Below are 144179 nucleotides of genomic sequence, written 5' to 3'. Positions count from 1 at the left end.
AGGAAACTAAATGTTAGTATCCAGGTAGAGGAATGTTACAACAAAATGACTCCTAATGACATTCTGCTATACTTGTAGATACATGTCTTGCTCAGCCATCATCAGTCCAGCTTCCTCCTGAAGCAGAAAGGAATAAACACAAAAATCACCAACTGAGCAATGTAAAGAATAAGAGACTTTGGAACACTCAGTCTTAAATAGGATGTAAACAAAAGTTCCCTATCCTCACTACCCAGGGAACCTTGGTGAAGAGGAGGCAGAAAGAGTGTAAGAACCAGAGGGTATGGAGGACACCAAGAGAACAACGCCTTCTAAACACAGCAGGACCAACTTGTTTGAACTCAAAGGTACTATGGCCTTATAATGCACAGAGCCTGCACAGGCCCAACATCCCTACCCCAGAAGCTATTTCCAACCAGTAACCACTCTTTTTTTTTTTTAATTTTTTATTTAACTTTTATTAATTACACTTTATTCCTTTTGTATCCCCCCATAAGCCCCTCCCTCCTCCCTTCCCGGTCCCACCCTCCCCCATTTCTGCATGCATGCCTCTCCCCAAGTCCACTGATAGGGGAGGTCCTCCTCTCCTTCTTTCTGAATTTTTTTTTTGTTCTTCTCAATGCAGTTTATTCAGGAACCTTGAACAATCTTCTGACCCTGGGGAAAGCCAGCCCACAGCTTAAAATAGCCTCTGTGTAGCCAACCCCAGCGTGCCTCGTGGGCAATGCAGATAGGTCCACATACAAAGAAGCAAGCCAGATCCTCAGCCTTAGCCAAATGTGGAGTTGTTTGTGACAGGGAGCACTCACCATCAGGAAGGTGGAAGGCAGAAACCAGCTCCATCTTTAAGGCGCGGCATTACACAGCTCTCTACAGTTCCCCCTTTTTGTTTTAGATGCATCAGGCAAGAGTAGAGGTCTGATCTCTGATATTAGAAATAAATTGGGACTTTGTACCAATGTTCATTTAGGTGTCATCCACCCAAAGAGTAACCACTCTTTAACTGAAAATTATTTCTTTCTAATATATTCTCACTGAGTGTGTAAACTATTCTCAGTGTCAAGCTCTGTGCTCACCATTAGATGACAACACAAAATGAGCTTAGTGGTATCTATCTTTCTATCTATCTGTCTGTCTATCTATCTGCCTATCTATCTATCTATCTATCTATCTATCTATCTATCTACCTACTTACCTGTTTATTTATTTGTCTCATAATGTTTTGGTTATTTTTTTCTTATCATATATTTCTCTTGCTTATATACTATGGTTTCACATTTTGTATTTTTAGGATATTTCTATGCATGTCAATGTGTGTGTCTCTACTTCTACATGTACCGTATCACTTCTTGTGATTTTTTTCTTTAGCTCTTTGTTTTTTTGTTCATTTGTTTGTTTTGTCCTATGCAAGTTTGTTTGTTTGTTTTATTTTAGTTTATTATTTTTTCTTTTTCTTTAAGATTCCTGTTTGTTGGGTAGAAGAGGGAGGGATGGTGGGCTTGGGAGGAGATGAGGGATGGGGCCACAGCTGGAGTACAAAGTGAATAAATTGAAATAAATAATAAATTTAAAAAGATTCCTGTTATCTAATGAGAGAGAGAGCACAGAAGGATGTGAGTTTGGGCAGATGAGATTGTGGGGAGTGTCTGAAAGGAGCTAACAATGGGGAAACTATAATCAGAATATATAATATTAAAAATTTTAATAAAAAATCAAAAATAGTTAAGATAGTAACTTTTATGCAGTGTGTGTGTGTGTGTGTGTTGTGTGTGTGTGTGGAACACTGAGCAATTACAAGCTCCGTATAGTGGCATCTATCGAGAATTAGCACCGGAGCAGTTGTGGCAGGAAAATTTTGACATGAAGTCATACCAAGTAATTAAAATAAGCAAACAACAGTAACAAAATGAACGTAACAAACAGAGAAGAAAATAATACACAGATTTTTAAAGTGTTGGAGAAGTTACAATTTTGTGTAAATTCATAATGAGCCATCAAAGATGTTGAAGAGGTTAAGAAAATATCCTCGTAGACTATGTTGCAACACCCTGCTTTCTCCATCATCGCTGTAAGCATGACACACATCTACAGCAGGGGTACACTGACTTTCCTTCCCTTACAGAATCAGTGTGTCCCGTGGAACTTCATACCTTATATTGTCCAGGGGATAATCCAGTGCCTTTACTCAATGTACATTGCTAAGTGGCCTTTCTCTGTTACTGTTTTCAAAGATGAAACATTTTGTATTAGACATTTATACATTTCAAATATTAGTGCCTTTTCTGCCATCTATAGATTTATATACTGCTCAATTGAATAAATTTAACCAAAGTTTAAATATTATTTTATTGTAATAAATATAGTAGGTATAAAATTATTTAAAATATAAACACATTTCTATATACTAGAAGAAGACTTTAAACAATCATGTGAACCTGTAAATAAAGTGGCATCACCCCATTCTTTTGTTGTTTGTAGATTCAGCACTCAAACAAGGCTTGATTGCCATTTGTCTTTAGGCTACAAATACAAAGAAAATGTGGAAAAGATAGCAGTATTGGAACAGCATCTGTTAATGTGTGTCTCTTTTAGGCCACATCATTGTAAGACCCTTGGAATAAATATGTACTCCATACAAAACAGAGAAGCAGCCATTCCAGCCTCACTGGACTGATCAAATGGCTGAGATAAGAGTGATATGAAATTAAGTGCAAGCATTGGTAATTTTAGGATGGGGTAGGAACACAAAGAAAGAATGATGACATCTGTCACCTTATTTTTCCATTTACTGTGCCTGCCAGTGTAAATTATGGCTATTTCACACATCAAAATTGAGCAATAAAGCTATAAAATATGAAATACTCTACATACTTTCTGAACATCTTTTAAATTATTTATTTATTTATGTATGTATATATTTATTTATTAAAATATATCCTTTTTGTATCCCCTCTGCAGCCCCCTCTCTTGTTTCCTCTCAGTCCCACCCATCCTCTCTCTTGTCTCCCCTACGCCCCTTCCCTAGGGGGAAGGGGTCCTGATGTGGGGGACCTCATCCCCTTATATCTGACCCTGGTTTATCAGGTCTCATTTAGGCTGGCTGCATCATCTTCCTCTATGGCTTGGCAAGGTTACACCACCCAGGGGGAAGTGATCAAAGAGCCAGCCACTGATTTCATGTCAGAGACAGCCCCTGTTCCCCTTACTAGGGAACCTAGTTGGAGACTGAGAAGCCTATGGGCTTCCTTTGAATAGGGGTCCAGGACCTCTCCATGCATGGTCCTTGGTTGGAGTGTCAGCCTCTGCAGGCCCCTCTAGGCTCAGGTTTTTTGGCTCTGTTGTTTTCCTTGTGGAGTTGAATGTCTTTTTTAGATTAGTGTTTGTTCTTACTGTGCACATCAGCACTTTTATTCTTTAAATTGTAATAATTTCACTTACTTTTTTTTAATTGCTTGAAAATATCACGTTTTGATTATGTTCACTTTTCCCCGAAGTCCTCCCAGTTCCATTCTCCCTTTCTTACACATTCAATTTTCACCTCTTTCTTTTCTTCTTCTTTTTTTTTTTTAACCTATCACATCCAGTTTGTGCTTCCCATACGTTAAGTGTGTGGCTTTCCACTGAAGTGTGGTCAACCTTTCAGGAACCACCTCCTTAAAGATATCAGGGTCAAACAGCTTGTTACTGCATAAGAGTAGGACTTCGTACCCACTTTCTCTCTCAATGCTGGGATTTTGTCTAGCTTGGCCTTACACAGTTCTTGGGCATGCTGTCACAACTACCTGGAATTAATATATGCAACTGTCTTGCTGTGTCCAGAAAACAGGATTTTCTTGTAGTGGTCTATCACTTCTGGATCTTACAAGCTTTCTGCTTCTTCCGGAATGATCCAGAATGGAGGTGTGTGACACAGTTCTACCAATAGGGCTGAGCATTTCACGGACTCTTATTCTTTGCAACTTCTCCACCTGTAGATTGCTGTGTTAATCACCATACTATTTGTTTTAACAACTTTGTAATTGTTAATTATGTCGAGCTCAGCACCTTAGATTGTGATTTGGAGCAAGCTAGGAATGCCTTTGAGCATCAGGATCAGCATTTATGAAGCTGATTGAAGTCCTCTCCCCTTTGGCTTCTGAATTTTTTTCCCAGTTAGCACAAAGATTGGCAGATAAGATACTGAAAAAAAGCAGTGTATCATTCCTCCTGGGGCAATATGTAGGTGGTGTAGGTACATTGACCTTTGACAATGTTTAACTTAATTCTATCCAAGAGACAGTTTAAATCTTGCAGATGATTACATCAGACTCCTCACTGAGAAAAACATTAACCCTGTCCTTGCAAATCTTTGCAGGTGCATACATTTTACATCAGAGTCCATCTGATAATCTACCCCCTTTATATTGTTAACCTTAGTAGTGAAATGTTCCAAAGCTAAAGCAAAACAAAACAAACAAACAAAAAACTGTGTCAGAATAATAAAGAAATCTATATAATTCTTAACCTAGACCTTAGGCTAATACAACCAATTTTAAAAGAGATTTTACCTATGGTCATCTGGAATTTAACTAGGGAAGAGTATAACTTTACTATGAGGCACAATAAAAATAATTTTACCAAAAGTTACTATTGTACATAAAGAAAAATGAAATAAAACTACTCCAAAGCTCCACTCTTTAAAATGAATAAAATTTGAGAGAAATGAAGCATGTTGATATTGGAATCACTTCAGGGACATCAGTGAACACTGGAAATCAAAAGGCAGGAATTGAACCATGTCAAACACTCCAAACCAAGAGACTGACATGAAAAATAACTTATGTAAAGCTTTTCAACCCCCAAACCTGGAAATAGAAAAACCTTGGAAAATATTATTGTAGAGATATTCTAAAATAAACATTTAAACTGAGCCATGGTGTTAGTTTTGGAATTCCACTTTTGTCATCCTTTGCCTGCTTTCTCTTAGGAAAAAGTACATCATTTCAAGAGGAACATCATTAAGTTTTCTATTCATGAATTATATCTTCCAAAAATCTTACTGCTCTTCCAAGGGAAGTGAAGCTTTATCTTGAAAGTCATGTAGGAATAATGCATGAACCAAGAATGATGGGGTGAATTGGGTGCACACAAAGCATGCTGGGTGCTGGAATTAGCCATTCTTAAGTATTAAGTAACATAACCCAATATCATCTCCAGAGAATTCCTCAGTCTACTTTTTCTTTTTTTTTTTTTTTATTTTTTATTTTATTTTTTTTATCAGTTACATTTTATTAACTCTGTATCCCAGCCGTGTCCCGATCCCTCATTCCCTCCCAGTCCCTCCCTCCCTCCCTCCCTCATCTCCACTGTGCCCCTTTCCAAGTCCACTGATGGGGGGGACCTCCTCCCCATTCATCTGATCCTGTTTTATCAGGTATCTTCAGGACTGGCTCAGTCTACTTTTTCAGAGTCTTCTACAAATGAAAAAAATGAAGGTTTCATTTAGACCATTGTTTTATTTCTGAATTATTTCTTCCTTGAGTTTCAACAATTCACTACTGTGTGTTCTGAAGTTGATTCCTTTCTTCTTCACTACCCACAATGTGTCCAGAATATTTTCTCTCATTCTTGAAACTTTGCTAACCCAATTTCATCATGAGTATTAAGTATGGGCAATATCTTATGAGTAGAGAAAGAAAATTACATAACCAAAGCATCACAGAGTAACACAAAATCAAATCAAACTGCTGTTTAAATTTTCATTAGTGATTCTCCACACTGAGATGTCACATTCCTGTGCTACTTGTCTCTTGCGCCTGCATGCTGTGTTCTCTTTTCTCTTCCATGACTCCATTATCTTAATAAAAAGAGACTAAAAACTTTCAAAGGCTTTCTCTAACAGAAAATGATACAACTCTTATATAGATTTACAGAACAAAAACAGTGCAGTAAAATAATAAGGTGGAAATGTTACAGTCATTTTTGAGAAAATCAACTTATGAAAGAAAGAAGTTTTAATAAAATAGAAATATCCCTCACTCTTTTTTGAAATGAAATTACAGGAAAAGTAGACAAAAGTATAGTGAATAACATGAGAGGCTTGAATTCTGATGAGTGATAGTTGTTCTTGATTTTTATCTTAAGTAGTTGTATGAGATTATGTAAACCATCACATTCTAACAGGCATTCTTTTATCTTCACATAATAAGTAAAATGTATCTGAAAAGAATATTAAATGCACAGAATTTTGTAGTTGCAAGTTATGCTATATTTAAGAATAAATGAGGAAGTAAATTGCACAAGTTTTTAAACAGCCTAAAAGCCAAAGTGAACAACAGTGGGAAATATTTAAAAATATTACATAAAAGGTGTGACTAAAATATGTATTAAACACAGAAAATTTTTCTATGCTATGACTATATTTAAAACTTCCTCCTATTCAGTATCTTTCCCAGGGAAACTTTAACATCTTTGTTTCTCAAGCTATAGATTAAGGGGTTTAACATGGGAACTACAATGGTATAAAAAATGGAAGAGATTTTGCCTTGATCAATTGGTATTGCAGAGGAAGGTTTCAGATACATAAATCCACATGATCCAAAGAACAGAGAAACAGCAATTACATGAGAACTGCAGGTGCTGAAGGCCTTGGACCTGCCTGTAGTGGATCTTATTTTGAGGATGCTAGAGAGGATGAAGCCGTAAGAGATAAAGATGATCACACTGGGCAGAATGATGTCTTTTCCCCCTACAATGAAAATTTCTGTCTCATTGACATAGGTGCTGGTACAGGAGAGCTGCAGTAAAGGAAGGACATCGCAGAAATAGTGGTTGATGATGTTACTATCACAGAAGGTCAGCCTGAGCATGAAACCAGTGTGGATCACAGCACCAGAAAATCCCGTCAAATATGAACCAAGCATGAGATAAGCACACACCCTTGGGGACATGACAGTGTTATACAGGAGTGGATTGCAGATAGCCACATAGCGGTCATAGGCCATTGACACCAGTATGTAACACTCAGAAACTATGAAAAAACAAAAGAAGTAGAGTTGAGACATACATCCCATGTACGAGATAAGATTCTTCTTCAGTACAAAATTCATCAGCATTTTTGGTGTAATCACGGAAGAATAACAGAGATCAACAAAAGATAAATTAAACAGGAAAAAATACATGGGGGTGTGTAGGTGAGCATTTAACGCAATTAAAATTATCAATGTCAAATTACCCAACACTGTGATCATATATATTACTAGAAACAGTAAGAAAAGAGGCGTTTGGAGTCTGGGCTGTTCTGTTAATCCCAAGAGAATGAATTCAGTTACAATAGAGCCATTTGCCAGAGCCATTCTTCTCTAAGAGAATTTGTAAAGAGAAAAGAATATAGCAAAATTCGAGAGCAGAATAGATTTTCCAGTAATATCTTCTCCCAAAAATATGATGTATACTCTCATAATGTTTAAAAATGCTCAGCATGAAATTAAAGAATCATTTGCCAAGTATGGTGGTGCATGCCTGTTGATCCATCACTTGAGAGGTAAACACAGGAAGCTCAGGCCTTCAAGGTTATCCTAGACTATACAGTTTGAGTCCAGTGTAGGCTACAAGAGACCCTGTGTTCAAAGAGAAAGACAGAGAGAGAAAAGAGGAAAGAGAAATAGTCAGAAGAGAAACATTTTATGATACATGTTAATATATATCTCTTTATTTTTAAACTTTTATTAATTACATTTTATTCACTTTGTATCCCCCCCATAAACCCCTTCCTCCTTCCCTCCTAATCCCACCTTCCCTCCCTCTTCTTCACCCGTGCTCCTCCACAAGACCACTGATAGGGGAGGTCCCCCTCTCCTTCCTTCTGATCTTAGTCTCATCAGGAGTCGCTGCGTTGTCATCTTCTGTGGCCTGGTAAGGCTGCTTCCCCCTCAGGGGGAGGTGACCAAAGAGCAGGCCAATTAGTTTATGTCAGAGGCAGTCCCTCTTCCCATTAGTATAGAACCCACTTGGACACTGAACTTCCATGGGCTACATCTATGCAGGGGTTCTAGGTTATTTCTGTGCATGGTTGGAGCATGAGTCACTGGAAAGGAACTCCACAAAGAGAGCAACAGAACCAGAAAATTAGAACACAGGGGTTGATATATATCTTATACTACATATTAGAATCTGAAAAATTAAAAGCATCATATTATCACTAATTTCACCATCAAAGATGATTCTAATGCTCCCATTTGCCTTTGCAGCATCCTAATGTAACTGCTAGAGAATTCAGGGAAGAATGAAGTGAGATAGGCAGGATAGATTTCTCTTATCTACTTGTTGTGTGGTGCTGGCCTCTTAGGCACAATATCCATTACTGTCTTATTAAGACAAGCTGTGATTACCTGCATAAAATCTTCAATTCTCCATCTCTTGCTCTTCCCTCACAGAAGAGGCTCAGTAGACCATCACAGGAGAGTCCGGCTATTTTCTCTGTGCTAAATTTCTAGTTGTACGTAATTCTGCCTCATTTTACATAGTGTTTTAAAGTGCTGGCTATGTAGAGTTTGGAAGGTTAACTAAAGGGAAACTCCACTTGTCTACTTTAGGGAAGTACCCATGCTGGCATAAGACTTTTCACTAATGAAGTTGTGTTGGGGTCATCCATACTCCAGTTAGTTACACCCCATTCATGCTGCTGTAAGTCCAATAAACTCATTGGTTCCTCAAATTAGTCTTTGGTAAGACCATTACTTTGATCCAGTTTGGGAGCCCTATCTTAGCGAGCAGCTGAGTAGTTCACATCTCCCTTGGAAAAGTTCCTATAGCACTCACCTGCTATACTGAAGTGTTCACAACTTCAATCCTTTCCCAGTAAACAATAGAAACCTGGTGATGAGTTCCCAGACTAGAGGTGGAGGCATGAACACTGATTTTAAGAAAGACTAAGGTAGTGCCTGTGACACAAAGAGACTCAGGAATGAAAAAGAGTGTGAGAAATGCATATGGACTGAAATTTACTGATAAAGACTCATCAGGCACTTTGTTCAGGATCTGAATGTTCTCTGCCCACCTTCAAGATGCTTAGGAATGTTCAAAGTGTTGACTACGATTAACATGTGATATTTTATACTTTGGGATTTCCTAACAGGACTTGAATTAACTTAAAATATCTTCTTACTCAATGTATGCACACAAAATACATAAAAGCATCTTACATATAGGACGCATATCTGAATTAGCTTCATGGTTGAGTCATTTCACAATGGATGTTTCAATCAAAACATAAAGTCCTAATTGTCGTATATAGTATTTAAAAATTAGTAGTATACCAATAAAGTTGTTAAATAAAAAGCACAACAATTAATATGAACAACTAATTAAAGTGATTAATTGAAAACTTACCCTTTTATGAAAGAAATCTTTGTCATGTCTTTATCCCTGCAATTCAAACCTAGCAGTGTAGTGTTGGGCTGTGAGGCTTCGGTTCCTTTAATTACAAGGTGAAGTAGAATAAAAATAATCTCTTCTGTTACCAGATATTTTTGAACTACTAGTTAAAACATACAATTCCTAACCTTCTGAGAAATGCTAGGAAATAAAAGCAAACATTCTTATAATCACAATTCCCACTAGATGAGTTTCCCTCCTCACATTCAGGTGGATTTAAAAGTCCCATGTATTTTTATATGAGAAACGTGGGTGAGAAGAGATGCTAGATGCAGACAGACAGAAAATGAAGCAACTGCATTTATATACCAGGTAATTGCACATCTTTAGTTACCTGGGGACTCAGTGTTTTCACCTGGTCCGGCCTTCTCTTCAGGGATTATACATTGTCCAATATTGAGTAATAGTGAACTTCAGGCTTCCATTATATTTTATCCATTAGGAGAAATTGGTTGTGCTCCAACAGTCTTTGCACATGTTTCCGTATCACTTCATCAAAGTTTTTCTTTCAGCTATATGGTAAGACATATCAAGTACCATCTCACTGATAACTCTTGAAATCACTTTTAAGTTAGTTTCTGTTGTTGATGGTGTGTGTTTAGTGTTCTGGACCTTATACTCCTTTTTTGACTGGGCTATATGTTCAGCCCTCCACAATCACATTATTTTAAAAAAAACTATGTTTTTTGATTAGTTACAGTTTATTCACTTTGTATCCCAGCTGTATCCCCCTTTCTTGTCCCTTTCCAGTCCCATCCTCCCTCCCTCATGTCCTCCCATGCCCCTCCCCAAGTCCACTGATTGCGGAGGTCCTCCTCCCCTTTCATCTGAACCTAGCTTATCAGGTCTCATCAAAACTGGCTGCATTGTCTTCCTCTGTGGCCTAGTAAAGCTGCTCCCCTCTCAGGGGGAGGTGATCAAAGAGTCAGCCACTGAGTTCATGACAGAGACAGCCCTTATACCCCTTACTAGGGAACCTGCTTGGACACTGAGCTGCCAGGGATTACATCTGTGCACGGGGTCTATGTTATCTCCATGCATGGTCCTTGGTTGGAGTATCAACCAGTTAGAGAAAAGACCCCTTGCCCAGATTTAATGATCACATTCTTTAATTTAAAATTTTAAAACCATTTTAATTAAAAAATATAATTCCATCACTTTCTCCATTCCCTTTTCTCCCTTCAGATCCTCCCTTCAAAATTTCCTCCCTCCAACTTCTTCCATGTCACAACCTCATTCTCAACTTGAAAACCTCTTGTTACCAGACTATTATTGTTTTACACACACACACAGGTACGTGCTCACACACACTCACACAATTAGTCTACAGAGTCTCTTTTGTTTGTTGACTACTTTGTATTGAATAACTAAGTATTAGGGGTCTTGGAGAGCCTTAAGACTTGGCACTGTGAGAGGGCAGAAAAGATAATTGGAGAAGGTACAGACATTGTAGGAGTTAAAGCCCCAGTATCCAAGTGGGTTCCCTAGTAAGGGGAACAGGGACTGTCTCTGCCATGAACTCAGTGGCTGACTCTTTGACCACCTCCCCCTGAGGGGGAAACAGCCTTACCAGGCCACAGAGGAAGACAATGCAGCCAGTTTTGATGAGACCTGATAGGTTAGGGTCAGATGGAAGGCAAAGAGGACCTCCCCTATCAGTGAACTTGGAGAAGGGCATGGGAGGAGATGAGGGAGGAAGAGTAAGATTGAGAGGGAATGAGGGAGGGGCCTACAGCTGGGCTACAAAGTGAATAAACTGTAATTAACATAAAAAAGAAAATTTTAAAAAGCCCCAGAATGAAAGGGATCATGCAGAGATGCAGAGGCTTTACACTATGAAAAGAGCACAAGAGTTTATTGGTGAAAGTGCAGCCTAAGTGCAGCAGGAGATCCAATATTTTGAAGACACCAATACTGTGGGACAGCCACCAAGAAGAGCATAGTCATGGAATAGAGCCTAACTGGGCCTATTAGACAAGCTATGCATGCTGCGGAAAGCCATTTGGAGATACTCAGAAGGTCGTGAGGGAATCTAAGTATCCAGTAAGGATAAAGTATTGACATTTCCATGAAGAAGTAGCCCAATGAGGTCAACCTGCCATCAAATCACTGGCTCTTTTTATAGCAATTTGACACAAGCCATCTGAGAGAAAGTACTCACAACTAAGTCTGGCCTGTAGCATTTAATGCTATTTTTTATTTGTTTGTTTGTTTAATTAGTGATTAATTGGGAGGACCATCCTCAGCAGAAGACCCTCTGGTGTGGTCTTCTGTGAGTGCTGCCGTCCCTGGGCTGCTGGTCCTGGGTTCTATAAAATATCAGGAGCAAGCCATTAAGTACAAGTGGCTTAAAGGAAAGACAGAACCAGAAAGAAAGATGCCTCTGAACTTATGCAGTACCAAGTTTATTGGCAATCACATAGAAAGATACACAGGCATATTTTCATCCATCTGGATGAATGGATGAATGGATAAATGAATGTCTCAGACCATGCAGGCAGATGAGAGAATGATCTTATGCCATATCTGATGCGAGATTGCCTACAGTAAAAAGATGGCTGCAGTCTTTAAAGAGGTGGAAGTGACTAACTACCATAAATAAATCACCTTCCTTCTCATATTTCCTCACTTCTGGAGTTTCGTTGTCCATCACAAGGGAAGCAGAGAAGTGTATTCTTTCAGCAGGAAACAGTCGTTTCAAATTCAAGAGGAAATAGACAAACCAAGTCTGTTTTTCTGTTGAGAGGGGGTCTTTGTTGGAGGAAGTAGTTCTCGATTTCTGAAGGAGCTCTGGAAGTGGAAGTCTTCTAGTCACTTAGCAGAACTTTTAACTCCATAGGTTAGACTGGATTATATGACTGTCATCCTGCAGTCCTGAAGAGACTTGAAAAATAGTTGTGAGAGAACTGTAAACAAACAATTTGGTTATAGGACAAGACTGACTGGTTGCCCAGGATGTTTGAGCGAGGGGAAGGAGTGCAGGGTAAAACAGAGAGTGGGCCTGTGAGAGGAAGTCAGCATAGAGTCAATTTAAAGTAGCCGTGACTGGTCCCATCAGGATGAAAAAGAGCTAGCAGAAGCAGCAGTGAAGCTCAGAGTATCAAAGGAAGAGAACAGAAGAAAATAGAGGGCTAATGTGAAGAACTGTATCTTGAATGAGGTGAAAGGGATGAAATACCCTTTTAGCCAGTTTATTTACAGCTTCTAACCGGTCTTTCGTAGATATATTTTATGAACAAATGGAGCTGTTGGGAGAGTTAACATGGTGCATTGTGTTTGGTATATGGTGAAGTTCAGTAAGTAAAGCATTTTGAGACAGGATAAAAATAGACATATGAGGATAATAAAGAAGAAAGGTGTAATCCAGGGAAGGAGGCAGAGTGCGAAGAAACCAGAAACCCATACATAGGAGGAGGCCTGTGGCTGAGATTTTCTCTGTCCCCCATTTCTAGGCACCATCACAACCCCGTTAGGCTATATTGACACAAATGCAGCATGTTTGCAGAGGAGAACACACATTCCATTCTTAGCAGCAGTCCGATCTAGTCCTTTTTAATTTCAGAGCACCGCAGCAGTCACAGAGTCCAGCTGGCTCTGTACAATGGTGAGGTGGTCTCAGCTGATGAAACTGAGAGGTCAATTGATGCAAAAAAGGCTTCAGTAGAGAGGTTTTAGTTTAAAAAGTCCCAAATCAATGTCCAGAGTGACAAGAAGAGGGATGGGTCTGATGGTCCATGGCCCAGTCTCCCCATTTCTGTGTTCGCCTGGACTGCTTTTAGAGGTTTCAGTGCACAGATGTTTCTTATAACTACTTTGAGGCTGACAATATCTGATGAGGGGGGAAGCAGTTAGAGTGCCCCAGAAATGAGTCCGTACAAGACGCCATGATAAAACTTAACACGTGGTAAAGATCCAGAATGTAAGTGCAATCTTGTGTGGAACATTGAGAGACAAAGTTACACGAGAAAAACTTTTATATCAAGATTAGCATGAGTTCAACATAAGATTAAGTATGAAGTTAACATAACGTTAAAAGCAATTGTACAACTGGCTGTATCATGTTCCATAGTTCTGTGGAAGGATAAGATAACTGGATAAGATAAGATAATCAGCTATAGCAGTTTATGAGACTCCTGCATAAAGAGCAGGAAACTGGAACCTTTGTAAAAAATTAAAATTAAAAAGTCAGTTAAAGTCAGTGCTTAAGGAATGAATCTGAACCAAAAACATCTAAATAATAGTCCTTGCTTCCAAATATGACAAAACCTATATATTTGTTTAATTATCAAAATAAAATTTTTAGAGACAACTTGATTTTAAAATTCTAATAATTGGTACTATTATGTTAATGGCCATATCTAGTATTTGAAGATATGACTTAGTACATACTTTCAACACTAAATGGTTATACTTACATTCTAACATTGTACAGTAAATATATTTTATATCTCCCGGCCAGATAAAGAGAGAATTTAATTCAAAGTTGTATTTCCACAAAACAAATGGTTTTCAATTTCAAAAGTACACTCCCTGAGATAGTGATCGCCTTGCTTCCTCCTCAGCATGCACTTCTCTAGAACACTCTAGAACATCCTGAGTTGCGGAGGCAGTCACTGCCATCTCAGGAGTACATGATTCAGTTTACAGTGAACAACCAGATTTTTTAATTAACCCTATTAACAGGATTTTTTTTATTAATCTCTGTATTCCATACACTCAGCCTACAGATGAAAGGTAAAGGCAGTCAGCTATGTCAAGTGCATGATAAATAATTTACACATAACAGACTGAATTGACAAAGAAGGCCAAAATAAACTCTTTACTTCTTCTGCTGATGGACAAGTCTCTAGGTCAACATATACTGACAGCAGTAAGCATGCTTCTTGACATCATTCTATTTGAAACGATTAAATATTTAGAGGCATAATTTGTAAAGCAAGATAACCGAATAAAATGAGCTTTAACGATTAAGAGTGTGATGGCGTGAATAAGAATAACGCCCCCCCCCATTGGCTCGTATATTTAAATGCTTAGTCACCAGAAATGGAAACATTTGAAAGGAATGAAAGGATTAAGGAGTATGATCTTGTTGGAGTAGCTGTACCACTAGGGGTGGGCTCTGGGGTGTCAAAGCCTCCATGGGTCCCAGTATTTCTCCATCTCTCTTTCCCTGCCTGCCTGCCTGCTCATCAGGATGTGAGACTCTCAGATTCTGTGTACCACCATGCTCCCTATCCTGAAGATAATGAACTAACCTCTGAAACTGTAAGCAAGTTCCCATTTCAACACTTTCTTTTATAAGAGTTGCCTTGGTGTCTTTCCACAGCAATAGAATAGTGATAAATACAATTGGTTTTTGGAATGTCTTAGGAAGCATCAGCGAGAGTCACTGCCAAAGACCGAATACTCTTTGTGGACGTCAAGGCAAAAGTATAGGTACTGGCCCGGGAGCTCTCAATCTAGACCCCAGAAACACCACACATATCATCCACCTTTTTATCATATATATATATGGGGTTCCAGAAAATGGCTCTTGCAGTTGATACAAGTTTGTTTCATGCAGTGCCCATCAGGTGGTTTACAATTGCTTGTAATTCTAGCTACAGGAAATATGACATCCTCTTTTGGAATACATGTACGTGATGCATATGAACCTAAAAAGACATGAACACACATAAACTTTTAAAAATGATCTGTGCTAATGATGCTTTCCAGTAATCAACAACTTGAAATACAAAGGTATTACATATTAAGGAAAAAAAGTGAGGAAGTGGTGAAAAAAAGGTCTGACCTTTAAAATAGAAGAATAAAAACTATGGTGCAGTGCACAGATGGAAAACATAACAATGACCCAGTATGAAACATATGATATGAGTTTCTCATAAATATCAGAGTCCATAAGACAGTGGGAGAATTTTGGACACTACAGTTGGAACTTGGCATTTGAGAGGCTATATTTATTTAATGACAGTCCTTTGGGGTAGACAGAATTGTGTTATTTTAAAAATTATTAAATTCAGCAGAGATCTCAAGACTAGTTTGGACTGGTAGTAGATTTGCTGAGTCTCATGGAAGAAGTAAACTTGATGAGATATGAAAAACTGTGGCAGATCTGATTGATCTAAGCCACTATGTCAAATAGATTCATAAGGTGTAAAGCATTTAGGTGGAAACTGTGAAAATGGGGAGGGGATAGCAGAAGATGGGGTCTGTAAGAGTTATTTGAAATCAATTATGCCAAGATTTGAACTGATCCAAAATTGCTAGTATAAATATTCCTGGAAAGCAAAATGTAGAAATAGTAAGTCATTGGAAGTATTTAAAATATTTTTATAATTAAATTTTCTTTATTATTGTTATTTATTAAAATTTGTTTACTTTGTATCCTGGCTATAGCCCCTCCCTCCTCTCCTCCCAGTCCTACCCTTCCTCCCTCTTTCCCCTCTAGCTATGTCCCTTTCCTAGTCCCCTGATAGGGGGAGATCCTCATCCTCTACTATCTGAGCCTACACCCCCGATCAGATGTACCCCTTGGTCAGCTCAGTCTCCATGTGGCTTTCCTAGTAAGGGGAGCAATGGCAGTCACTGGCATGAACTCCTTTTCCTGCTCTTTAATCATCTGCCCCTGGTGAAGTAGCCTTACTAGGTCACAGAGAAAGATGATCCAGATAGTCTTTTTTAATTTTTATTTTTTATATTAATTACAACATATTCACTTTGTATCCCAGCTGTAGCCCCTCCCTCATTCCCTCCCAATCCCACTCTCCCTCCCTCATCTCCTCTTCATGCCCCTCCCCAAGTCCACTGATAGGGGAGGTCCTCCCCCTCTTCCATCTGACCCTAGCATATCAGGTCTCATCAGGACTGGCTGTATTGTCTTCCTCTGTGGCCTGGTAAGGCTGTTCCCTCATCAGGAGGAGGTGATCAAAGAGCCAGCCACTGAGTTCATGTAAGAGACAGTCCCTGTTCCTCTTACTAGGAAATCCATTTGGAGACTGAGCTGTCATGGGCTACATCTGTGCGGGGGTTCTAGGTTATCTCTATGCATTGATCTTTGGCTACATCTGACTGAGCAAGGACATAGGTCTTCTCCATGCTTGATCCTTGGTTGGTGCATCAATCTCTGCAGGCTCCCCTGGACTCAGATTTGTCTCCTTGTGGAACTCCTGTCCCCTCTGCGTCCTTCTCTCACCTTACTCTTCCACAAGATTCCTTGCCCTCTGCCCAGAGTTGAATTAAACCACGCATGTTGATGGTAATGCCATTGAATGGATCAAGTGATTACTTTGGACAGTAAATCAAGCATTAAACCAAGCTCTGCTTCCAAAACTAAGCAATGGAGAAAACAAAACACCTAACTTCAATTTTTCAATACCAAAACATTTAATGGATACTAGATAAACAAGTGTAAATGTTATTACAATTATCTTAGGAAATATTTTAACTATAAAGCGGTATCAGATAAGGAATCTTCAGCTTAGTCTTTTTTTTTTCCTTTTTTTTGGCCAGCTTTCTCTGAGGAAAACAATATCATTTCTCCCCTTAGAAAGATATCAGCACAGGTGGCCTGCTCACCAATGTCCTTCAAATACTTGTTGCTCTCAAATCAAAGTGGAATTTACTCCTTTATATTGCATTTGGGAAGTACACATGGAAGCAAGAAAAGCAGGAGTAATTTAGTTCTATTAAGGCCCGCTTACTCTTATGATGTAGCACAAGCTGACAACATAACTAAAGTGTTTTACATTTTTTTATAACTTAGCACATGTGTATCTTACATTTTGACCACTTTCGCCCCAATATTCTTATCACCCTAGCGCACCCTCCCCTATCTCCACAAATCTAACTTTCTTATATTTATGTCTACTTTATCTGGTGACTCATGGACCCATGGAAATAAACCAAGGACATCTGTGCGACTATCAGGTTAGAGCTAATCATTTAAGCCTGGTGGGATCAACAGTATGAATACAATTAAAGACATAAATTCCCCTTGTCCCAAAATCTACCAGGAGCCAATAATTGAAAGTAAAAGTGGGCTCTGTAAATTCTCCTGACCTTGATTGATTGTCTGGTCCTTTGTGGGCCCATTGAAGATGACAAAGTGGGCATACACAAGTCTAGAGAATCCCAATGTGAAGCCCTTCCCCTTACTGACACTTATATAGTTCCTACCTCCTCCTCCACAGTGTTTCCCAAGCCTTGTGTTGAGGGGAGGGGGTGATATAAATTACTTATTTAGGATTGAGCTAATAATCATTGCCTGTTCTCTGCATTGGTAGTCCCTAAGTTGTTCTTTCTTCTTGTTCCTCACAAAGGGAGCCACAATATTTTCTTGGTTATTTCTCACAATGCTGTTTGTGTATTCATCAGGCTCGCAAGTCCAAGAAAAGCTTTATGAACAGTGGAAGGTTATTACAGTGACAAACTTCTGCAGAGCAAGAAATATGAGAACAAATTACTGCTGAATTTTCATTGATCATTCTCCATGCTAAGATCTCCTATTTGCTGTTTATGTATTGCTTTGACCTGTGTCATATTTGTTTGCCATTTTCCTAAGATCATATCCTTTCAACAAGACCTCCAAAATATGTGAGATGCTTTTTTCAAATGAAGCCATTTTCTGAACCTGTTTTCTGCCAACTACAGTGGCACAAGAGTCATAATATTTCCAAATAGATAGAACCATCAAGAAGTCCCCCTTAAAGAAACACCGCTGCAACAAAATTCCTGTATTAGATTTATATACCATAAGGAAAAAAGTAAAATGTTTTACTATAACAATTTAGTGAAATAAAACTAATATGATAATGTACACACAAAAGATACCAGAATAGATGCAAGACTTGAAAGGAAAAATATAATGAATCATTCTGAACACTACATTCTTGGAATTGTGTAGTATGTAAATTATTAACACAGCTAAACTTAGGAATCATCATAATACAAAATACTAAAATATGCTATTATCTTTAAATGAAAATCATCAGACATCTGACAAAAAGAATGTTTAATCCGTATTATGTACTGCTGCAACATGAGTTGTATTTAATTTAACAGTAAGGCAGAGCTGTGCTTATCTGTTAAACACTGGGATTTGGAAGTGACATATTCTCACCAAGTGGAGGACAGAAGACAAGAGTAGAGATATGAACATGCTCATGTTTTATTTCAATGACAAAAAATACCTGTTTCCCAAAAGAAATTTAAGCTGCCTATTATTGTGTTAAAAATGGCAAGAATCACTCATTATTTCCTAGGATGATCTGTATAACAATAGTGAACAAGTAAGATAAACTCTGCCCTGTTATTAAAAGAAGAAATATGACTAAAGAAGATATTTTACTCAGGAAAAGGGGAAAATACTATTAAATAAAAAATAGTATGGTAAGAAAAAAAACATCTAATATGAAAGATCATACAAACTTTATTAAATACAGATATTCTTTGAGCTATAATTATAAGCAAAAGGAAATAGAGTTTCTAATTAAAAGATTTTCCTTCTCAGAGTTTTTCTCCAGGCATCTTTAACATCTTTGTTCCTCAAGCTATAAATTAATGATTCATCATAGGAATCACAGTGGTATAAATAATTGAAGATGTTTTCCCATTATTCAGTGGTCCAGATGAGTTGGGTTTGAGATACATAAATGCACCAGATCCAAAGAACAGGGAGACTGCAATTATGTGGGAACTGCAGGTGCTGAAGGCTTTGGACCTACCCTCAGTGGACCGCATTTGAAATATGCTGGAAAGGATAAAGCCATAAGAGATAAAGATGATGACAGTGGGTATAATGATGTCTTTTCCTGCTACAATGAAAATCTCGATCTTATTGACATAGGTGTTAGTGCAAGAAAGCTTCAGCAAAGGGAGGACATCACAGAAATAGTGGTTGATGGTGTTTCCATCACAGAACCTAAGTCTCAGCACACATCCAGTGTGGATCATTGCACCAGAAAGGCCCATGAAATATGAGCCAAGAATAAGGTAGGAGCACACCTTGGGAGACATGGCAATGTTATACAAGAGTGGATTGCAGATAGCCACATAGCGATCATAGGCCATTGATGTTAGGACATAACACTCAGAAATGACACAGAAACAAAATAAGTAGAATTGGGTCATACATCCCACATAGGAGATAACGTTCTTCTTTAGTACAAAGTTCATCAGCATTTTTGGTGTAATTACAGAAGAGTAACAAAAGTCTACAAAGGATAAATTAAAAAGAAAAAAATACATAGGAGTGTGAAGGTGAGAATTTAGCACAATGAGAATAATTAAAGTCAAATTCCCCAGTGAAGTTATCATGTACATTACTAGAAAGAGCAGGAACATGGGCATTTGGAGCTCAGGCTGGTCTATTAATCCTAAGAGAATGAATTCAGTTACCATAGAGCCATTTGTGACAGCCATTTTTAAATAAGCACCATGTGAAAGATAAATAAATGGTGGGATTAGAGGGTCAAGCAAGACTTAACACCACTGATGACAGAACTGAAAGCAGGGCTGTCAAGTCCTATGATGACTGGCAATAGAAGTCAAGGGGAGGGGAGAAGAACGATGCACACAATAGCATTGCCCTTATCGCCTCTCAGCATTTGTTTATCTTCCTCTTGATACCAAAAGAAGCTCTAGTAACTGGTGATTACAATCCATTCAGAAATCTGGGTGAATTAGAACCACAAACACTGTTTCTAATTTAAAACAAAAGAACAAGAATTTAGGAATGGTGAGAACTCTGCTACACTCACATTAGGTTCCCTAATATAAGAACTGTACATGCAAAGTGAAATTAGTAATTTAAGCATTACAACAAAATTGTCTAGCGATTCTGAAAAAGACTCTCTTTGCTGCTCTTGGACGTCCATACGGTAATTTTTCTTGAGTCTTAGGACTTTACAAAATGTTAAGAAAATGGCACAACTTTGTTTCTTGGTCTGTAGCAGTGTGCTGTCACTGTAACAAAACACATTTGGGGACATATTACACGAAATGCACTCTATATGTAATCTCAGTTACATTCACACAAGCAGAGAGTGTTGAGCTGTCTTCTGGAACCCAAGAAGGAAAAATCAGATGATTCCAGTCAAAATGAAATAAAGTTCAAATATCTAGCATGATTGTTTTCTGGACTGTTCAACATGTTAATGAAAATTAGTTAGACCACATTGTGTATCCAGATTTCTTAACGTGATACAACATAAAATAAGATTCTCATTACAAAAGCACACACCAAACTTTCCATATAGAAGGGAGCACATGCCAATTAGCATCATTGAAAAGTTATTTCACAATGAATTGCGAACAATTATATATAATTTACCTTTTAATTTATATCAATCAAATTGTTTTAAAGATCAAGAAAAGAATATGACTGCTTTCAAAGCTTATCTATTCCTTATTGGTGTTATTTACTGATGTAGTTCCTGAACACAGTTCCTGGCTCTGCAGTATTGTTATATTTTATTTTAAGAGCTTATGGCAAAACAAATGCTGTAATTCTACAAATTTTCTCATAGTTTAACATAGTAACCCTTAATCTACTAAAACATCAGAGGAGAATGAGCATGTTGTCTATTATCATTCTAGCTACTGAGCAATCAAACACTTCAAATAATTTTAGTAATATAATACACAAGGCTATATGCAAAGTAGAGGCTTACTCTATAGCTTCCCAGGAACACAAAGCAGAATTAAAGAGAGAATGATGTGACAGCCCTTTCATACTTTGCCATAACGGGTAATTCATGTCTTGGGAATTTGACTTCTCTACACGTTTCTCTATGGGGATAGTACATATTCTGTGCTTGAGCCAACTGTGAACTCCAAATTTCCAATCACTTCCATCTCCTCAGGGAGAGCTATTGTTTTGACTCTTTCTCTCATTGTTCAAAAGTCTCTATTGACAATGATATATAAAAGTCCCTAATTATTTGATGTAAAATATTTCAATGAATATCATAACAGAATTCAGGCATTATATCTCATAACATATCTCTCAATTTTTTTTCAGTTTGGTCTTCTGGGAGTGTGTCTAAGTATGTTGTACATGCTAGGCATGTAGTCTACCACCAAACTCATTTTCTCAGCCTTCAAAATCAGTGTAATACAACATATTATTTCTAAGATTATGCACTTTTTATAAATTTCTGCTTGAATATCCTTCTTACTGGCTTGAGGAAGATGTGTTTGAAATGTGTGCACATCTGCTTCTTTTTGGGAAATCTGTAGCTATCAACACCAGAGTAGGATGTTGCACTGGTATTAGTTATTCAAGTGATACTCCTTTTGAAATATGCTTGCAGCATCTAATAAATTGTATAGGGAAAACATCTGGCAAAAACGTCACCCTATTCTGTTATATTTATTTATCATCCACAAAACCTGTTCTTGACGTCATAACCTTATATTATTATGTTAATATTGCATATGGTTTTCATAGGACATCCATATTTTGTCAATATTCAGTATGTAGAAAACTATTAAAAATTTATAAAACTTTTTAAATTTATAAAAATTATTAAAAATTCTGTCAAGCCAGTAATGGTTTTCATAATCGTAGCACTCGGGATGCTAAGGGCTGAGGATCATGAATTCCAGGCCAGTTTATCATGCTCATCAACTTTATCTTTCAACTAGTACTCAACAACAAAATTTCCCAATGCTGACAACAGAACCCAACTATGTTACTGGCCTGGACCATCAGGTTGTTCAGTGACAAAGTCCTGAGGGTGACGACCATGAGACAAGAATCTAAAGAAACCTGGCACTATAACCACTCTGCTGTGTTTGCAGATAAGAGCCTAGCATGGTTGTCCTGTGAGAGGTTCTGCCCAGCAATGGACCAAAACAGAAGCTGAGACTCACAGTCAAACATTGGGCTGAGTTCAAGGAGCCTTGTGGAAGAGTCAGAAAAAGAACAGAAAAACCCTGAGGGGACAGTGGCTCCACAAGAAGACCTACAGTGCCAACTAATCTGGGCCCGGGGGGGAGGGGGAGGCTTGAGGAAACTGAAATACCAACCAAGGAGCATGCATGGACTGGACCTAAGCCCTCTATGTGTATGTACTCAACGGGCAGCTTGGTCTCCATGTGGGTCCCCTACAAAGAGGAGTAGGGGCTAACGTGGTCTCTGTTGCAAGCTTTTTGACCACTTCCCCCTTAGAAGTAGGTCTGCATTCCCAGTCCACTGTGAAAGAGGAAGTGCTCCGTTCTGATTCAACTGGATGTGCTGGATGGATTAGTGGCAGGGATCCCCTTTTCTGAAGGACAGGGTATAGGAGGAAGACAGACAAATGTAGAAAAGTGAGGAGCTACAACTGGATGTAAAGTGAATAAAAAAATCTAAAAATAGGAAACCATCAATATTGGAGGATCATATTGCCCCTCCTTAGTCTCTTTCTCTCAAACTCATGGTCTACTTTTTCACTGATTCTTGTTATATGTATAAATGTATATGCATATACACATATATTCCTAAATATAACCTGATCAGTATATGTAACATTACTTATAAGTATGTTTTCAGGAATAACCGTTTTTATATTAATTACAGTTTATCTACCTTGTATCTCAGCTGTAGCCCCCTCCCTCATTCCCTCCCATTCCCACCCTCCCTCCCTCATCTCCTCCCTGCCCCTCTCTAAGTCCACTGATGGGGGAGGTCCTCCTCCCCTCCATCTGTTCCTAGCTTATCAGGTCTCTTCAGGACTGGCTATAATGTCTTCCTCTGTGGCCTTGCAAGGTTGCTCTTCCCTCGAGGTTAATATCCACTTATAAGTGAGTATATACCATGTGTGTCTTCCTGTTTCTGGGATACCTCACTCAAGGACTATCTTTTCTAGTTCTATCCATTTGCCTGCAAATTTCATGATTTCCTTGTTTTTAATTTCTGAGTAGTATTCCATTGTGTAATTTTACAACCTCTGGATCCATTCCTCTGTTGAGGAACATTTAGGTTGTTTCCAGATTCTGGCTATTATAAATAAAACTGATATGAACATAGTTGAGCAAATGTCCTTGTTGTATGGTTGAGCATCTTTCAGATATATGCCCAGGAGTGGTATAGCTGGATCTTGAGGAAGCACTATTCCTAATTATCTGAGAAAGTGCCAGAGTGATTTAAAATTAGTTGTACAAGTTTACATTCCCACCAGCAATGGAGGAGGGTTCCCTTTTCTCCACAACCTCTCCAGCATGTGTTGTCACTTGAGTTTTTGATCATAGCCATTCTGATGGGTGTAAAGTGGAATCCCTAGATCACCTGCTCAGATGTAGACCATAGGCAGCTTAGTCCCCATGGGGGTCTCCTAGAAAGGGGACCAGGGGCTGTCTTTGGTGTGAACTCGGTTGCCTGCTCTTTGATCACCTCTTCCTGGAAAAGTGGCCTTACTATGCTACAGAGAGGATCCAGACAGTCCTGATGAAACCTGATAGGCTAGGGTCAGATAGTAGGGGAGGAGGACCTCCATATCAGTGGAATAGGGGAGGGACATACAGGAGGGAAGTGGGAATGAGGGTGGTATCAGGAGAAGATGAGGGAAGGGGCTACAGCTGGTATACAAAGTGAGTAAATTATAAATAATAATAATAATAAAAAAATAAACTATGCAATGCAGATTACATTAAGTAACTAATGCAGAAATATCTTGGTATGTTAAACAATGATATTTAAAACTTACGTGATTTTGTTCAGAGAGTGAAAACACAGGTGAACATAGATTGTTAGGACCATATATCACTCAAATAGTGATTGTGACTCTTCTACAAAGACCTGTGAGAAATCAATTAATGTAATAATTAATGAAATATTCTTTCATGTTACAGGATAAGACTTATAATGATATATATTATATATCATGATATTATATATATGAATAAGTTATTGTATATACCCACATACACACATACACACATGGTGTGATTTCAAAAGGTAAAATCACTAGAGGAAAAATGATAACTGTGATGAGGAAATTATAATATAAAACAAATGTAAAAACCTAGAAGATATATTGCAAGAGAATGCCAACTAAACCCATACTAACCAAAGGATCATTCTGTGGTCTCACAATAAGCAAAAAGAGAGTCAGTGTCTACTCAAAAACTCTTCCTGATCACAGTTTTACATAGAGCAATTTTAATGACTTTTTCAAGCTGTAAATTAAAGGATTCATCATGGTTGCGAAATGGTATAAAAAAATAATAAGTCTGTCAGCATTTTGGGTATGATCACAAAAGAATAACAAAAGTCAATGAAGGACAAATAAAAAAGGAAAAATACATAGAGGTGTTGACGTGAGAATTCTACATAATTAGAATAATCTGTGTTAAATTTCCCAATGAAGTTATATTTTACTAGAAAAAGTTTGAAAAGGGGTATTTATAATTCGCATTTTCCTGTTAACCCCCAGAGAACAAATTCAGTTACCACAGAGCCATTGGCCAGCCATTTTTTTTTTCTGCTAAGAGAATCTGAAAAACCAGGAAAATATGTTGTGAAATTAGAGGGACCTACAGAGCATTCAATGATTATTTTTATATGCATACCTGAAGAATATACAGAGAATATCTAGAAATAAACCACATGAAATCAATGACTCTATTCCTCATTGTGTCACAATATGGAATTAAATTGTCTCTTGCACATTGGAGCCAATGATATAAATAAGTATGCAGAACATCACAGCCCTCATATGGGGAGCAATCTGATAGTCTCACATTCCAACAGGGTGCTCTGACAACTGAAAGGAGTGAATTATGTTGGTCAGAATATGCTTTTCATTTCTGTCTCACCTGTGACTTATTGCTTCATCCTCTGCCAAACACAGAGAAAAGCAAGACAAATGTCTTAAGACAATTCGTGTGTGTAGAAAAATCTGAGTCCAACCATGGAGAAGCAGCTTTTGTTGAAACCTGGTATATAGTGACTCTGAGCATTCCCTGCATGCTTGTCTAGTATATGATTTGGATAAACACAATCAAATATTAGCATATAACAAAACGTGGGGAAATGATCAAATTGAGGATCCTGAGGTTCACATGGATGAGACCCAATGTGCATGTCAGAAAACAACACTATTAAGATGAAATCCTTTGTTATCTCCCAATATGTTTGATTTTAGTAAATATATATGTAACTTGAGCAGAAAGACAAGATATTGGTTGGTAGGCTACTGGGAGCAATTACATCCTGGATTGGCAAAAGCAAGCTAGTGTCTTTCCTGGAGGCAGCCCACTCAGTTTTGCAGAGTAACAAATAGGCATATCCCTGGTTTAGGCAAAGCCGCAAGGGAATTTTTTTTTTTTTTTTTTTTTTTTTTTTTTTTTTTTTTTTTTTTTTTTTTTTTTGCCTCAGGTCTGGTTATTGTTGTATATTGCCTTCCTAAGCTTGTCTCATATCCGGGCATAATGCAGTTGAGCATGGACGCCTACAGGGTAATATTATTCCTCCATATTTCCTACAAATGATTTTGTAATTCCTGATAATGATTCCTGAATTGATTCAGGTAATTTCAAACTCTCCAGCAATACAGCAAAACCTATTAGGAGCTCTGTGAACCTTCACGTGAATTACACCAAGAAGGAAAGCAAGACTGAAACAAATTAATAATAATCAAGGATGTACATTCATTCTAGGTTTAGTTCAAAGATAAGGCCCAGGTGTACACCATGAGAAAGACCATATGAATACAGAAACAAAGAATAAATGGGTAGCTATACAAGACAAGACAGACTCGTGTTTCTTAGAAAAAATCTTGACATAAAAACTCTTGCATTGAACACATAATGTACATTTGAAATAAGAAAAATAATAAAATTCTGCTTTGAACTTGTAATGAGTATACAGATAAAATCATTGCTTTATACTTATAATGAACAAAGTATTTAGTTACATATAGTTCTACTGAAAGAATTTAGAATCAATATTCCTACTGTAACACCCTTTTTGAATGAGATAATTTTTCCATACACAGAGAAACTTTATATTGGATTGTATAAAAACCCAAGACAGAATTTAACAGTTATTGAAGCCACCTGCTTCATCCAAAAAATGTGTCCGTCTCTTTATGTGTGTATTTACCTGTATGAATTATCTATTTTTATGTAAATGTATGTACATTTACAATTTTATCTGTATGTTACATATTTGTGAGTGAATGGTGTCTTTGGTAGCTTCCTTGTTTTATCTTTTGGTTGTACGTGCGCATGTGTGTATGTGGTTCATAAAACTATGCCCACTTTGTCTGCCAAATGTAAGTTTTTGCATTCTTCTAAGTTTAGTATGTTTAATAAGTGATAAGCAGTCCAGAATGTTTTATTGGCCCTTTAAATTATGTCTCTCGGAGCCAGCAAGCCTCTGTTCACTGCTCAGCCATTTAAACTTAATAGGACTGAGGCTTTTTTTTCTTTTTCTTTTTTTTTTTTTTTTTTTTTACAGGAAACTGTCTAGTTAGACCAGCACCATTTGTTGAAGATGCTATCTTTTTTCCATTGTATTGTTTGTCAAAAAGCAGGTGTTGATTAGTGTGTGAGTTTGTTTCTGGGTTTTCTATTCAATTCTATTGATTCACCAGCCAGTTTCTATGCCAGTACCATGCACTTTTTACTACTCTTGCTCTACAGTACAGCTACAGATCAGGGATGGCGATACCTCCAGAAAATCTTTTATTGTTTTAGCGATTATGGGCTTCTTGTTATTCCTTATGAAGTTGAGAATTTTTCTTTCCAGATCTGTAAAGAATTGTGTTGGTAATTTGATGGGAATTGCATTGAATGGGTAGATTGCTTTTGGTAAGATGGCCATTTTTACTGTGTTAATCCTGCCAACTCATGAGCATGGGAGATCTTTCCATCTTCTGATATCTTCTTCAATTTCTCTCTTCTGAGATTGGAAGGTTTTTCCATACGAGTCTTTGACTTGCTTGGTTAGTCACACCAAGGTACTTTATGTCCTTTGTGGCTATTGTGAAGGAAACTGTCAGGACAGAGGTATACTAAGTTAAAACAGCTACCTGGCTTAGCTGACTAAGACCTTCTGCTGTGGCAAATGGTGGGAACTAGAAAAGATCATCCTGGGTGAGGTTCCCAGAAATGGAAAGACACACATGGTATATACTCATTTATAAGTGGATATGAGGTATATAATATAGGATAAACATACTAAAATCTGTACAAGAAACTAAACAAGAACGAGGACCATGGGTAAGATGTCCAATTCTCACTCAGAAAAGCATATGGGATGGACATCGAAAGAGGGAGAAAACAGAGAATAGGACAGGAGCCTACCACAGAAGGTCTCTGAAAGACTCTAAAGAAAAAGAAAAACCCATTAAAAAAAAAGGACAAGATAAAGATGAAATATTTCTTAAAAAAAAAAAAAAAGACCGTCTGCTTTTAAACAAACAAACAAACAAAGAAAAAAAGGGTTTTAGCTAAAGCGCTATTTCGGCTACAGAGGTACCAAAAGGTTCAATTGATAAGGCTTTAGTCCCTAAATCTGAAATTCCAGGGTTCAATTCTCCACTGCTTCGCTTTTCCCTTAAGGATTCTTGCAGCAACTCTTGCCCACATAGCAAAGCTACCATCCTGAAAGCTTAAGAGCTGAAGCATAGAGGAAAACACCAGCCATCAGCTGGGACCTGCCATGGTTTACCATATATGCTGGAGCTGGCCTCTAGCAGTAGGGCTTATGAAAAAGTAAATTAGATGATGATGTCTAAGATGTCTAAATACTTGTATTTTTTTTCAAATAATTGATCATTCAAAACATTAAAAGACATATTTGTTTCAATTGTGTTTCAGCTACCTAATTAGAAAGATGATCATGGTTCATGATCAGATTTTGATTAGGACATATTTTTTATTTATTCACTTTGTATTTCAGCTGTAGCCCCCTCCTTCATCCCCATCCCCTCCAATCCTTCCCTCCCTCCCTCCCTCTTCTCCTCCCACTTGTTGATTTCTTAACATTTGCTCTTCTCTTGGAGTTGAACACCAGGATCCAAAACATTTTGCTTTGATTCTAAGGGGAGGCTGCAATCAGTTATTTCTTTTTCCTGGCCCATCTGGGTCACAGAGAGCTAGTTCACCAGAGACAGCAAACCCAGCAGAGCGAGCTGGTTGCAGTACCCAAGCTCCATTTTCCCTGTCCTGAGGAGGGTTGTGTGGCTCTGGACCAGCTTTCGACTTGGAGATATTTCTGCCTTCTCCCCAGTTGTCTAGCCCACACAGTTATTTCCTAGCATCGTTTGGACATATCTCTGAACTTTTCTTCACATGTTAAAATGCTGCTCCTTATTCCAACAGCTTTTCTTTTTATCACACTTAGCATTTATGTGGAATCAGAAGTTTCAAGTCAGTTTAATTTTATAAAGCACTTAGAATATGAAAAGTTAAACTGCTTCTGTCTTCTCCAAAGGAGGAGTGCTTAGATATCAATAGAAATGAAGGGACTTGTACTTATTAGAGAATATCTTTTTTTTTCTTGCATGTCTTTTTCTTTGGGGGTCCTATAGCCTTTGTGCTTATGCTAATACTGACCTCCTACTTTCTAATCATTTTCACCTCTTCAGGGAAATCAATTATTTATATATCAATATATTTACCTACATTTAGAATTCTTTTAAGTTTATTTATCTATATATAATTTATTTATTACATATTTTGTGATATATGAGTGCTCTATCTGCATGTTCTGTCTGCATGTACCCATATGCCAGAAAAGGGCATCAGATCCTTTTGTAGATGATTGTGAGGCACCATGTGGTTGCTTGGAACTGAACTCAGGACCTCTGGAAGAGCAGACAGTGCTCTCAGCCACTGAGCCACCTCTCCAGCATGTTATTCCTACATTTTAAATGGTGATAGTATGTAGATATTACCCTCAGGTTTTCTAATTAGTTTATCAAAAATTGTTCAAGGAGTGCAGCTACATACATCACATTAATCTCTCACGATGTTTCTACAAATCATTAAAAATCTTTTTTTAATTTTTTTTGTTGTTCTAGAGATGAATCCCAAGGTCTCACATACATTATGTCAGTGTGCTAACCTAAACAAATTTCTCCATCTCCCTCAAAAATTTTTGATATGTTTAACATTTTCTGTGTTTTAGCATTATTTGGAGCTGTGTCTATGTTTTCAATTTTTAAAAACACATTTAGCAATCATATCAGTAATTTATATATTTGCCTTGGAGAAAAATTGGGGTGAAGGTGCTGGAGATTTTTTTTTTATTCTTTACCTCATACTTCCATAATATAAGTTTAGATAGCTTACTTAAAATATGGATGGTAATTGTAGTATTTCTTTATTGAATTCTTATTATGATTGGGAAAGGAAAAGAGACTCCAGTAACATAATGCTCTTCATAGCAGAAATAAAGAAATATTATCTTTGAGACAAAAGTTTTTGCTCTGCCATCTTGTTTTACATATATAATATATATACACATATATATATACAATATACAATACATATAAATGTATATATTTCAGTGAACCATTGAAAAGAAGGTCTACTTTATAAAGTTCTTGTGTGCTACTGAGCAGAATGTAGATTCTTTGGTATTTGAATGGCATATTCTATACATATTAAGTTCATTTGATGAATTATACCAATTAATTCTGATATATCTCTGCTTTTTTAATTTTTTTCTTTTGCTCTAGATGTCCTGTGTATTAGAGAAAATCGGGTATTGAAATCACAATAGTTTACTATTAATTTACTGATGTCAATCTGTGTCTTTAAATCCTGTAGATCAGAACCATGAACACTAGTCTGTGTGGGTAAAGGCTTTATGTAGGTACCAGCTCAACTTTATGAGTTGTGTAGATGATTTCCTCAGCAATAAGGCTTTACCGTTACTTTGCGGAGAACCACCAATAACTTTGGAAATAGTTTGTACTGTTTTATGGTTTCAGTTGGATCCCCCTTGGTCAACAACACAATTAGATGTGACATTTATGATACTGGAAGCTTCATTTGGTGATGGAAGCTTGCAGTTGGAGCTCTGTCTTCTCCATTGTTAGCTGATTTATTTAGATTGGCTTATATAGATCTAGATTAGAGAAAAATTATGCTGTACTGTGTTTTCATAAAACCTGTAAATGACTCTTAATTTCAGCCAACACTTCTTACATTCCCTTTTCTTGTGGCCCTGCTTCCTCTTTCTCCCTGTTTGACCTTCCTAGTCTAGTACCTTCCTTTTTTCCATACATGACTATCCTATTTTGCCTTCCTAGGAAGATCCATTCCTCCTCCATAGTCCCTTACTCTACATAACCTCTGTGGTTATATCATTGTAGCTTGCTTGTTAATGACTTAAGAGCTAACATACACATATAAGTAAGTACATACTGTATTTGTCCTTCTGGGTCTGGGTTACCTCACTCAGGGTTATTTTTTTCTAGTTCCATCCATTTAACTGCAACTTTCTTTCTTTCTTTTTTTTTTTTTATATTGGTGAGTAATATTCCAGTGTATAGATGTAATCACTTTTCCTTTCTCCATTGTTGGATACCTAGAGTATTTTTAATTTCTAGCTATTATGAATAGGGTAGCAATGAACATGACTGAGAGTATGTTTCTGTGGTAGAATTAAGCACCCTTTGTATCTATGCTCAAAAGTAGTGTAACTGGATCTTGAGGTAGCTCAACCCCCTTTTTTCCTGAATAACCATCACACTGATTCCCATAGCGGCTATACAACAAGTTTGCACACCCTCCAGTGATGAGTGATTATATTATTCCCCTTTATTCCACATCTTTGGTAGAATGAGATGTCTTTTTTGTTTGTTTGTTTGTTTGTTTGTTTTTTTAATCTTGCCCATTCTGATGGGTGTAAGATGAAACCTCAAACTTTGTTGGTTGGATGGTTTGTTTTGTTTTTTACAATCCGGGCCTATATTTATTTATTTAAAAAATTATGAATAAAATTTATAAATATTTAAATATATATTTATTTATATATATGTTTCCATCAGGCCGTAACCTCATATGGAATGAGCTCCAGCAGTTCCAGCTTCTTTTCCCGTTGGTCCTCACAAATTTTGCTTCTCTGTGGGGTACAAGCTGGCCCTTGAGCTGAACCTTGGCCTCCTTCTTCTAGTGGTTCTCCTTCACACACTTCAGGAAGCTGTCCTGGCTCTTTGAGAGCTTGATGTGCTCAATGTGCATGTTGGTTCTCTTGGCCAAGATCTTGCCCTTAACCTGCTTGTTCAAATTGATGCCCACAGCATGCTGGGTGATGTTACCACAGTTTTGCTGTGGTAACACTTCTGGGACATTCCTTTTTGAATAGTGCCCATCCCCTTGATATCTACAATGTCACCCTTTTTGTAGATTCTCATGTATGTGGCCAAAGGAACAACTCCATGTTTCCTGAAAGTCCTGGAGAACATGTACCAAAGGGGAAGAAGTGCCCTCTTCTTCTCCTTTGTGTTCTTCATGCTAGTGAGTTACTGCAAGATGGCAGAAAGCTCAAAGTAGTTTTGATTTGCATGTTCCTGACAACTAAGGAGGTTCAAAGTTGAACTTAGGGGTTTGTTGTTGTTTGTGTGGTTTTGCTTTTGTTGTTATTTAAATATTATTTCCTTTAGTCACAACTAAGAAAAAAACCTTTGATTTGTAGTGAATGTGAGTGTTTGGAAATATGCCTGGGAAACACATATTAATCCAACACTTCATAATTACTATGTGCTATATTTTAATAGTCAAAATGATAATTCTTTCTTAGTGTTTTTTAGTAAGACCTCTAAATATATAGGGGTGTATGTCAGAAGAAAAATTTATCTCTTACGTGCTAGAGGAGGCTCTAGAGTTGATCTTTTGCAAGAAAATATGGTGAAATATAATAAATGTTGGTTTGTTTTCACCTTTTAAAGTGGGGTAACAAAACATTTAAAATTATATAATTATAGGTTGTTTTTCAATGAGAAGTGACAACTTTTAGCAAAATATTTAAGTGAGAAATTACAAACCCATGCAAGAATATGGAAGTATTATACAATTCTAATACAGAAATATCAATGACAAATATGTCAGATTCATATTAATTTTGATGTGATAACTGGCAAGATTTAAAACTATCTCAAGTCAAGTACGTTTGGCCATTACGAGGCTAATAAACTTAAGAATCATCCAGACCAAGCCAGTGTGGACTGGTCTAAAGTCCCACTTGGGCGCTGTCAGGAAGTCCACCTGGCAAGAGCGCGCCTCCTTTCCAATTCTCGGACAGCACTGCAGCGTCTAGTCATAGTTCGGTCACTTGTAGCTTAAAAATCCATTTCCCACAGGTCACCACCATTGTTACCGCTCCTCTTCAACACTACAGCAGAGCCATGGATTCTGCGAGTTTACTGAACTCTATGACTAGCCTGGTGACTGGCCCCTCTTCTAGTTTTGAACAAGGAAATCGAATTTTCCATCCACCCACTCTCATTCAATCTACAAGTCCTCCTCCACGGCCTCCCAAAGTTGCTGAGAGTGAACTTTGCTTCTTTCAGACATTAATCTTCCAGAGGGAGCACTTTTCCCATGTATTTATTCTTGTTAGCCACAATCCTGTTGCCACTTGCTTTCTCTCTGGCTATGTTGCTAGAGAAGAATTCATGGATTGTTAAAGGAGGGCAGCTTCAAGTCCAACTTGATAAATACACTTGTGTCCACAGAAGCATGTAGTTTGGTGGCTGGAGTCACCCACCGCACTCAAGGCTATCTGATTAGGTAAGCCAGACCAGCCCCTACTCCAGCAACACCTGCAAAAGCCAGCAGCACATTTCTGATGCCGCCTTCTGGATGATTCTTAAGTTTATTAGCCTCGTAATGGCCAAACGTACTTGACTTAAGGTTCACTAATTAGTTACCAAACGGAATAGCCTCAATTTTTAAGAAAAGCCGCTTATAAAATATTTGTCTGTAAAAATTGTATATATTTTTACAGAAAATCTATTTCTTTGAACATAAAAAGAGGGAACTCTTGGGACTAGTTTTTTTCATGCCCTTTTGAAAATTGCAACTTCTCTAGTTAGAAATCTATTTCTTACAGCTTTTTAAAGACTTTGTCATGATCAGTTCTAGAGTATATACAGAACCAGCTGTATGTGTGGACTGGTTGTAGAATAAATCATAACTATGCAGGCTTAATTTTCCAAACTGATTTTGTATTTAAGGATCACAGATAGATGTAAGGCATTTGATCCAACCCTGTTGACAGTGAAGTTGTGAAGTTTGGGAGCGCTCTAGAGTCTTAACAATGGTGCTATTTACGAGGCTTACTTGTTCAATGCAAGGTGAAGCCTGGTGGTGTCAATAAAGCGAATACGTATTTCTTTTCTACTAAAAAAAAAATAAAAAAAATAAAAAAAAAAACTATCTCAAAGAGAGTGTGAGAGAGAGAGAGGGTATCTCAATCTGTGTTTCCATTGCTGGGATGAAACACAATGAACAAAAACAACTTGGAGAAGAAAGTTTCTTTTACTTACAGTTCCATAATATAGTTCAAAATCAAGGACAGTCATGACACGAACTAAAACAGGGCAAAACTCTGGAGCAGGAGCTAATATAGAAGCCATGGAGGAGTGCTCCTTTCTGGCTTGTGTCTACAGCTTACTCAGTTGCTTTCTCAGAACACCCAGGACCAACATCCCAGGTGTGGCTACACCCACAGTTGGCTGGGCCCTCCACATCAATCCTTTATCAAGAATATGCTCTTGGCCTTACAAAGCTTTTCAGTTTCAAGGAGTCCCATTTATTAATCATTAATCTTGGAGCTTGAACTGCTGGTGTCTGTTCAGGAAGTTTTCTTCTGTGCCAATGAGTTCAAGGCTAATAGTGTATCTGGTTTTATGTTGGTCTTTGATCCACTTGGTCTTGAGTTTTGTGAAGAATGATAAATTTGGATCTATTTCCATTTTCTGCCTGTAGACATCAAGTGAGACCAACACCATTTGTTCAAGTTTCTTTCTTTCTTTCTTTCCCTCTTTCTTTCTTTCTTTCTTTCTTTCTTTCTTTCTTTCTTTTCCATTGTATGGTTTTATCTCCTTTGTGAAAATCAAGGTGGGTAGGCTTATTTCTGGGTCTTTAATTCAATTTCATTCATCAATCAATTTATTTCTATGTCAGTACCATGCAGTTTTTATTACTATTGTTCTGTAGTATAGCTTGGCGTCAGGGATGGAGATACCTCCAATCTCAGACCACCCCCATGTGAGAAAGCCAACCCATGACACTATTAATGATATTCTGCTATGCTCACAGGCAGGAGTCCAGAATAGCTGTCCTCTGAGAGGCTCCACCTAGCAGCATATCAAAAAAGATTCTGAGACTCAGTGCCAAACATTGGGCAAAACAAAGGGAGTCTTATGGAAATGTGCAAGGAAGGCTAGAAGGACCTATAGGTAATAGGACCTCCACAAGAAGACCAATAGAGCCAACTCACCAGGGCCCAGAGTGGCATGCAGAGACTGAAGCACCAACCAAGGACCATACATAGACTGGACGTAGGCCCCCTATACAGCTATAGCTGATGGGTAGCTCAGGCTTCATGTAGATTCTCTGGTAAGGGGAGCAGGAGGTGTCTCTGACATGGACTCTGTTGCCTCCTTTTAGATCACTTCCCCATGGTGGGGCTGGCTTGCCTGGCCACAGGGAAAGAGAACATGCTCAGTCCTCATGCTGAGGAGCTGGGTGGGTGGATAGGGGAATCTCCCCTTTTCTGAGGAATGAGGGAGGGAAGATGGAGGAAGAAGGAGGAAGGGTGGGAGTGGGAGAAGAGGATGTAGGGGGCTATGATCAGGATGTAAAGTTAATAAATAAATAAGTAAGTAGAATATGCCCTACAGGCTTGCCCAGTCTTTCAGAGGCATTTTCTTAACTGGGGTTCCCTCCTTTCAAATGACTCTAGATTGAATTGAGTTAATATAAAAACTAGCCATCAGAGGTAGTCTACAGAGTAGAAAAATAAAAATGAAAACTTTTGGCAGCTCTACATCTCACAAGGGATTAGTATTGAGAACATACAAACTAAAATACAAAACATTGATAAAGCAAACAAAATCCAAAAACTTAACTAAATAATGAGGCATAAAGTTATACAGAGAGTTCCCAAATGAGGAAATCACTAAGAATTATTTAGTAACATACTCAATACTCTTAGCCATCAGGGAAATTCAAATTTGAACTACTTTACAATGATTTTATCATACCCTAGATAAAATCATGAGGTAGGGTGTTATCTTTTTTTTTTTTTCAATGCAGTTTATTCAGGAATCTTGAACAATCATCTGACCCTGGGGAAAGCCAGCCCACAGCTTAAATAGCCTCTGGGTAGCCAACCCCAGCATGCCACGTGGGCAATGCAGATAGGTCCACATACATGGAAGCAAGCCAGATCCTCAGCCTTAGCAAAATGTGGAGTTGTTTGTGACAGAGAGCACTCACCATCAGGAAGGTGGAAGGCAGAAACCAGCTCCATCTTTAAGGCACGGCATTACGCAGCTCTCTACAGTTCCCCCTTTTTGTTTTAGATGCATCAGGCAAGAGTAGAGGTCTGATCTCTGATATTAGAAATAAATTGGGACTTTGTACTGATGTTCATTTAGGTGTCATCCACCCAAAGAACATCAGACCCGTCCGATACCTTTTTCTCAGAGGCGGGACCTGGGGCATCAACCCGCATGCAATCAGACATGCTCTTCTCTGGGTCCAAAGCGGCTGACCCTGAGTGCAGTGCTTAGCCTCACATCCTGAGCGTAACATTTTAGCTTTTTATGGTAGCCAACCATGCTTGGGGAGACTGTCCTGCTTCAATGGCTGTAAAGGCCTGAATGGTCATGGCTGCATTACGCTGTTGTGAGACTCTAATCTTGCATATATACCACAGGCAAACCAAGGAGACCAACACCAGAAGGCCTGCTAACGCTCCTATGCCCACCCATTCCTTCAGATGATTCATGGCTGCAGCAATCCATGATGATAATCCTGTGGCTAGTCCTGCGTTCACTCTGGTAGAATTTACCATGAGAATGGCCACTCTCAGCTGCTCCATCGTAGTATTGAATTCTCCAGTCCAATTACCTAAAATATAGCTAGACAATTGTTTAGACAGATTTGCAGCACAGGGAAAATTCTCATGTTGTATGCTAGTGACTCAAAGTCCAGCATACTTTCATTGACAGCCAAGTTGAGCGATTTGCCATAGGGTATCAATTTGCTCCTGCACGAGGTCAATCCTCTGATTGAACACCATCAAGCCTCCTTTTAGTTGAGCATTAATTCCTTTTTGTACATTTAAGGCATGAGCTACATTGGCTAAAATGTTATTCAGGGTCTGAGCAGTCTGCCCAGTATGACTCATGGCTAATGCCGTGGTGGTAGCTCCAACAGCCGCCAATGAGATGGCAGTAACAATGGCAGCTGTAATTCCAGGATCCCTTTTCTGTCTGAAGAGAGTCATAGTGTGAGGGGCATCAACGGGCACAGGCACCCAGCGAGGCATGTGAGTAACCAGCTAGTAAATTTACTAGCATTCCAGCATTGGGCAAAAAAGCAAGTATCAATACCACAATTACTTGGCTCTATCTGGCTAATAATGAATAAAAATAGGGGATATAAACAAACAGGTGTGGGCTTATAGGAAATATTATGAGAAGCCTTAACCCCCTCGTTGGAACATCCTGCATCAGTTCTAGAACTAGCAGTGGTGGTGTCTGAGGTCTGAGTAGGTTCAGGAGACCATTGCCCCCAGGGGCGAGACGTGCTCCATGTAAATTGACTAACTCCTAGATAAAATCATGGGGTAAGATAAAAAACAAACAAACAAAGAAAACAATAAAACAAAAGGCCAAAAACAACAATGATCACAAAAATGGTAACAAAGGATGGTGTATTGGGAGAGAGAGAGAGAGAAGAGTGCTCTACATTAGTGGTTCTCAACCTTCCTAATGCTTGACTCTTTTATACATTTACCCATGCTAAAAGGGGGATGAAGGAGAGGCATGAGGGTGGGACTGACTGGAGAGAAAGTAGGGGGCTAGGATCAGTCTGTAAAGTGATCAAAGAAAGGAAGAAATAAATGAAAGTATATACAAAAGCCATTATTATGTATGATTGTTTTTAAAATGACTTAAAATAATAATAAAAGATATTTTTTCAAGAGAATAAAATTCATGTCTCAATGTGGGGCCAAGCAAAGACTTGTTCACCAGAACCAGAAGATTATAAGGGAAATGATTGTGAGTAATCATTTAGCAGGGGCAATCTGAACTGTTAATCTAGTCATTATTACATTGTTGTTTGTGCATTAGACCTAAACTCATTTTCCATAAGAGGTGATAACACACAGGTAAGAGCTTGTTCTTCTCATTTCCAGTGCTTAGCTCTGTGGGCTTGCATGTTCTGAGAGCTCTCAGAAGAAACTCCTGGAGGCAACTTTTCCATAAAGCAAGGAGGATTCATTGTGCATTCAGGGTGAGGAACCTAAACAACTAAAACCTGACCAGAAATAGTATGAGAAATGATGAGTAACATAAGCAGAGACAACTTGGATAAGAGGATTCTCTGGTTGCTCCTGACAAGATTGGCAGGAATCCGAGATCATGCAGAGGCTCCATCATCTCTTGACATTTCTTCGAGATAGTCTGCATCCCTCGGGTTCTAGCAGTTTGCTGTTCTGAAAGTGCTGGACACTGGTGGAGGACTCCGTATTTCACAATATCTGGTAAAGCTTAAGGAATGTTGGTGAAAGTTATGTTTCCTGTTAAAATACTCTTTTATAGACAGTGGAAATCTCCACATGATAACTGATCAAGTGTTTCTCATTCACTGTAGTAAAAGACATAGCCCAACTAGTTAATAACCTTCCAATTTAGGTTCTTGAATGACCATATAGTTGATCACAAAGCAAGCCTCAACAGATACAAGAAGATTGAAATAATCCCTTGTATCCTATCTAACCACCATGAACTAAAGCTGGACCTCAACAACAACAGAAATAACAAAAAACCTACAGACACATGGAAACTGAACAACTCAATGACAGCTGGGTCAGCGGAGAAATAAAGAAAGAAATTAAAGTTCCTAGAATTCAGTGAAAACAAAGGCACAACATACCCAAACTTATAGGACACAATGAAAGCAGTGCTAAGAGGAAAGTTCATAGCACTAAGTGCCTTCAAGAAGAAATTTCATCTTTTTGGTTGGGTTGGAGTGGGCTGGAAGTAATTCCTCAGGCTAGTATCACTTAATTCTTTCCCACTGAGGAGGCATTACCTTCACAGGGATTTTTGCCTAATGCTCATGCAATTGATTTCAAGTTCGTCCACACTCCAGTTTTACTTTCTCTGGAGTTTTATTAAAACAAAACACACAGATCAAATTCCAAACAATCATAGTTTTCTAACATACTTAGGGTGGAGCACAGAAATATGACTGACGCTGAGTGCTGAGGCATACTGCAGACGATGCTTCACCGAACAGAATAGTTTTTAGTGACTCTAGAATGCTTATGAATTCAGGAGTCGGGTGTCATTTGGACAATGCTGGAAGTCTGTCTCAGGAAACGTTGTCCCTTTCTCTCATCCCAATCAACAAGGTCCTCCAAAAACTTGTTTTAACGTTTAGTGTTACGTTTGGTTTTATCATGTCAATGAATGTGTGTTTTGTTTTCTTCTTTTCACGCAGAAGTACTACTCTCCTGAATGTGATACCTGGCTAGACTGAAAGACATTTTCTGTTTTTAAAACATGATGCTTCCTTCTTGCCTCACAAATCATAGACTCCGTAAATACTCATCAAACTGAACTTAGCCCTTGGCATTCTTCAGCTCAGCCTGGCCTTCTGGGTTCCTGCTGTGATACAGAGAGGTGGAGTCTATCTGAAGAAATGAAGGCATTTGGCCCCCTTCAAACCGTCTGAGATGAGCTGAGGGGTTACTTTGCTTAAGGAGATAGACCCTTTCCTGTAATCCAAGAACGATCAACTGCAATGACTATGAACACTTCGAAGAGAAGATGTAATTAATTTTACTTTCATGAAAAGACATTCCTTCCTAAGTGGCATACACACACCAAGCATGCTGCAGTATGCTGCATCGTCCTGGAACATACTCCTCAACTATTGTTACTTACAACAAGCCAACAAATAATATTTATTCATCAATGCCTCTTGTGTGGGATCCACACTTAGGCTCAGAAAAATCTATTTACTGTGTGCTTTCTTTGATGCTTGGTCCATAGCGTTAATGCAGGCAAGCCTACTCTAGCAATTCCCTTAACTGCTTGTTTTTCCCAGTAGGCCCCACAGTCATCAGACACTTAGGACTTAATCCTCTTTTCATCCTCATGGTAGGCCCAGAGTCACTCATCAAATGACATCTGTCTGAATTTTACCTAATTAATTAGGTAATTAATTAATTAATAAAAATTAAGAAAAGGAGCAGGATGACATGTTTTATTCTTTTCTTAAAGTTTATTTGTTTAGTTGTTTAGCTGACAATAAATGATGTTGGGCTAAATATGTTTATTATTTGCTCTATAATTATCTCAGCAGTATTATCTTACTATCACAATCAATAAGACACAGACACCTGTTAGATTTTATAAATGCTTTATATCACCTTTGGCTGGGCAGATAATATCACCTACATTATCTTATGTCTTCCAGCCCCACACCTTTTCATCTGCTTTAATTATTCCTAATTAGACTACATCCCGTTCATAATTCTATAAATACTTGCTTGTGTTTTTCATCTGGGCCTTTACATGCCATTCTTGGAGTAGTTCTTCCCAGCCCATGTGGTTTCCTTTCTACCTAACCCATGGTGGTGTCCTTTTTTCCCTTTCCTCCTGTCTGTCTGTCTCTACCCCATGATTCTCCTGTCCCAAAGCCCAGAAACCTTAGCCATGCCTATCTTCTTCTGCCCTGCCTAGGTGCAGGCCTTTTTTATTAACCAATCAGGAGTAATGTCTTATGCAGGTTTACACAACAAAAATAGGTGTCTCTGGGCAGTAACCAGATCTTGAGGGCCAGCAATTAGGATCAAAATACAAGCACCAGACCAACCCTCAACATTTAGACATTCACTTTACATCCCAACCACAGCCTCCTCCCTCTTCTCCTTTTAGTTCCTCCTTCCCTTCCTCCCTCTCTCTTCACTCTATTCTCCTGCTCCTCCTGCTCAGAAAAGGGGCACTCTTGCCCCTAACTACCTACCCCAGCATATCAAGTCACATCAGGAGTGAGCACTTCCTCCTTCACAGTGGCCTGGCAAGGAGAAGGGACTGAAATACCTACAACAGATTCTAGTCAAAGACAACCCTTACTCCTCTTACTAGGGAATCCACATGAAGACCAACATGCTCATTAGCTACACATGTGTAGGGCGTCTAGGCCCAGTTGATGAATCCTCCTTGATTGGTGCTTCACTCTCCACAAGCCACTGCCCCCTCCCCCCCCCCCGGGCCCAGGTTAGTTGGATCTTTTGTTCTTGTGGAGCTCCAGTCCCCTCCAGATCCTTCTATTCGTGCTCCCACTCTTCTACAAGGCTCTCTGCACCTCTCCCAATGTTTGGTTGTGAGGCTCAGCTTTGGTTTCCATCCACTGCTTGGTGGAGCAAAAAAAAGCATCTCTGAGAAGCTACAGGCTAGATATGTTGGAGCAATGAAAATCTAAACCTTGAAGAGGATTTAGGTTGGTTGGACATGAACTAAAAATTAAATAATATGAGGTTTCCGGAAATCTCTTTAGAATCTTGTTTATTTGAAAACAGCATTAAGAGAGTGTTTAAGAGCTTAAGAGTAAAGGCCAGGCAAAAGATGGCCTACCTCCCAGAAGCTCCTGACAACTCAGTTTTAGGGTCTTCAAGCAAAGATAGGGTTGTTGGATTATTCTGGTAAGATCTGTGACTATTCTCTGTTTCTGACGAGAACACGCAGAAGAAAACTATGAATCTCTCTGTGCTGTGTTGTCTTCTGCCACCATCTTTCTGGTGTGATCTCTTTTCTCTGCCATTGTTAGAATGAGCTTCACAATAGATCTGTTCCCACTACATATACTACTTGCTAATAAGTTTAGCAGTGAAGTAGATTTCTCATTTGTAGGTCCTTTCAGCTGAAAACAAAATTGAAAATGCTGGAAGGTAAACCAAACTCAATCTCTGTGTCCAAGAATGTGTAAGCTGAAAAGGAGAGAGTCTAAATAGTACTGTCCAGGGGTACCTTGGATCCAACCATTAGGTCTGCTCAATCTTTCACTCAAACCCTGTTTTTCATACAACTGAATAATGTTTTAAGAATAAAAATCACATTCCTCAAACTTCAATAGTCCTTAGATGAATAAATTGATAGACTTGCTAAAGCAGATATTTTTATGGGAATATCATTCCAGTCAGGATGAAAAAGAAGTGTAAGGAGTATGAAATAGGATAGTAAAAATAAAGGTTGAGAAGTATTTGGTCCAACCATCATGCAAAGAAAATGAGCAGAAAACAAGGTGAAAGAATGATGGACAAGCAGTAGGCTCATATTGTTCAGCACCTTTTCACACATGTGACCATCAATGGGTCAACTGTCTCTGAGACTATTGGCATGATCAGTGGTCAATAATACTGTATTATATAATAGCCTTCATGAGTGGCCTGGTTGGTGGTCAGAAACTCACTTTATAAATGTTGAGAGTAGCTGCCTCCTGTGTATAGACGAGGTAAGAAAGCCACCTCTGAAGAGTGATCTCTTTTGTACTAAAGACAGTCACAGAGATAAAGATAGGGCAGAGATTGGAGAAATGTCCAACCAATTCCTGGCATAACCTGAGACCCACCAATGGAGAGAGCCAACCCCTGACACTATTAACAATCTTCTGCCATGCTTTCAGACAGAATTCTAACATAGCTGCTCTTTGAGAGGCTCTGCCCAGCAGCAGATGGAAGCAGATGCTATGACTCGCAGCCATTTTTTAACTGGTTACTTGGCTTGTTGCTCTTTAACTTCTTTAGTTCTTTATATATTCTGGATATCAGCCCTCTGTCAGATATAGGGTTGATGAAGATCATTTCCCAGTCTGTAGGCTGTTGCTTTGTTCTGATGATTTTTTTTTTTTTTTTTTTTTTTTTTTTGCTTTATAGAAGATTTTCAGTTTCATGAGGTCCCATTTATTAATTGTTGATCTTTGAGCCTGTGCTGTTGGTACAGGAAGTTGTCTCCTGTGCCAATGAGTTCTAGGCTTTTCTCCACTTTTTCTTCTAACCGATTGAGTGTGTCTGGTTTTATGTTGAGGTCTTTGATCCACTTGGACTTTAGTTTTCTGCAGGGTGATAAATATGGATCTATTTTCATTTTTCTGCATGTAGACATCCAGTTGGACCAGCACCATTTGTTGAAGATGCTGTCTTTTTTTCCATTGAATGGTTTTGGCTTCTCTGTCAAAAATCAAGTATCCAGAGATGTGTGGGTTTATTTCTGGGTCTTCTCTTCAATTCCATTGATCCACCATTCTGTTTCTATGCCAGTCCCATGCAGTTTTTACTACTATTGCTCTGTAGTACAGCTTGAGATCGGGGATGGAGATACCTCAAGATGATCTGTTGTTGTACAGGAACATTTTGGCAATTTTGGGTTTTTTGTTTTTCCATATGTATTTGAGAATTTTTCTTTCAAGGTCTGTAAAGAATTGTTTTGGTATTTTGATGGGAATTGCATTGAATCTGTACTATACAGAACGCATAAAGTACTAAAGGAGTTAAAAAGCAACAAACCAAGTAATCCAATTAAAAATTTAGGTACAGACTAAATAGATAATTCTCTTTAGAGGAATATAGAATGGCCGAGAAACACTTAAAGAAATGCTCAATGTCCTTAGTCATCAGGGAGATGCAAATTAAAATGACCCTGAGACTTCATCTTACACCCATCACAACGGCTAAGATCAAAAACTCAAGTGACAATACATGCTGGAGAGGATGTGGAGAAAGGGGAACCCTCCTCCATTGCTGGTGGGAATGCAAACTTTGTGCAGAGTGCAAGGAATCTTATGAAAGAAGGAGGAACTAGTAAGACCTGAAGAGGACAGGTCTCCATAAGGAGAGCAACAGAACCAAAATATCTGGGCAAACGAGTCTTTTCTGAGACTGAGACTCCAACCAAGGACCATGCATGGAAATAACCTAGAACCCCTGCACATATATAGCCCATGGCAGCTCAGTATCCAAGTGGGTACCCTAGTAAGGGGAACAGGGACTATCTCTGCCATGAACTCAGTGGCTGGCTCTTTGATCAGCCTCCACCCCCAAAGGAGAAACAGCCTTACCAGGCCACAGAGGAGGACATTGAATTCAGTCCTGATGAGATCTGATAAGCTAGGGTCAGATAAAAGGGGAGGAGGACCTCCCCTATCAGTAGACTTGGAGAGGGGCATGGCAGGAGATGAGGGAGGGAGGGTAAGACTGGGAAGGAATGAGGAAGGGGGCTACAGCTGGGATACAAAGTGAATAAAATATAATTAATATTAAAAAATTAATAAAAAAAGACTCACAGCCAAACATTGGGCTGAGTTTAAGGAGCTTTGTGGAAGAGTGAGGGTAAGGATATAAGGACTTGGTGGGAGCAGGAGCTCCACAAAAAGACCAACAGTGTCAACTAACCTGGGCCTGGGTGGTGAGGGAGCTTGTGAAGACTGAAGCACCAAACAAGGGCAATGCCTGGACTGGATTTAGACTTCCTACACCTATGTAGGTCATGGGCACCTCAGTCTTCATGTGGATCTCCTAGTAAGGGGAGCAACAGCTGTCTCTGACACGGACTCAGTTGCCTGCTTTTTTATCACTTCTGTGTGGTGGGGCTTCCTGCCTGGCCACAGTGGAAGAGGATATGTTCAGTCCTGATGTGACTTGATGTGCTGGAGTGGGTCAGGGGGGGAGACTGCACTTTTCTGAGGAGTAAAGAGAAGAGGGAGAGTAGGGAAAGGGAGGATAAGTGGAAAGGAGAAAGGGGGCCACAATCAGGATGTAAAGTGAATAAATAAATAATAAACAAACAAATAAATAAAAAGGAGGTTAACATAAATCCAAATAATATCTAGAAATGGGGCATACCTGAGGATTAGATATGGACATTAAATAACCCCAAAACCACTAAATAACTTACTTTCAGAAATACATTGTTGATCTCCTTCAAAGAGATGAGAAGAAAAGAAAAAGAAAGGAAATTTCAAACACAAGACATAAAAGTCCCCAAGCTGCTTGTAAGTCATTTTCAATGGCCTTTCAATAATTCCCCTTTGGGCACATCCTCTCCAGCATGTGCCATCCCTTAATTTTTTTATCTTAGCCATTCTGATGGGTGTGAGGAGGAATCTCAGGGTCATTTTGACTTCCATTTCCCAGATGACTAAGGACAATGAGCATTTCTTTAAGTGTTTCTCTGGCCATTCGATATTCCTCTACTGAGAGTTCTCTGTTTAGCACTGTGCTCCATTTTTTTAAATTGGTTCACTTGGTTTGTCGGTGTTTGAGTTATCTATATATTCTGGATATTAGCACTCTGTCAGATGTAGGGTTGGTGAAAATCTTTTCCCAGTCATTTTGTTCTGTTGGCAGTGTCCTTTGTTTTCCAGAAGCTTTTCAGTTTCATGAGGTACAATTTTTTGTCTATGTTACAGCCCATGCTATTGGTGTTCTTTTCAGGAAGTTGTGTCTTGTGACAATGAGGTCAAGGCTCTTCCCCACTTTTTCTTCTAACAGATTTAGTGTGTTTGGTTTTATGTTGAGGTCTTGGAAATTAATCTGGCACTTTCTCAGAAAATTAGGAATAGAGCTACCTCAAGATCCAGCTATACCACTCCTGGGCATATATCCAAAAGATGCTCAAACTTACAACAAGGGCATTTGCTCAACTATGTTCATAGCAGCTTCATTCATAATAGCCAGAATCTGGAAACAACTTAGATGTCCCTCAAATGAGGAATAGATACAGAAATTGTGGTACATTTACACAATAGAATACTACTCAGCAATTAAAAACAAGGAAATCATGAAATTTGAAGCTCAATGATAGGAACTAGAAAAGATCATCCAGAGTGAGAACCCAGAACCAGAAAGACACACCTGGTATATACTCACTTGTAAGTCGATATTAGACAGGATATAATAATCCTATATTATATAGTATAATATAGTATATATAGTATAATATAGTATTATATAGTATAATATAATAATCCTATATTATATAGTATAGGATATTAGATGTATAGCATAGCATAGCATAGCATAGCATAGCATAGCATAGTATAGAAGCTAAACAACAAGGAGGACCCCAGGGAAGATGCTTATTCCTCATTCAGAAGGGCAAACAAGATAGACATTAGAAATGGGGGAAAATAGGGAAAAGGATAGGTGCCTTCCAAAAGGGCCTCTGAAAGACTCTACACACCAGGATATCGAAGGAGATATTGAGATTCATAGCCAGAATCTGGGCAGAGTTCAGGGAACCTTATAGAAGAAGAGGGAAATAGAAAGACCTGGAGGGGACAGGAGCTCCACTAGGAGAACAACAGAGCCAAAAACCCTGCCTCCAGGGGTTCCTGCAGAGACTGATACTCCAACCAAGGACCATGCATGGAAAGGAACTAGACCCCCTGTTCAGAGGAAGTTTCCAAGTGGGTTCCCTAGTAAGGGGAGCATGGAATGTCTCTAACATGAACTTAGTTGCTGGCTCTATGATTATCTCTCCCTAGGAGGTGCTGCCATGCCAGACCACAAAGGAAGATGATGGAGCCAGCTCTGATGAGACCTGTTAGGCCAAGGTCAGACAGAAAGGGAAGAGGTTCTCCTCTGTCAGTGGAACAGGGGAGGGGCATAGGGGAAGAAGAGAGAGGGTGGGTGGGATTAGGAAAAGAAAAAGTGAGCTGGTAGTGGCAAAGCATCTAAAAAAGAGAAAAGGAGGGGAAAAGATCACACATGCACGTGCGCACACAAACACATACACACATACACACACTTACACTTGATGATGAAGTAAGATAGACTCCAGCAGATAGGTTTTAACAAGCTTCTTCTTTACTTAACTTTTCTTTATTTAGCTTCTCTTACAGACTTATTTTATTTTACACTTACACATACATATACATACATACACACATACATACAAACGTACATGCATGCATTCAGGCACACACTGTGTAGACGAAGCAAACTCCAGAGAGCGAGCTCCCACCAGAACATGAACACATATACACATGCATGCATCTTGTGGATGGGAAAATATTCCAACAGCCTTGCACACATGTACAACCACACATCGTGGCAGATGGAACAAACTCAGAGTAGCATGTTCCAAACCACCCTACATACATACACCTTGGTGGATGGAACATACTCAACAGAGCAAGTTCCAAACGATATTACATACATGCATATATATACATCTTGGTGGACAGAACAAACTCTGGAGAGTTCTAAACCATACTTTTATTCTTTTCCCACAACCTGTATATCCCAGCAAAATCTTTCAAGCAGTACAAAAATTACAATGTGGTTACAGTCTACTTTTCTTTAAGTGGATGATTACAATGAGTATAGGTAAGAAAAACACGTTCCCCTATACGTTCACATGATCAAAAGTCTTACGTGTTGTGGGTGAAAAAAAAAAAGATGAAAAACAAGTTATTTCCAAGAACCCATACACATTTGTAACTAAACGACCTGTTTATAGATTAACAAGGTGAGCAAGCACGGTAATTTCTCAGCCAGCTTTTCTTTGCTGGCAGGCTACAGTTTGCAGTTACAAAGAAAGAATTAATTATCTTAAAAAAGTAATCTTATAAAAATCTTTTTAAAATCACAGATCTAATCTTTTATATAAAAACAACCATCTCTACTTAAAATCTTTGTGAATAAAACTATTTTTATTTATTACATTTTATTCACTTCATATCCCAGCTGTAGCCCCCTTCCTCATCCCCTCCCAATCCCACCCTCCTTCCCTCAGCTCCTCCCATGCCCCTCATCCAGTCCACTGATAGTGGAGGTCCTCCTCCCCTTCCATCTGACCCTAGCCTATCAGGTCTCATCAGGACCGGCGGCATTGTCTTCCTCTGTAGCCTGGTAAGGCTGTTCCCCCCTCAGGGAGAGGTGATCAAACAGCCAGCCACTTAATTCATATCAGAGACAAAATCTTTAAGGTGCATATCTGTTCACCAATAATTTTTATTAAGTCATATCAGGAAGTTGAAGGCAAAAACAAGTATAAGGAAATCAATTGTCTCAGTCACCAGACCAACTAGAGAGTGTCATGTCAGCCAAGGCTATCTTGGGCATTTGTGTCTGTTCACCAACCTTAAAAATGTCCCTGGCTTTACTATTCAGTGTACTTTTCTAAACTTCAAATTGTACTGAAAGATTTTCTACATCAGAGCCCCTAGCAAAAACATCTTTATCTAACCTTGCTAAACAACCTGTTTTTCCCTAAGACTTTCTACGTCAGAGCCACTAGTAAAAATATCTTTACCTAACCTTGCTAAACAATCTGTTTTTCCAAATTCTTTCTAAGGGTAGTAGTCATTGCTAACAATCTACATCTGCAGGTTCTTCTCAGAGTGGTGGTTAAATCATTATCTGCTCCAACCACCATGCCTAGAAGAGATTAAGCATTGTTAATTGTAAGTGCAAGAAATACTGTTCAATGAGGGGCTGGACGGTCCCTTAAAGTTTTCATATAGTTTGTAAATTAGGAAGATTATAAAGCCTGCAAAGATAACAAGCAGAGCCATGCTCCATTAAGAGCATGAAGTCCTCAGTACATGTAGCTCTTAGGGCCATGGCCACACCAAGACATACCCATCAGGGCTCTGCTAACTGGTGGGCCACATTCTATGAGTTCTAGAGCTGTTTGTAGAAGCAAAGTGCATATAAAAGGCACTACTCTGATAAAATGGAAGATAGAGTGGCCTGCATAAGATAAGGAACAGAATTAAGAGAGAGGGTTATGTAAGTCAAAAGCAGAATAGAAATCTGAGGAGACAAAGAACCTTTCCACCCACAATTGCATAAGTAACAATGGTGACAATAATGGCCATTGCACAGACATTCAGTATCACTCGGTACCAACGAGTCATTTGTAGATAAGGATTCTTTTAAAAAAATATTTATCCACCCGATACAGCAGTACATGCCTCTAATCCCAGCACTTGGGGAAGCAGAGGCAGGAAGATATCTGTGAGTTCAAGACCAACCAGGTCTACAAGGCCAGTTCAGGACAGTCAGGAGTGTACAAGAAACCCTGTCTCAAAAACCAAACCAAAGCAATATATATATATATCCATAAAGTTTTTTTTCTATTGTAAATCAGATCTGCAGCCAGAAAACTAGCATTCAAATTCATAAAGGAATTTGCTTTGCTTGTTTTATTTAATGTCTGTGCTTGTAATCTTTAGTACTATCTGTTCTGTCTCTGCTTCCTGAAAAAACCTCTTTTACTGTTGGAAAATGAAGCCATTCCTGAAAGCTCTTATGGCTGCTTCAAATAAAAGTGAAGGAAGACTTCATGTCTCCTTTTCCCTCAGTCTTTCATTCTATTTGTTTTTAAATTTAGTATGTGTGTGTGTGTGTGTGTGTGTTTGCTCATGCATACACTAGCCATGATGTCTGTGTAGTGGTTGGAGGACAATTTGAGGGAGTCAGTTCTGTCTCTCCACCATGTTGATTCCAGGGGTTAAATTCAGGTGATTCAGGCAGGCACCTTTTCCCACTGAGCCATCTCCCTGGTTTTATTTACAATTTTATTTTATTTTAGAAATCACATGACATGTTTTCTTCCTCTCACATATTCTATCTCGATATCTTGATATTAGTTTAGACTGTAAAGAAAGACACAGTGACATTGTGAGGCCAAGGCTGAGAGCACTTACTTTTTACAACTGCTGTTCATTTCTGAACAGCTTCAATTCCAGTGAGCCCTCCACACCCTCCCGTTGATAAGCAAAGACTCTCAGTTTCTGGTCTTTGTTTATGCTCAGACACCATTGTGTTCTGTGATTCCATAGCCTCATTAGATTTTCTAATTGATTTCAGGAAAATGTATTTTCCAAGGATCAGGAAGTTCCATGTGTGTTACCTGTTAGTGTGTAAGAGGCAGACATTGGCAGAAGTTTGAGTACTCAGTCTGTGGTCCTGAAAACATGACCCCAGTTTCCCAAAGTACAATAACTAGAAATCAAATTTCCTTTTTATGAGCAGAACAGTGTGCTCCAGGCGAAGGAGCCTTCTTCTCCACTTATGAAAAATTACATCTCATTAGCTTATACAATTAATACCAGAACACTCTCTCCCCAGAGCACTGGCTTAAAGCATTTTGAAGATCCTATTAGCTCCTGCTTGGAGTTCAGGGATAGCTCTAAGGGAGCAATTACTTTGTTACCTCTATTCATGATCCAATCATAAAATGAGGATGGTTGTTTTATTGTAAAGAGATGGTTCCAAAGTGGGAAAAATGTTCCTTCAAGATTATATGCACAGTAGGAAACACTAGTTATTATATTTTTAGTTTATCCTCAATGCTCTCCTCCCATTTGGTTGCCTTTTAAGACTCATCTATGTCATTCACCTCATTATTTAAAAAAATATCTATATGTATCCAAAGTTAAAGGTGAAAGAAAATTAGCTGAGCTTTTGGAAAGTATTTTACATTGAGGTTTTTTTCTAAGGCAAAAGAATATTCCAAAATGAAGATTGAGACACAACCAAAATTTTAAAAATGTCACAAGAACATTTGTAGAATTTTATTTCCCCTTCTGAGTGAGAGTTAAGCATCCTCCCTTGCACCCTCCTTGTTATTTAGCTTCTTGGATATATGGGTCTGTGCGCTTATCTTGTACTTTAAGGCTAATATCCACTTATAAGTGAGTATATACCATGTGTATTTTTCTGCTTCTGGGTTACCTCACTGAGGATGATATTTTCCAGTTCCATCCATTTGACTGCAAATTTCATGCTGCCCTATTTTTAATAGCTGAGTAGTAGTCCATTGTATAAGTGACAAGAAAGAAAAAGTTAAACATAAAAACCAAAAGCCATCTCAGCCAAGAAGTGCAGGAGTAGGTAGTAGCCAGGAAACGCTCTTCTTTCATGGGTGACATCCTCAGATGTCAAAGGCAGCAGGATTCACAGATAATTTCAGGAGACTGTTGGCAGCTTGCACAAGTGCGGGGATGGAGGAGCCTGTGAGGAGAGAAACAAGAATGAGGACTGTGGGACAGGGGAAGAGGCTCGTTCCTTAGTCTTCTCATTCATTCCTATCATCTCCCTTCGGCTTTGACGTAGCTACCTGCAGTACAGCTGGCTCTTCATCCTTTCTTGTTTTGCTTCTCCTTTAGTCTTTTCTGTCCACAGGAACACTGTAGCAAGGATACAATAGCCATGCAGAAGTGCTTGCTACAAGTCTAAAGATAGTCTTATTCAGCTAAGCATCCACATCTATGCTCCTTCCCTGTTTGCTCAGCTTGTCCCTAACAAGTACACATTTCACCCTAACACTGAAAAAAAGAATTAGCTGAAGGAACAGACAATACTTTGTGATAGCATGGTTGGGGCAGCTATGGGGACTCTCTATTGCTCTGCTGTGCACACAGACATAGCTCTTTGAGACACAGATGGGAATGAGGAGAAGGGAGGGAGGGGACTGTGCTCCTACCTGCATGGTCATGAAGCCAGGCCACGGCTTTCCTTTCCAGAAGCTCCCACTCACACTTCAAGTCCTTTCCATTGGCATGCAACCATAGCACAGCCAGCACTGTGGCCCAGGCTGAGGGATCCCCATGCTGTAAATCAGACAGAAACTTCTGTGATATTTCAGGCAGGGCAGAAAGCCACTCAACAGGAAGCCAAGAGATTTACTATCTCCTTCCTTGTCTGCTGCTACAATGAAAATTCCCGTCCCATCCTTTCCATAAAGACTGACCAGAGCTTCAAGAAAATATTCTATTACCATTTAGAAAAGGACTTAAGTCATAAGTCTGGTGTATCATATTCCTTAAAATACCTCAAACACTGAGTGCATAGAAACTTAGACTCCAGTAAGAGAAGAAAATGTTATGTTTGAATTCTTTAAAGTATTATGTTCATACATTTTTTATTTGCATTTTCAACTGCTTAACTATTTCATTAGGAAGAATCAATAGCACCTTTCCAAATATAAACACTACAAAAGCGAAAAGATTTATCTAGAATTAATTGTCTAATAATGGTGGATATTGGAATTATGCCAGTGATTGACATGGTTCCCAGCTTAGGGTAAGTGACATGTGAAAATCTGTAATCATGGCAGAATGAAGCTCATCCTGAGGGGTCTTGTTCAGATCTATTGCTCACATTGCCTGTGGCTGCCTGACCCCTGCGGATTCCATGCGCAACTGCTCTTGAGTCAGCTCTCTGTCTCTATTCAAATGTCATCTGAGGATGAAGGACCAGAAACAACTATTGGCTTTTATTCCAGCTGTATAGTTTTTTGTTAGTGCTGCTACTTCCCATGAAAATTTACAAATTCGGTTCAGAGATCTCAAGTGACCTTGAGTCTCCTTTTTATCACTTTTTCTTTCAGTTCTATTTTTACTAATAGAAATCTTTCCTGTATCTCTTCAATAGGGTCATCACTGAAAATAAAGACCTGTAAAATTCCAAAGCTTAGTAGGTTCAAATATGTTTCCATTAGTGATATCAATTCATTTATCAATAGTATTATTTTTAGCTAATATAGACTCAGTCTGATGATTTATTATTTAAAATTTTCAAACTTCTACCTGATATTCAGCTAACAACATGAGCTATGTATTCCACTTTTACTATGTTTTTACAGAACTGATTACATGATCTCATGTATGCTGAGGTTGAATTCTGTTGGTGATGTAGTTCTCGAACTAGTAGCAGCTCTCATTTTTTAACTTTAAAACAGAATTATTATTTTGACAAGGAGTCATTATGAAATAGTTTTGAAGAAATATTCCCATGGCTTTCTTTAAATAATTAAGTCAGTTTCTATATTACAGCATAGATACCTCTACTGATTAAAAATTTACCTCTTGGCAGTCCTGATGAGACCTGATAATCGAGGGTCAGATGGAAGGGGAGGAGGACCTCCCCTATCAGTGGACTTAGAGAGGGGCAGGGAGGAGATAAGGGAGGATGGGTGGGACTGGGAGGTAATGAGGGAGGGGGCTATAGCTGGGATACAAAGTAAATAAACTATAATTAATATAAAAACTAAAAATTTAATTAAAAATTTACCTCTGATTTGCATTCACTACATTTCATTGACTCAGTAGCCAGCCATAGCTCAGAGGTAGGGTAAAAGTGGTATAACCATAGAGTATCTGAAGTTTATTTAATTGTGTTTCACAAGTTAATAAGTTGGAACTATATTTCTTCTTCATGATTTAATATGACTTTTACTAAAATTCAGAAGGCAAACTTACTTTTATTGACAATTCAGAAGGTAAACTTAAAATTCCGAATAAGGTTTACTCTAGTCAGTCTATGTAAGAACATAAAAATAGCAATAATAGGTTTACTAATGGAAGCTCTAAAGACAGGGCATTCTAGTACTGAATCTACCTTTTCACTGACTGGCTCACACAGTATTCATTTTCTTCTTTTCCCTTTTTGATTGATTTATTCTTTATTATAACTTACTCACTTTGTACCCTGGCTGTAGCTCCAGTCCTCAACTCATCCCAGTGCCACCCTCCCTCCCTCTTCTCCCCCTATGTTCTTCCCTAGTCCACTGATAGGAGAGATCCTCCTCCTCTACAGTCTGAACCTAGCCTATCACATCTTCCTCTGTGGCCTGGCAAGGGTGCCCCCTAGCCTCAGGGAAAGGTGATCAAAGAGCCAGCCAGTAGGTCCATGTCAGAGACAGCTCCTGCTCCTCCACTTTCTAGAGAACCGACATGGAGACTGAGCTCTCTATGGGCTCCATATGAGCAGGGGGTCTAGGTCCTCTCCATGTATAGTCCTTAGTTGGGGCATCAGTCTCACCAGCACCCCTTGGGCCCAGATTTTTTGGCTCTGTTCATCTTCTTGTGGAGCTCCTTTACCCTCAAGTATTTCTCTCTCCCCCTTCTTCCATAAGATTCCCTGTACTCTGTCCAAAGTTTGACTATGAGTTTCAGCATTTCCTTTGATATGCTGATGGGTAGAGTATTTCAGAGGCCTTCTGTGGTAGGCTCCTGTCCTGTTCCCTGTCTTTTCCCACTACTGATGTCTATCCTGTTTGCCCTTCTGAATGAAGATTAAGCATCCTCCCTAGGGTCCTCTTTCTTGGTTAGCTTCTTTAGGAGTATAGATTTTAGTATGTTTATCCTATATTATATGGATAATATTCCCTCATTTAGGATGATCTTTTCTAGTTCCATCCATTTCCCTGCAAATTTCATAAGTTCCTTGTTTTCAATTGCTGAGTAGTATTCCACTATGTAAATGTACCACAATTTCTGTATCCATTCATCTGTTGAGGGACATTTAAGTTGTTTCCATAATCTGGCTATTATTAAAAAAAGCTGCTATGAACACAGCTGAACAAATGTCCTCGTTGTATGGTTGAACATCTTTTATATATATGCTCAGGAGTAGTAACTTTGATCTTGAGGTAGCACTATTCCTAATTTTCTGAGAAAGCGCCAGACTGATTTTTAAAATGGTTGTACAAGTTTATGTTCCCACCAGCAATGGAGGAAGGTTCCCTTTTCTCACATCCTCTCCAGCATGTGTTGTCACTTGAGTTTTTGATCTTAGCCATTCTGATGGGTATAAGGTGAAATCTCAGGGTGATTTTTATTTGCCTTTAATGTTCAATTTCTTCATCTATATAGCTACATAAATAGAACCTGCTTTAATTAAGGGAAATGAGAATCAAATAAATATATGAATATTAAGTGCTTAAAATTCTGTCTAGAATAATGTGAAGATCAAAAATATCTGCTCTTACAATGAGGCCTCAGTGAATAAGAATAACACAGAATAGTGTTTAGTTTTCTCTTTGATATACATCAGTCTGACCATGCCTTCCAGTAGCTAAGCATTATTTCCATGTTTTTTTATACTCCAGATAAGGTGGAAATGTTTTAATCTTTTACATATTATAAATTACATTCATCTTTGCATTATCTATATTCTTATTTCTCAGCTGGCTCCCGGTTCATTCCAATTCTAATTATATTCATAAGTTCATGAAGTATATCCCCTTTCCCTTGTTTCACTTTGCATCTCACCATGGCAGGGTTTGCAACCTTGGCATCTTCTAAATTAGTGCCCAGGATTTTGGTCAGATCTTCATCCAGGTTCCAGGAGCCATTTGCCTTTTGAAGGGAAATCAGCTGCACAACAACATTCTCTCCAAAAGCTTTGTGAAAAGAAATATAAAAGAATGATGCCATGGAAAAGTAATGGGGTCAGCGGGATACAGTCCACCTGAGGGAGATTTCTGAAGAGGAGGCTGTAGTGAGGGTTCTGCAGTAACTCCACAGACTGTTTCTAGTCCATGATGGGTGGCAGTTGGTTTGGGTTCTGAAAGATGGCTGCAGAGTCTGCTAGGGCAAGGCCCTGTGACACCCTGATGGACTGTCAATGGGCTTAAAGTACCAGAGGACATGCTCACTCCATTACAGTAGGCTAGAAGGTATCAGGTGCTGTAATATAAACTAATAAAGCTAGATTCATCTGGCAAATACATGACAATGTCAAATATCGCCTCCTGTCTGCTGCCTCTAATAAGACTTCCCCTAGGTAGAGAAAACTCCAAGATGACAAGAACCAAAGTTTAGTTTATGGTTACATGAGTCAGAGACACAATCTGAGGACCATTTCACCTTGGGGGTCATTTTGCAAGTTGTTTTTCTTGGTGGAAGAACATGCCATTTTGACCTTTTTGTTGCTTTTCAAAGATAGGGATGCACCACGTACAGCATCTGTGAAAAACAAACATTGTTGAGAAAACTTTTCCTAGAAACTCACTCCCTTAGATTATAGAAGAATGCTCCATAGACTTCCTGGGATACTTACTTCTCGGGCTAAAAGCCAGAGGCATATTACTCTTAGACTGTAGTACTTTTCCTGTGCATAGCATGCTAACTGAAAAACACAAATGCAGAGGGAATATTGCAGCAGCCTCCATTCTCTATGCAAGCAAAGATTAAAAAGTGTGAGGATTAGAGTCACTGACCCTCTACCCATATCAGCGTCATTCGCTAACCATAATGTGCCATTCCCCTGTGTGGCCTCCTCCAGCACTCCCCCTCTGAGCCTTCATTCTACTTCTTACTGAGTTTTTTGAAACCTCTCACATGTGCTAAACATTCATAGCTACATCTTACTTTCAATACAAGAAAATTATTCCAGTTATGCCTTGCCTTAAAATATTGTTTTCTGTCCTAGAAAGATATTTTACCACTGCCCCTTTCAAAAGGAGTTCAACCTTATCCTAAGCATCCAGGTTCCAAAGATAGGCTTGGCAATTTTCTCAGTCCAAGACTATTATTTTCTTTCTGATCTGGGTTATCTTCCACATTTCCTCACTACTCTCATTGTTTAACTACTTAATTCACCTCTTACCAGTACCCAAAGTACCCAAAAGACATACTACAGGCTATCAGTGCACTCCAAGCTCTTCATAATTTTGAGAATTATCAGCAGCATTATAGAAAGCCTACATAACAACTAATACAAAGACCTTGCCGCCCTCAGATCTGTGGCGATGGCTCTAACACAGCTCTCTCATGCCATCAAGTTATTGGTATCACAAAGAATTGTTTGGTATCTCAGAAGTATTTTAGTCTTACTTTTAAAATACAGCACCCATATCTCTAGTGTTTTAACTTAGTGTTTCCTATTTCAAAAAGGGTCTTTGAGCTGACTTCTGCTTAGTCCTTGATTGTCCTAATTTTTCAAATATGTCACATCCCTTCAAATTTTGTTTTTCACTCAACTTAAAACAGGAAACAGGACAGGAGCCTACCACAAGTGGGACTCTGAAAGACTCTACCCTGCAGGGTATCAAAGCAGATGCTGAGACTCATAGCCAAACTTTAGGCAGATTGAAGGGAATCTCATGAAGTAAGTAGGAAATAGAAAGACCTGGAGGGGACAGGAGCTACACAAGGACAGCAAAAGAACCAAAAATCTGGGCACAGGGGTCTTTTTTTTGAGACTGATACTCCAACCAAGGACCATTCATGGAGATAACCTAGAACCTCTGCACAGATGTAGCCCATGGCAGCTCAGTCTCCAAGTGGGTTCCCTAGTAATGGGAGCAGGGACTGTCTCTGACATGAACTCAGTGGCTAGCTCTTTGATCACCTCCCACTGACTGGGGTGGGGAGTAGCCTTACCAGGCCACAGAGGAAGACAATGCAGCCAGTCCTGATAGACAAGGGTCAGATGGAAGGGGAGAAATGAACTCCCCTATCAATGACCTGGGGGAGGGGCATGGAGGAGCAGAGGGAGGGAGGGCAGGATTGGAAGGGGATGAGGGAGGGGGCTACAGCAGGGATACAAAGTGAATAAACTGTAATTACTAAAAAAAAAAAAAACAAAAACACTCAATTAAGCCAATTACCACCCTTAATAGTATCTTTAATTTACAGCCATAATTTCTGATCATCAGAACTATATGGCAAAACTATACATCAGAAATCAATTCAGTCCTCAACCCATTTCATTCTTAAGTTAAAGTTGCTGACCTCTACTGCAAATGATTCACATAACCCTGGCATCTGAATAGTGTTTACACCTACTGAAAAAAGGCACCAAATGCCACTGGACCCCTGCCATCCCAGAAAAATGATGGCATTTTTTATTCCTACTAATTACCCTGTAGCTATTTCAGACTTAACAGATTCAATCCAATCATTTGCCCAATGTATGGCCATTTTCAAGAACTAAGTGAATTAAATGGCTTTAATATTCAATGTTTATAGATATGTCTGCATTATGATATGTCCCTTGTGTTCTTTTGTACTTCTATATAAGATCTCTCTCCCAGTTGGACATAATCTATTTCTTTAGAAAATTTAAGGCAAGCCATAAATCTTTGGTGTAGAAGGATGAGAAAAATACAAGAAATTTAAGAAACTTATTTCAGTTTAAATTTATGAAATTCTGAAGCTTCCCTTTATTTAAATGATGTACTTGGATATTTGAGACTCAGTATACATAAGTTTGAATTGGAATGACACTTATAAGACTTACCCATACACATATCAGAAGATCCGTAAGTCATTGGCCTTGGAATCACTCTATGAGCCAGAGGCCCCTGTACTGGCTGATTCAGCTCCTTGTTTATGGCGATGAAAGCTGTGAAGGAGCTAAGAACTCCAGACTGAATGCTGATGTTCTTCACATCCTCTTTTGCTTCTTCTGAGGTCTCATTGGAGCCCAAGTCTTTGTTCTGAATCAAGGACTTTGCAGCCAACCGATGAATGGTGAAGCTGAAAAAAATTGCAGAAAATTAAAGAAAAATAACTGCAAATCAATTATCCAAGACTCTTAAAAGCTAGTAATTATAGATAGAAGGGAATGCAGAGACAAAGAGTTTAAAAGAATGATTCAGAAGAGAAGAGCTTACAGGAAGCAGCAGAGGTCAATGACAGGATGACTGAACCATCAAGAATGACAGAGAAAAAAGAAGGGGGGTGAAAGGAGCAAGGAACAGAAAAGGAGGGGAGAAAAGAGGAGGAGAGGAAAAGGAAGGGAGGAGTGTGAAAGTGTGGAGAAAGAGAAGAAAAGTTGAATTCTTACCTGGCGTTTTCCTTGGGTTGTAGGGAAAATGTCACCCTGTTTTCAAGAGCCTTGCCCTGAAGGGAGTATTTGAGGCACACTGCTCCTGAGCTTTCCCCTTGCTACATGTAAGAGAAAAGTAGGACTTACAAAACTGACTTATAACCAGGAAAATGGTAAGCACTAGGAAACCTCCTCAGCTCAACAAAATGTAAGATTGAGAATCAGGTAGTACAAGATAGTATAGACATGAAGGCTGGCTGCCTGGCAAGTACCATATCTTGATGAAATCCTAAACAATCATCACTGTTAATGAAACTTCTGATACAGGTTCCAATGAGAAAACAAACAAACCAAAAAACAAAAATACAAGAATAGTGACTCACAGGGATAATCCCAGCCAGCTGGGCATAGATAATTAACCTCTGACCCTTAAAGATGACAGTCTGCTCTGGAGAAAGCATCTTAGCATATAAACGAGGAGGCAAATCCCAGCTCAGAGATATGTCATCAACTCCATGCTGTAGAGCAAACTTCAGAGTCCCCAGAGCCTGTTGGAGGAGAAAAGAAACAGAATTATACATAATAATAATTGATGGTATTGATGGAGTATTTATCAGGACCAAGGGCATAATTTTCATGTGCTAAGTGAGAAATGCTATTTTTTCTCTACTTATGTGTTTGGTGAAGCTTCACACGAGATATATAAAAATATAGATATATATGAAGGCAATCTTTAAGAAAGGAGGCCCCTGCAAAAATGAGTTAGCAAGGGATACTGACAACATGGAAAGAGAAGCTTAGAAAGATAATCAGAGATATCTTCCATTTCTGTATACTAATAAAGGAATGTGAACTTAGCATGTCTTTGAGTCTACACACACACACACACACACACACACACACACACACACACGCTTGTTTTTTGTTTTGTTTTGTTTTTTTGTTTGTGTCTTCTGCATGAAGAATGGATTCCTACTAGATTTACTCAGAGTACAGACTGTAGTCCCAGACAGAGCAGCCAATTCTTTTACTTTCTTTTTCTCTGGTCTTCAAAACAAACGTTGCACCTGCTTTAATTGTCTCCTCTCTGGAGTCACAGATACTATGCTCAGATGTCAGTCTTCATATATGAGAATGGAATAATTTTTAACAAACTAACAAGAAGACTTCTAGATGTATTGTCTAGCACTCATGATAATGCACCCTCCAGGAGAAGAGGTCATCTGCCTTTGCAGAAGTTTCCTTGTCCTGTCTCATGCTCACTCTGGATTATCCAACTCTGGGCATTTTGCCTGCTCTCACCTTGGCTTGCATCCTGTCCTTGCCTGTGATAAATTCTGCAGTGCCTCCTGATACCCGGGCAATGCCTTTGATTAAACTGGTGGAGGCTCCTTCCCCAATGCCAAATGAGAAACATCTGCAATGGTAAAATTATTATGTTAGAGAATGTTAGAGACAGTTTCTCCATAGCAGAATTATCAACTAATACGAGCTGGTCAAAAACACATGAAGCAATACTGTAGTTGCTGCCAAGTCAGTACAGTCCTATCATTTACAAATCGTACTTTATTTCTATGGGCTGTAATAAGCACCTTAAACAAGTGAAACAATATCACGAGTCTTCTATAAGGAAAGATCAGTTTCATTTTGGTGATGGAGATCCAGGGTTCAGAGAATTTGCATTATCTGTCTTAAATTCTATCCTCAATACAGAGCAGATGGGGCAGCAGCTATCTAGCAACATTCTATCTCCAAAATTCCTCTAGGAAACTATGAAAATATAAAAGTGACAAGTAAATGCACTGACATCTTCGCTGATACATTCGGCATCTGTGGACTTTTTGTTAATGTGAGTCATCATCCTCAAATCTTAGAATTTATGTTTTCAGTACATAAGCATGAGGACCAAAATTTATGTTGTTTTATTCCCTGTCAATAACCTATAAGTCAATCACTATGGTTTTAGCATTTTCAGTTTGGTCAATAAGACAGACAGATTAGTGGAATTTTCAGACACTTGTCTTACAGAAGACCCAGAAGTGAAATATATGACTTCTTAAGAGGTTCTGACATTAAAGGAGTCAAATACAAGGCTTTAGACAAAAGGAACTATGATCCCTATTCACAGAAAACCTACACTATGTTATTGAATATTGAAGATAGAGACCTAAAGACAGTAGTTTTGATGAATTGTGTAAAGCAGCCAGAAGCTACCATGACAAATGGCTCCAATGACTGCTGAGAGAATATGAACCTAGGATCCAAGACCTGGAAATGGAGAGAAGAAAAGTAAAATGTGCCTGTATATGCTGTCCAATTGTCATTTGAAGCACGTGACAAGTATGTAGGTTGAAAACGCAGCAGTTTCAGAAGTAGTAAGAAAATTGTAGTTTTGAGTTTTGTCAGTGGCAGGTATCCTTAAAAAAAGGTATCCTGAAAACTTTCCATTGTTCAATGTAGAAATGCTAGTATCTAAGAAGTAGAGTTCAGTAAAAAGTGGACCACCTAAAGTTCTTTACATGTTAGCTGAATTAAGGATGTCAGCTCTCAGTCTAGACAACAACTGAAAGCAATGAGTACGACCTATCAGGGGAAAGATACCATTTAAATGCATATAGTCCAAAAACCCTATCAAGTCTACAACGTCTGATTAGCACATTGGCCATTTCTAATAAACATTTAAGAAAAAAAAAACATTTTTTAAGAAATAGAAATAGGAAAGTGTTTCAGCTCATTTTGTGATGCCAGGTGTGCATAGATAACAAAACCTCACAATACAATTTAAACTTCACAGGACCATTTCTCATTAGTGAATATTCAAAATCCAAAACCATACGATTAACTAAATCCCATGTTATGTGACAGAGCTCATTCATTAAGACTGAGATGAGTTTACCCAAAAACGCAAGGTGAGACTAAGATGTAACAATAGTCACCATTCCTACACAGAATAAAGGACAAAATTACCACCTATGGCAAAAAGTGAATGAAATTCAACTTTTACGCAAATGCACATATTCTGGGAGTCTGAACAGCATGTTAGTGTTTGCACGGGTGCGTGTGCACAGACACACACACACACACACACACACTTCTCTTAGGTAATAAAAATAATAGAGAGCCTCATTAGTCTAATTAAGAATAAATTTCCAATAAAGACACTTGTAGGGAAGACGTGGGCTCACAGCAGAGGGAACAAGATAAGAGAAGGTAGAGAAGGTTGAGGTGAGAGAAACAAACGAAGGAAGGAAGAAAAAAAGGAAGGAAGGCAGGAAGGCAGGAAGGCAGGAAGGCAGGAAGGCAGGAAGGCAGGAAGGAAGGAAGGAAGGAAGGAAGGAAGGAAGGAAACATCAAGGAATTTTTGAAAATGAGCACAGTGGATGCTGTAGTGATCTGAAAATCAAGAATTAGCAGAGATGCTCAATTTATGTGGTTTAGTCCTAGAATATATTTATACCGATGGGCCAATGGGATGGAACAGAGGACTCAGAACAAACCAGCATATGTACATGTGCTCATTGTGACAACCAAACACCGGATTTCAGTGAGAAAATAACCAATACAAGATCTACCAAATATCTGTAGGGAAAATGAACTTGAAGTATATTTTAGACACGCTAAAGAAAATTGTAGATGCTGCCAAGCAATCTCCAATTCTGGGGACCCTAACCAGGCAAATTGAAAGTTCAAATAATATTTGGGCTATAAATAGTTCAAAGTTATCTAAGAAGACTTAATTACATGTGATCACAAAATAAAATATGAATTGAAGCCTGGAATAGAGCTCCATACTGGAGATGATATACAATTAGTTGTGCTGGATTTCTTAATTAAAATTGGATGGGAGATAGCCTAATGACTGGAAAAGGCTCCTCCTTGAAATTATGCATTACTAAACAAAAACCCAGTGCCAGGAATAGGATAACTGCCTCGCGTCGGGGGGAAAGAAAGGCCATTGGTCTTGCCATTGCTCATGGTTGCCTATGGAAGAGAGATGGTAAGACTCTATTTCCAAAGCCACCACACACCTTCAGCTGTATAGCCACAAGTATACCCACCAGGATTCGATGAATAGTCGCAATCCAACGGTCATAGAGATGCCACTGATTAAACAAAATGGGTCACACCATAAAGCAAAAGGGCATAAAATTTGGAAAGGAATCGGTAGGAAAGAGAAGACTGATGGAGATAGGAACAAGGGAGAGGAGATAGTAACCAGAATGCATTATGTATATTTATGAAATTTTCAAAGAACCAATATAGAGAAACAAACAAACAAAAAAAAAAACAAAAAACTCTGCATAGCTTGAATAGAGGAAAACCTTAACAGCACATAAGAAAGAAGTAATCACAAAGAGAAACTTCAGAGAATACAAATTGAAATGGCAGTTACTTGAGTCAGAGATGGTGGCATGTGGCTGCAAACCCAGCACTCTAGAGGCAGAAGCAGGCAGGTTGACCCATAGAGGCTAGCCTGGTCTAGTAAGGGATCTCCAGACCAGTCAGCACTATATAGGGAAGACTATCTTGAAAAGCAAAGCAAAGAAAACAATTTTGATAGTGAACTCTAAACTACGGAGTAAGAAAATAATTATCAATATATTCATACACAAAATAAAATGAAATACAACTCAGTAAGGAAATTGTAATGGAGAAAACAAAAGAAATGGTAAAGAGATTGGAAGGTATATGAAAGAGGACACTCTAATGACTATTAAATATTAAAAGGTGTATAAAGTAGCAATACCAGGAAAATAAAACTTTAAACAACGAGACACTACATCTCATGCACAAAAATGGCTAAGACTGAAGAACAGCAAAGGTCAATTTTGTTAGGAAGTGAAGCTTCAAGTAATCATTTGTAAACTTGGTGTGGGTTAAATGAGGAGAGTTTGTGAACCTGTTTGCCATCCAACTGCAATGGGAACAACTCTGTCTACTTAAAGAATGATAGATGTGGGTAAGTATGCTCATGGGACTAATGCTTTGTTTTCTGTAGAGTTGGATTCAAGCATCCCTTGTAAATACATGGTAGCATTTGCCTTTAGCTAACACATATCTTCCCCATAAATTAAATCTCCAGTGCATTGCTTGTTGCATGTAATACTATAATACTACAATGCTAAAAGAAAACCATCATATGAATATCAATATAAAATATAGTGAGTTCTTTCATGAAGAAACATACACAAATGCAACTTGACTGTGGCTACATGCAAATTATGTCTACATTAAAAAAAAACTGGTGAAATAAAAACTAAAAGTGATATATGAAGAACAAGACACATACTGTGAAACTCACTATGAAACAAAAACAAGAAAAAATTCTCATAATCCAGAATTTTACTTCAGCTAGGTTTAAAGTAGTGAGTGGTAGAAAGAAAACGAGAGAAGACTGATACTGTCTGGCCCTAGACCTATGGTAGCCACACAGAGTATACACCATGACAGCTCATCTACCCGGATACCAAATATTTGATTTACTTTTTATTTTAACTTGCCAATCTTTTTCATAATGAAAATATGATTCAATATATCCTTCAGAGCATTAGAAAAATGAGGAACAATAACTTTGTGGTATCAACATTAAGTGGAAAATAATTTTTAAGTTTTACTGAGAATAAGTGGTTGGCTAGTTAACTGAAAAATCTGTGAGTCACTCTGTCCCTTTGCAAGCATAGGAAGCGCTGGTAGCATGAGGAACAAGTCATATGTGGAGTTGCCTGGGCTCCAGTCAATACAGCAGAAACCACACTCTCTTCATACCTGTGTTTCTTGTGGTTTAGCTCAACTTCTCTAATGACACTAAAGGTGTCACTAACTTCTCCATCTGTGAAGACAAAAATCTGTAAAAGAAAGAATGCATTTATTGAGCCTCAGTGGAGTTCATCAGAAGACAATGTCACTGGCTCTCACAGACTACAACTGTTTCCAGTCTCTGAAGCATCTTCACAGTGGAGAAGGGACACTAGCACTCCACTGACACTTGCTCCATGCTGGCACAGAGGCTCTTCAGACCCCTGAGAAGTTTCACATGCTCCCCATGCTGCTTCATCTGAACCTTTTGTGATACAAACTGCCCTCCATTGGAATAAAGGAGGAAAGCTGCATTTGGTCTTTCTTCTCTTCGCTATATGGTAGATAACTTTACATACTATTTACTCAATTCTATAAGCAAGAACTGCTCAGAACTGAGTTATTAGAGAATTTCACTCTATCCCAATTAGCTTAACCTGTTAAAGTTTTTCTTTTTTCAAGCAACACAGAGTATTTGGGGTATTTTTCTTTTGTTTTGTTTTCTGTTGTTTGTTTGTTTTGTTTTGATCTCTCTATGCTTCAAATACTTACCTGTAAGGGATGGCCAGCAATAGAGGATGCCTTGTAAATGTTGCAGAGTGGTGTCAAGATTTCAGTGCCTCCTAGATCTGCTTTTAGATCCCTCACTCTTTTCACGGCCTCCTCCATTGTTTCCTGAGTGTACTTCACACTCTCCCTTAGAGAAAAAGTGTGTCTAGTCACATGACAGTTGTACATTGTCACTCTGATATTCCCATCAGAAAATTATTGTCACAAAAATTGCTCCCAACAACCCCAGTGTTTAGGTCAACTCTGTATTAATCATTTTAAAAGTGCAGATCTTCCTTTAATGTATGTTCTTTCACAGACTATGGTCTTCCCAGAAACTTACGGAAAGAATTTTTCATAGGTAGATCCAAATCCATAGATGTTAAAATAACAACCCATAGGCAAGCTCTTCAGCAACAGCAATAGAGTTTCCTGAAGATGAGAGAAAATGAGGAGATGAAAGGAGAGAGGGCTCTACCAAACATACAGAAACAAGTCTAGTTCCTAAGGTAGGAAATGTCACCATTTTTTGTGACCTTGCATTTCAAGGTTGAGAACTGAATGGCCATGTTTGCTGTTGCCAGATGCAGAATTGACCTACAAGTGGGTCCTATTCCTACCCTTCCAAATCCTCCTCACAAGGCACTGCTGACTAGTGACAAGTCTGGCTTTACCTTGGCAGCTTCTATGCGCAGCTGAGAATTGTTTTGGTTACTCATGGGGGATTCCATACTTCCTGAGCGGTCCACGAGAAATACAAATTCTCCACAGGCCCTTGAGGCCTCCACTTCTGGGATATCTGGGTAGAAGCTCACCATTGCAGAAGGAGCTCCCATCAAACTATCTGTACAGAAAGGAGAAGAACCCTGTAAGGTACAAGGGAACTCAGGTGTTCTAATGTCCCCGAGAATCAATTATCAATTCAATAGAGAAATCAGAAAGACCAAGTATAGAACCCCATGTTTGCTCTTTTTGTGCTGTTTGCACAGGACTAAATGTAAGCTATTGGTGTAAAAATGAAAGGAGTAGAACAGAGGGGAGAGGAAGGAAAACAGGGTAGGAATGAATAGACAGTAACAGCACAGCAGTATCATTGTGTGCAAATTCTTGGCACCTCAACACTTGAATAGGACACAATAGCTTAGCGTCCAGCATGAGCTTAAAATTCCTAAGGAAGGTAAATCTCACCAAACTCTTATTAATAGAAAAGTAATCACATGGATCATTGATTAAGTCCTTACTCTGACTATTCAGGACAAACTGATACTCATAGGCCTGAATGCTTGAAATGACAAATTCCAAGAGCAGGCTACTCAGAAAAGTTACCCTAGAAAACTAGGTGAAAAAACTATAAACACGAACAGGAATCAGATCTTTAGATATACACATTATGCAAAAGTAGCATCGTTTTTCATATGTAAATTAGATCTTCTTACCCTGGGAGACAGGTGGTTATCATGATACTAGCACTCTTTCGAGAAGCCAGGAGCATGCCCATGAGAATCATGGAATGGATGTCTATACTGCTTGGAAACAGGTCATGTCAGCAGTCAGCACTCCACGTATGGTGTCTACTAGTGTTTTCAAACTAATCCAAATGATTTCACTTTCATAAGTCAAAGCTTCCATCTTTTATAAATGATTACCTCTACTTCCTAGCCTCAGTTTGCTCTTCTAAAGTATCAGGGTAGTAATTCCTGTTATAGGGCTATTGTAAGGTTACATGATACAATATGCTTAAGGAATTCAGGGTAAGATTTAATTCATACTGAGATGTTAATTATAATTTTATACATTATTCTTTTTGATTTATGTAGTTTATATTCTAATTTAATATATCACTTAGTTCATACAGTGTTGTGCTTCATGCTGGTATCACATTAAAGGGTTTCAGTGGGCCAAGCTGCCTCTTAAGCTTCCCTTGTGCTTCTGAAGGACATGAGAACAGGCAGGCATCTGGCAAAATTGTGTACCCTAGGAAGCAGGAATGAGAAATCATAGATGGATGGAATTACCAAGACTGAGTGAGATATGATCAACTATATCTTTTGATAACCTGCAAATCTGGTCACAGAAGACATGAGGAATCTTCATAGGATAGGAGACATCACAGAAAGAAACTAAGACCTCAATTATTACATAATGAGATACAGAATCATGAGGTTCTATAGGGTGAATTACAATGATCCTAACTGAAGACCAAATATGAGTTAGAATATTTCATGAGAACCAAAAAGAGGTCAGGAAATCAGCAATGACAACAAAGACAGCAAAAGTGGTTATAAGAAATCCAGGAAGGCTGGATTCCTCTGAGTGACCTCAGAGAGAAGTGGTCATCTAGTGAGGGAAGAACAAAAAGCCCCTACTTGTGGTAGAATGTTAAGTCACCTTTGTCAGACACTATAATGTGAGATAGGTTGTGGTTGGGTATGGAAATCCAGCTTCATGAAAACTCCTCAAAGCACTTACAATTACAGCAGCAAGAGCTCAAACCTAGATGTCACACTGTGAAAATAATTGACCCCCAAGAAGCTTTCATAAATCCAACATGAAAATGACAGTTTCAGCACCCCTCCTGTGTTCTCTGATGACCCCTGCAACCTAGTGCAAAATGGGCCAGAAAAGCTAAAAAGAGCAAAACACCAATGTGTGTTCCACCAGCTTTAATAAAAGTTCAGTGCACTCATAAGGAAATGTGCAAAACAACAATCACTATGTGTGGCTAAGAAAGAAGTCTCCCTGGGAAGCTAAGCTTAATAATGTAAGAAAAAAATCAAGTAGGCTACAAAGAAAAAGTTTGAGTGATAGTTTTAAAGTTCAACTTCTTCAGGACATAGGACACCTGAAAATAATTCTATGTTAAATTTGGCCATTCCTACTAGTCATAAGGCAAAACAAACAAACAAAACAAACAAACAAAAAAAAACAAACAAAAAAACCAACCAAACCACAACAATGAAAATGAAAACTGGCAGCAAGATGGCATGCAGGTGTGACAAATTAATCACCAAACATATTTGCCTAAAAAATTTACAAAGCATTATTATTCATCTAAGAAAAGCTACTTTTACATATTTCCTAGATTATAGTACTGTGAGTTTTCTAAACTGTGATTTTATAGTGCTAAGAGGAATTATAGCTCTATTTCCTTCTCATTATTTGATAAATTATTTTGATGACAGCATTATAACATGTAACTGATAACATAAATTGTGACTATTGCATTTTAATAATTTAATAATGTTGAATAATATTAAGTCAACATCATCTTCATATCATAGAATTACTTTGATTTACTTCAAAGAAAATATTATAAATATGAGAATTGCCAAATAAAGCATTTATTTTACTGTTTACGTCCCAAATACTTTCAAAAACCATTTGAACCAAACTTATTTGCTTCAACACTATCTCTCAGTGTAAAACATACCACATCATGTAAAGCATGAGGCTTTATCAAATTTGGACATCTCTGATCCTATAAAAGGAGTAGTCACAAGAATATTTATTTGCCTTTTTTTGTAAAGATCAGTCATTGTCACATGTTGATAATGGGCTGCATATTTTCTTATTAATTATTTGGTCATAATTTTCCTCTATCTAGTAATCTATGTAAATTAGACCATAAGACATAATCACATAATTATGTATTAAGCTCAATCATTTTTCATGTGGAAGTGAAAAGTTATAATGGCCAATTATTGATCCTGGATAAAGGATAGAAGATCAAGGATGATGAGCATAACATCTTAGAAAGGGACCATAGTGGGAGATAGAAAATACCTGGCTTCATGTCTGGCATCCCCATTTCCACAGCTACGCTTGGGCTGTGCACCTCAGTGTAGTAAATCAGGAGTTCCACATCTCGGTCAAACTTGTGTCCTTCAGCCAAGGAAACCTGAGTAAGTAACCAGCAGAGGAGCTATGTTAGAACTCCCACCGATTGCTTCTTGAGATAAGGTCAGAGTTCAGGGTTGCAGGCTCCTTCCTCAAATACAGGAAAGACTGGAATAAAAAGAGTCTATACTTCATGCAGAATAGGAAAGGTTAGATAGTGTGCCTCTCCAAACATGGCCAGAAACACAAGAGACATAGGGGCAGGTTGAATGAGGACCTGGTCAACAACGAAGACAGAGGAGACTGAAAATAAGTGTTCTCTTACTAGTCACCTGAGCAGAAGTATTGTCATCTGCAAGGTACTGAACAGGACTCAAGGAACAGTTGGACTGGACCTTCTCAATGCCATGCTGGGAAGTGATGGTGGCAACCATGCTGAGTGTGTAGGGCAGGTCCTTCAAAGGATCTATGGGGCTCTTTATATTCAGGCAACTGTTCGCTGACTGTTCTACAATAAGTACATTAACAATTTCTAGCAAAACCATAATTTTGTTTATTTCCCCAATCATTCGATCACTGGTTTTCAAAGGCCAAAATTACTTACCTGAGAGCTGGTATCTCGGATTCAAGATTGCCGGAAGCAAGTAGCGCAGGGCCCCATCTGTTTCCAGGGGAAGTTCCTGCACATACCTCAGGGTAACTGCCACCTTAGCTCCAGGCTGGAGGTTCCCCACATTGCAAGAAAAGACATCTCTGGAGTAGTCATCCTCTTCCAATAAGTAAGCTTCATAGCCCTGAGAGAGGGCTTCCTCATAGTTGAAATGTGCCTAGATTAAGGTTAGGGCAGATTAAAATAAAATCACGGGGAGTCAAGAAAGTATGTACTGTTCAGAGGGAGTGTTATGGATTCTGTGAAATTTACAATTATTCTGATAGCTGCCACTTGATTCCCTCTGACTTATTGCTTTTAGGCATTTAGGAAATAAAAGTGAATGAAAGAAGGAAAAGTCGCTATCTGCACTTATGAATTATTTATAAAGATTAAAGTAGAATGTAATTTAAAAGAAGAGATAATGTACTAATCCCTCAGACCTTCGTCTTGTCCTGCAATTCTGCCACAATTTTCTTCCCATCCACCAAAGCTTCAAAGCTGTAGACAGCAGAGTCTTCATCCATGGGGAAGACAAAGAGAGCTTCTATTGGGGCTTTCTCTTCATTCTCATAATTTAAGGTTGCAGACACATCAGCCACAAAGTCATTGATAGACAGGGTTACAGAGATGCTCTTCAGTGGCACTGGGGAAAAGATCAGTGTTTAGGAAATCAGCAAACTTTACTAGGGTGACACTCATAGATACAGACTTGTGGTGGGAACAAAGATCTCATCACTAAGAGTTGTAAGCCAGGCTTACCCATCTCCTTCTTGCCTGTGATTAAACCGCAGTGATGCTCCATGGTGACTGCACGTTTCTGTGGAAATGACACATCATTAATAGGTCCATGATAGGGGTTAAATTATCAATATCAGCAGTTTATGTGGTTATTTTTTTGCAAGAGTAGCTTAAAATAATGAGTAATGTCATAGAGGAGACAAGAGGGTATGGAGAGGATACACCATTTCAGGATAGCAGCATAAGGCTCATAGCAGCTGCTACCACTGGTTTCACTCCTGCTTTACTCACAGAGGGGATTCTCTGTTTTCACTGCAGAGTTGACAATGTAACTAGAAAATTAGCAGGTAGAGGCTGAAATGTCTGGAAAGCAAAAAAAAACATCATTGGTAAAGGGAGAATATCTGGTAACTAAGGGACAGAATTCTTCACAAATGCAGCCCAGCCCAGTTCTGAGCACTTTGGGTGTCAAGTTCCCATATCCTCGGAACAGGCGAGGGAGCAGGGAGGAGCAGAAGGCTGTGCAGGCCTTCTGGCTAAAGGCAAAACGCCTGTTTCAAAAAAACAGGTTAATCTTAGCCAAACTGAGCTGCCAGAGGAGCAGCCTCAGGTTAAGAGAGTAACACCATTAGCTTTCCCAGGAGCCACCAAAAGTTTCAGATATCTCAGAGATTAAAATGGCTGGTGTGTTAACTCTGAAATACAGTAGGTTCTGTCAGAGAAGCGAATGAGCCCTTTCTGGCAACACCTAGTTCTCTGCAAGAATGTCTGGGTAACTTCTGGCTTGCCTGTTAGGAACCTAGCTAGCGGCTCAAAAACAGAAAGTATTTGTCAATCCAGACAAGAGCAGCAGAAACTCTTCAGGATATAAATGTAATTATTGATCCAAAAGGGTTTGAGTCCTTGATTATCTCCTTTTAAGAAAGCAACAGCAAGTTTCATTTAGATTAAAAGAAAAGGTTTTGTTTGTTTGTTTGTTTGTTTTTAACAGAAAGGGGGAAAATAAAATGTTGTAGATATAATCATGGTTTTGTTTTGGTCCCAGCTGTGCGATGTGGTGAAAGAACCAGACTAACTTTCTAACCTATATTTCTTTTAATTGCCTTAAAACCTATATTTTTGAGTTATAGGACTGTGTCAAGTTGAAGCCTCTCAGTATTTTTCCAGAGAACAAAGGAATGTAACCGCCCCTGACTCTGGCCATCTGCATGGACAGAGATAAGGAAGTGAGCAAGCAAAGACCTCCACCCAGTAAAGAAAAATGACCAGACCTGTACCTGCAAGATAACATTGTCTGTGACCAACTTCACACATAGCAGGAAATTCCCAGCATGACTTAAAGATCAGATATTCCCCAGATGTTCAGGACAGGACTGATAAGGCCTGAGCACTTAAAACCACCCAATCATTTTAAAAGTCAACCGCCCTATAGCCCATCACCCAATCCTAAGTGGCCAGGACTGCAAGCCCCTGCCCCTCCCCCCACACTTCCTGTGCTTTTTCCTTTTAAAACCCCAGGCTTTTTTCTCTCGCTGTTCCTTGCTGGTTTGAAGGCAGCCACATCATGCAATGGTTTGAATAAACCTCTTGCATTTGCATCAATAAGGTCGCCAAAAGTTTTCTTCAGTTTCCTCTCCAGTAGTTAGGCTCCTGCTGGGCCTAACAGTTGTACTGATTCAGATGGTCCACAGCAGCAAACTATTTGCCTCATGAGGGCTCTGGGAGGAGTTCTTTGCCAGCTGTAGATAGTTTACACCTGAGGACTCTTGAGAGAGAATAAATGCCAGAGTCCAGAGAGTGTGGGAAAGAGAAAGAACAATGCTGCTGTTTCCCGCTTGCTGCTTCTAGTTGCTGTTGTGAGACAGGAAGATGGAGATCTCCTGAAATGAGGTGTTGGTATAATGTTCTTTTAAAATGTATATGCCTTACCCTTGTAATTCAAATGCTGATTTCCCCACCCCCAACTCTCTGTTTTCAATCTGGATATTGCATTGTGATAAGCACTATAAGCATCCTGTCTCAACTCTTGTGTAAACAGGACACAAATAAAGCAACTAGATACAATGTTGTGCAATGGGAGGAGCCAGAGGACAGGAAAGAGGGGAGGAGCTAGAGAACAGGAAAGGGTGGGAGGAGAAGGAGGAGGAGTGGGAGGAGAGCAGAGCATGAGGAGAGCAGAGCAGGAGGAGAGAGCCTGGAGGACTTGGAGCATGAACCAGACCTAAGATTTCACAAAAAGCAAGTATAATGTGAGAAATCTAAATGTTAGGAAACTGAGGGCTTGGAGGTTTAGGAGGGAGTAAATATTGCCCAGCATTATGTTCTAGGTTAACTAAAAACCCAGTCTCTGTGTGGTGATTTGGTTATACAGCTGTTAAAGATTAGCAGCACGCTTTACAAGAAGATAAAACAATAGTAAATATTAATAACTTCATACAACAATGAGGAATGGATTGGCTCCAAGGAACCCACCAACCTTAGCCACAGGAAGCAGCTAAGAAAGAACTATTCCCCTTTTCCCACAAATTCTCTCCTACCTGGTGTTGGGGTATTGGAAGGGATTGGGATAGAATAGGGAGAAAAAGAGAAATGTAAATAAAAGTTTTCAAAAGACTAACTCGAACATTTAAGCTCATTCAACATCACCATTCTCCACACAGAATGAGAGAAATATGTATGTGTAGGAAATTTCCAAGACTAAAGTTTGGCCCAAAGGAGAAATATGTCAGTGAGGTTGGATGCCAGTGTTGTTCCTGTTGACACGGTTATTTTTTGCTGGGATTCATTCTATTTTCAGATCATTTTATCAATTTTTAATATTTTATTTTATTTTTTTGTTATGTGTAAGAGTGTCTGCCTGAGTGTATGTCTGTGTATCACATTCACGCAGATACTCTTACATATAACATTGTACATAAGAGGGCAGAAGATGTTGATTCCCCTGGGACTAAAGTTACAGTGGTAATGAGCTGCCATGTAGGACCTGGGACTTGCATTCTGATCCTCCAGAAAAAAAGACAGAGCTTTAAATGATGCAGTCTCTCTTTAGTCCCTATTGCTAAGTTTTCACATGAATACCAGTGTAATTCAATTGACATCCTGTATCATACTCCTCTTACTCACTCTCAGAACACACAACATGCTTGTCCAGTGATGAGCTCCAGTCTCCTAGAAGTCCAGGCTTCTCTTTCAGGTATACACACTGGAAAGCTCTCTTGAAAGATCAGCTTCCCATCCATGAGCAATGCCAATCAAGGATGTCTAAGACTTTTGTAGGGGACCTCAAAGTCAGCTCAAGACACTCCAAGACCAAAGACAAAGGAGATTCATTTGTACCAGAGGGATAGTGGGATAAGGGACAAGGACAGGAGATAGAGGAAGAGGGAGAATGGGAAGTTAACAAGGGAGAGGGGAGAGAAGAGGTAAGGGGGAGGGGTAAGAGATATTTGTCCCACAGAGGGACAAAGGACTTTTTCTGGATAGAGAGGAGGCAGATGGGGCACATAAGAAAATGATGATTTAAAAAGGTAAAAGGGTAAAGTCTGTTTTAGGATGAGGTGTTTAATTTTAATGGGGCATGTTAATTAGGTGAGCCTAAGGGGGCTTTTGATTGTTGAACTTCTATAATTTGATAGCCAGACCTTGGCTGTCAGCCTCAGGAGGAGAAATTTGCCAAACAAGGGAATAAATAGACCTTGGGAGCTAACTTTAGGAATATAATCTAACAGATTTTAGTATGGTAGAGGGAACTAGGGAGAAGGGTAAGTCCTGCCAGAACCACATGCTTCGAGTGGGCTAGAGTTCCTTCAGCTTTGGGGAAGGAATTCTATGTTCCTTTGAAGTTCCGTAGAAGGAACTCTATGTTTCCTTTCTATGTCCTTTCTATGTTCCAGCTGATCATATTGGTAATTTAAAACACCCTTAGACTGGAGTGCAACAGGACTTGGCTGCTTGTACAATATCCCGAGTTCCATATCTATCCTAGACTATACTGAAGGCTAGGGACACCTCCTTAGTCTCACTGGAGACCCTCCGTCTGATATCAGTGGTGTTTCCTATACAACTTACATTAGTCATACGAATCTATCAAAAAATGGGCCATGCTCTACAACCTGTTACTTGAGCAATTGGAAGTGTCTGACAGCATTAAGTGGCTCTGATCTGGCCAGCAACACAGAGGAATTAGCTAAGCAAGGAGGAGGATGAGGACAGTAAGCACAGGGGAAAAGATTCCTTGGCAATAGGCTGAGGAGCCTAGGATGTGGGGAAAGAATTCCTACTGACTCCAGCAAGAAGTTCAGAGTGGGAGATGCACCCAGGAGTAACAGAGACGAAGGATCTACAGTGTCTGGCAGCGGAGATTTCAGGCTGGCAGTGGCCACTGCGGAAGGCTGCGAGACAAGAGAGGCATCAACTACAATGAAGTATCTATTTCCTGATTCCAACCTCAGAACAAATTGCCCTCACTGGGTGTCTCAACCCTTTCCCTGACTCATCCTCAGTCAGTTGTGGCAAGTGTTCAAAGGCCCTGAAGTCTGGCTCTTGAGGTGACCAAAGTTACAGCCTTAAACTAGATGCAGCTAGGGATCCAACAGTCAGGACAAAACCAGCTGGACTGTAGGCACAGAGCTGGGTGAGTCAGCTGACCACTCCCTGTTGTTTACTGTTGCTTCAGGGAGAGGAAGAATCTGTGCTTCAAGCCAGCCAAAGGGACTGTGGAGTGAAAAACCTCGAATAAAAATAGATATTTTCTCCATCCAAGACCTTCAGTGCCAGGTATTTACAAAAGGCGCAACTTCTATTACTCAGATGTGTAAGAGGAAGGGTAAATGGGCAGCGACGCATCAGGGTGAATGGAGAGTTAATGCTGCACTGCCATAGGTCAAACTTACCTGAAACCCAGAAGCAAAAGCAAAAGCAAAACCAAAACGAAGAAACACGTTTGTGAGTTGGAGGAAGAGTAAGAAGAAAAGGTAGGTCAGAGAAAAAGAAGGGGGTAAGAAGGAGAAAAAGGAGGAGGTGGAGGGAGGATGGGAAGGAGGGAGGGAGACATGAACAGAAATTGAGATCCTTTAAGTACCATCAACCTAGAAAAACTCTCTGGGCTCACACACCAGGATGCTTTTCCACCCCACCGCAGACCCTACAGCTTTACACTTAAAAGTCACAACACCTTGTGGTATTGGATGGAATAGGCTCTTACCCTTTAGAAGCAGCAGTAGGATTCTTCCCAGATAGAACACAGAGCATGCACCAAGTCTCTGCAGCCACAAGTCCCTGCTGCAGCTGCTCCTGCTGCCTCTTACGGTAGCTGTAAAGAAACTGAAAGCAGCTGCAGTCAAACTTCCTGGAAGACCTGCCCCCTTCTAGGGAGCAACTATAAAGTTACAATCATACCAGCAAGGGAAGGTCAGAAAATTCTTATTGAAATACTGAATTTCTGCTTCTTTTTAAAATGCAAAACGTGAAATTCTGGCAATGTGTCTGACCATGAAACTGAACGAAACAGAACAGTAGTACCCTGAGGGTTTTTTCATTAATTGATTTCTTTGCTCACTTTACAGCTTGATTGTGATCCCTTTCTCCTCTCCTCCCAGTCCCATTCTCATGCCCTACTTCTCCCAACCCCCCTTTTTTTTTTCTCCAAGAAGGGAGGGCCCCCATAGGTACCAACACCCCCTGGCACATCAAGTCTCAGCAGGACTACCAGCTTCCTCTCCCAGGTAGGCCAGACAAGGCAGCCCAACTAGGGAAATGGGATCCAAAAGCAAGAAAGTGTCAGAGATAGTCACTACTCCCATTGCTTAGGGACCCACATGATGACCAAGCTGCACATCTGCCACATATGTGCAGAAAATTGGTATGCCCAGCCCATGCATGCTCATTGGTTGGTGGCTTAGTCTCTGTGAACCCCCATGGGCCCAGGTTAGTTGACTCTGTAAGTTTTCTCATGGTGTTCAATCATAGACATTTCCCAAGAAATGTGTCAGCAATTTCTTCATGATGAAGTTTCACAGGCACAGATGTTGTGATTTAAAACAGTTGCTCTTCTTTACCTCTGCATGGTTTGCACGGAGAAGCAATAGAAGATAGTCAAAGGTGGGGAATTTGTTTTTCATAGTTGAGTGCTGCAAATGTACTACCTAAAAATGATATAAAATGTTGTACACCTCTGTAAAAAAGCTTGCTCACTAAGAACATCCTCTGTGTTCAATCTAACTAATAGGAAAGTTTTGAGCATTATATTATATCATTGACTCTGGGCTTTATTTTTCCTTCTAAATTGTGTGTTCCTGTTTCTGTAAAATTAGTATAAATAAAGGACAATGTCATCCCAGATTCTCTTTTATGAGTAATGGAATTTTTTTTTCATATGTAAAACTGATTATAAAAGAGAATAAGTCTGTGGATGACTCATGTTCTGTGTTGTTCCTCCCAACTGTAAGTGATCTCTGTTGGCTGCAGTATCTGGGCAGCCAAGTCAGATGCTGGCAAAGCTGGCAGAGGTCTCTCTGTTCTGGTGGAATCAAAGCCAAGGACTTGAAGTCAGCTGCAGAGCAGATGTGACTGTGTGATTCAACTCAGTGAATCAAGGAGCACATCATGGACGGTGGCTTTCTTGGGAATAATTACAGAAAATAAAAGTATGCACAAAATTATATAGACTTTCAGAGTTTTTAAAGCATGAATTTTGTTTACACATTCATGTGTGTTATGTTTAAATAGAGATGAAAGCTGACTCCCCTTTTAAAAATATTTAGTAAATTAAACAATCAAAGATTTTATGTGAAATTCATATTTTGGCAATGTATCTCACCATGAGACTGTTTGAATGGAACAGAACAGTACCCAGAGCTTCTAAACCACAGACATTTTCCAAGAAATGCGCCAGCAATTTCTTCATGGTAAACTTGCACAGCCACAGATTATTGTATATAACATAAAGCACCTTCCGGCAGTTCTTGATGCAGTCGGGGACATAGAGGCACAGAGCACATGAAGCTAGTGCTGGAATAGCATGGCTTGTTGGGTTACAGTTTAATCTGTTTGTGTTAGAAGGAGCGAAAGCACGGTATGGTATAGTCCATAGTAAACTGAGAAACCAGTAGCTTAGCCATTCATGCTCATTATCAACCATCACACACTTTATGCATTTGCATGTGCGATGCTGGTATATGACCCCCAGTGCAGCAGGCTCTTCACACCAGAATTACAATGAAGCTGTGGAACATGGGGTTGTGACACTGTGGTCGCTAGGGCATTTCAAGGCGGTAGGGTCTTTCAGCTCTTTGGCACTCTTATGTGACTTCATCATCAATGTTTTCTGCTTCATGTTGGTGAGAACATCTTTGTGAAATGGATGATCTTGCATCATAAAGAAATTACTATTATTCCCACAGATGTATCACTCATGTAATGTGGCATTCTTACTTATCTTCTAATATTACTCTCTAATATTCCTCCCATCCTATTATTCTCTCCTCCCTATAAGTCCTTTTCTCAAATTCCTGGGTTTTTTTAATTGAAAATTTATACAATATATTTTGATTGTGGTTCCCCCTCTCCCATCTCCTCCTAGATCCTCCCCACTTCACTCATCAAATACCATACCTTCTCTCTATCTCTTTAGAAAACAAAAACAGAGTTTAAAAAAAAACAATTAAAAAATACAAGAAACACACACACACACACACACACCAGAAAAAACAAAAGCCATAAAAACATGCAATTCTAAACCACAGTATTTAAGTAATAGACCAGTAAGTTTTTTTTTTAATGCTCATAAAGAGCAATATGAGGAAAAAAAACCTCAGAGTTCATGTTGTGCTGCTCATCTACTGTGCAGCATGAGGCCTACCCTTAAGTGTGGTTTATATACCCAGTGAGATTAAATTGGAGAAAACTGATTTTTTTCTTTTGCAAGCAATTGTCAATTAGAGATGGCTTCTTGGTTTGGAATGGCAGCTTTTATCATCCACTCCTCCCTTTCAGAGCTGGGATCCTGCCTAACTTTAATTTGTGCAGGCCCTATGCATGCTGCCATACTCTCTGAGTTCACATGGGCTTCAGTCCTGTGGTGTCTGGAATGCCTTCTTTCCTTGGTGCTCTCCATTCCCTCTGGCTCTGAGAACCTTTCTGCAGCAGTCTTGTCATGCCTAGGAACACTGTTTGTCCACCTCTTCCATGATGACCCCTGAGCATGGGGCAGGTCGTTGTTCAGATGTCCCCTCTGTGCCTGAGCACTGCGTAGAGACACATCCTCTACACTTCAAACAATCACGAGTTTCTGTGTTAACCCCCTCCTGCTACACAAGGAAATGTCTCTGATGAGTTCTGAGAGAGTACATCTTTGGGTACAAAGTTCAGAATTTATATGGCAGTTTGATATTTTGTCTACTTAGAAAAAAAATAATAATATGGTTTCCTGCTGGGCCCGTGAGGTTCCCAACAATGTGTTTTACACCGGGGAAGTGTTTTCTCTTGGGAAACAACCCATAAACCCACTAGAAAGTAGGTGGTTTCCCTATTACCTTCTTTCAACCGTGGCACTGGTAGACAGGTTTCCATGCCAGTTATAATTCTAGTTCACAGCTAGGTAAGATTATTGATGGCATTCTCCCTGTGCTAGCGAGTTTTATTTGACACAAGCTAGAGTCATATGGGAAGTGGGAAACTCAACAGAGAAAATGCCATCACCTGATTTGGGTTTAGGCAAACCTATCATACATTTTCTTCATTGACAATTGATTTGAAAGGGTAGGTTCACTGTGGGTGATATAAGCCATGGGCCAGTTGTCCTGGGAGCTATAAAAATGCAGAGACTGAGCAAGCCAAAAGGACAAAGCCTGTGAGTAGCTTTCCTCCATGGCCTCAATTTCAGTTCATGTCTCCAAGTTCCTATGCTGACTTCTTGCTCCAACTTCCTGCCCTGACTTCTCTAGATTATGGACGTATAAGCTGCAGAGTGAACTAAGACTTGCTCATGATGTTTAACGTAGCAATAGAAACCCTAACTCCACTCCACAAGCCACCGACACAGTACATCCTAATACTATGAGAGCTGGTCTCTAGGAATAGGTCTTTCTGGTCAGTGTTGACTATTTCTCCATGTTCTTAGATCAAAATGTGTGTTGTCTGCAACAATAGAGTCTTACCATCAAGTTCCGGTGGGCAGCCAAGAGTGATGGCAATAGCTACTATTATTAGAGAGGGGGTTACAGTACAGTTTCAAAACATTTTTTAAAATTCAGTTTACTATTTTGTACAATAACTCAATTTTTGGCATCTTATCTAAGAAGGATTACCAAATCAAATATTGTGATAATTTACCTTTTGCCTTTTTCACAGTATCTTTCAGGCTTTAGCTTTTCAACTTAGTTCTAGGATTCAGCTTGAACTGTTTTTGGTGTTTACTTGAGAAAAGCTTACATATTAGTTACAACTATCTCTCTAATTATACTTCTATCATTTGCTGAATAAAAATTTATATCCATTGAATTGTGAAGAAACCCTTACATCAATCTAATTCTACATAGAAGTAAGTTAAATTCTAGGTGTGGTATACTTCATTAATCTGTACACCTGTATTAATGGCAACACTACATAATCTTCATTACTGTAACACTGGGTTAAATTTCAAATGGAGAAGTGTGGAATTTTAAAGTTCATTACTGTAATTTTAGCTTCTTCTAATTACTCTGGACTCTGCCCAGAGGTCCAGAGTATTTATGAAAATTTTAGGCTCCATAGTTCAATAACTGAAAGAAAAAAAAAACAAAACAGAGCATGTATTGCAATAGACAGTGAACTGAATTAAAAGTTTAATTTAGGCAGTATTACAAATTTTACAATGTTTAATCTTTTGATTCATAAACATGAGCAGTTTCCATTTATGTAAGTCTTTAATCTCTTTCAGTAATGCTTCATAATTTTAAGAGTGATTTCTTATATTGCTTTTATATTATTCATGAATACTTAATAACTTTTCATAATTTTGAAGGCATTACCTGATTGTTGAGCTTTCCTATTAATCTTATTGATATTTAAAACTAGTTCCAAATAGTTTTCAGTAAATTAGTTCAATTTCTACATAAAAGATTATGACCTTTATAAGTAGGAACAGCTTTATTACTTGCCTTATAGCTGGATGTATTTCATTTTAACTTTTTGCTGAGATTTTCTCTTGCAGTTCTGCTACAGCATTGATTACAATTGCAGAGAATATTCATCTTGGTTTGTACGTTAACTTATATCAAAAGTGTTTCATTTCTTCACCATCACTCTCCACCTAGAAAAGGCATCTTGACTCTACATACTCGAGAATTTTAGGGCTAAATGTGAATGGTTAGTTGTTCTGCATGTCTTACCACACCTGGGTGTAGTCAGGCCCACCACTATATCATCACACATGCTATAGCAGTGATGCTTTTGCTCAGTAGTTTAAAGCTGATCTTTCTGTTGGATCACATGTCTAATTCTAAGGTTTGGTCATCATTAATGAGCAATGTGCATCGTGATTTATTCTGTTACAATGGTTTTGATCTTTAAAATTTAAGGGGTATATTTCATCAGTTTAAAAAACGGTCTTCAGAAAGTAGTTGAAAGCCTTATAGCCATCCATTTAAAATAATCCAAAACTAATTTGATTTAAAATTTTATTGCAACTCTTACCTCAAAATTATGTCAATGAACACTGAATAAAACATTAAATATAATTTACTTTTTAACGTACTGAATAAAAATTTCTGATGTATTTTTGTTTCCCAATGTTGTTTTTCCATTTATTATTATTATTATTATTATTATTTAGAATTTATTTTGTATCCCGGGCATAGCCACTTTTCTCATCTGCTCCCGATCTGGTCCCATCCTTTTCCTATTCCCCTCTCCTAGTCCACTGATAGATGAGGTTCTCCTATTCTACTATTTAACTTTAGCCTATCAGGCCTCATTAAGACTGGATCTTCTTTCTCTGTGGACTAGTAAGCCCATCCTGCCAGAGGAAGTGAACAAATAGCAGGTAACTGAGTTCATGACAAAGACTGCCCCTTCTCCCCTTAGTAGGAGTGACTGAGCTGCCCATAGGCTACATCTGAGCAGAGGTCTAGGTCCTCTCCATGCATGGAGTGTGGTTGATTCATCAGTCTCTGCAGGGCCCCTTGGCTCATATTTCTTGGCTCTGTTGGTCTTCTTCTAGAGCTCCTGTCCCCTCCAGGTCTTTCTATCTCCTCTTTCTTCCATAAGGTTCCCTTCATTCTGCCCAAAGTTTGGCTGTTTCAAAACAGAAATAATTACACATTAGGGAAACAAGAGTGTCACAGAGGGAATTGAAGATAAAATTTTAATTGCTCTTAGTTTTCCCATTATTCTACACAGCTCACACTTATGATATATATATATATGCCATATGTATGAATATATTTATATTGACACTTCTTTTTAAATCAAAACTACCTTAACTTTATTTCACTAAGTGATTTGAGAATTTGGGACATGAATCTTGGCACTTGATTCATAATATGTGAACGACGTAGAAGTTGAAATCTGTGTACTGCTCTACTGAGTACACAAGAGACTGGAGGATTGATTTTGAACTATCATTATCTACTACAGGGTTATTTCTTGTGAAGGGTTCTGGCTCTAAAGGCCACATAGAACTGGGATAGAAGTTTCCAAGTAGAGAAAAGGTGAGTACCTTAGTTTCTCCTAGCACTGTTCCAACTCAGAATGAGGTAGACAATCTGAGACCCAGTTTCTAGATACTTTAGGAAAGTAGCTGAAAATGGTCACTAATATTTTGAAGAGACATTTTAGAAGGCAGGAAAAATATGTTTAAACCTAACTTTTTCCATGTATACTTAGTAGTTAGATGGGTTTGATGCTAACAAAATATATCTAATTGGCTCTACTATCTCCTCTGAGGCAACATAATTCATTCTATCCCTATTTGTGCTGCTGATCGGCAAGATACTGAGTATAACTAATTTTAGCATAAACACTCAATCTGCCTGCATAGGTGTAACTTACAATGCTCTATCTAAACCATACCTCCACTTTAGCACAAGTCACCAAGGAACTCTTTATTTTATGTTCCTATCTCTTCACTCATTTAGGCACCTTGTTTGTTTTAACAAAACATTTAAATTCTTGATATGTTTTGATGAATTTTATAGATCCATAATATTGAACATGAAAACTGTTATTTTAGCTTTTGACTTTGAATATTATGCAATCACGTTTACCTCCTTCTCTCCTTCAGGATTGAAGTAGTCTGAGAAGTGATAGCTTTGTGTTTGCCTGTCTTTACACTCATCACCTAAAACATTTCAGTTTATCACTATTGAATGGTTTTATCTATCAGGTCACATTCACATCCAGACAATATGTGTTTGAAATAGTAATATCATGTAAGTAGTGATTATTATTTTCTATAAATTTTGATAATACTTTTGCATATGAGTATAAGCTAACTTCTTGATAAGATTTTTTTTTTTCAAGACAAGATTCTCTCACCATCACGTGAGGAACTGTATTAAAGAGCCACAGCATTAGGAAGGTTGAGAACCACTGAGGTAAAGAGAGAACAAAACAATGGATACAGTTGAAGATGTTTGTAATTGTCCACCAAGGTCAAAGGCATGCAAACATGAAAGTGTTGTTTAAGGAGCAGGAAGCAGTAGAATGTATGAGTCAATGTCAGACTTCAGTGCAATTAGTCAGTTGAGATGGGCCAGACACACATGACAAGTTTCAAGTCTACAATGACACAGGAAGTCATAATGGATCCAGCACATCATTGCCAGAGGCATGGAGCAGAAAATAACTAACAGATAGCCAGTGACACAGTGGAAACTATGGAAACACATATTTTAGCATGTGTCTTTGTATGTTTTATGTTTTGTGCTGGAATGATATAATACGACATTGTACAGTGGTTAGTGACCAGAAGTTGTTTTGGTGTAAGTATGTTGAGGTTGAGAAATTGAAAGTCCAGCAGCCTCCTCTGGCCTGGTGTTTAACTGCTGACTGTGCTTTCTGGCTTTTCTTAGATAAAAGACACAGAAGAAAGCTAGTGCATGTACCTTCTGTTATGAACTCCTATTGCATTGATAGTGTTTATTTTCTTTATTTTGCCTTAGAGCGACAAACACACCATCTGATAGGATTGATTCATGAGTGAAGACAACAGTTATTGTTGACTGTGTTTCAGAGAAATACCACAACATTGAGAAAACCTGCTATTTGTTATAAATTAAGAAGTGCACACCAGGTAGAGAGTAGATGGGAAGAGCGTCCAGGCAGGACTCTATCAGGATATAGTGGAATACTTCTGGTCAGGCTAGTCAGTGCTCTATTTTGTTCTTAATTTCTATAACATCTATATTATAGCGTAGCATATTATAAAATAATGGAATCTTCAATGCCATTCAGTATTCTAACATGTCCACTGAGTTATTCAACCCTCACTATGTTCTGTTGTAAAACATTTTCATCTCCATTCTAAATAAAACTCTGTAACTATGAACAATTACATCAGTATCTTTACTTCATTACTACAGTACCCTGAAGACGTTAGGCTGCTTTCTGCATTATGGTTGGCCTGTTCTTAATACTTCATAAAATGTCCCCTGGCAATAAATTGCCTTACTTTCTTCATTCCTTTCACTTACAGTGTTTCAGGCTCTTTGAAGATAAGATTTAAGAACTTGAAGCTTCTTTTATTGCAGAATGGTGGTCCATTTAACAGAAAAAGTATGCCTTGTCTCTCCATACAGCCATGGATGAACATTTGGGTTTTTTTTCAACTTTGTGATGTCATCAGTACTTACATTTAACCACTACTGTATAAATTTTTGTATGAATGTATGTTTTCAATTCTCGTAGGTATATAATAGACTAAAATTTCTGGGCTACCTCTATGATACCTCTATAGTTTTTATTTTGAAGTATTTTAAGTTGTCTTTCAGTCTGTAATATTTTAAAGCACCACCAAAAATGCATGAGGATTCCACTGTCTTTATTTTCTTGTAATACAGCTTTCATTGCAATCATCCTGATAAGCCTGAAATGTTATTTAACTATTTTGTGATTTGAATTGTCTTAATATAGAATAAGAAAGCACAGAGTTTCCATCACTTATTAGTTACATTTCATATCACCAGATATGAAATGGCTATTCCCATGTTCTAGCCATTATAAATTGCATCATTTGACCTTTTAGTTGTTATACTGCACTAGTTTTTAAAGTACATTAGCTAAAATTTGTTCTCATATCTTAATTTTTTTCCATTCTATATGCCATGTTTTCAGACTTTACGTAATGTTCACTTCACAAATTTTGTACAACAGCCTCTAATTTTAGTTACTTAGCTAGGAAAGATTAGCAATCCCAATTTTGTAAAATTTTGGTTATGATTTTTTCAATATTGATATATCTTTATCTGTTTTATTTACTTCCAGTGGGCCATTTTGATTTCACTTGTTTGAATGGTATTAGAAACAGTTGCATATTAATAAAAAGTATCCATCTAAGTACCCATGCCATATGATTTAAAGTATTTCTACAATGATTTATCAAAAAGACCTTATACACAAAGCTTATAGATGTAAGTTTGCTTCTGGGATGTCAAACACGTTGTATTGATTGGCACATCTATTCTTACAACGTTACTATACTATGAAGACTCTTACAGTATTATAGTGAGATTCAAGAGGAGAGAGCCTGAGGTCATTATTCTCCCATTTAAGTTAGTTCTGACTTTCTTGGGTCACATAATTTTCATGGGAGCATAATGATTCATGTGTAAGCAGATTTAAAAAAAAACTAGGAAATTGATAGTGATTTTTCATTGAGTTTAGAGATTGATCTGAAAAGTATGTCTATTTTGAAAGATTTTCATTGACTCATGATCATGGATACCTTTTTTTCTGTATGTCTTTAATTCCATTCCATAGAACTTAGCAATTCTAATTTAATTTAATTCTAATTTAATGTACATGTAAACAAATTACAATTTAATATAGTTTAATGAATTTAATAGTTGTTGAGTTTGACTTTTAATCTTTTGTTCTAACATTTACTGACCATGTAAATGTTTCTTCAAATTTCTTTACATATTGACCAGAATTTTCTATACAGAATACTACATTACTAAGAATTAGAAATAGTTACATTTCTCCGTTTATAATTAGAGGAGATTTTCAGTGTCTTGTTTACTTTCTATGGCTAGGTTCTACACTAAAATATTGAATGTATATGATAATATTGGTTCATTCATTAACATATGGTGAAAGTTTTTAACAGAAATTGTTGGGGAGGTCCTGGATGATTCTGACATTGTAGTATAATGCAATAATTATGAGATCATTATGGGGAATAGCTAGAAAACTTCATTAAATGTATTATACCAGTTTTTTGGGTGTTCATGGAATACAACTAGACATGGACATCAGATATGTATTTGTATGTTTCATTTTAAATTCTTTAACTTGTAACATACATGAAGAACTGTTGGAAACAAGAAACACCAGAATGAAAAACTTGAATTCAATGCCATATTAAGAGCAGTAAAATAAACAATCTTTTTTTCTCACTTCCTACATATAACATCCAGGGCCAAATGGCAGAAAGAAATTCCTCAGTGACTGAGTTTATCCTTGCTGGGTTAACAGACCAACCAGAGCTGCAGCTGCCCCTATTCCTCATCTTCCTTGCAATCTACCTGTTTACGGTGCTGGGCAACCTGGGCATGATCATCCTGATCCTGCTCAGCTCCCACCTGCACACCCCCATGTACTTCTTCCTCAGCAGTCTGTCCTTCATTGACCTCTGTTATTCCACTGTCATTACTCCGAAGATGCTGGTGAACTTTGTGTCAGAGAAGAACATCATCACTTATCAGGAATGTATGACTCAGCTCTATTTCTTCATTTCTTTTGTTATATCAGAGTGTCACATGCTGGCTGCAATGGCATATGACCGCTACATTGCGATTTGTAATCCCTTGCTCTACAATGTCACCATGTCTTACCAAGTCTGTTCCTGGATGGTAGTTGGCGTGTATGGCATGGGCATCATCGGTGCAGCAGTTCATACTCTCTGCATGCTAGGAGTGGTTTTCTGTAAGGCTAATATAATAAACCATTACTTCTGTGATCTTTTTCCATTGATGGAGCTTGCCTGCTCCAGTACTTATGTCAATGAGGTAGTACTCCTATGCCTTAGTACTTTCAATATTTTTATTCCAACCCTGACCATCCTGGGTTCTTACATCTTCATAATTGCTTGCATCCTCCGTATCAAATCCACCGAGGGAAGATTCAAAGCCTTCAGCACCTGTAGCTCCCACTTCTCTGCCGTTGCTGTCTTCTTTGGTTCCCTGGCATTCATGTACCTACAGCCCTTCTCAGTCAACTCCAAAGACAAAGGCAAAGTGTCCTCTGTGTTTTATACCACTATTGTGCCCATGTTGAATCCCATGATCTATAGCCTAAGGAATAGGGATGTCAAACTTGCTCTAAATAAGTTTTTTCAAAAAACATAAGTTCCATGTGTAAAGAAATATTTACCATTCAAAAGCACATAGCTTTTAACTAACCAATTTTATTTTCTAACCCTTATCCAATGAAGTTCTAAACAAGAAACTTTAATTCTGTGTCAAAAAGTATCATTCACATCAGAAAGTCTCACTATCTCTTGGTGGCATCTTCTCCTCAAGACTTCAGCATAGCTTTTCTGGTCTATGCCTGAGATAGATTCTCCCAGAAAAGGGTGTTTTTGCTGTAGAAATGTCTAGGTTTCATGATTCCTGCAAGCTTCAAAACCTTTAAACAAGTTGCATTAAGGAGACAAGCAAGGAGATTTCCCAATAACACATGGTGTTCCTGCTCACTGCATTCATTAATCTGTGTCCAGAAAACAGCCTTTATTCCTCTTCCTGGAGCATCTATCTATCTATCTATCTATCTATCTATCTATCTATTATTTTAAACCAGATTACCTTGCATCTATTATTTTATCCTAATTCTGTAGTAGGCACAAAACATTGGTGGCTTTGTCTTCAGCTTGTCTTCAAATATATGACAATATATACCTCTTTGCCATGTCTCCTTCCCCTCATCCTGTAACAGAAAAATAAGAAACAAGAAGAGAGCATTCTTAAAAAAAAAAAAATAAAGGCCTTTGATTTTCTATAACCCTTGACTTTTCTTCATCTTATGTTTTCTCTTATCTCACAAAACTGTCTATAAATACTTCCATCGCAATTGCTTGCTTATGTTACATGACGTGTGGGTCATTTATATATATATACTAGAACCAAATAATATACATAATGAACAGTTTTGATATTTAAGAGAACATAAACGGGTCAGAAATTTCCAAGCAGAAAAGGATGAGTGCCTGAATTCTGTTTCTATTAGCAATATTCCACCTTAGTATGTGTCAGACCACAATCAACTCTAAGAAATTATAAGAATATATCTCTCAGTAGCTGGAAATGATCACTCATATTCTACAGTGATACCGCAGAAGATAGGAAATTGTCTTTTACCTCTTTAAAGCCATACTTTTTCTAGGCATGCATGGCAGTTTGAATAGGAATGGCCCCATAGACTCATGAATGTGAAAGCTTGACCCACAGAGAGTGGCACTATTAGGAAGTATGGCCTTGCTGGAAGAAGTGTGTCACTGCAAGGGGTGGGCTTTGAAGTATCCTATGCTCAAGCTATGCCAATGTGGCATGCGGTCTCCTGTTACCTGTGAATCAAGATGTAGAACTCTCAGCCCTTTTTTAGCACTATATTTGCCTGAATTAAGCCATGTTTCCAGTCATGATGATAATAAACTAAACCCCTGAAATTTTAAGCTAGACCCAATTAAATATTTTCCTTTATAAGAGCTACATTGGTCATGATGTCTGTTCATGGCAATGAAACTCTAAGATAGCATGCTTAATGATACTCTTATTGTGATATTATCACAAAAAATGATCTTATTAGTTGTGTCTGTAACCTCTTCTTAGCATAATTAGTCATTATTAGTCATGTAGACAATATGTATAATTAACCTTCATGTAAATATTTAATTTTCATAGAAAGTTTCTATTTATAAACTTCCATTATAAAATACACCATCAAAGTAACTCAATTCACCAGGTATTATTTTTCTTGCTTTACTCATTTTAGATACCTTGCTTGTTTTAGTAAATCTTTTAAGCTCATTATTAATCTTCGGCGATTTTTTTCATAGGTCGGCATATATTTAACATGAAAATCTATTGCTCTATAGCTTCCAGACTTTGAATTTTTTACAGACTTGTTTATATTTATGCTAAAAGATTCTTAGATATTCTTCCTTGACCATTGTCAACTAGCACCATAGCAGCTGTGTGCCTGTGAATCTGCAAATCATGATATATATCCTATGGTCTTCCTTGCCATTTCATTCTAGATTATACCATTCTGAGGACAGGGGCTCTACATCACATCTCTCTCTATCCTGAACAGCCACAGCATTTCTTCCTGCCACTAAGAACCATTTTTTGTTCCAATTCAAGCTCACATCTAAATGACTTCTTGAAGTTTTATCACTATGCTAGTGGTGTTAAAAATGCTTTCATCAAGACAAAGTAAAATGGAATGTCCTATAACAATATTTATAGTCATTTATAGATGTTCTCTGGGTTCCCAGAACTAGGAGATATTTTTCTGTGTTTTAAGCAGAAAGAAACTATGTAATGTGCATAACATGACTGTAGGAATTTAGCAAAGCTCCTATAAGCTAATACAGAACTATCATAATATCTCGTTATTTTAACTTAGTAAATCATAATAAAACAAAAATCTACGTAAGCCTCAGCAATGCTGCCATTGTTATGAGCCATTCCTAACTTGTTTTGGAAGAGTACTATTTTGATTTCTTCTTTGAAAGATATCTTATTTGAAATAAACTGGATAAGCATAAAGGGGAAATAGAAGGGGAAATGTCCATCACTGAAAACAGAAACACTGAATGACCTTACTTGCATAGGATAACCATAAAAGGTAAACAGAGTTTGCCTGGTTCCAGTGAAAAACGGAATAATGTTTACCATATGATGAGGAGTATGGAGACAGTAAGTAGTTTTTCAGCGGGTAGAATTATGTGATGATGTTGAATAAGTAACTTATGAAGATGCTGTACGGTATATTTTTTTACAGTTAACAATATGATAGTGTTTACTAAAACTTAAAGAAATACTTTTCATATTAAACATTCAGAAAACAGAAGTTAAGGCAAGTAAACAGAAAGCATGAAATGACATGGAAAACCTTTGTTATCTGAGGGCAAAATTATTTTGATTGTTATTATGGTGTCATAATGATTAGATTTTACAGGAATCAATCATATCATAGACAATAAATAGTTGCCACGCGCTGCGCAACATTTCTACTTTCTTAAAAGATCAACAAATAAAACTTCATCCCGTGAAATAATTATTGGCATTTTCCTGCTGCAGAACATTTGTCTCTGGGAGGTGTCAGAAGTTAAGATAAAGGGGAGAATTTTTTAATTACTTACCATACCAAAGACACACAAACACACAGGGAGTTAGAAAAAAAAAAAAAAAAAAGGAAGCAGTTGCCTTTAGAGAATGTGCCAGAATCAGTTCAGAGAGTTAGTCACCTAATTTTGTCAGAATTCCACAACTGCTGTAAAAGCCAAAACAATTGTCCAGAAGATAATGGAGATTCTGTGGGAGGATCAGTGTTTCTTGATTATTTCAAGAGACAAAGCAAGAAAAAGCAGTCAGCTGACCACTGGAAAGTCAAAAGCACAGAAGGATGTGGGTCTTTTATGCTGCGGGAACAGAGTATCATGTTCTAGGTAAAGTACACTGGTCAGAAATCTCTTTGGCTTAGTTCTGGCTGGTGGGGGTGGGGGTTGTCCCCGGTCAATGGACCACATCTGGTGTGCACCTTCACGCTACGTCAGGCTATGATGGAACCTTAGGAAACGTGAGAAAGTGCAGAGCTATCTGGCCTCATCCTTATTTCTGGAATTCACATATGTGGCAATTAATTTGCTTCTGTAAGAACATCAAATCAGTGGCCTTATAATCTAGTCTTGCTAGAAGACCCCAACCCTCCTCCACTGCTGGTGGGAATGTAAACTTGTATAACCACTCTGGAAATCAATCCGGCGCTTTCTTAGACAACTAGGAATAGTGCTTCCCCAAGATCCAGCCCTACCACTCCTAGGCATATATCCAAAAGAGGCTCAAGCACACAAAAAGGACATTGCTCAACCATGTTTATAGCAGCCTTATTTGGAATAGCCAGAAGCTGGAAACAACCCAGATGCCCCTCAGTGGAAGAATGGATGCACAAATTGTGGTATATCTACACAGTGGAATATTACTCAGCAATAATAAAACAAGGAAATCATGAAATTTGAAGGTAAATGGTGGGATCTGGAAAAGATCATCCTGAGTGAGATATCCCAGAAGTAGAAAGATGCACACGGTATATACTCACTCATGTAGACATATAATATAGGATAAACCCACTAAAATGTGTTCGCCTAAAGAAACTAATGAAGAGGGAGGACTTCTTGATTAGAGAGGGTTCCCCTTTCTCCACAGCCTCTCCAGCATGTCTTGTCTCTTGAGTTTTTGATCTTAGCCATTCTGTTGGGTGTAAGGTGAAATCTTAAATAAATGCTCAACCTCATTAGCTATCAGGGAAATGCAAATCAAATAAATTTTGGTTTTCTAATCGTCACTCTTTGAACGATTTGAATGAGGAAATAATGTTACAGAAGAGTTAGCAAAACAAACTCCAAAACTGGATGGAGGAACAGTGTGCAGTGTGTGAGATTGTGGGAAATGCATGTGGTCATACTGAGCATTGTAAGACTCAAATAGTATCACTTCCTTGTGGAGAAGAGCTGATTTCTTTCCTCAATATAGAACTGTGTATTAGTTCTATATTAACTCTTGCTAAAATGCTCGATTCCTATCCAGAAAGGCAAAGAGGCTGGACATCAGAAGAAGGAGAAAAGAGGGAACAAGTCAGGAGCCTGACACAGAGGACCTCTGAAAAGCTCTGCCCTGCAGACTATCAATGTAGATGCTGAGACTTATGGGCAACCTTTGGGCAGAGTGCAGGGAATCTTAGGAAAGAAGTGGGAAACAGTAAGATCTGGAGAGGACAGGAACACCACAAGGAGAGTAACAGAACCAAAAAATGTGAGCACAGGGATCTTTCCTGAGACTGATACTCCAACCAAGGACTATGCATGGAGACAACCTAAGACCCCTGCACAGATGTAGCCCATGGCAGTTCAGTATCCAAGTGGGTTCCATTGTAATAGGAACAGGGACTGTCTCTTACATGAACTGATTGGCCTGCTCTTTAATTACCTCCCTCCCCCTGAGGGGGAAGCAGCATTACCAGGCCACAGAAGAAGACAATGCAGCCACTCCTCATGAGACCTAATTGACTAGGATCAGAAGGAAGGAAAAGAAGTCCTCCCTTATCAGTGGACTTGGGGAGGGGCATGCATGCAGAGGGTGGAGGAAGGGAGGGATTGGGACAGGAGGAGGGAGAGAACCACAGGAGGGGTACAAAGTGAATAAAGTGTAATTAATAAAGAAAAAAAACATTAAAAAAAAAGAAAACCAAAATTTAGAATCAGATACTGATTCTAAAGTTGTCTTCTTTAGCACTCTTTTTCTCACCATGGAGCTCTGTAATGCAATACTTGCACACTACGCTGGCCAGGAACTTGCAGTGACCTGTTACTTCTAAATCCGAGTGTTGGAATTAAAGCGAGCACCACCACATCTGGCTTTTTCTTTTGTTTATGTTCTTGGTTTTTTCTGCATTATTTTAAAAATGCATTCATGTGGGTTATCTATTCATACTGAAACATTAAATCTGCAACAATTTTTTCATTGATGGGAAGTAACGCTCATCTACTGAAAATGACTAGCCATTCTGGAAAAAAAAAGTTTTATATTCAGGAAAGAGACCTTTAATAAAAATTCCCTTTCTAATGGCCAAGATGAAAAACTCAAGTGACAACACATGCTGGAGAGGTTGTGGAGAAAAGGGAACCCTCCTCTACTGCTGGTGGGAATGTAAACTGGTACAACCACTCTGGAAATCTATCTGGCGCTTTCTCAGACAATTAGGAGTAGTGCTTCCTCAAGACCCAGCTATACCACTGCTAGGTGTATACCCAAACTTAGCTCAAGTACATAAAAGGGATATTTGCTCAACCATGTTTATAGAAGCTTTATTTGTAATAGCTAGAACCTGGAAACAACCCAGATGTCCAACAATGGAGGAATGGATACAGAAATTGTGGTATTTTTACACAATGGAATACTACTCAGCAATCAAAAAAGAGGAAATCATGAAATTTTCAGGCAAATGGTGGGATCTAGAAAAAATCATTCTGAGTGAAATATCACAGAAGGAGAAAGACAAACATGGTATATACTCGCTTATATAGACCTATATGATATGATAAACATAATGAAATCTATACACCTAAAAAAGATAATCAATTGAGCGGACATGGGGTAAGATGGTCAATCCTCATTTAGAAAGACAGATAGGATGTGCATTGAACGTATGACAGGAGTCTACTGAAGGCATCTGAAAGACTCTAACTAGCAGTGTTTTCAAAGCAGATACAAAGACTTATAACCACACCTTTGGCAGAGTATAGGGAATCATATGAAAGAAGGGGAGTTAGTCTTTTGGGGAAAGGATAGGAGCTCAACAAGGACCAAATAGATCTGGGCACAGGGTCTTTTCTGAGACTGGTATTCAACCAAGAGCCATGTATGGATATAACCTAGAACTTCTGCTCAGGTGTAGCCCATGGTAGCTCAGTAACCAATTGGTTTCCCATAGTAAGGGGAACAAGGACTATTTCTAACAGGAACTCAATGGCTGGCTCTTTGACCTCCCCACCCCCAAGGGAGGAGCAGTCCTGTTAGGCCACAGAGGAGGGCTTTGCAGCCAGTCCTGAAGATACCTGATAAAACAGGATCAGATGAATGGGGAGGAGGTCCTCCCCAATCAGTGGACTAGAAAAGGGAAGGAGATAAGGGAGGGTGGGAATGGGAGGGAATGAGGGAGCGGGATACAGCTGGGATAGAGAGTTAGTAAAATGTAACTGATAAGAAAAAAATAAAATTATTAAAAAAAATTCCCTTTCTAATTCTCAAGAAATTAAGCTCATGTTGGAGGACTTGAAAACATCAGCACTGAAAATTTAGTTTTCTAGGAATGTCATTGTCTCCAAGGAGATTTCACCATCTATTTGCACCCTTCTTTTGCTCATTCTGTATGTCTGCTCTTGAAGATAGCAGCACTTACATGACTTTTCTCATCTCTCCCAAGAAAAGCTTTTTGGACTTAATCATCATTATACTTTTATTTATTAAAGATTCTTTTTCAAATTATATACATGCATATAATATACCTTGGTCATATAGGAAGTTGTATATGTCTCTATTATTTTATGACAGTTAATGACTGTAAGTTCCTGTGAACTTCAAAGCCTTCATTGTATCAAGCCTCATCACATAAAGAAAAAGGGAAACAGGGACTATTTCTGACAGGAACTTAGTGGCAGGCTCTTTGACCTCCCCACCTCCTTCCCAAGGGAGGAGCAGTCCTGCTAGGCCACAGAGGAGGACTTTGCAGCCAGTCCTGAAGATACCTGATAAAACAGGGTCAGATGAAAGGGGAGGAGATCCTCCTCAATCAGTGGACTTGGAATGGGGCAGGGAGGAGATGAGGGAGGGAGGGTGGGATTGGCAGGGAATAAGGGAGCAGGATACTGCTGGAATACAGAGTTAATAAAATGTAACTGATAAGAAAAAAGAAAAAGAAAAGAGCAGAGGCCTCTTCAAGTAGCATCATTCTTTTCCTCTCCTCTGTGTGGCGCTGTATCCACAAGCATAGCATTGTCCTCCTATTTCCTCTTTGCCCTGCATTACCCTTTATACCTGCTCACCCTGCAACTGTCACATCAGACAGCTCTCCTGACGTGTGTAGGGAAGTGCTGGCTTTTTCACCTATGGGCCTGCTTTAAATACGTGAGAAGATGCTAACTACGTACAGTTGGCATTTTGTGATGATCTCAGTTAATTGATGTATTTTGTTAGTTCTAAGTCTGATGTGGACACAGCAGGTTAGGGCAGAAGATGTGTGTTCAGGTTGGGAACGGAGGTTGGAAATGGCTTGGGTGGAATGAAGTCAGGTGGACAGGGGCAACAAGGTTGGTGTATATAATGTGTCTCCTGGTCCAAGCCTAGAGGTAGGGTTAGGTCTAGCTGGATGAACAGTTTGAATATAGTATGGAAGGAGCCTATGGGTTGGGAGATAGGTGGTGAGGATCTGGTAGAATGCTAGATGTTAGCTGTGGCACAGCTACAGGACTAGGATGAGGTGTTAGATGTGGGAGTTGGAAGCAGGTTCGGATTGGGTTGTCAGAGAGACTCACCTGGCTGGACCCTGCAGAAGAAAAAGGGAGGTCTGAATGCAATGCAGAAGGGACTTGTTTTTTATGTTAGCCATTCTTGCAGGTATAAGATGGAATCTCAGTGTCCTTTTGATTTTCATTTTCCCTTACATCTGTCATAATGGCTAAGAAAAAAAATCTCAAGTGACAACACATTCTGGAAAGGATGTGGAGAAAGGGGAACCCTCCTCCATTGCTGGTGAGAGTGGAAACATGTACAACCACTTTGGAAATCAACTGGTGCCTTCTCAGACAACTGGAAATAGCCATACCTCAAAACCCAGATTTACCACTCCTGGGCACATACCTGAAAGATGCTCCACCATACAAGGACATTTTCTCAACTATGTTCCTAGCAGCTTTATTTGTAATAGCCAGAAAATGAAAACAACCAGATGTCCCTCAGCTGAAGATTGGATGAAGAAACTATGGCACATTTACACAATGGAATTCTACTCAGCCATTAAAACAAGGAAATCAGGAAATTTGCAGATAAATGGATGGAACTAGAAAAGATCATCGTGAGTGAGGTAACCCAGAAGCAGAAAGACACGCATGGTGTGTACTCACTTATAAGCAGATTTTAGTCATATAGCACAGGATAGACATCCTACAATGCACAGATCCCAAGATTTAAGCTCGATGGGCATCTTAGGCTTCATGTGGTCCTACTAGTTATGTGAATGGGGAGTATCTGTGACATGAACTGTCTTGCCTAATTTTTGATCACTTCCCCCTGACGGAACTTCCCTATCAGGCCACAGGGGAAGAAAATGAACTGAGCCTTCATGTGAATAGATGAGCTGGGATGTCTGGGTAGGAGGGCTGCCCTATTCTGAGGAATGGGGAAGAGGGGATGCAGGGGAGAGGGTGGGCCTGGGAAGAGAGGAAGGAAGGGACTATGACAGAGATATAAATTGGATTAATTAATAAAAATTAAAAAGATATATGAGAAAAGAATATATTCTGATAAAAGAGGGAGAAGGTAAATTGTTGAAGTAAATTTTCTTCTTCCACCCCATGAGATCCACATATTGAATTCTGGTTTTCACTTTAGGAACAAACATCTTGCAAGTTCTACACAGAAATCATATCCTATGCATAGTATTTTTCTTTTTATAACTGACTTAATCCTTTAAGAGAAAAGATATTTTGGGTAGAAAAACCTATGAAATTCAAATTGTTTTAAGATATTGAGCCATTCATGTGTGTTTGTGCATCTATAAACATTTTTAATTTTTGAGAAAAGGCAACCTCTAGAAGATGTTTAACATTCATCTAATACCAGATTAATATATAGAGTATATGAAGCATTCAAAAATTTTACACTAAAAATCCAAATAATCCAGTCAGTAAATGGGCAAATGATGAGAATGGAAAATTCTCAAAAGATGAGGCACAAATAGTCAATAATTTCATAAAAAAAAATCTTCTTAGCCATGAGAAAATGTAAATCAAATCCACATCAAGTTTGATCTTACTGTAACCAAAGCTATTACCATCAAAAAACGGAACATATTAAAGTTGTAACCTTGGTGAGAACATAAGTTAGTGCAGTCACAATGAAAACCAATATAGGAAGTCCCCTAATGATGTAAAAACTTGAATTTACAATTGAGCCAAAAATATCTCTGTGGAGTCTGTGTTCTTTAAAGTTAAAGTCAGGTTCTACAAGATACAGATCTGTATTGGAACATTATTCGTAAAGCCATGTTATGGAATCAGTCTATATGTCAACCAGGATCAAGAAAATGGAGTGAGTTGGGTAGAATGGTATATGCTTCTTGCTTCAGTCCTTGAAAGAATGAGGTGGGAGGATAATAAGTTCAAAGCTAGCTTGCAATAAATAGTAAAGTTCAGGCTAGCCTCATCTACATAGTGAGACATTGTCTCAAAAATTGAGGTCTGTGTATACCAAAAGGTTTTATTCAGCTTTAAAGTAGAATAAAATATCCTTTGCAAGGAAACTAAAAGTCAATATAGTAAGTGAAATAAGCTCTCACAAGAGCAAGGGTCAGGTCTTTGTTTTTACATACAGAATATGGGAAGAGGGGACATGAAAAAGGGAACTATTAGGTATATGAAAGGGGAAAATGGGAAGGGAGATATGAAAGTGTGACTAAAAGAGGTGGGTATGATGAAAGTACATTATATGTGTATGTGAAAATGTCATCCAAAGCATACTACTTTGTATAGGTAATATTTCTTATTTTAAAAAGCTGAATAAACAATTTTTGTGCTTATAAAATTAACAACTAATTATTGAATACTTAGTGCTACTCAGAATATTAAAATTATTATAAAAGATTATTAAATGTTGCTTTATTCACTAAAATCAATGCATTAAAATTATAGTTGTTAAATATTAATGTCAACAAGTCTGGTAATGGATTTAATAATGACTTTAGATACTTTATGTTTGTGTGCTTTGGGGACTGTTTAATCCCTGATGAGAAGTTCACATCTATCATCATGAATTGAGGCATAAACAAATCATTATTTCTTCTCTTCCTACTTGGTTACCTTAGCAAATGCATAAGGGAGATGCATTTCTGGATTTGTAATAAAAATAAAGTCTGAAAGTTTGAACAACCTGAAGCAAATGCAGTGCGTTCTATGACATGGTAGCTCTAAGGTCTAGTATGTTGCTTTCCTTTGAATCCTCATGGTTAATAACTACAAATTTGATCTACATATGATAGTGATTCCTGGAACCTCCTGTTCTCAAGGTCTTTGCCAGTTTAAGAAAATAAAACAAACCAGAAAAGATTCTTTAGCTGTATCAATTTAGGTGTAACACTTCCAAAGCTAGGTCTTCCAGATTAGCAGAAGCAAGAATCATGAAGCGTAAACACTGAGTTGATCGAGAAGAAAAAAAATGTAAGTTTTTCTGGTTTCAATCTATCCCAGTCTCCTATACAGGTTAACTATGGGCGCTATGATCTTCAATAACACAAAATTACAGAGGGGCTTTCCAATCTGTTTGTTTGATTTTAAGCTTCCTTCATCCTCACTCTGGTAGCCTGGCAAGTACAGCAACTCCAGGTGATACATCAAGAATGTGGCAGCATCCAGAAAGGAGAGATTAGCTCTTTCATAAAATGTTGACGTGTGCTACAAATACAGAAAGATTGCATAAGAATTTGTTTTAAAAGTTATATTTCCAAATTTATTTGCAAATATTATACCCAGCACTGACATGTTCAGTTATCCTTTCTTCTCTCATACACCTTTGGAAACATATTTATAACTCTGCATTAACTCTGTAATTCAGGGTACAGTAGAAGAGAATGTGTAGAAACAGAAGAGTATGTGGTTACATGTGAATATGAGTAACAAATATTCCCCAAATTTATTATCAGTGATTGACTCCTTTGCTCTTTGAAGCAAGGCATCTGGAAGCTCAATAGGCTGTTTCAGATGCCCTTTTGGAAATCAGAATAAGAGAATGGCTCTTCTATATGAGTTATTTCTTCCTGGTCATGACTGGAGAACAAAGGTGTTTAGTAAATAATGTAAGCAGAAATAGGAATCTGGAAGTGAAAGGTTAAATAACCAGAAACTTTGGAAGATAGCCAAACTAAGTTTGCCAGCAGAGTTTATTTGGCTATTCTGGCTCTTTATTTTCCAGTAAGGAGAGAAATAACTCCATAGGTAAAAGTGATACCGATCTAAATGTTGGTGTGCTGAGGTAGTACTCTTGGGGGTCATGAGACACAAAATAATTTAGCTTATCTCGGTCCCTTCACCACAAATAAAGGCATGAAACAGATCACAAGGATGTCTGCTGATGAAATATTTTTCTGTCTCCCCAGATTTTCAGTGAAAACATGCTGGCCAGAAATGGCTCCTTCGTGACTGAGTTTGTCCTTGCTGGTTTGACAGATCGTCCAGAGCTCCAGCTGTCCCTCTTTTGCCTGTTTCTAATGATCTACATTGTCACAGTGTTGGGAAACTGTGGCCTGATCGCCCTGATTGGTCTCAATCCTCACCTTCACACCCCCATGTACTATTTCCTCTTTAATCTCTCCTTCATCGATCTCTGCTACTCTTCTGTCTTCAGTCCCAAAATGCTGATGACCTTCATCTCTGAGAGGAATTCCATCTCTTACGTGGGGTGCATGACTCAGCTGTTTTTCTTTCTCTTCTTTGTCATCTCTGAATGCTACATGTTGACCTCAATGGCCTATGATCGCTATGTGGCCATCTGTAATCCACTGCTGTATAAGGTTACCATGTCCCCTCAGGTCTGTTCTGTGATATCTTTCTCTGCTTATGGGATGGGGTTTGCTGGAGCCTCTGCCCACACAGGCTGCATGCTCAGACTGACCTTCTGCAATGCTGATGTTATTAACTTTTACCTGTGTGACATTCTGCCCCTTCTCCAGCTTTCTTGTACCAGTACCTATGTCAATGAGGTTGTAGTTCTCATAGTTGTGGGTATTAACATAACAGTCCCCAGCTGTACCATCCTCATTTCTTACATTTTCATCCTTGCCAACATTCTAAACATCAAATCTACACAAGGAAGATCAAAAGCCTTCAGTACATGTAGCTCTCACATCATGGCTATCTCCCTGTTTTTCGGATCAGGGGCATTCATGTATCTTAATCATTCTGGATCTGTGGACCAGGGAAAAATTTCTTCTGTTTTCTACACTAATGTGGTTCCCAAGCTCAATCCTCTCATCTACAGTTTGAGGAACAAAGATGTCAAAATAGCATTTAAGAGAGTTATGCTTAAAGTCTACAGTATGTTCATATCTTAATTAGAAATGAAATAATATAAAGAATTTAAATTTAAATTTCTATTTAAATTTAAATTTTGATTTAAATTTAAATTTTGGTTTAAATTTAAATTTAAAGAATCTTGTTTTACTGGCATCTTCCTGAAGATTATTTTGTTGATGCCAGTGTGGCTTTGACATGCTTTGATCTTGTGTTTAAAGTTGTTAGTGATATTCTGACATATTGGTGTCATAACAATCACATGTAACTTCCAGGCTGTGCTCTATCATTGCTCTAGTCTTTCAATAATTTTGCCGTCTCTATTTTTAGAACTTTAGGTATACTTCTGCTAAAGAAATATCCATAAAAATAGTAAATCTTTTCTGGATTAACCCAGCAAACAAATGTATAAGTACCAATAAAATATAATATGTAAGTTAACTTTGGATAGAGACTGCAGTGCTTATAGGATCTACTAGTTTCCTGTTAAGGGAAGCAATTGGAAGAGCAGAGTTTACTGTAAATCTGTAACCAAGGCTCTTTTACATGCATTCTAGTGCTCACTTTGCCATGCATCAAATGCATCACAGTATACACACAGTCTTATTTAAAGGCATTGCTTCATTTTCTGGTACGGACTAAGGTTGGCCGATTTCTCACAGAGTTGGCCACTTTTAATATTCCTTTCAAAACAAGCATTCCTATGCTGCTTTATTGAAGCCTTCCTAGGATCCTGCTACTCCCTTTTACAACTGCCCTCAGTCTGAATGTTTCCCACACAATTCCCTGTCTCTTTCAGATGGAAGATTTTCTCTTTGATATGAGGTTTTCCCCACTGATTCTGCCCCACTACATTTTATCCTTTATGAACAAATACTGCAGTAAAGTTCTTGAAACTGTGTTCATTTCCTGCATTCTACTTCTAAGCAGAACTGAATAATAGCATTTATATAAAAAGTTTTTAAAATTGGGACAATATCATAGTCACAACAGATTGCTTTTAGTGTAAACATACACAAATGTGTAAGATGGAGAAATCCCAGAAACAGATTTTCATGTAGGTATTTCATTGATTTACAAAAAATCAACATGCTAATTTTATAGGAAAAAATATTTTAAATAATTTCTTCTGAAATCATAAGTATCCACAAAAATGCATGCAAAAGAGTTAATTTCCAAAAATACTCAATAAAATACTTGCAAAGAAAATCCAAGAGCACACAAAAGATATCATCCACCATGACCAAGTAGGCTTCATCCCAGGCATGCAAGAGTGGTTCAATATAAACAAACTGAAGAAGAAAAACCACATGGTTATCTCTTTAGATGTCGAAAAAGCATTTGACAAAATCCAACACCCATTCATGTTTAAAGTCTTGGAGCGATCAGGGATACAAGGCACATACTTAAACATAGTAAAGGCAATATACAGCAAGCCTATAGCCAACATCAAACTCAATGTAGAGAAACTTAATTCAATCTCACTGAAATCAGGGACAAGGCAAGGCTACCCACTCTTCCCATATCTTTTCAACATAGTACTTGAAGTCCTAGCTAGAGCAATAAGACAAGTTAGGGAGATCAAGGGGATACAAATCAGAAAAGAAGAAGTCAAAGTTCCACTGTTAGAAGATGATATGATAGTATACCTGAGTGACCCCAAATATTCAACCAGAGAACTCCTTCAACTGATAAACACCTTCAGCAAAGTGGCTGGATACAAAATTAACTAAAACACAACAACAAAAAAACAGAAACCCTCCTATATACACAAAACAAAAGGGCCAAAAAAGAAATCAAGGATACAACACTCTTCACAATAGCCACTAAAAACATAAAGTACCTTGGGGAGACTTCAACCGAGCAGGTGAAAGACCTGTGAAAAAACTTTGAAGTCTCTGAAGAAAGAAATCAAATAAGACATCAGAAGATGGAAAGATCTTCCATGCTCATGGATCAGTAGGATTAACATAGTGAAAATGGCCATCCTGCCAAAAGCAATCTACAGATTCAATGCAATTCCCATAAAAATACGAACAGAAATCTTTACAAACCTTGAAAGAAAAATTCTCAACTTCATTTGGAAAAACAACAAAACCCAGAATTTCCAAAATGATCCTGTACAACAACAGATCATTTGGAGGTATCTCCATCCCTGATGTTAAGTTGTCCTACAGAGCAATAGTAATAAAAACTGCATGGTATTGGCATAGAAACAGAAAGGAGGATCAATGGAACCAAATAGAAGACCCAAAAATAAACCCACACACCTACAAATACTTGATTTTTGACAAAGAAGCCAAAACCATTCAGTGGAAAAAAGACAGCATCTTCAACGAATGGTGCTGGTCCAACTGGAAGTTTACATGCAGAAAAATGAAAATAAATCCATATTTATCACCCTGCACAAAACTAAAGTTCAAGTGGATCAAAGACCTCAACATAAAACCAGACACACTAAACCGCTTAGAAGAAAAAGTGTGGAAGAGCCTTGAACTCATTGACACAGGGGACAACTTCCTGAACAGAACACCACAGCACAGGCTCTAAGAGCAACAATCAATAAATGGGACCTCATGAAACTGAAAACCTTCAGTAAATCAAAGGACACTGTTGTCAGAACAAAACAACAGCCTACAGACTGGGAAAGGATCTTCACCAACCCTACATCTGACAGAGGGCCAATATCTGGAATATATAAAGAACTAAAGAAGTTAAAAGTCAATAACTTAAGTAATCCAATTAAAAAATGGGGTATGGAGCTAAACAGAGAATTCTCTGTAGAAGAATATAGAATGGCAGAGAAACAGTTAAAGAGATGCTCAACATCCTTAGCCATCAGAGAGATGCAAATCTAAACAACCCTGAGATTTCACCTCACACCCATCAGAATGGCTAATATCAAAAACTCAAGTGACAATACATGCTGGAGAGGATGTGGAGAAAGGGGAACCCTCCTCCACTGCTGGTAGGAATGTAAACTTGTACAACCACTTTGGAAATCAATCTGGTGCTTTCTCAGACAATTAGGAACAGCACTTCCTCAAGAGCCAGCTATACCACTCCTAGGCATATATCCAAAAGATGCTCAAGTATACAACAAGGACATTTGCTCAACCATGTTCATAGCAGCTTTATTCATAATAGCCAGAACCTGGAAACAACCCAGATGTCCGTCAACGGAGGAATGGATACAGAATTGTGGTACTTTTACACAATGGAATATTACTCAGCAATTGAAAACAAGGTAATCATGAAATTTGCAGGCAAATGATGGGATCTAGAAAAGATCATCCTGAGTGAGGTATCCCAGGAGCAGAAAGACACACAAGGTAAATACTCACTTATAAGTGGGTACTAGACCTATAAGATAGGATTAACATACCAAAATCTGTACACCTAGAGAAGACAAAGAAGAAAGAGGACCAGGGGTAAGATGATCAATCCTCACCTAGGAAGACAAAGGGGATGGAAATTGGAAGTAGAAGAAAACAAGAAACAGGGCAGGAGCCTATCACAGAGGCTCTCTGAAAGACTCTACCTAGCAGTGTATCAAAGTAGATGCTGCAACTCATAACCAAACCTTGGGCAGAGTGCAGGGAATCATATCAAAGAAGGGGGAGTTAGTATGACCTAGAGGGGACAGGAGCCCCAAAAGGACCAAACATATCAGGGTACAGGTGTCTTCTATGAAACTGTTTCTCCAACCAAGGTACCATGCATGGATATAATCTAAAACCCTTGCTCGGATGTAGCCCATGTTAGCTCAGTACCCAACTGGGTTTCCTAGTAAGGGGGACAAGGATTATTTCTGAGGACTGGCTCATTGAGCTTCCCCTCCCCGCAAAGGGAGGAGCAGCTTTGCTAGGCCACAGAGGAGGACAATGCAGCCAGTCCTGAAGAAACCTGCTAAGCTAGGGTCAGATGGAAGGGGAGGAGGACCTCCCCTATCAGTGGACTTGGAAGGGGGCAGGAAGGAAATGAGGGAGGAGGGTGGGATTGGGAGAGAAAGAGGGAGGGGTCTATGGCTGGGATATAAGTGAATGACCTGTGATTAAAATTAAAAAAAAAAAAAGAATTGATTCCCCTAAAATTCAAATCAAAATTGTACACAAAAACTTAAATCATAACTCTTTAGAAAATATGTTTGCCCAACCTAAAAGTCATATAAAAAAAAAAAAACATTAGGCCTAGCAAAAAAAAAAATACAAAGCAATTAAAATTCATTAAACTGAATACTTTGTATCAATAAAATGCTTTTAGGAGGAATATTTGCAGGGTATTCTTCGCTAAATAAAGGTACATCCAGAATATGTAATTAACAAACTGATGTATCAATAACTGAAAACCATTCAATGTCATATAATAAGTGAAGGCAAGAACATGGAAGTGGAACTGAAGCAGAGAGAACGGAGGGACACTTCTCGCTGGCTTGATTTCTAAGGCTTGCTCTGCCCACACCAGTCCAGGACTGTTGCTCCCTACAATGGATGGACCTTTCCACATAATCGTGGACCAGTGAAGCTCACAAACCAGTCTGAAGGAAGTAACCCGTCAGGTGAGGGTCTGTCTTTCCAGGCGACTTAGTTTGTGTCAAGTTGGCAAAAACTAACCAGTTTATACCGGTTATATAATCATAGACTCCACACACCCAACCACGCACTAAGTCAGAGGTTCTTAAACTTTTTCCTTTTGCAATCTATTTATAGAGAATTTTTTGATGCAGCCATAGACATAGACATATGGATATAAAAGGTATATAACAAAAAGAATACCAGTAAAATTAATGATATTAATTTAAGAAAATTTATTTTCATACAAATTTTCTCTTTGTGTGTATGTTTGTGGTGTGGGTGGGTTAAGAAGAGTTACAGAGAGAAAGACAGTGAGTGTGTGTGTGTGTGTGTGTGTTTGTGTGTACATGTGTGCCACAAAATAAATGTGGAAATCTGTGGCTATTTTGGGTGTCAGTCTTTCTTTTCCCTCTTGTTTTGCAGATAGCTTTTCTCGTTTGCTGATCCATTTCACAGGCTAGAGAGCCATTCCCTTCTGAGACTTCGCCTCTCCTCTCCTCACCTTGCCTCACGGTACCTCTCACCTTAGAGTCACTGAGATGACAGGTTTGAGCTAACACACCCAGCTTTATCAGGATTCCAGTCAGAACTCAGGTCCTCACACTTGAGCAGCAAGGGCTCTGCTCACTGAACCACTCTCTCACCCCCTGAAGCAGTTTTTTGAACTTTATATTCTTTTTCTCCATTTTACATGGCAAATTCACATATTTATGTGTGTGCTTATTTATTTTTATATAACAAATCATATCTTAAATGAATAATTACTATTCCAGGACAAGGCCATCTTCAGCACTTCAGAGTTTATATTTTTGTTTTAAAATAATCACCCCCTTGTGTAAATTACACAAAATTATCAAAGATTGTTTAAGGCCAGTTCCTAAATTGTTATAAAGTCTAACCCAAACCCAAGCCAACATTCATTTAAGTGATTTTATATAAGTGTGTTTATGGAAGGGGTGCTCAGAAGTTTACAGTTTCTAAGAAGAATTACAACGAAATTTTGATGGAGATTTAATTGAATCTGCAGATTGCTTTTGGTGTGACGGGCTCATGGGAGGTGTTTTCATTATTTAGTATAGTCATTTTTTTTAGTGTGTCTTAAATTTCTCATTGAGCTGATGTCCTTCTTAGACAGTAAGGTGATATTCAGAGTACAGTTTATGCTGGTATTGTTGCATGTAGGTATGAAAATTCTGACCAATAGAAATATAACACATTGCATGGGGGTGTAAAATGAGATATATGTGATAGTCTTTAAAGAGCCTTGCATATCTGTCACATTGGAAATTAGAGATATGATGCTTTCAGTGAAAGATGCATGGAAGAGGACAGTGTTCTAAATAACACTTTCAACAATATGTTACTGCTGCAAAATAAGAAACCTCATGAACTATTAGAAAAATGCAAAGCTAGTGTGAATTTACTTTATCCTTTGAAAAATTATTTTCTATTATTTGACAAATATATGCACATTCCAAATGAAAATGAGAAAAAAAACAGCAAAAAATTTATTAGTGTCAATGTCATTCTTTCTAAAAATTGTTATTTGTTTGTTTGTTTGTTTATTTATTTTACATCTAAATCATAGCCCTTTTTCTCCTCTTCTTCCAGTCACTTCCCCATATGCCTTCTCCCCTCCTCAGAAAAGGGGGGGGGCTCCCACACACGCTTACCCATTCCAACACATCAACATGTATCAAGACTGAATGCATCCTCTACCATGGTGGCCTGGCAAGAAAGCCATGTCAGGGACAAGTGACTGAAAACCATACAATAGCACGCACTTTACACAGAATAAAAAACTGTGGAAATGGTAAAATTCTCTTATCCAGCTCTACCACAGATTGTTTATGCATATTTGTCAATGAATAAAGTGCTAGTGAAATCTGATTCTTTTGAAACTCTTAGAGTTAATGGGCCTCTGTGCATTCATACAGAGGACACCTGAGTGTATTCATTATAAGCAAACAAAAAAAAAACCCCAATATTCCAATATCACATTCTTCCTTTAAGTTAATGTAGAAGACAGTGCAAACAAAATATCTTATAACTCTTTGTCCTCTTAAGTGGGGCCAGTACATACCCACTGAGAATGATAAGAATTATTGACTGTGCATTACAAAAGGTTCACCAAACCTGACCATTCTCAAATAGTGTAGTGAGGAAACTCACTATTGGCACATCCCAAAAGATACTTTTACCTTAGCTTTACTGGAAAGGCTATGAGCATTAATATTAATTGAACAGGTCAATATTATCTGATAATTACTAGACATTAAGAAACTGACATAACTCTTCATATCTATTCATATGTCTGTTTGTTTGTGTATCTGTCTATTGATCTATCTTTCTATCTCTCTATGTTGAATGAAATGTCAGGGGTTGGCAGTTAGTCCATATAATCCGTAGGCTTCTGTAATTTCATGTCAGGTTCCTTAAAGTTGAAGATGGTGGTATCTTTTTTTTAAATATAAATTTTTATTTATTACTATTTATTCACTTTGTATCCCAGCTGTAGCCCCACTCTCGTTCCCTCCCAATCCTACCCTCCCTCCCTCCCTCATCTCCTCCCTTGACCCTCCCCCAGTCCACTGAGAGCAGAGGAGCTCTTTCCCTTCCATCTGATCCTAGCCTATCAGTTCTTATCAGGACTGTCTTTCATAGTCTTTCTCTGTGGCCTGATCAGGTTGCTTCCTGCTCAGGGGGGAGGTGATCAAAGAGCCAGCAACTGAGTTCATGTCAGAGACAGCCCCTGCTCACCTTATTAGGGAACCCTTTTGGAGACTGATCTGTCATGGGCTACCTCTGTGCAGGGGGTCCAGGTTATTGCCATGAATGGCCCTTGGTTGGAGTATCAGTCTCAGAAAAGACCCCTAGGCCCTGTTGTTCTTCTTGTGGAGCTCCAGACCCTTCCAGGTATTTCCATCTCCCTACTTCTTTCATAAGACTGCCTGTACTCTGCCCAAAGTTTGAATTTGAGGCTGAGCATCTGCTTCAATATCGTGCTGTCTTTCAGAGGCCCTCTGTGGTAGAGACTCCAGCCTTGTTCCTTATTTTTACATTCTTCTGATGTCTATCCCATTTGCCTTTCTGAATGAAGATTGAGCATCTAACCCAGGATCCTCCTTCTTGCTTAGCTTCTTTAGGTATACAGATTTTAGTATGACTATCCTGTATTATATAGCTAATATTCACTTAGGAGTGAGTATATACCATGTGTGTCTTTCTGCTCCTGGTATAGCTCACTCCGGATGACCTTTTCTAGCTCCATTCATTTGCCTGCAAATTTTATGATTTCCTTGTTTTTAATTGCTGAGTAGTATTCCATTGTGTTAATGTACCACAAATTCTGTACCCATTCCTCAACTGAGGGATATCTGGGTTGTTTCCAGATTCTGACAATTATGAATAAAGATTAACAGAGTAAAAATGGCCATCTTACCAAAAGCAACTACAGATTCAATGCAATTCCCATCAAGTTACCAACACAATTCTTTACAGACCTTGAAAGAAAAATTCTCAACTTTATATGGAATAACAAGAAACCCAGAATCACTAAAACAATCCTTTACAATAAAAAAGTCTTCTGGAGAGGACAGGAACTCCACAAGGAGAGCAACAGAACCAGAAAATTTGAACACAGGGGTCTTTCCAGAGACTCATACTTCAACCAAGTATCATGCATGGAGATAAATTAGAACCCCTGCACAGATGTAGCCCAAGGCAGTCCAGTGTCCAAGTGGGTTCCATAATAATGGGAAGAGGGACTGCCTCTGACATAGACTGATTGGCCTGCTCTTTGATCACCTCCCCCTGAGGAGAGAGCAGCCTTACCAGGCCACAAGAGATGACAATGCAACCACTCCTGATGAGATTTGATAGAGGAATATCAGAAGGAAGGAGAGGGGGACCTCCCCTATCAGTGGACGTGGGGGGGCATTCGTGAAAAAGGGGGAGGGAAGGTGGGATTAGGAGGGATGAGGGAGGGGTTTATGGGGGGATACAAAGTGAATAAAGTGTAATTAATAAAAGTTAAAAAATCTTCTGGAGGTATCTCCATCCCTGATCTCAAGCTGTACTATAGAGCAACAGTAATAAAAGCTATATGATACTGGCATAGAAACAGACCGGTGGATCAATGAAATTGAATATAAGACCCTGAAATAAGCCCACACACTTATGGACACCTGATCTTTGACAAAGATGCCAAAACCAAACAATGGGAAAAAAAAAGACAGCATCTTCAACAAATGGTGCTAGTCTAATTAGATGTCTACATGTGAAAAACTACAAATAGATCCATATTTATCACTCTACACAAAACTCAAGTCCAAACGTATCTACGACCTCAAAATAAAACCAGACACACTAAACCCGCTAGAGGAAAAAGTGGGGAAGAGCCTGGAACTCATTGGCAAAGGAGACAACTTCCTGAACAGAACACCAACATCACAGGCTCTAAGATCAACAATCATAAATAGGATCTCATGAAACTGAAAAGTTTCTGTAAAGCAAAGGACACTGTTGTAAGAACAAAATGACAGCCAACCCTATACCTGACAGAGTACTACTATCCAGAATATATAAAGAACTCAAGAAGCTAAACAGCAACAAATCAAGTAATCCAATTTAAAAATGGTGTACAGAGCTAAACAGAGAATTCTCAATAAAGGAACATTGAATGACACAGAAACACTTAAAGAAATGATCAATATTCTTAGTCATCAGGGAAATGCAAATCAAAACAACCCTGAGATTTCACCTTACACCCATCAGAATGGCTAAGATCAAAAATTCAAGTGACACACATGCTGGAGAGGTTGTGGAGAAAGGGGAACCCTCCTCCATTGCTGGTGGGAATATAAACTTGTACAACCATTTTGGAAACCAATCTGGCACTTTCTCAGACAATTAGCAATAGCGCTTTCTCAAGATCCATCTATACCACTCCTAAACATATATTCAAAAGATGCTCAAGTATAAGGACATCTGTTCAACCATGTTCATAGATGGTGGTATCTTGATTTGCTCAATTAATTTTTTTTCACATTAAAACAAGTGAGGGGAAATCAATACTTACTTTGGTTTGTAAATTTTAGAAAATAAGAGATCATAGAATTCTAATATAACAAATGTACTTAAGTTGATATTATTAATTTTTCTGAATGGATCATGAATATTTCGTGTAATGTTGTTAAATACATAACTCAGAGTCAAGGCTTGCAACCCTAAGAGTCTTATGCACAATTTCAAGTGTGTGTAAGAAGTCATAATTTTGGGGCTTAGTGATGCACCATCCAGAAACACCAGCACTCACTGGAGTGCAGTTATAATTGGACTAGAAGGAACACCCTTTGAAGATAGTACTTTTAAATTTTTTTATTTATTACAATTTATTCACTTTGTATCTTAGCTGTAGCCCCTCCCGTGTCTCCTCCCAGTTTCACCTTCCCTCCTTCTTCGCCTATGCCCCTCCCCTAGTCTACTGATAGGGAAGGTCCTCCTTCCCTTCTCTCTGACCCTAGTCTATCAGGTCTCATCAGGACTGGCTGTATTGTCTTCTTCTGTGGCCTAGTAAGATTGCCCCATCCTCCCAGGGGGGTGGTGATCAAACAGCCAGCCACTGAGTTCATGTCAGAGACAGCCCTTGCTCCCCTTACTAGGGTACCCACTTGAAGGCTGAGCTACCATGGGCTACATCTGCACAGGGGTCCTAGTTTATCTTCATGCATGGTGTTTAGTTGGAGAATTGGTCTCTGCAAAGACCCCTGAGCCCAGATTCTTAGTCTTCTTGTGGAGCTCCTTTCCCCTCCAGGTCTTTCTATCTTCCCCTTCTTTCATTCCTTGCACCTTGCCCAAAGTTTGGCTATGAATCTCAGCATCTGCTTCAATACCCTGCTGTGATAAACTTCTGTCCTGTTCCCTGTTTTTTTATGCTTCAGATGTCTATCCTGTTTGCCTTTCTGAATGAGGATTGGACAACTTCCCTAGGGTCCTCCTCCTTGCTTAGGTTCTTTAGGTGTACAGATTTTAGAATGTTTATCCTATATCACATGTCTAATATCTACTTCTAAGTAAGTATACACTCTGTGTCTCTGTTTCTGGGTTACCTCTCTAGGGATAATCTTTTATAGTTCCTACTATTTGCCTGCAAATTTCATGATTTCCTTGTTTTTAATTGCTGAGTAGTATGCCATTGTCTAAATGTACCACAATTTCTGGAAACAACCCAGATGTCCCTCAAATGAGCAATGGATACAGAACATAGTACTTTTAAAGCAGCAATGCAATTTTCTGACACTAGCTAAAGAAACCACAGACTGTTAAGTGTTTACTGAAAATATTTCATCCATGTATACCAGTGTGGGCTTGTTTAGAAACTCTTTAGAATCAATAGATTCCACCATATGTTGTGTCCTCTCTCTTAACTTCAGTTCAGTATCAGCTGGATAAACTAAGGCTAAAGAGTCCAGGAAATATACAAGGAGCAACATTTATACAAAAATAAATGAGAACATGAGAAAGAGTTTCTTTAAAAAGGATAGAATGATTCATAATAGACAAGAGATCTGTCAATCTATTTCATGATTTTATGTATAATTTACTTTCCAGTAGAAAGACCAGTTTAAAGTGTCACAGTTCATTGAATCTGAAAAGACAACAGCAAATGTCCTTCAGCTTAGAAGAAAAGTTTCTGTATCCTGATTAGTGTACTTTTTTATTGCATGTTGTAAGCTACATAATTTTAAAAATATCCTACTTCAATGTGTTTTCAATGTATAAATTTAGTTTGCAGTCTTACTAATAGAATACACACATTTTGTAAATCTGGAATTTTTCAAATATTGAAAGGCTAATTTTTTAATGCCTTAGACATTTTACATTGGAAAAAAAAGGGCTTAAAGTTTTTATATATAAATATATTCATGTAATATATTAAATATATAACTTTAGGTCAAGATTATTATTCTTTAATGTTAGCATTGTATATATTCATTGTAAATATTAATATGAGACATAAGATTTGTGTATAAAACATATGACTTATTGAGCACATTTCCTCCATAACTACTCACACATAACTTTTACTCTCTGCACCCAAGTCTTTACTAGATCTCTTTATTTTGATATATTCCTGTTATATATACAAATATAATTGCCTTGTGTATATAAAAGCTATTAACAAGGAAAATCATGGTATTTGCCTTATTGAGACTAAATTAATTTAAATATTTGTGCATGTATATATGTATACATACATACATATATACATACATGCATATGTATCAATAAAAAGAAAAAAGAGGTCATTAATTTAGAGGAAGTTAGTTGGTGAGTATGGGAGTGCTTAGAGCAAGAAAGGGGAAATTGGAAAGTTGATATAGTTGTGTTTTATTTCATTTTCTTAAAACTTTTTAGAGTTTTTATTTCTTTAAAATTTTTTCGACTTGCCCTTTCTCACCCTCAGCATTTCCAGTGCACATGCACTTGCTCTTTCTGAAGTTCAGGGCTTTTATTTGTTTATGTGTATGTATGTGTATATATTTCTAAATATATAAAAAAATAAACTTTGAGTCCATATAATGTTACTTCTTTGCATGAGTTCACTGTTGGCCACTTGGTATGTGTTAACCAACTGGGGTAGGTTTATTTTTCCCTGAAAAAAGCTGTTTGTAACACTCCCAGAATTCTTCAGTTCTTCATCTCGGGTTGAGGCCTTATGAGACTGGTCCCTTCTCTATTAGTTTGTCTCCTACTGTCATCCTTTTTTCAGGAATATATTTTTACAATGTCATCTGTGATACTTCTGGGAGCACAGCAGCAATGGTGACTTACTGCAACAGTATAAATATTTCAAACACAGAATTTAGTAAGTCAGGAGAAATACCTGTGGGCCATTCTTGCCTAATAGCAGGAAGCAAGAAAGGAAGAACTCTAAAGTCACATTTCCCTTCTGAGCTCAGATGATTGGGAAGTCAAGAGGCTATCTCTCTATCTACACTGGCAGATGCAAGAGTCTATCTCTCTGCACTGGGGGGATGCAAGTTCTCTAGAGTGAATGCAAAGTATGAGTATAATTGAGGTTCCCTCAGGAATAAGGATCAAGATCCAGGGTCTAATATAATTTTATCAGCTCCTTCTTCTATCTAAATTACTTCCTCTGAGGAAAGGCTTAGACAGTCTTCTAACCCTGTTTATAAGCACACACATTCTAAAATTAAAGGCTCCCTTTCTCTTCTTCCAGATAAGACTCAAAGTCTTAATTACAAACATTGTTTGGTAACTGAAAAATTGGTCCCAGAAGATTAAATCTTGGTATATATCTTCTTTTAATTGAAAGATCTGAATCTTTGAATCTGAAATAGTTATTTATAAAAGGGAAAGTGGAAGACCGCTGATATTTAGACTGGAAACTGTGGTTTTCTGAATTCTAGGGATACTCACACCTCTCTCTTTTTTTCCTTTCTTCTTTTCTAAATGAATACTTGGTTTTTATTTTTATTTTATTGAAAATAGATTTGTTTTCATATAACTTTCTGATTACAGTTTCCTCTCCTCCAAGTCTTCTAAGGTCCCTCCCTACTCCCTTCCCATCAAAGCCACACTCTATATCTCTCTTAATATATGATGGGATTCAGCAAGTTTCTTTACTTTCCTATGCAAAACTATACTCAAGTGAAACCTGCAGAAGAAAGCCTTTGGAGGGATCAGAGTGTTATAAATGATGATTAATATTTACTATTGGTTTATCTTTTATTAATGCTGCTGTTAGTCCTAAACAGCTGTATAGCGAAATCACCACACAGAGACTGGGATTTATTTAATTAACCTAGAACACAATGCTGGGCAATAGTTACTCCATCCTAAACCTCCAAGCCCTCATCCTTTCTGCCATTCAGATTTCCCACATTATACTTGCTTTTAGTGATATATTAGGTCCAGTCCATCTCCATGTCATTCCAAGACCTCTGCTCCTGCCTCTCTCTCCCAGCCTCCTTTCTTTTGCTCAACATTGTGGCTAGTTGCTTTATTTTGGATGTTTACACAAAGTTGAGACAGGTGATGCTTAGAATAAATATCACAATCGAATGTCTGGATTGAAACCAGATTGTGGGGGTGGGGGGAGGGAGAAATCAGCATTTGAATGAACAAGGGTAATGTGTAGTGGCATGAAGAGAAGTAAAACAAACCCATGGTTCAAATGCCTCTGACAGCAGGGAGAGATGACTGTACACTGTTGCAGAACAGACATTTGCAGAGCAGTGTTTGCTGCAATGATGTGTCCCAGGACTGGTCAAGACAAGACAAAGACAATTCAAACACAAGACTGTGTTCTTTCCACTTTTTCTTTGTCCTCCCATGGGAAATGTGGAGACAACGATGCTTCACTTAGGTTCTGCAGCTGTACAGGAAGCCAGAAAGTTTTTTCAACAGAACAAGTTTGGTCAATATAAGAGACTGGTGAATAGAACAATCGTCAAAGGGTATATGTATCCATGCTTTGTGGAGCCAACACTCAGCAGGTTAATGCCAGGATGGGGAAGTTAGCAAACCCTCACTTCAGGAAAATTCTGAGGAAATATGACAGTCTGAGGGCTTGTTTACTATGCATTAATCCTTGAGGTAAAACCTGAGAACTGTAAAAACCTTAAGGAGGAATGCAGGCACAGGGGTGCTACCAGTACTTTACTTACATAGGTTCATGACCATTATAAACTGCACATTTCATCAAAATTTTCTAATGTGTATGCTCTATATACCCATTTATAATGCTTATATATTCACATATATCCTTATTTTCACAATTAAACATTTAAATCTTTGTTACAAAGATTTGATTATAGTGAACAAACTAAAGCAAAAGTGAATACTAAGCGCTCATGTGGATGGAATTAACCTTTATAGTTCGAAATGAATCTCACAGAAGTGAACCTACAAAGGGAGTGTAAAACTGTAGAGTAATCTTGACTCGCACAAGGTAGAGACAAGCCCATGTGTTCACACACCTAAGAAGGGAAGGCAATCTTCAGTCCAGATGCACAGAGTCATGAAGTGAAATAAAATTACTTTATAATAATACGGTACAGGGAGACTAAGTTTTTTTCATTCAAATTTATAGACTTCATTTTCAACCTCTTCAATTATCTCATTAATGTCTTCCCTCAATGAAACTCTTCAAATGCTTCCTAGAAAAGTTATTGTGATTGTTACATACTTGAGGTCAAACCCAGGGGTTCACTTGTGCTAGTGAGTACCACTGAGCTGCATTCCCAGCACATTACTGTCCATTTCCATTTGTTTTCAATAAAAGTTTAATAATTCTATATACCAAAAAGTTCCAAAGTATAAAATACTGAAAGATTACCTTTTTATTCACAATCAAAATCTGAGAGATTTATAAACTTAATTGCACACCATTGCTAAATGAAGTTGATACATAAAGATACAAATCATCTTTGTCTCATAGCTTAGACACGCCTTGGTTGATGCTTTGCTTTCATGGTCATAGAAGTACAGGTGCACACTCCCTGTACACCTGTGTGGCAGCATCTACACCCACTGGGATGGATATATATATATATATATATATATATATATATATATATATATCCCACACACAAAATGGAAATACTGAAGAGTTAACCAAGGAGCTTAAAAGTTTATAGAAGAAAACCATATGACAAGTGCTTAAAGAAATTGATGGGATATAACCACTTAGAAGCACAGCCTTTGTTTTTTTTGGGGGGGTAAAAAAACCTGATGTTTGGGTGTCAGTACTTTCCAAAGCTGTTAAAGACCATTGGCTTATATCTCTTAGTGAAGAAAAAACAAACAAACAAACAAACAAAAACTTAAGCCTCGAATTGGGTGTCAAAATGTTAATGTTGTTTTTACAAAAACTGTCTCTCTCTTAAACCAACTATCACACAAATAATTGTGACTCTATTATATTATCTTAACAAGCTTCACAGCACAGTCCTGAGCAGCATTGTCTCTATTCTTAACCCTTCAGGTAATTTGGCTTCCTCCCAGTATACATCCCAGAAATACTTGCACTTTGTAGCTTCTTTGCTGAACTCTCTCTCCTAGTCTCTCCTGGACATCTGCCCATGGCTGAATCCCCTACTTCCTCCTCTAACTCATCATCCCATGGCTGGCAGGAAATCTAGTCCTATTCCCTCCCCTGCTCAGCAATTGGATGTAAGTTGCTTTATTGGAATGTCAAAGGAAAATTGGGGAGATCTCAAAACAAGGATTGCAATATGGAGAGTACAGAAACCAGTATTTGATTCACAAAATAACCTCATGCCTACACAAAGACATCTATAGTCAGTGCTATTCATTATCACACTTCAGAGAGGTTTTAATTTTAATAGAAGGAGAAAACAGGGAACAGTACAAGAGCCTGTCACAGAGGGCCTCTAAAAGGCTCTACCCTGCAGGGAATCAAAGCAGATGCTGAGACTTATGGGAAAACTCTGGGCAGAGTACAGGTAATTTTATGAAAGAAATAGGAAATAATAAGACCTGGAGAGGACAGGAACTCCACAAGGAGAGCAACAGAACCAAAAAAATCTGGACACAGGGTTCTTTTCTGAGACTGATACTACAACCAAGGACCACTGATGAGGATAAACTAGAACCCCTGCACAGATGTTGCCCATGGCAGTTCAGTGTCCAAGTGGGTTCCATTGTAATGGGATTAGGGACTGTCTCTGACATGAACTGATTGGCCTGTTCTTTGATCACCTCCCCCTTAGGGGGGAGCAGCCTTACCAGGCCACAGAGAAAGACAGTGCAGCTACTCTTGATGAGACCTGATAGACTAGGATCAGAAGGAAGGAGAGGAGGACCTCCCCTATCAGTGGACTTGGGGAGGGGCACGAATGGAGAAGGAGGATAGAGGGTGGGATTAGGAAGGGAGGAGGGAGGGGGCCAAGGGGGGATACAAAGTGAATAAAGTGTAATTAATAAAAACTAAAATAAAAATAGAAAAAAACAATCTTAAGAACTCTGAATATGCAAAGCTATCTTGAAAAAGAAAACTAGATTACTCCCACCTTCAGATTTTAAAACTTCCTAAAACCTAATAATCAAAACTTTGTGGTATGTGAATAAGGGCAGGTAATCAAAGAAATGGTATGAAATAGAGACCCTAGAAACAAGATCTTAGATAAACCCTAAACAATGTTTGAAGAAGTTCTTAAGACCATCTCTTAGGGAGGGTAGACAGTCTCTTCAATTAGGATAACAGAATTTATGAAGAAAATTATGTTGGACCCCTACAGACACTGTATAACACTACACCAAGTGGATCAAAAACTGAGTCAAGAATTAAAAATGAAAGTGTTTACAAGAAAACACAGGGCCAAAGATTTACAGCACTGAATGTGATCATGACTTCTTTACAAAAAAATGAAAAACAAAACAAAAACAAACAAACAAACAAATAAAACAGGCAACCATAGGAAAAAATGGAGGAGTCTTATCATGGGGAGAGTTCTCTCCTGTGAGCTAAAAATCATCCAAGGGCTGTTATTCTAGACTGAATGAGAAGGAGAAACAAAGCTAGCAGCAGCAATCCTCTCTCCTTACTGTGAACTCAGTGTGACCAGCTGCCTATAATACGCCACTTTGATTCCTTATCAGGATGCTCTTCATCTGGTCTGTGAACAAACATGCATTACCTTTCCTTTAAGTAGTTCTTATCAGGTGCTTTCTCTCAGCAATGAGAAAAGTAACTGCTGCAGCACTGAGCAGAAGAAAATAGTTTATAGTCATACAATATGCAGATATCTCTCTTACCCCACAATGACAACCTGCTAATGAAAAGAGCCATGGCCCTCTGTGGTAGGCTCTGTCTTGTTACCTCTATTTTCCCACTTCCCATTTGCCCTTCTGAATGGGGATTGAGCATCTTCTGTAGGGTCCTCTTTCTTGTTTAGTTTCTTTAGGACGATAGATTTTAGTATGTTTATCCTATATTATACATCTAATATCCAATTGTGAGTATACACCATGTATGCCTTTCTGCTCCTGGGATACCTCACTCAGGATGATCTTTTCTAGGGCCATCCAGTTGCCTGCAAATTTCATGATTTCCTGTTTTTAATTGCTGATGAGGGTATTGAAGAAGATGCTGAGATTCATAGCCAAACTTTGGCAGAGTACAAAGAATCTTACGAAAGAAAGAGGAGATAGAAAGATCTGGAGGGAAAAATAGCTCCACAAGGAGAGCAACAGAATCAAAAAGTCTGGGTCTAGGGGGCCCTGCAGAGACTGATAACACACCCAAGGACCATGCATGGAGAGGACCTAAAACCCCTGCTCAGATGTAGCCCACAGCCTCAGTCTCCACGTGGGCATGAACTCAGTGGCCAGCTCTTTAATAACCTCCCCCTGGGGGTACAGCCTTGCCAGACCACACAGGAAGACAAGGCAGCCAGTCCTAATAAGACCTGATAGGCTAGGGTCAGATAGAAGGGGAGGAGGACCTCCCCTATCAGTGGACTAAGGGAGGGGCACAGGGGGAGAAAAGGGAGGAAGGATGGAACTGAGAGGAGTCAATGGAAGGGACTACAGCTGGGATACAAAGTAAATAATAGTGAAAAAGAAGAAAGAAAGAAAGAAAGAAAGAAAGAAAGAAAGAAAGAAAGAAAGAAAGAAAGAAAGAGAGAGAGAGAGAGAAAAAGAAAGAGAGAAAGAGAGAAAGAAAGAAAGAAAGAAAGAAAGAAAGAAAGAAAGAAAGAAAGAAAGAAAGAAAGAAAGAAAGAAAGAAAGGAGCCATGGCCCATGAAGATTCACAGAGACCGAACCATTAACCAAAGAGTCTGGATAGGCCAGACCAATACACCAACACATATGTAGTAGCTGTAGAGTATGGTCTTCATGTGTATTCCCTAACAACAGGAGTAAGGTCTATCTCTAACTCTGTTGAGTGCCTTTGGATCCCTTTCCCCTCTCTGGGCAGTCTTGTCTGACTTTAGTGGGACATGATGCACGTAGCCCTGCTCTGACTTGAGGTGCCAGAGTGGGTTGGTACCCCTTAGGGGTCTTCACTTTCTTTGAGAAAAAAAGAGCTGGGAGATGAAAGGGAAGAGCTTTTGAAAGTGGGATTGGGAGGAGAGGAGGGATAGGCCTGGGAGCAGGCTGTAAAATGATTAAAATTTTTTTTTTTTTAAGAAAAGAAAGAAAAGAGCCATGGATCAGATATACATGTCTATAAAGAAAGATGTGATCTTTCAAAGAGCTCCTTACCAGTGCTCACCATCAGTAGTCACTAGAAACATTTAGATGCTGATTTTGCAGACATTGGTGTCCACTGTAAAAACAGAACAAAACAGATGAAACTAGGCCTCCACAGACTAAAGAAAACTTCTGCCTGCTTATCTTACAAGGCTGATAGTTAGGTGCTGAATCTACTAATTCAACCCACCAACAAAACCTGTGATCAAAAAAATTATCCCTATAAGAAGTGCAGGGATATATGCCTAGGAGTGGTATAGCTGGATCTTGAGGAAGTGCTATTCCTAATTTTTTGAGAAAGCAAGAAAGCACCAGATTGATTTCCAAAGTGATTGTAAAAGTTTACATTTCCACCGGCAATGGAGAAGGGTTCCCTTTCCCCACATCTTCTCCAGCATGTGTTGTCACTTGAGTTTTTGATTTTAGCCATTCTGAGGGGTATAAGGTGAAATCTCAGGGTTGTTTTGATTTGCATTTCCCTGATGACTAAGGACATTGAGCATTTCTTTAAGTGTTTCTCTGCCATTCTATATTCCTCTATTAAGAAACTAAGCAAGATAGAGGACCCTAACTAAAATGTCCAATCCCCATCCAGAAAGGCAAAGAGGAGGGACATCAGAAGAAGAAGAAAACAGGAAACAACCTAGGAACCTACCACAGAGGGCCTCTGAAAGCCTCTGCCCTACAAACTATCAATGCAGATGCTGAGCCTGATGGGCAACTGTTGGGCAGAGTGAAGGGAATTTTAGGTAAGAACTGGGAAACAGTAAGAGCTGGAGAGGACAGGGTCTCCACAAGGAGAGCAACAGAACAAGAAAATTTGAACACAGGGAACTTCCAAGAGACTCATACTCCAACCAAGGACTATTCATGGAGATAACCCAGAACCCCTGCACAGATATAGCCCAGGGCAGTTCAGAGTCCAATTGGGTTACATAGTAATGTGAAGAGGGACTGCCTCTGACATAATCTGATTGGCCTGCTCTTTGATCACCTCCCCCTGGGGGGGAGCAGCCTTACCAGGCCATAGTAGAGGACAATGCAGCCACTTTTGATGTGAACTGATAGACTATGATCAGAAAGGAGAGGAGAACCTCCCCTATCAGTGGACTTGGGGAGTGGCATGCATGCAGAGGGAGGAGGGAGGGTGGAATTGGGAGGGGAGGAGGGAGGGGCTTATGGGGGGATGCAGAATGAATAAAGTGTAATTGATGAAAAATTAAAAAAAAAATTCTCTGTTTAGCTCTGTACCGCATTTTTTAAATTGGATTACTTGATTTGTTGCTGTTTAACTTCTTGAGTTCTTTATATATTCTGGATATTGGCCCTCTGTCAGATATAGGGTTGGTGAAGATCCTTTCCCAATCTGTAGGCAGTCGCTTTGTTTTGATGACAGTGTCCTTTGCTTTGCAGAAGCTTTTCAGTTTCATGAGGTCCCATTTATTGATTGTTGCTCTTAAAGCCTGTGCTGTTGGTGTTCTGTTCAGGACATTGTCTCCTGTGCCAATGAGTTCAAGGCTCTTCCCCACTTTTTCTTCTAACAGGTTTAGTGTGTCTGGTTTTATATTGAGGTCTTTGATCCACTTGGACTTTAGTTTTGTGCAGGGTGATAAGTATGGGTCTATTTGCATTTTTCTACATATAGATATGCAGTTAGACCAGCACCATGGCAGCTCAGTGCAGTGCCCAAGAGGGTTCCCCAGTAATAGGAACAGGGACTTTCTCTGACATGAACTCATGGGCTAGCTCTTTGATCACCTCCACCTGAGGGGGGAACAGCCTTACCAGTCCACAGAGGAAGACAAAGAAGCCAATTGTGATGAGACCTGATCGACTAGAGTCAGATGGAAGTGGAGGAGCACCTACCCTATCATTGGACTGGGACAAGGGGCATAGGAGAAGAAGAGGGAGAGAGGATGGGATTAAGAGGGGATGGGGGAAGGGGATTACAGCTGGGATACAAAGTGAACTAAGTATAATTAATAAAAAATAAAAATAAATAAAGATATTACAAAACAAAAACAAAAAATAAGTGCAGGGATAACAAGGGAGCAAAGATTGAGGGAAAGTCCAACCAATAATTGGTCGACCTGAGACTCACCCCATGGTAGAGAGCCAGCCCCTGACATTAATGATGCTCTGCTATGCTTTCAAACAGGAGCAGTGTGGGATGTTCCAGCCAGCAGGGGATCTGGACATATGCTAGCACTTATAACCCAGCATGGGATGGAGCTCCAGGGGCCCTGTGGAAGTGTGGGAGAAATATGGAAGAACCTGGAGGGGATAGAAAACTCACAAGAAAGCCAACAGAGACAAATAATCCAGTCCCACGGGGGCTTATAGGGACTGAGACATCAAGTCATGAGCATGCATGGTCTGGACCTAGTCCCCCTGCACACATGTGGCTAATGGGCTGCTGGGTCTTCATATGGGGTGTCTGAGAAGAGGAGGGGGGCGCTCTCTCTAACATGGACTCTATTGTCTGCTTTTGGGTAACTTCCTTCTGGAAAGGATGTCTTGCTTATCCTCAGGAGATGAAGATATGTTTAGTCCTGATGTGACTTGATGTGCTGGGGAAGGTTGAGCAAGGCTCTCAGAAAAGGAATTCCCTCATAGTTAAAAAAGCGCAATCACAAAACAGATGAATTCTAAAATACAACAGGTTACATGTTTTAAAACTAAATATTTCTTATCTAAGTACCCATTATGTAAGTTTATAATGAATTCAGAGTGACAAAGGTTGACAAGACTTAAAGGTTAATAGGGTCCAAAAGATACAAGAATATATGTCTTTTTAGTTATGACTGACCTGGATATACATTTTTCAGCTATCCTTGGTTTATAGTAAATTCAGGACAACAGTTTATTTGTCGCTCATTCCAAGAAACAAAATAAATTTAGAATGACAGTACTTCATGCCATAAGGTGACAAGATATAAGGAATTACAACAGAATGGTTTGTATTTAATGACATCTAGATTTGTTCTTAATTTAGACATTTCTAGGTAACCCCACTATAATATTGGGTTCATGAGAAATTTAAACCAACTCACCTATATTTATGATGTATAGCAGGATTTGTAAGTGAAGGCTTATCTTGAAGCCACAAATCTGTCTCAAGCCTGTCTCCTAGTGAGGTCCACAGAAGAATTTATTGAGCCATAGACTTTCTAAAATTGTTTTAGAAGTCTTAAAACGATTTGGCTATTAAAATTGTTTGTATCGAATCAGGAATTCCATAATCAGGAATTAATTCATCTTAACAGCAGTACATATTTCTGTAGGAAGTTTGTTCAATTAGAGTGGGTAAATACCCAGAGAGTGACAGTTCACACCATGCCAGATTTAGAGAGATGCAGCAGTGCACACATGACAAGATTATCAGAGGCTGGAGGCAATTATGAGTTTGCATCACTGTACATACAGACTTTGAAAAATACCAGATCCCCTTCCAGAAGGCCCACCTGCTTATTGAGCTCCTTTAACAGAATGACTTTCAACAAGCCATCAGCTATCTCTGGGCTAGTTCTGAAAACGCATCCTGCACAGACCCAACCTAACAGCTTATAGTCTTACAACATATACAAAACTAAAAAAGAAGTCACATGCCCATAAAAGAAAGAAAGAAAGAAAGGGGGAGAGAGAGAGAGAGAGAGAGAGAGAGAGAGAGAGAGAGAGAGAGAGAGGGAAGGAAAGTAGGAAGGAAGGAAGGAAAATACTCAATTACTTCATTAAATATTTCAAGGATATTAAATATGAACTAAAGAGGATAAGAATAAGTACCTGATTGATGTTCAAGAAAACACACATATTCCTGACTGAAAGTTTGTAAGAACCAGAGGGAATGGAAGGAAGCCAATGAAAACATAAGACTCTCTAAACCATTAGAAAAACTCATAGGAACTTACAGAGAGCCTGAGGAAAGGTCTGTGGTTCTCAAACCCTAGACAAAGTGCTAAAGGCAACCAAATAATGCTGAGAGCAAAGAGGGAGAAATCATTATCTGGAAAGAACACAGCACACAGCAATTGGTTAAATGGTTATCCAGTATGAAAAGATAATCCTGAAAAAGATACATATAAGTAACATTATATAGACAAGGAAGGTTGCATTCATATTTTTAGAATACACACTCACATACACACATCACATACATATACATTGTGTGTGTGTGTGTGTGTGTGTGTGTGTGTGTGTGTGTGTGAACAATTAAAGAATCAGAGGCATCGAATTTGAATAAAAGGATAGAGGGAATTTACCACAGGAGGTCTTGGAAGGGGGAAATGATAAAATTAGAAACTCAAACAAAGCATTTAAATAAAAAGCAACTTGGTGGGGAAAGGTTTTACCTCTTCATATACATCCAGGTAACAATACATTACTGAGAGGAATAAGGGGAAAAAATCTGGAAGTAGGAACTGAAGCAGAAGCCAGTTTACTGTTTACTGGCTTACCTCTCGTGGCTTGCTCAGCTGCTTTCTTATATCACCCAGGACCATCTGCCAAAGGACCAAAAGATGGCATTGCCAATGATAAACTATGCCTTCTTACACTAATCATCAATCTAAAAAAAAAAAAAAAATGCAACAGGCTTATTCATGGGCTAGTCCAGTGAAGGTAATTTCTCAGTTGAGATTTCATCTTTCCAAATGACTCAAGCTTGTTTCAAGTTGATGTAGAACTTCATATATGTTAAAAATAAAATTTTACACCATGGTACAATCTAGATTGTCTAGTGTTTTTTCTCAGTGGAGCATTACCAAGATGAGGCATTTTTACTTGGAAAACAATCCAAAATATTTAAGTGGTATTTTGTGTCTTTGATTAAGGGTTACTATATTGTTTTCTTTATATAAAGCTATATTATAATGTTAGCATCACTGTAAATACAAACAGCAATAAAAAATAATGCATAGTTCCATAGGGCAGTTACCTTAAAGATACCATACATCTGTATAAGTTGTGTACTGTCAGAACCTGAGAGCCTGACCTGTTCTCTATGATTGTGGCTTCACTCACTTTTCCTATCTCATTTCTGATTCTGTTGAAAGCAGTCTCTGAATTTACTTTATAAATTCATGATCAAAATGGGGTCTTACCATTCAATTTGATGTACAGATACAAAAAGAAAATAGAAAGAACAAAATTGGCCATGACATAATGTCTCTTAATGTCTGGGAGCATCACAGGCAATGTCACCGAGTAGAAACTAAAGAACACATGCTCCAGAAGAGAGAAAAACTGCCATCTGTGTCTGAATGGTCTGATCCTATTGCTGAAATACCAGTAGTAAGGGTAAACCAGAGATTGTATGAAGAATCCACGGCTCACCCAAAGACTTTATGGGTACCAAAATTAAGAAACATGACATAAGGCACTCTATACTGTTTTCATTTTTTGTCTCTACAAGCTGAAATTATGAATACATTAAAGCACTTTCAGTTAAATAATACAGCTGTAAAACATAAAATTTGAAGGATAGTTCCTCAACTTTTTTTATTTCAAAATTTTGCTTTTACACATTGCTTTCCATACTTTTGTTTCCATAAATCATTCTTTATCCTATAATAAAAATTATTTTCCACATAATTATATTTTGTACAATCCATTCTCTACCCAGCACCCTAAAGCATTTCAGAGCCTTTTAGTATGAGAACTCAGACTCTTACTTAAATCAATCCTCTACTGGCATAGTAGGCATCTTCTTTACTCCTAAAAGAAAACATTAAATGTTCGTTAGGAGGACATAATGATGGAACAAAAGCGCATTAAATGTAGAGATCCTAAAGCAACACACAGTAGACAAACCCCAAGGCTGTCATGTTGCCTCATATTTTATTTCAGTGTAATAAAACCAAAAATATGGGGGGGGGAGTAGGCAAAAAATCAAACATTTGAAGATTTATACTTTCTCTGATTGAGGATCCTTGTGTGATTTTGTAAATTGTCAACTTACGTGAGACTCAGTATCACATTCACATGATTAAAATATTTTAAAGATGTAAATGTGTTAGTTTATAAGTTAATGTCACACAGCTGACAATTAACTTTATATATGTAATGCAGGTGTTTTAAAGGCCAGTTTAGAAAGCTGTATATCTATTCATCATAGACATCTAAAAGTGAGATTTTTCTCACCCATTGGACAAAGACAAAAACACAGAGTGTGATATTAAGCAACTGTTTCAAATAACAAATATCATTAGTCTTCCACAAATATACAATGACAATGAAGCACAAATAGCAGAATCATTGTTTATTGAATATCTATAACTATAATTCACAAAAGAAAATGTATGTAATGTGATTCTTATAGAAAGATAATGATGAGGAAAAATTATACATATTGAACAAACATCTTACTGCAAATCTGTAAATAAGTCAGTATCCAATTATTGTCTTCGTATTATGATATCATAATGAAACAAAACTGCTAGCAAAAATATAGTTAACATAGAGCACTTGTCTGTACTGTATCTATATTAAGATTAGGCTGTGACTAAAATCTTCTACTCAGGATATTTTTTAAGCCATCTTTGACATCTTTATTCCTCAAGCTATATATTAAAGGGTTCATCATAGGAACCACAATGCTGTAAAATATGGAAGAGAACTTTGCCTCATCCATAGATACAGCTGAAGAAGGTTTAAGATACATAAACGCGCTTGACCCAAAGAACATTGAAACGGCAATTATGTGGGAACTGCAGGTGCTGAAGGCTTTGGACCTGCCTGCAGTGGATCTTATTTTGAGGATGCTGGAGAGGATAAAGCCATAAGAGGTAAAGATGATCACAGTGGGCACAATGATGTCTTTTCCGGTTACAATGAACAGCTCTATCTCATTGACATAGGTGCTGGTGCAGGAGAGCTGCAGCAGGGGGAGGAGATCACAGAAGTAGTGGTTGATGGTGTTCCCATCACAGAAGACCAGCCTCATTACACAACCGGTGTGAATCATGGCGCCAGAGAGTCCCATGAAATATGAACCAAGCATAAGATAGGAACACATCTTTGGAGACATGACAACATTATATAAGAGTGGATTGCAGATAGCCACATAGCGATCATAGGCCATTGCTGTCAACACATAACATTCAGAAATTGCAAAAAAGCCAAAGAAGTAGAACTGGGTCATACACCCCATGTAAGAGATAATATTTTTTTCTAGTATGAAGTTCATCAGCATTTTGGGTGTGATTAAAGAAGAATAACAAAGGTCTATGAAGGACAAGTTAAAAAGAAAAAAGTACATGGGTGTGTGAAGGTGAGAAGTCAGCACAATTAAAATTATTAAAATCAAATTTCCAAATGCAGTTATCATATATATTACTAGAAAAATAAAGAACAGGGGCATTTGGAGGACAGGCTTGTCTGTTAAACCCAAGAGAATGAATTCAGTTACAAAAGAGCCATTCGCCGAATACATTCTTCTTTCAAGAATCTGTAGAGACCCAGAAGAACCTCATAGAACTTCCAGTAATATCTTCTCACACAAAGTTGAGGTATAGGCAGCAGGTGTCTGCAAAGAACAACCCAGTCTCAGTGAAACCATTTCTCACACTAATTATGAAGTGAAATAACAATTGCCTCCCTGTGTTAAAAATCTGTAAGGTAAATATAGCTGAAAAATATATCCGTAACTGTCCACATCGCTGAGCCTGGGAATCTTGTGTGCTGACATTATTAACCAGAGAAAAGGGTGAAATGGAATGGATCAAGATAGAATTCTTTATTCTCACTTCTCTTTATTCATTCAGCTTCCTCTTAATATTAAAAGAAGTTATAAAAACTTAGTGTTGACCTCAGTTTGATGTCTGTGAAGTTAATATCAAGAACTCCACTCTCAACAAAGATAAGAAAGAACCAGAGTCCAGAAATTCTTAAGTTACTGCCGGTCTCTGAAGAAACTCCAAGAATATAAAGAAATACAGATTTGTTCATCAAGAATCAGATTACTTAGTAAGACACCACAAATGGAGTGTCTGCTGACTCCCTGGACATGTCTGTCTTTCCAGAAATTGTACCTGTATTTTAGGATTGAACAAATGATGAAAAGGAGGGTACATGAAGGACTTGAAAATTCTTTTCAACTGAAAGCCTAATATAAAGCTGAAATACAACACACTTGATGGAAAATTCTGCACAATCTTCTTCTGTTCAATCTATAAAAGTTGAACATAAGGGCTGCTGGCCTCTGTGGAGTGAAAGCCAGGTACACAGGCTAAGTCAAATGGAAATTCAATTGTACATTATAAATAAGGTCTGGAATCTGATATCAGCATGATTAAACTGTTAGGAATGTCACACTGTATACCTGAGTTTGTTACAAGATATGAAAATAAGTACTTATTCATCATATATGTCATTCTTACACATTAATGATAATCAATGTCTTAAAGAGGAAGACACTATCATGAATAGGTTTTTAAAACTTACCATATTTAAGAGAGAGAGAAAACCCTGCTGTTACCTAATCATTGTCATTTATCAATTATCTTAGAAGGGTACTATTGGACTCTGAAGCCAATAGTTCCTTTGAGTTTTAAAAGGACACTGTAAAAAAAAACATTCTAAGATGTTTTCTGACCCATTACTCATAATTCATAATGATGCCACTGATGTCAGAAGGAAGATAAACAGTATTCCTTTTATCATGTGTTCTCATTGATGAGACTTCATAAAAGTCAAACAGGTACCATTTCCTTTTCCACTTGCTGTCAGCAAAATAGAAAGATTCCTAGTCTTTTCTCAAAAGCAGGTAACAGATATATAAGCAAGGAATGAGGTGGTTACATTTATATGTTTGACCATGATGTATGTTTATTTCTTTAGGGATTTAATGTTTTAATCAGACATAAATGTTTCTTTTGGGATTTTACATCCTTCATCCTTGAGTCATATTAAATTCCTATCTTCTAGCACCTTCTTTTCATATATAAATTTATTCCTTGTTTCTTTCTTTATTTGTTTTAATGGTAATGTTCCAAAAGTCTACCCCATGGCTCTATTATTTTTTCAAAAAATAAAAAGCATAGTAATACATCCATGCATTACACTCTTTCTTAGTCATTTTTCATTAATTAATTTATTTAATTAATTATAGTTTATTCAATCTGTATCCCAACTGTAGACCCCTCCACTCCCAATTCTACCCTCCCTCCCTTTTCTCTTCTCACACACCCCCCCAAGTCCATTGATAGGGAAGGCCTCCTCCCCTTCTATCTGATCTTAGTCTATCAGGTCTCATCAGGACTGGCTGCATTGTCTTCCTCTGTGGCCTAGTAAGGCTGCACCCCGCTCAGGGGTTGGTGATCAAAGAGCAGACCACAGAGTTCATGTCAGAGATGGTCCCTGTTCCCATTAATAGGGAACCCATGTGGACACTGAGCTGCTATTAGCTACATCTGTGTAGGGGTTCTAGGTTATCTCCATGAATGGTCCTTGGTTGGAGTATCAGTCTCAAAAAGACCCCTGTGCCCAGATTTTTTTTTCTCTCCTTTTGGAGCTCCTGTCCTCTCCAGGTCTCACTATCTCCCCCTTCTTTCATAAGATTCCCTGCATTCTGCCCAAAATTTGGCTTGAGTCTCGGCCTCTGCTTTGATACGCTGCAGGGTAGAGTTTTTCAGAGTCTCTCTGTGGTAGGCTCCTATCAGTTTCCCGTTTTCTCCCAGACAATTAGGAATAGTGCTACCTCAAGATCCAGCTATACCAATCCTAGGCATTTATCTAGAAGATGCTGAAGTATACAACAAGGATATTTGTTCAACCATGTTCTTAGCAGCTTTATTTTTAATAGCCAGAAGCTGGAAATAACCCAGATGTCCCTCAGTTGATGAATAGATACAGAAATTGTGCTATATTTTCACAATGGAATACTGCTCAGCAGTTAAAAACAAGAAAATCATGAAATATTCAGGCAAATGGTGGGACCAAGAAAAGATAATTCTGAGTGAGGAATCCCAGAAGCAGAAAGACATGCATGGTATATACTCACTTATAAGTGGATATTAGACATATAATATAGGATAATCATACTAAAATCTGTACACCTAAAGAAGCTAATCAAGAAGAAGGACCTCTACTCTTGCCTGATGCGTCTAAAACAAAAAGGGGGAACTATAGAGAGATGCGGAATGCTGTGCCTTAAAGATGGAGCTGGTTTCCGCCTTCCACCTTCCCGATGGTGAGTGCTCTCTGTCAGGAACAATTCCACATTTGGCTAAGACTGAGGATCTGGCTTGCTTCCATGTATGTGGACCTATCTGCATTGCCCACGTGGCACGCCTGGGTTGGCTACCCAGAGGCTATTTAAGCTGTGGGCTGGCTTTCCCCAGGGTCCAAGGATTGTTCAAGGTTCCTGAATAAACTGCATTGAAAAAAAAAAAAAAAGAACAATAGCTAACTTTAATGTTCTTCCTTTCGTGTTTGGTTTTGTAAATAAACATGAAAAGTGATCATCTCAAAAAAAAAAAAAAAAAAAAAAAAAAAAAGAAGAAGAAGGACCCTGGGTAAGAGGCTCAATCCTCATTCAGAAAGGCAAATGGGATGGACATCCCTTAATCATTTTTATTACTCTGTGGTTGGGTGGTAGGACCTTGTACATATTAGACAAATACTTTACTGCTCAGCTACTTTCCATCCTCTAAAATCAGTATTTATATGTTGTACATTTTCACATTGTTGACATAATTGGTAATTACTGCTTGACTACTTCTTTATTTAAAAAAAAAAACAATAGTTCACTTATATTTTCCAGTTTGAATGCTTAGCCTATATATCTTCACTAATAATTTGGAAATTTTATTTTATATTTCTTTGTCTATGGCTCTTCTTATTAGCTAAGGGAGGGTAAACACATAATGACCTTTGCTGGACTGCTGTGTTAAATCAATGAATGACATATTGCTCTGTATAAGAGAAATAATGAAATTTCATGCATAAATAACTTCTTGGGTTTATGAAAGTCTATTGAAATATTATTTCATCATGGCTTTAAAATATTCTGAATTTAAAGTATATTTAAATCATATGAATAAATTATACTGTTGGTGCTACAAAAATAACTGCACACAAAAATTCTGATAATTTGCCAACCACAGCTTCTCATATCTGTCTTGATAAAGCCATAATGTTATACAAGTACAGATTAAAGATGATATTACTGTGAGCAAATGCTGTAACATCATCTCAGTTTCAGAAGAGACAATAAAAAGTACAGTGTCATTCTGCCTTGTTACCTTAATTTATTTTTCTTCATAGTATGGGTCAGATAGCACATATTTTGTGGTCTTTAGGACTTTTTATACACACAAATATTGGGCTTTCACATTACTTAAGTATTGTCCATAGGCTGCATATGGCCATCTATATTCTCTCTATATGTGAGTATATTTGGTAAAATACATTATGAATTATTCAAATCCTAGTGAAGCCAGACTTCTTGTGATTATGTCCAGTCAATTTTGGATTCCATGCCAGTCTGGCATGCACAGTAACTTTCTGGGTAAAATGAGCTACATAGTGATATTAAGTATCGGAAATGCAGTGCCCTTCCCTGAAAATAAATTAAAATTTGAATTAAAGTATATTTCCCATACTATACTAAGAATTTTCAACCTTTTCTTGGAAAGCAAGACGATATTTCATGGTCTGTAGGACTCTATTGTATGCAAAGTCTCTCTCTCTGTCAATCAGCAAACGAGTATGGGCAAATGTCTAACAAATTTTACTTGTAAATATTGAGGATATACCTCAGATTTATAGGTATTTTGTATCACCTATACATGTAGCCTGGGGTTCAATGAACAACATCAAATCTAGGGGGACACTAAGTGTGAGTCAGACAGTGATATAGTTAGATGTATATCAACCGTTTTACTTCTTTTAGATATTGTGTGTGGGTGTGAGTGGGTATTTATTGCATACGTGTTTGGAGAGTAGGGTTGCGTATATGTGTAGAGGCCACAGGAAGTTCTCTCATTTTCTGTTCTACTGTTATTCAACTTATTGTTTGAGAGAGAGTCTCTAATAGAATGTTATGGCTGGGAACTTGAATTCATGTCTCATGTTTCCTCAGCAAGTACTTTTACCTGATTACTGATGGAAATCATCAAGTCTTCCAAAAATAAGCATGGATCAATGTATTACAAACAAGATATGAATTTCAGAAAATATATCAAGAGTTTGGCCTATACACTCCCAATCACCCTCTGAGGAGAGTGCTGACAGTTAAGATCACACCCTGGATTTCTTTCCTAGGTCAAGTTAAAGGCTGATGCTTTTGCACTCACTGTCAGTGATTCTTTGAGGCTAAGGAGCCTCAAAGACTTCAGCATCTATCCCAAATCATACGTAGAGACTTTAAATGCCCTGAGACTTTGGACCCCACATCCTGTTTTGATTTGAGGTCATGAAGTGTGCCAAAACTTTGGAATACATCATAAATTGACTTGTTTGGTCCAGAAGCATGACATATCTTTATGTCTCATTCCAGTGGCTCTCTGAAGCAAGAAACTTTATGAGACCCAATGTCAGTTGTCATGAACTTTTGATTTTGCATTCTAGCTGTACCTTATATGATACCAAATTTTAGTACATCAAATTGTCTTTGTGTCTTTTTTGTTGTTGTTGTTGCTGTGGTAAAACATATAAAAGCAACTTTAAGGTACAAATGGTTGTTGTGTGAGTCAAAGAAAGAACTAGAGACAGCAATTTACGCATTATCATTATCACAGTCAAGAGATGAGAAAGACTGAACACCTGCATTTCTACTACCAATGTCATTTTCTCCACTCTTCCACAGTTCAGAACCAAAACTTAAGGAACAGTGCCACCCACAGTGGTACACACACCAGTTAGTGTAATCAAGAAGATCCCTACATGTATATCCACAGGCTAACTTGATCTAGACAGTCTTATACTGAAACTCTCTTCTCAGTTGGTTTTACTACTTTTAAATTGTGACATTAAACTGGTTTTAAACATCTCTAAGTATCATGACCAGCAAATTATGAAAGAGTAAAATCTTCCCTCTTGAGTTCGCAATTGTTTTATGAGGAGCAGAAAAATCAAAAACAAGACATTATTAAGAAAACTGCATACCTCTCCTATGGTCTATTACACCACTGCAATGTATCTCCACACTGATCTAGATAGTAGTGACTTTACTCTTCCCGAGAAAAATGTAAATCCTACTAGTGATTTACCCAATTTCTAATTTACTCTGGGAGATTAAAGCTTGGATTTCTTTACTTACTGTGATTTCAATGTTCATAGCTCAATGTTTTCTTCAAAAAGCACACCATGTAAATCTCTTCCCTTATCACAGGCTCAGATTAATTAACGGTAAAATATACCAACGACAGTGACAGAAACAACAACAACATGTGCACTGATGGGAAAACTCTACGTTTATCTTGATAATAAACATGCCTACATATATCAATTTGGGGACTACTTTTAAACTAAAGATCATTGGAAGTTATAGGACACAACATGTACATATTCTGATCCTATTTTAAGACTATTGTATCTTTACATGCTGTGCCTAGCTTTTTGTTGGTTAAACACAGCATTTTAGCAGAATCTCATATTGGTTTACTTCTACCAATACTTAAGTGGATACATCTGTCGCTTTGCTGAATATAAATGTCTTACCGAATACGCATGCAGAGACAGTGAGTAACTGAGTCAATATGTATTTAGTTTTGCTGTAATGAGAATGTAGTTTCAATGGAACACAGGACTAAAATTTGCAGGGCTCCACCCCTGGGGGAGGTTAAGGCCTGAAGAAGGGTGGCTGCAAGAGCTGCAAGGGAGGAATGAGTCAGGCACTGAGATCGGGAGGCATTTTGCAGACTGACTGAGAAGCAGTCTGGGTGCTTCTTTATGTTACAGCACTTAGTAGGCAGGGATAGAGCGTAGTATTCCAAAACGGATCATATCGTTTTTGTTCCCAGACACGTGTTGTAACTTCTGCTTGTTCATAATTTAGTCATCATTGATAAATCACGACAGAATTATCTCTTACAATCATTTTTCCTCATCAACCCCACAACCCAAATTTAGACAATATTGTAGCTTCAAGGTCATATTTTGCCAAAGCATGAAGGCATCTTCTCAAGTTCTTGTGTTTCCAGGTACTAGACAGAAATAAAATCTCCAAGCCAGCCTGGGCAGATTGTCATTGTCAATTTTTAATAATCAGAGTGCAAATTGTCATTAGGCCTAAGGAAAGTCTTTAGATATTACTCAATTTCTGCCATAATGTGTTTATAGTTTATATATTTGTAGAATTTATTTATCTAATCTTGGAGGGTTTTTTTTTTGTTGTTGTTGTTGTTGTTCCTTGGTCATATGATACCATAGTGGCCCTGTAGGAGTTCATTTTTTTCTCCTAGTAGTAAGAGAGAGAGGCCTTACTACTTTATTCTTTTATCATTTAGCTTTGCCATTCTTTGCCCATTAGTATTATGAAGAGGCTTTTAATTTGATCTGCCGCCAACTCCTCTAGCCTCCTGAATATTGTTTACTTTTTTTTAATCAGTTACATTTTATTAACTCTGTATCCCAGCAGTGTCCCGATCCCTCATTCCCTCCCAGTCCCTCCCTCCCTCCCTCATCTCCACCATGCCCCTTTCCAAGTCCACTGATAGGGGGGACCTCCTCCCCATTCATCTGATCCTGTTTTATCAGGTATCTTCAGGACTGGCTGCAAAGCCCTCCTCTGTGGCCTAACAGGACTGCTCCTCCCTTCGGGGGTGGGGAGACCAAAGAGCCAGTCATTGAGTTCCTGTTAGAAATAGTCCCTGTTCCCCTCACTTTGGGAAACCAATTGGTTACTGAGCTACCACAGGCTACATCTGAGTGGAGGTTCTAGGTTATATCCATACATGGTCCTTGGTTGAATGTCAGTCTCAGAAAAGACCCTGTGCCCAGATATATTTGGTCCTTGTGGAGCTCCTATCCTTTCCCCATCAGACTAACTCCCCTTCTTTCTTATGATTCCCTGTACTCTGCCAAAGGTTTGGTCATGAGTCTTTGCTTTGAAAACACTGCTAGTTAGAGTCTTTCAGATGCGCTCAGTAGACTCCTGTCATACGTTCAATGCACATCCCATCAGTCTTTCTAAACGAGGATTGATCATCTTACCCCATGTCCGCTCAATTGATTATCTTTTATAGGTGTATAGATTTCATTATGTTTATCATATCTTATAGGTCTATATAAGTGAGTATATCCCATGTTTGTCTTTCTCCTTCTGGGATATTTCACTCAGAATGATCTTTTCTAGATCCCACCATTTGCCTGCAAATTTCATGATTTCCTCCTTTTTGATTGCTGAGTAGTATTCCATTGTATAAAAATACCACAATTTCTGTACCCATTCCACCACTTAAAGAAATGCTCATCCTCATTAGCCATCAGGGAAATGCAAATCAAAACGACCCTGAGATATCACCTTACACCCATCAGAATGGCCAAGATGAAAAACTCAAGCGATAACACATGCTGGAGAGGTTGTGGAGAAAGGGGAACCCTCCTCCACTGCTGGTGGGAATGTAAACTGGTACAACCACTCTGGAAAGCTATCTGGCGCTTTCTAAGACAACTAGGAATAGTGCTTCCTCCAGACCCAGCTATACCACTGCTAGGTATATACCCAAAGTTTGTTCAAGTACACAAAAAGGACACTTGCTCAACCATGTTTATAGCAGCTCTATTTGTAATAGCCAGAACCTGGAAACAACCCAGATGTCTATTGTTTACTTTTTAAAGTTTACTTTAATTATCTTGTTCCTGAGTGAGTCCAGGGGCAGATGTGTCAAGGGTATCTAAGGCAGAGGCCCGTAAGGAGGTTTCTGGCACATTTACTTGACTCATAACCTCCAGTGTGTAAGGAAGACCTTCAAGTAGGAGCAGATGAGGATATCTCCCTAAAAGTGGGGAGGTACTATGGCAAGGACATTCCTGGGGAAGCTTGGAATCAGTACTCCTTGGAGAAGGGATAAATGATTCATAAGAAAGTTTCCATCAACCCAATATCTCAAGTTGTACAAATAATAAAATCCCTCAAGTTTGCAACATGTAGAGACCAAAGACAAACGAGTGGGAGACTGCACCACAGCGATTTCATCACTTGACTCAGTTTTGCTGGATCTTTGTTAAGCACTTGTGCTGCCTTTATGGCTTTTGCTGTTCCCAATAGATATGGCTGTGCCAAAAATGTAAAGGATATTTACCTTAATGTACACAGACAAAGAAGAAGCATGTCCCTTTGCTATATAATTAAAGTTACACACCCATTTCATAAAAATGTAATGTTTTAAATGTGTCTCTCTGTTTATATGTGTTTATATATGTACATACATGTTTCTCTCTGTATATACATACATATTTGTGTAAGCACATATATGTGTATATGTATTTGCAAAGTTCAGTATAAACAGGAGTAGAATGCTCTTAACAATGACTAGGAGTTGGGGAAATATAAAGGCAGATATAAATAATTTTATGTTCTATTTTAATAATATTCTTAGTTTTGAGATGATAATATAATTACAATTTTCCACCTTTCATTTCCTCTCTCCAAATCTTCCTCTGTACCCCACATTTTACTCTCTTCTAAATTTATGGCCTTTTTCTTTAATTGTTGTTTCTTTATCGGGGATATACTTAATATACAAGTGTAAAATATGATATTTTATTTTTAGTAAGGCTTTCTATATGTCTGCCAAATAACTATTAAATTTCATGGAAACAAACAGCATCATTCAAAATTTAGGCACGTTTACTCTGCATGTAATACAATAATGATATTAAAGTCCTGTAAGAAAACCTCATAGACCCTTTTCATTTGACCCGCCAGGCTTCCAGTAGAGGACACTTTGTTATACCCCTTGAAATACCAACCCTAAACAGCAGTAGCAGTTTGCTGAGAGAAAGATTTGATTAATTAAATTTAAAGCTTCATTGTGGAAACTCTATCCCACCCTTAAGTAAGAAGAACATTTTTTTTGTTATAGACAAAATTTATAAACTTGTACATCAAAGTATAAATATCTTTTCAGAATTATAAATGTCCCAGTGCCAATGTAGCTTTCAGCTATGACAACACATTATGTCATGTTATACCACATCACCTATACTTCCTTTGATACAACAAACCACAAAAGCACCTTACCTTTTAAAACATGTTGAGAAATACCATTTTGGAAAAATCCAGATATATAAACAGAGTTTAAGATGGCCACAGGTGGCATAGTCCACAGTGGGTTGGGCCCTCCCACATCAAAGAAAAATTAAGAACATACTACAGAAATGTGCCTACACGTAAGTCTGATGTAAACAATTCTTCAATCGATGTGTTCTTCTCCCAAATGTGTTGACAACCAAGATTAACTATCAAACATCCAATCATCACAGAGAGTGTTCAAAGTTTTATGAATGTTTGAGATTTCTAATAATCAGAGATATAAAACTCAGTCTAAAAGTTTACACAAAATCTGATCAAGTCGTTGTTTAATTTTTATTTCTCATTTTACACACAGAGATTTTCTATTTCTTAAGTGCATCTTTGACCTTTAATTTCTATTTTTTGCCCTCATCTAGATGCCTCTTAAAACATTTTGAGGATTTTGTCTGAAGAAGTTAGATCCTGTCTTGAATCAGTAATCCTTAACTTCACCGGCAAAACATGAGTCCTCTGTTTAAAAAGAGCCAGCGAACAGTTTTACTGAATATATATAGCTACCAAAATAAATGCTGAGGTGAATTTATAGATCATCAGCAAAGAAAATAATTTCTCATATTTTATTTTAATTGACAGGTGTATTTTAAAGAGTGGTAGGGTCAGTCGCTTGGAAGTGGGCAAGCGGAAGGAAGATGGTTTACATCTCGAATGGACAAGTGTTGGGCAGCCGGAATCAGTCCCTTTGGAGATTGTCTTTTATAACAGATTTCTTCTGGGCAATAGCAGAATTTGTGGTTTTGTTTTTGTTTTTCAAACTTTGCTTCAGCAAGATATGAAGAAAAGAAGAGGCTATGGCAACTCATCTGATTCCAGATACAATGATGGGACAGAGCCACCTGGAAACTCTCCACGAAGAATGGGTGGAGTCAGTCATCTCCGTGGCCCCAGCCCTCCTCCAATGGGTGGATGAGGAAGGTAAATGTCTGCTCTGAGAAGCAGACAGCTAGACATGCACATGCGTAGAAGGAAGTGATCAGGAGGTGACTCAAGCAGGATAAGATGGTGTATGTCTAAACAAGAACTGCCCTCTGTCCTCACAGATGAATGAGGTCAGGCTGGGAATTCCCTCTGCAGGATATGGCCTGACTGAAATGCAGTTCTATAAATGTACATGTTTGTCTCCTTATCTTTTTGTATAGTTTACTAAAGTATTAATAAAGTTTTAATATGTAAATATTTTTAGGTTGCAAAATTTGATTCTTCATCTTTATATGATTAAACTCAAAATCTTTGTGGAAGAAATAAAGGTCATGTGTTTAGTCCTGAAAAAAAAAAAAGAGTGGTAGGCTTGAAATCAAGATATAAAGACTCGTCAACTTTAAGAATCCTCTTTCTAATATAGGGTTGGTGAAGATCCTTTCCCAGTCTGTAGACTGTCGTTTTGTTCTGACAACAGTGTCCTTTGCTTTACAGAAGCTTTTCAGTTTCATGAAGACCCATTTATTGATTGTTGATCTTAGAGCCTGTGTCTGTTGGTGTTCTGTTCAGGAAGTTGTCTCCTGCACCAATGAGTTCTAGGCTCTTTTTCTTCCAACCGATTTAGTGTGTCTGGTTTTACGTTGAGGCCTTTGATCCACTTGGACTTTAGTTTTGTGCAGGGTGATAAATATGGATCTATATACATTTTTCTACATGTAGACACCCGCTTAGACCAGCACCATTTGTTGAAGATGCTGTCTTTTTTTCCACTGTATGGTTTTGGCTTCTTTGTCAAAAATCCCTAGTAAGGGGAACAGGGACTATCTCTGACATGAATTCAGTGGCTGGTCCTTTGATCACCCCCCCCCATGAGTGGGGAGCAGCCTTGCCAAGCTACAGAGGAGGGTAATGCAGCCTGTCCTGATGAGACCTGATGAGCTAGGTTCAGATGGAAGGAGTTGAGGACTTCCCTTAACAGTGGACTTGGAGAGGGGCAGGGAGGAGATAAGGAAGAAAGGGTGGAATTGGGAGGGAATGAGGGAGGTGGCTACAGCTGGGATACAAAATGAATAAATTGTAATTAATATAAAAAATAAAATTTTAATAAAAAAACCCTGTTTCATTATATAAACTGTCTCATGAACTTTAATATTATATATTTTTAATAGTGCATTTTAGCAATAAAATGTGCTTGGTTACATTTACAAGGTAAATATCAGACATCTAGTAAACAAATGTTCTGTGTATCCTAAGTACACCTGCAATATGAGTCATAAATCATAGTCAATGCAAAAATATTTATATCTATTAAAAATTGGCTTTAGAGAGTAATATGTTCTTGTCCAATAAAGGATAGAAAGACAAGAACACAGACACACAAAGACACAAAGAGGATTTCAGGTTTGATTTCAAATGGCAAATAAGGATGGTTCTCTGCATAGCCATGCAGACAACTTGATATTTTATTCAACGAGAAAACTATTCAGTATCTCCTGTGATAATGGTTATAGTAACAAACAACAAAAGAGAAGAGCTACTTAACTCTATTCTAAATGTGGTAAACTGATAAAAGCATCAATTATTCACACAGTGAGAAAACAAAACCTATTGAAGAAAATGACTAGAAAACAGATATCTAATTTCAATGAATATGAGAAAAAAGAAAACTAATGTTAAAATATTTGAAACAAAGCACACTAAATAAAATATGTATCACAATAAGATAATTAAATGTAAAAATATAGTGTCAAAAATATAGCAAACACAGATAATCTCTCTGTGGTTTGACTACAGGTTCAGAGATTCAGTTTCTGATCAAAATATTCTCCTGCTCAAGGTTTTTCTCAGGGCAATTTTAACATCTTTGTTTCTAAGGCTATAGATTAAAGGGTTCATCATGGGAACCACAATTGTATAAAAAACAGAAGAGAATTTTCCCTCATCCATAGATACAGCTGAGTTAGGTTTGAGATACATGAATGCACCTGATCCAAAGAACAGACTAACAGCAAGCATATGGGAACTGCAGGTGCTGAAGGCTTTAGACCTGCTCTCAGTGGATCTTATTTTGAGGATGCTGGAGAGGATGAATCCATAAGAGATAAAAATGATGACAGTGGGTACAATGATGTCCTTTCCTGCTACAATGAACAGCTCTATCTCATTGACATAGGTGCTGGTGCAGGAGAGCTGCATCAAAGGCCGAAGATCACAGAAGTAGTGGTTGATGGTGTTCCCATCACAGAAGGTCAGTCTCAGGATGCATCCTGTGTGTATCATAGCACCAGAAAACCCCATCAAATATGAACCAAGCATAAGATAGGAGCGCACCTTAGGAGACAAGGCAACATTATACAAGAGTGGATTGCAGATGGCCACATAGCGATCATAGGCCATTGAAGTCAGAACGTAACACTCAGAAATGACAAAGAAGCAAAAGAAGTACAGCTGGGTCATACATCCCATGTAAGAGATAACATTCTTTTTTTGTATGAAGTTTATCAGCATTTTGGGTGTAATCACAGAAGAGTAACAGAGATCAATGAAAGACAAGTTAAATAAGAAAAAGTACATGGGTGTGTGGAGGTGAGAATTTAGAGCAATTAGAAAGATCAAGGTCAAATTCCCCAATGCGGTTATCATGTATATTACCAGAAAGAGTAGGAACAATGGTATTTTGAGCTCAGGCTGCTCTGTTATCCCCAAGAGAATGAACTCAGTATCCAAAGAACCATTTTCAAAAGCCATTCTCTCAGAGAATCTGTGGAGACAGAAAAATAAGTGAAATTTCAGGAAAAGAAGAATTTAAAATCACACCTTCTTTTTTGAATGTAAAAAAAAAAAAAAAAAAGCTTCCATTCCTGAACCTGCCTTTCATGCTACCATGATACAGGACATCATTGTCTTTCTCAATTAGCATCTTAAGAGGTTAAATATAGTCTAGAGCATCACTAATAAAGCACACAGTTTTGCTCGGTGATCTAACATGCTAATCTGCCTACTTGAAAATTCAAAAGCAAGGAACAAATTGGAAACACAGGAAACTAATTGTCCTTAGCTCTTCTTATCCTTTCTTTATTGCTTCTGTCTATTCTTTCTACACGGAAAATTTTAGCAGTCTGGTGGGTGGTGATCTGTATTCAGACCGGTCTTCAGGATATTTAGAACCATGAGCAGTATTTTCAATATCAATCAAAAGAAACAGACTCTGTGACTGATATGATATAGCCACTTTACAAAAATTCATAAGTCTAAAGGAATTGACATCTCTTATGATAACGCAGAAATTTAAATAAGACACTACAGCTTGCATTTATAGTGACTCTCGTTTTCTCTGTATATCTAGGGTATTTTTCTGTTAATTTATCTTGAATCTTAGGGTTTATAATAGTGGAAAGAAAAGTATAGTTTATGGATTTTTTGACTTATTTTGATACAAAGACCATTATGAAAACTCAAAAAATAAAATAAAATAAAAAGATAGTTCAGAATAAATACTGAATCATCTCTGCATCATATCCCCTGCGTGAAGTTAAATAAAACTTATATTCACATAAATAAACAGAATAATGTTGGTTTCTGGAACTACAGGAAGAGAAAATGGCCCAAGAGGAAGAAAGTTCAGTTTTGCAAAATAAAAAGGGGTTAGAAATCTAATGTTCAACATATTGACATCATTTAATGATGAACTGGCAAGAGAATCCACTTTAAGTTACCTTCTCATTATAGGTATACCTACACAAGCATGTGTACCAACACAGAGGAGAGGTGTATATGAATCAGCATCCATGCAGGGTCATTTAACAAAAGATAAAGGGTCAAAACAAGTACTATACATTATAAACCTTATTACATATCCTTTATTTCTCAGAAAATGAGTTCAATAAAATTTCAGCTTTTAGTGTGAATAATTTTTAAAACTTACCCTATTTAAGAGAGACATCTTATTGACCTCTTTCATTGATATTTATCCCTGCTATTCTGGAAAGACAGTATCAGGCTTTGAAGTACCGGATTCTTTAATTTTAAAAAGCACCTACACAAAATTACTTTCTTGTATTCTCTGGACATCTTTTTGAATCACTGTTTATGTTTCATAATCATAGCCAGTTCACTAAAGAAAAATGAGAAATAAACTTTTATTTTTATATTTGCCTCTTAAAAAGAGATACCAGACATCTCAAATGAGTTTAGTTGCATAATACACATCATAAGCAAGATAGAATTTTTCTTAACTTCTTCACAGGAAACAGATGTAAAAGGAGATGAGGCGACAGTATTTAGATGCTTGCACAGGATGGGTCTATACCTCCTTGGAGACTCAATATTTCATTTAGGCATACCCTTCTCTTGGGGAATTATGCACCTTACATGCTTGAGCTAATATTGAACTCCTATCCAGGTCCTCTTCAGGGAAAATTATTGTTTTGGTTATTTCTCAGTTTGTTGCAATGTCTTTAATGATAATTTTCCAGAGTTTATCCCAAGGCTTTCTTAAAAGTAGATGTAAAGATTTTCAAGGTATGTCATAACACACTTCAGGTATTTCTTATAAATATATTTAGAAAAGAATTTTTGTTTCTTTTATGTTTGGTTTTTATAAATCTGTGGATGTATGCACATAGGTTAGACAAGGTCTGAACCACTGAGCTGCCTGTTCTGGCCCTCTAATATGATTATCTTTCAGATGAGAGAAAGTAAGACACATGCTTATAATAGCTGCTGTGGTGCTCAGGAAATACACTTAGGATACTGTTGATGAAGGGATAATGACTAAAAGCCTCCAGAAGTCTGGGGAGCTCTGGACAGGAAAGTTGACTTCAGTAATGACAACTGTGGGCTTTTAGGACCCAGGAAACTTCCCTTCCTTGGTATCTGTTAGGAAACTGGCTTGTGGATAGAATCTTCCATCACAATTCTTTTCCACTGTATAAAATCCTAGATCCCCACAGCCCTTAAGCTATTCTGATTAAAGGAAAAATTCTGCTTCCGGATATATGTGTCTGTTTCTTTTATTTCCAACATGCCTTCCTAAATACTCATCTAACAGTCACTCTACCTTTATATTGTAATTCTTTTATTCTCAGTGTTTGTGTGTGCTCAGATATTTGACCCTTACATCATCTGAATATATTTTAGGGGTTGCACATGCCTGCTCTGTCCTGCCAATATTTGAGCATATTAGATGAACTATATTAAAATTCCATCAATTAAAGTGACCCAATTCTGTAACACTAACCATCAAGAGGTTAGGGTCAGAAGATTGTCAGCATCAGGTCAGTATTGCCAGCCTAGCTACTCACAGGATAGTCTGGGCTAACAGTGAGATCAAAGTACAGGAACATGAAAACATTAAAAAAAAATGAGTCATCAAATGATACTTATCATACGAAATTGAAATTTGACAAAGTTTTGTTTTGTTCAATTATGCTTACGGTAAAGAATCACGTTAATAAATATTTTGTACTTTGTGGCTCATATAGGAGGCTATTGATGTATTGTGAAGTATGTATATGTTTAAGAGAATAAGATGATTTTTATGGAGCCAAGTGTGAGTGGTGCTCAAGGCCTGGATACAAAGATTTGGGTCTCACTAAATAAAATTTTATCATGAGAACAGTTTTATAGAGTGTTTCTGGTAACAGAACAACGTTATAACTCAAGGCATTTTAAAGATACATTGATAGAAACATTAAGGGGATTATAAAAGCAGGCAGAGGAATCTAAACCTAATTAGGCTCTCACGTCAGCAACATTCCAAGCTTTCCACACTCATAGACGTTTTTATCAGTTGATCAGCCATAAAGCAGCTTCTCTGTAGGAGTTTACCTTTGTAGAGTGGGCTATCGCTAATGGTCTTGAAGCTGCTTATGTCTGTCTAGCTATTTTACCATCTGAAATCAGGTCTGTGGCTTGTGTAACCATAGCCTGACTAGCCAGAGAAATCAAGTATTTGTATATTCTGCATACTTCCTAACGTGAGAGAGGGAGAGGGATTACCGTACAAAATATAAATGAAAAATTCAGAAACGCAAAAGTGATAAAAGTGTGTTTTTATCAATAAGTGATGTAGATAAATTCTTACTGGCTCAGACTAAAACTCTGTCCCCTTAATTCATGTGATGATGCTTGTACAAACTCCAATGGTGGGTGACTGTAGTAATTCTTTTTAAAATTTATCAGTGTGAAGATAACTCCTGGAAGGAAACCGTGCCCTCAAAATTTGACTGTCTAACTACAACTGCGAGACAGACAAGGCTTGAACTTTGCAAGCCCAGATGTTAATTATATTGTGTTGCTCTAACTTTTGGCCTCACCCTTCAACAGACATTTTTTGCCCAGCTCTGTGTCAAAACTAACATCAGGTTATTAACAGGTAAAAACAACAAAAACAATGTTGAAACTGATTGAATTAGCAAACCACAAGCTTCCACTACCCTAAAAGCTTGACAATGTCATCAGATATTGTCTTAGGCCTATTGCTCCCCTATTGCTCCTATTGTTCTTTTTTTAATTTTAATTTTAATTTTTATATTAATTGCAGTTTATTCACTTTGTATCCCAGTTGTAGCCCTTCATCTCCTCCTTTGCCCCTCTCCAAGTCTACTGATAGGAGAGGTCCTCCTCCCCTTCCATTTGACCCTAGTCTATCAGGTCTCATCAGGAGTGGCTGCAATGTCCTCCTCTGTGGCCTGGTAAGGATGCTCCCCCCATCAGGGGGAGGTGATTAAAGAGCCAGCCACTGAGTTCATGTCAGCAATATTCCCCGTTCCTCTTACTAGAATACCCACTTGGATACTGAGCTGCCATGGGCTATATCTGAGCAGGAGTTCTAGGTTATATCCATGAATGGTCCTTGGTTGGAGTATCAGTCTCAGACCACTGGGCCTAGATTTTTTGGATCTGTTGCTGTGATACACTACTGGGTAGAGTCTTTCAGAGGCCCTCTGTGGTAGGCTCCTGTCCTCTTTCCTGTTTTCTCCTTCTTCCAATGGCCATCCCATTTGCTTTTCTGAATGGGGATTAATCATCTTATCCAGAATCCTCCTTGTTTAGCTTCTTTGGGTGCACAGATTTTAGTATGTTTATCCTATATTATATGCCTAATATTCAATTATAAGTGAGTATATACCGTGTGTGTCTTTCTGCTTCTGGGATACCTCACTCAGGATGATCTTTTCTAGATCCCATCATTTGCCTGCAAATTTCATGATTTCCTTGTTTTTAATTTCTGAGTAGTGTTCCATTATGTAAATTACCACAATTTCTGTATCCATTCCTCTATTGAGGGACATCTGGGTTGATTCCAGGTTCTGGCTATTAGGAATAAAGCTGCTACGAACATGGTTGAGCAAATGTCCTTGTTGTGTACTTGAGCATCTTTTGGATATATAAATAGGAGTGGTATAGCTGGATCTTAAGGAAATGCTGTTCCTAATTGTCTAAGAAAGTGCCAAATTGATTTCCAAAGCGGTTGTACAAGTTTACATTCCCACCAGCAATGGAGGAGGGTTCCCCTTTCTCCACATCCTCTCCAGCATGTGTTGTCACTTCAGCTTTTGATCTTAAAGCAGATGCTGAAACTCATGGCCAAACTTTGGGCAGAGTGCAGGGAATCATTTGAAAGAAGAGGGAGTTAGTAAGACCTGGAAAGTACAGGAGCTCCACAAGGTCCAAATATATCTGGGCAAAGGGGCTTGTCTGAAATTGATTCTCCAACCAAGGATCATGTATGGATATAACCTAGAACCCCTGCTCAGACATAGCCCATGGCAGCTCAATCTCCAAGTGGGTTCCCTAGGAAGGAGAACAGGGACTGTCTCTGATATGAACTCTGATGCTAGCTCTTTGACCTCGCCACCCACAGTGGGAGGAGCAGTCTAGCTAAGCCACAGAGGAGGACATTGCAGCAGTCCTGGTGAGACTAGGTTAAGATGGAAGGGGAGGAGAACCTCCCCTATCAGGGGACTTGGGGAGGGGCAGGGAGGAGAAGAAGCAGGGAGGGTGGGATTGGGAGGGAATGAGAGAGGGGGCTACATCTGGGATACAAAGTAAATAAACTGTAATTAATATAAAAATTTAATTTAAAAAGAAAGAAAGTATATTTTGCAGAGTATTTTACCTATGACTGTTAATCTCAGAGGACATGCATTTAATCCTAAACTGGTTTTGTTATGTTTATATTA

General features: G+C 38.4%; 7 protein-coding genes and 2 pseudogenes across 8 annotated transcripts; 3 read left to right on the top strand and 6 right to left on the bottom strand.

The window, feature by feature from the left end:
- Positions 1-6401: 6401 nt before the first annotated feature.
- LOC110541741 (olfactory receptor 8B8-like) lies at positions 6402-8007 on the bottom strand. Its single transcript, XM_021628445.1, has 2 exons — positions 7997-8007; positions 6402-7335 (listed from the first exon to the last, which is right to left on the bottom strand). The coding sequence occupies exons 1-2, from the start codon at positions 8005-8007 to the stop codon at positions 6402-6404; spliced, it is 945 nt and encodes a 314-aa protein (XP_021484120.1).
- Positions 8008-18969: 10962 nt separating this feature from the next.
- Positions 18970-19833, bottom strand: LOC110541739 (olfactory receptor 8B8-like). Its single transcript, XM_021628447.1, has one exon. The coding sequence runs from the start codon at positions 19831-19833 to the stop codon at positions 18970-18972; it is 864 nt and encodes a 287-aa protein (XP_021484122.1).
- An 11566-nt stretch (positions 19834-31399) lies between these two features.
- On the bottom strand, positions 31400-31868 carry LOC110541740 (large ribosomal subunit protein eL21-like; annotated as a pseudogene).
- A 15731-nt stretch (positions 31869-47599) lies between these two features.
- Positions 47600-75092, bottom strand: LOC110561353 (von Willebrand factor A domain-containing protein 5A). Of its 2 annotated transcripts, XM_021657737.2 has the most exons (19): positions 74950-75092; positions 69768-69825; positions 69449-69651; positions 68961-69183; positions 68689-68864; positions 68303-68417; positions 65194-65363; positions 64863-64951; positions 64523-64667; positions 63941-64020; positions 59477-59591; positions 58558-58722; positions 58193-58293; positions 57644-57882; positions 55460-55528; positions 55267-55365; positions 54670-54800; positions 51099-51225; positions 47600-50626 (listed from the first exon to the last, which is right to left on the bottom strand). In XM_021657737.2, exons 2-19 carry the CDS (start codon positions 69808-69810, stop codon positions 50547-50549), a joined length of 2370 nt encoding a protein of 789 aa, XP_021513412.1. In that variant the 5' UTR covers positions 69811-69825; positions 74950-75092; the 3' UTR covers positions 47600-50546. The 2 variants fall into 2 exon arrangements, with proteins under 2 accessions (XP_021513412.1, XP_021513413.1); XM_021657738.2 differs by lacking the exon at positions 55460-55528.
- Positions 74583-136284, top strand: LOC110561338 (selenoprotein K-like; annotated as a pseudogene).
- Positions 74603-99843, top strand: LOC110561342 (olfactory receptor 8B3-like). Its single transcript, XM_021657721.2, has 2 exons — positions 74603-74719; positions 98088-99843. Exon 2 carries the CDS (start codon positions 98103-98105, stop codon positions 99039-99041), a length of 939 nt encoding a protein of 312 aa, XP_021513396.1. The 5' UTR covers positions 74603-74719; positions 98088-98102; the 3' UTR covers positions 99042-99843.
- Positions 85361-86303, top strand: LOC110561350 (olfactory receptor 8G50). Its single transcript, XM_021657730.2, has one exon. It carries the CDS (start codon positions 85367-85369, stop codon positions 86288-86290), a length of 924 nt encoding a protein of 307 aa, XP_021513405.1. The 5' UTR covers positions 85361-85366; the 3' UTR covers positions 86291-86303.
- Positions 124299-125265, bottom strand: LOC110561347 (olfactory receptor 8B8-like). The gene has a single exon (XM_021657727.2). The coding sequence runs from the start codon at positions 125248-125250 to the stop codon at positions 124321-124323; it is 930 nt and encodes a 309-aa protein (XP_021513402.1). The 5' UTR covers positions 125251-125265; the 3' UTR covers positions 124299-124320.
- A 1524-nt stretch (positions 136285-137808) lies between the features above and the next one.
- On the bottom strand, positions 137809-138741 carry LOC110561349 (olfactory receptor 8B8-like). The gene has a single exon (XM_021657729.1). It carries the CDS (start codon positions 138739-138741, stop codon positions 137809-137811), a length of 933 nt encoding a protein of 310 aa, XP_021513404.1.
- Positions 138742-144179: the final 5438 nt, after the last annotated feature.

This window comes from Meriones unguiculatus, chromosome 1 (genome assembly GCF_030254825.1).
Source record: "Meriones unguiculatus strain TT.TT164.6M chromosome 1, Bangor_MerUng_6.1, whole genome shotgun sequence".
In the NCBI taxonomy this organism is placed as follows: domain Eukaryota; kingdom Metazoa; phylum Chordata; class Mammalia; order Rodentia; family Muridae; genus Meriones; species Meriones unguiculatus.
The sequence above is the reverse complement of the archived record's forward strand: the minus strand, read 5'-3'. Positions and strand labels throughout refer to the sequence as shown.

What these genes read in the sequence shown, in the direction of transcription:
- LOC110561342 (XM_021657721.2), top strand. Translation starts at nt 98,103, where the DNA reads ATGCTGGCCAGAAATGGCTCCTTCGTGACTGAGTTTGTCCTTGCTGGT.
- LOC110561349 (XM_021657729.1), bottom strand. Translation starts at nt 138,741, where the DNA reads ATGGCTTTTGAAAATGGTTCTTTGGATACTGAGTTCATTCTCTTGGGG.
- LOC110561350 (XM_021657730.2), top strand. Translation starts at nt 85,367, where the DNA reads ATGGCAGAAAGAAATTCCTCAGTGACTGAGTTTATCCTTGCTGGGTTA.
- LOC110561353 (XM_021657737.2), bottom strand. Translation starts at nt 69,810, where the DNA reads ATGGAGCATCACTGCGGTTTAATCACAGGCAAGAAGGAGATGG. An exon ending in TGCGCATAGAAGCTGCCAAG is followed by an intron (nt 64,952 to 65,193) that starts GTAAAGCCAGAC and finishes TCTCATCTTCAG; the next exon opens with GAAACTCTATTGCTGTTGCT. An exon ending in TTGCTGGCCATCCCTTACAG is followed by an intron (nt 64,021 to 64,522) that starts GTAAGTATTTGA and finishes TTTCTTTTACAG; the next exon opens with ATTTTTGTCTTCACAGATGG.
- LOC110541739 (XM_021628447.1), bottom strand. Translation starts at nt 19,833, where the DNA reads ATGGCTGTCACAAATGGCTCTATGGTAACTGAATTCATTCTCTTAGGA.
- LOC110561347 (XM_021657727.2), bottom strand. Translation starts at nt 125,250, where the DNA reads ATGTATTCGGCGAATGGCTCTTTTGTAACTGAATTCATTCTCTTGGGT.